At 40.0% G+C, this 125,595-nt stretch overlaps 2 protein-coding genes across 6 annotated transcripts; both read right to left on the reverse strand.

Annotated features, from left to right (window-relative positions):
* Positions 1 to 36,419: 36,419 nt before the first annotated feature.
* Positions 36,420 to 57,990, reverse strand: GGH (gamma-glutamyl hydrolase). Its single transcript, XM_035011227.1, has 9 exons — positions 57,794 to 57,990; positions 54,556 to 54,670; positions 50,156 to 50,206; positions 46,677 to 46,761; positions 44,006 to 44,147; positions 41,856 to 41,962; positions 41,684 to 41,774; positions 38,576 to 38,713; positions 36,420 to 36,841 (listed from the first exon to the last, which is right to left on the reverse strand). Exons 1-9 carry the CDS (start codon positions 57,900 to 57,902, stop codon positions 36,720 to 36,722), a joined length of 960 nt encoding a protein of 319 aa, XP_034867118.1. The 5' UTR covers positions 57,903 to 57,990; the 3' UTR covers positions 36,420 to 36,719.
* A 2,294-nt stretch (positions 57,991 to 60,284) lies between these two features.
* Positions 60,285 to 92,295, reverse strand: TTPA (alpha tocopherol transfer protein). 5 transcript variants are annotated; one of them, XR_004680397.1, is made up of 6 exons: positions 92,059 to 92,295; positions 84,955 to 85,108; positions 79,662 to 79,855; positions 77,952 to 78,062; positions 68,540 to 68,680; positions 60,285 to 60,808 (listed from the first exon to the last, which is right to left on the reverse strand). XR_004680397.1 is itself a non-coding variant. In XM_035011236.1 (5 exons), exons 1-5 carry the CDS (start codon positions 92,254 to 92,256, stop codon positions 75,149 to 75,151), a joined length of 831 nt encoding a protein of 276 aa, XP_034867127.1. In that variant the 5' UTR covers positions 92,257 to 92,290; the 3' UTR covers positions 73,168 to 75,148. The 5 variants fall into 5 exon arrangements, 2 of the variants coding, with proteins under 2 accessions (XP_034867127.1, XP_034867128.1); XR_004680398.1 differs by lacking the exon at positions 60,285 to 60,808 and adding an exon at positions 66,893 to 67,129; XR_004680396.1 differs by lacking the exon at positions 60,285 to 60,808 and adding an exon at positions 67,264 to 67,451.
* Positions 92,296 to 125,595: the final 33,300 nt, after the last annotated feature.

Raw genomic sequence — 125,595 nt, forward strand, 5'->3', positions numbered from 1 at the left:
CCCATCATTTTTTCATTCTACTGAATAAACCCAAATTCAAAATGAAGAGGAGTTCACAGGGACCTCGGAGATGATCAAATCCAAGCTGCCATTGCACAGTGGAGGGATCTGAAGTCTAGGGGATTTGGTGGCCTTGTCCAGAGTCCTGCGTGTATATAGACGGGCAAGAGCTATGGCCAAAGGAAGGGGAATTGGAAAGCAAAAGGTAGGGCTTGGGTCCCAGGCCCACCACTGTGGCCTTGGACAGTGCTGGACGTCTTGGCCTTGGAATTTTCCTCATCTGCAAGGTAGAACTATAATCCCTACCTCTTAAGGGTGAGGTGAGAATTGGATGAAATGTAAAAAGTATCCTGCAAACTGTGAAGCACTCCCCATTTGAAAGAGGCAGTTATTATTGTAATAGCAGAACAAGTTGGACTCCATCTGGAGCTCTTGCTGTACAGCCACGTGCTATGAAAAGCCCATGAAAACACCGAACTCTTTGAAGTTTTCTAAAAAGTAGTTTGAAAATATTGCCATGTCTAAACAATTAGAAATCCTGAAGACGAAAAATTGCATTTCCTAATTAAAAAATAACTTTTGTATTTCAAGATTAATACATACGATTATTATGGATAAAGCTACTAGAATATCAGAAACACAGAAAGTAAGACAGGAGAATAAAATTAACACATGAGTATTTTAAACTGTCATTTCATTGCCCCCCCCCCCAAACACAACACAGTTAACATTTCACAAAAAAGCACCATACTTTTATTGCTGTTCTAGCTTCATGTGTGTACATACTGGTAAGATGCCCTGGAGAGTCCTACACCTTGTGTCACTGCAGGTGACAGATTTGAGGAGGAAATCCTTACACTAGTGATTTTTCTATGGATGTTCAATATAGGTAACTACTTAATATGGTATCCCAGCAATCTGTAATGACAATGCTGAAGTTCCAGAGAATTTACCTCTCATCAGAGACAAGTTAGATCGATCTCCTCTCCTCCCCACTTTGCTTCTTCCTACCTCTCCTCTCCTGGCTGCTCCTTAGAGGTTCTGCTTCCCTACAACAAAGGGATGAAAAGAAGTGCTGAGCTTTGCAGTAACACTCAGCAGTCGTCCTTGATCTGGGTCTTTCCATGCAGGGCTGTCATAATCGCTGCTCCTTGGGAGTGACTGCCTCCAGTTCTTAACAATTCTTGCCTCCTGTTTTAGGAAATCTATCCAGCACTGCACATTATGCAGTGGGGCTTTCAACAAACGTGTTCACTATGTCTCCATTTGGGCCAAATCTTGGCTTCTCCATATGCAATGTGTGTCTGAGCAGAGTAAGGGAAAATGAATGTTCTCTGAGCCTGCACTCATTTGCCAGAATCTCGGCATCCTGAGAGAGGGTGCAGCCCCAGGTTCAAGAGTCCTCCTCAGAAGTGGTCCTGGTAAAACTGAAGATAGGATGCCCACTGCCCAAGAGCCCCTGGTGCTGACTGGAATGCAGAAGGGGAAAGTTAAAACCAACGTTTTTTTCCTCTTTGAACCACTTTGGCATTGTGTCTTATAAAACCTTGGTGAACCCTTCCTCATCTTCTATCTTGTGTGGACAACAACTTATCCTCTCTTAAGTGTCTTCTGCTGGCTTTGTGTGGAGTCACAGACAGCTGGGATGCTTTCCAGCCTACCTTCTTTCTGTCTTTCCTCTTCCAGTCATATTTCATGACTGCAAAGGTTGAGCAAGCGAGTTACAGAGTTACAGAGGCTGTTCCAGAATTCCCAGGAGACAATATATCTTTGGGTATAGAACAGTCTACATCAGAGAAATCTCAAACATCTTTTAGGAAGAGCTCTAAACCAATACATCCCCAGGTATCTTAAGACTTTCACCTGCCATATAACGTGAGGGTATGTATCCCTGAAGCAAAAACATGTTCATACCACTCAAAAACTGAGAGGTTTTTGACTTACTTGTTTTGAAGATAACTTGACATCTTGCCCTAGAACAATATTGACTTCTTTCTTTTTTTCCTTCAGAAAAATAAGCCCTGCTATTTCCTATAGACCTAACTAAGGAAGATAGCCAGCTTCAAGAGGCTGGGATCTAACAAAATATAACAAGGCTGTCATTTGTCTCGCTTAATGAACGGGACACTCATGATTGAGAGAAATTTGTGTTCGCTAGAACCAACTAAAATGTGTGTTGCAAAGCTGAGGAAAACCATCATGACGCTGCTAAATTGAGAAGCAAATAAAAACCAAAATTGCTTTTTTCAATCCTTGCAAATTAGAAAGGAATCTTGCCAAAAATAAGCATCTTCATTTTAGACCTAATTGAAAAATTTATACTATCTCAAAAATACTATCCCCCAAAACAAACATCTTCATTTTAGACCTAATTTAAAAATTTATACTATCCCAAAATTTATACTATCCCATAGTGGACTCACTATGGAGTGAATATTCTGGCTTATTATTTCCGAGTTACTTGAATATGTAACTAGAATTTCTGCAGTTGATTAGAATTCAAATGTTCTAACTTGACATTTTAGCTCAAGGTAATAGCTGCTTTCAGGGGATAACTGAATTAAGGAGGAAAAAATAAAAATAATTGATCTTTTTAAACTTAGAAACCTTGAATGTCCGTTTTTTTTGTTTCCTTTCCATTTAAGAGTCATCTATAACCTTTGCCGGATAGGTTTGTGAAAGTGTCTGTGAACCCTGTTCAAATATTCATGATAAAGAGGCCCACAACCTAAGGACGTTATGTCCAAAAGTAGAACTGAAAAAAGAAATCATTGCTCATATAACTGCATAGTGTGCAATGCAGAAAGGGAGCAGATATATTTTAATGATTAGAAGATGTATTTATTAATAAAGAATTCTCAAAAAAACAAAATTCTCAAGAATTTCAAAATTTGTGGGTAGCTTCTCTCTTTTCATCCTAAAGAAGCTTAATTTCTTCACTGAGGGAAAAGGGGGAAAAAGCCATTTCTAGAAGGTGGATAAACTTTCTTAAATATAATATTTCTAGAAAAATTTGGTGTCAGATGAAAAAAATGAATCATCTTCCTCAGACCTGCAAGCATATTAAAAGGCAAGAATCATGTTAAATGCTAAACATTTCAAAAATATGAAATATTCAAAGAATCTAGGCTTTGGTTTAAACTTGAGAGCTAAATTAAGAAGAAAAAGAAATGAGGTAGGAAAGAGAAAAGGGAGGGAGTAAAGGGGAAAAGAAAGAGAAAGAAAAGGGAGGGAGAAAGGAAAAGAGGAAGAATCCGAAATTAAAAGTCTACCTAATGTGGATTGGTACATGTCAGTCTTTCACTCAGAGTTGTGTTTGTTTCTTTGAGTGATTAAAAACATTGAACTATTTTCCATTGAGGGCATGCTTTTCCTTTCCTCTCCAGAGTTAGGTTTAAAAAAAAAACAGTTTGAAGAAACTAATGATCTATTTAGTTACTCTCATAGAACTTGCTTTGGCAGAAGACCTTGTCAGTCTATAATAGTTAAGATTATATTTACCTATATGTGAGAAAGAGGGAAAGAAAGAAGAAAGAAAGAAAGAAAGAAAGAAAGAAAGAAAGAAAGAAAGAAAGAAAGAAAGAAAGAAAGAAAAAGAGAGAGAGGAGAGATGGAGGGAGGGAGAGAGGAAGGAAGGAAGGGAGAAAAAAGACAGTGGCTTAAACAAGATAGAGGTCTTTACCTTTTCATATTTCAAAATCCTGGAAATAGTCAGCAAAGAGCTGGACTTGGATTCCCTAGAGACAAGGACCCAGGTTCATTCTCATTGGTTCTTTTTGTGTCCTGCCATTCTCAAGTTCTAACATGACTCAAAATGGCTGCTAAAGTGCCAGCCATTGCATCTGTATCCCAGCCAAAAAGGAGGAAAAAGGGACAGGGAAAGGTGCTTCTTTCATTTAAGGGCATGCCTCAGAAGTTGCACATACTACTTCTGCTTACATCCCATTAACCAAAATTTAGTCCCCTCTAAATTTAGCTGGAAGGAAAGCTAGGAATTGTACTCTTTATTCTTGGTAGCCTTGTGCCCATCTGAAAATTAAGGGCTTCTTTCTTAGTAAGGAAGGGAAATATATATTGAAGAATGCTTAGCAGTCTCTGCCACACAATTCAAGCTAGCTCTCATGATTTTTTGTAATAATGTTTTCATTTACTTTAATAACTGAAAAAAAAATACATGCATACTTCAATACTGTGAGAAAGTAATCACTGACTCTGTGAAATGAGAATTTCTACCTCATCTTTCTGACTTTCTTCCTAGAAAGAAAAAAATAAATCTATGACTCAAGATCCTTCTATGCTTTCCATAATTCTGTAGAGTGTATTTTAGCTTTCCTTTTCTGGAAATTAAATTTAAAATTCAAGAGCCAAGCCAATGTTTTGCTTGGTCCTCACTATTGTGCTGTGAAAATAATTTTTTTCTTCTATGGTCATAACTCTTCAACTATTTTATTTTAGCAACATCTTTTCTTCTGAATTGATTAGTAGTGTCATTATTTTCTTTTTATTCAATTCAACAACTATGTATGGACATTGATGCTTAGGAAGGTGGGGCAGGATATATAGGTGAAAAATGTATAATCCTTCCTTTTTTGTTATTTTCTCTTTGTAAAAGTTGGACCTGTGTTTCCCTTCACCTGTTTTTCAAGAACATATTGGCTAGAGTGGAATGAGTATTTGAAACTACTCGATAGTCTTTTTCTCTAAGAAAAAATACAATTGAGGGAAATTATAAAAACTATGTAATTACATTTTATCATACATCCCTCCTAAGCTGGGGTGGGGGTGGAGGCAGAAAGAGACAGAGAGAAAAACAGAGACAGAGAAATCTTGCAGATACTACTTATTCAACGATGTCCTATGAAGTGATTTCAATCACTGAAAAGTGTTATAGTCTCCTAATACCCAGTGCCTGCAAGTTTGGCAGCCGTCACTAACGACTGAGAGATTAGTTGACTTACTTGTGTTGTACACACGCATCTACACACAAATTTCAACACTTGAGTATACCCTTTTCTAAATAATCACTTTGCTAAAGTGTGTCGTATGACCCGATTCCCTTAACAATGAACAGCATAAGATTATTTTAAGGAATGCAAGTTAAAAGAAATAAGATGCCTAGAGGAAGAAACAAGATGCCTGGTACAGGATCAAGTTGTAGAGTAGAAAGGACCTCAATGGTTCAGTTTACGGACGAGGAGACAGGCTGATAGCTGCAGTAACTTGCCCCATGTCCCATTGGGTCTGCTCTGCAAGCTCTCAGTCCAACCTTCCTTACTCTGTCATTGGTGGCCACCCGCTGTCACCTGACGAACTAGGCTGATTTTTTTCACCCTGTCTTCAAGGCTTGGGACAGCTGAGGAAGACACCTGCTGTTGGCTCCTCCTACAATACCTTCCCTCTGCTTGGACCTGAGCGTCAGAAAGTCCCCTGCCCATGGGCTTTCATCTTGCCATTTTGTCTTCTCAGGACAAACAAAAAAATCCCAGACCTCAGGTCCCTGCTCATTGCTTCCCAAAAGACAGAATAGCTCAGTCCTGCCTGCCTTCTTCTTTCTTTACTTATGGTTTAAACATAATTCCATCTGATCTTATCAAGGCTTCTCATGATTTTTTGTCAACCAGCAAAACTACTGGCATCAGTGTCTTCCAAAGACTTTTGTTCATGAGGAAGTGATTTTGCAAATAATTGGTTGATGTTGCTTTTTAACTGCTTTGCATAGTTTCACTTCTGTTAAGCTTCTTTCTTAAAAGGGAATTGCTCTCTTCCCCTTCTGGCTTCTTAAATCTATTACTGTATTTGTCACTGAATGCAGTATTACAAAATAGTTGACTTGGGTCACTTATGTAATATGAAACCAACAACCTAATCATTGTGTTGATTTCTATTGCATTCCAATAATAATAATACAAATAGAGTATTATAAGTGTGGATGTTAATCAGCTTTCCTTTCTTCATCAGAACTTGCCTTGTGCTGTACAGCCTTCTCTTTGAGATGTCTGTGTTTTTATTATTATAAACTGTCACATTTAACCCATTTATTCAACCAAAACCTATAAATATTTATTTAGGTTCTTCTATGGCTCTTCACTTTTGCCATCACTCTAAGTAAGAAAAAAGAGTTTTCTCTGCAAGACATTTTTGGGCAAAATACAATGTATGGAGCACCAAGTTCAATAACTTTAGAGAATGACATTTGGGACCATTCATGCGGCACACTTTGTTTTTACAGGCCAGGCAAAGCTCATTAATTCAAGTCTATTTATTATTTTTAAACCACTTGTTTAGTGCGGTGAATTTTTAAAAAAATCAATTGATCGATCTTTGGATTTTTTTAAGATCACAGAGGAAGGCTATTGATTATAGAACTCACATATCTAAAGTTCACCCAGAAATCGAACTCTCTTGGCCCTTTGTGAAGTTTTTTTGTCCTCCTAGGCTTGCAAAGGCTTTGCTCTAAAGTCTCTGAGCTTGAGTCACATTGATCCCATTAATCTTTGTCAAGAAGGAAGTTTGGGAGGGGAGGGTCGGGTCGAAAAGGCCAAGTCCAGATCCCATTTTATTCTTTCCTCATTTGTTTCAGGGCCCATGGCCACCAACCCTCCTTGATTTTATTCTGCCTGAGCTTCACATTTCCATAGGGATAAATACGGGGCCGCATGATAATTACTACCCCTTAAAAAAATGGAGAGTCTTCATTAAAGTTTCCCTGCACATCTAAGATGCCACGTAATAAATGCTAGGAGCACAGATATTATTAACACCAGTGACAACTGTCGGAAGACTATGTCACATTTTCTTTTAAAGACATAGATACTTCAATTCATCCTGTCTGACTCAAAGGGAATTTGGGTGTTAACACTTCAAAATACTTTTATGTCCTCAGGGAGAAAATCCAACGTGAAAAGTATTAATTTCCAATTCAGTTCCTAAAGCAAAATGCCTGCCTAAGAATAACAAAGTTAGGGACGCCTGGGTGGCTCAGTCGGTTAAGCGTCTGCCTTCAGCTCAGGTCATGATCCCAGGGTCCTGGGATCGAGTCCCGCATCGAGCTCCCTGCTCCGCGGGGAGCCTGCTTCTCCCTCTGCCTCTGCCTCTCTCTCTATCTCTCATGAATAAATAAATAAAATCTTAAAAAAAAAAAGAATAACAAAGTTATTTCTTATCCTGTGGCAGAAACGTATAGGTGGGAACTCCCACTGAGACCTTCCAATCTGAACACACTAAGGAATTTCTGCCATTGTAGGTAAAAAGACAGAAGAAAAAAAAGCTGTCTTCTCACTTGTGTTTACCTTTCAAATTTTTCTGAGACTCCCATTATGTGACAAGAACTCTGCTACTTGGCAACCTCATCTAGCCACAACAGAACAGAGAACCAAGAAACAAATGAAAAAGCTCTCTGATGATCCCGGGAAATTTTATAAAATCCACAATCTGAAACTCCTACCTTTTCTCCATAGAAAAGCTCTTCAACCCTTTGTTTAAATCCTAGTTTCTCTTAATTTATACACAATTCTAATTACCATTAAGGTAATTTTACCATTTAAGGTAGTTTTCAATCACATAACCGATCACAAGCCAAAAATTAGGAAGGGAGCTATGTATAAAATAAGCAGAAATACTGATAGTCATGTAATATACTCTCTCTGAAAGACCACACACAGAACACTCATATAAAAATCTATACAGCACAGTTGTCTGGGGACGTCTAAGCTGAGAATGAATATACTTAGTAGAGCCTGTGGGCAACATGGCATTGCTTTAGGAAGCAGCTTTTTATTCACATGATGATCCACGTGATATTTTTATTCTATCAATAAAAATATTTATTGGGGATTCGGAACAAGAACCCCTTACTCAAGATACTTTCCTTTCATTTGTCCTCAAATTACATTATTCACTTTTATTCAAGTATGACATTTTATTGTCATCTCCTGAAAAATTTTTCAGATAATCATGTGGATCTTCAGTGTCTACGGTTTGAGTGGGAGCCCTTTAAATGTGGCACTACTGTGCCCTGCCTATCCTCACGTGACATGTTGGCCTTGTGGTCAAGACGGTCTTTTCTAAGAATTAGCTATGTCAATTTCACTCTGGGAAACTCACAACTCAAATGGTTAAAAGGAAGATGCTTGGGTACCTAAAAGGCTAAAGTATCTGTAATACCAGAGACAGTCCCTGAATGTCCTACGCAGGAGCCACGTGCTAGTGAGGAGACATCTCTGGAAACAAATGAATAGATTTTCAAGATTGTGGGCCTTGGTATTAGTTCTCTGGAATTTTCCCCTTTGATAAATTTTCCTCCACCTCACCGTTGCCAGATTATCTCTTCTGGTAGAATGCCTTGATTTTTTTCAGTGGCAAAGATATCAAAGGCCTGGGATATTTCACAGAAAAAGGAAGCCTTTGAGAAGGGCATGAATGTGGCACGATTTTTTCCTTTCTCCTGCCCACATTCACCAAAACAAACGTGCTTCCCGGTGCTTTCTTGGCCTATCAGCATTCCAAATAGGAAATCTCCCTCTTCATAGTGGCAGTGCATATAGAACTGCGGTGTGCATTTTCTTCCTCACTCATGGATAATTCTGATTTGCTCTTTGGTGTGTAAAACTAACTGTACTCAGGATACTATTGGTCGTGAAGTTTCTCTGCAGGTGGTTGCCATACTAGCATTTGGTATAGCAGCCACATGCGTGAGACAGGGTTGGATGATCCCCTTCAGGCTACATCATGTGCCAAGTATCCACTGATGGCAACCTAAGGCTGCTGGTTCTTTCTTTCAAGTCACCCCTGCTGAACGCCTTCTAGGCCTGAGGTGTGTGGGCACTAGCAAAATCATAACAGAGAGCTGTCCGGCAAGAAACTTACAATCCAGTTGTCGAGAGGAGTATTAACCTCACACTCCTTTTTAGATTTTTTTGTTGTGGTTTATTTGTTTTTGTGAGAGAGAGAGCGCGCACACGCACATGAGCAGGGGGAGAGGCAGGGGGAGACAGAGACTCCCCGCTGAGCAGGGAGCCCCAGGCAGGACTCGATCCCAGGACCCTGAGCCACCCAGGCACCCTACCCTCACACTCCTAAAGCAACGCTTCTTAGCGCGCTGCACAGCCGGGCCTCAGCCGGGAGATGCTGGGGCTTTCCGTCCTCAGAGTCCAGAGTCCCCAGCAATCGCAGGAGGGAGAGCCCCTTCGCAACCTTCCTCTCTCTCCCTGTGAGTCAACACTCAGCTAGCATCTACTTTGCGCAAGAAGCTGGGAGTGACCAAAACAAATCAAATACACAACTTTGCCTTGAGAAGTTTACGGAAGAAATACGAATCGCTTTCGGTGGTCAGTAAATTGCCTTCCTTGGGTTCAGATTCTGGAAAGGACACCTGTTCACTCTATGATCTTGAGGTCTCACGAGGCCACAGACGGCCCCGTTCACTTGGAGCAGGCATATGCCACATTTTTTTTTTTTTTTTTTTTTTGGTAGTGATTTCATGAAAGAGCACGTTGACAAAATGAGCCCCTGATTGCTCAGGACGTCGTGAATAGCCAATGCCAGAACCGCGGTCACTCATTTCCCACAAACTAAAGCCAGTCTGAGGGACCTCTGAGTTTGCATGAAAGGTAGCAAGTCGACAGCTCCTAGCAATCGAAAGCAATCATGGCCACTACTGGCTTGAGTGATACCAACAGACATTTTCTCGTTATATATGGGGTGATCTGAGAGTGGTGCCCTGGGGCCTTTTTCGACGGGTCAGTGCTTAAATAAAAACCAGACCAGACAGGTACGACAACTCACTAAAGGAGCAAAAGCAATGCTAAATGCAGTCCCCATGCAACTATGGCATAATTACAGCGATTACACCACCCATGATTGTTCCTTTAATAGTGTTTCCAACAAACTGGATGTTATTATTTTACTACTACTACTACCATTGAAAGCACGATAGCAGTATTTAATTGGTGAGAATGACTCTATGTCTCTTGGTTGCTGTGACCAGTGGTTAGAAAGCTTGCTCTCACATCTGTAATACCAACTCTACCATCTCGTGGAAAATATTGGAAGTCCCTAAAGCATTTCCTTATATTTCAAAGGCAAGGATCTGCTGGTTAAGGAAACAGGAAGATGTTGCACCTCCTGTCTATTTCTACATATTTTTAACCTTTAACATTTTTACCAGCAGAAGTCATTTTGAAAAAAAAAAAGTTTCAGTCTCGAACAATTCTTAGATCGCTTGCCAGCCTGGAGTGTCACAATCTTTACACTGCAACTTAATGTAAAAATCTTGAATGATATTTTGTACCAATATGAATTTCTACTGCCCCCCACACTGTGTAGTGACTTCACTGTAAATTAACTTCTTTTCTACAGATTTTTGAGCTACCAGGTGAATTAATTGAACAAGTCGAATCCTGTTAGGAACCATCCTAGATGATGCTGGTAGCCGGTGAAGAATGAATGTCTCTTTTCTTATATAAACTGGTAACAAGACTTGTTTTCACAATTCCTTTTTACATTTTTGTGCATATAATACCTGTATATTATACTCATATTCTAAAGTGACCAGAAAGTGTTATTTAATAGAAACTACATACATTTTTTTATGTCTCTATAGACCCTTTGATTCTGGGTACATTTCCAATAAGTTAGCAGTAAAATAGACTATTCTTTTCAAGTATGAATAAAAATGTACATTGAAGTAAAAGATGACTACTGTTTTTAATAACTTTTTCCCCATTACAGTGTGCATTTATTCCTGTAAAATTGGGAAATGAATGCCATCTTGAATATCCCTTCATTCTGATTTCAAGGAAAAGTTGTCGCAGGCCATGTGACTATAGGAAACCCAGTCTTTTCCCTGGGAATCTCCAAGCATTCCTGTGAGGGTTTGGATGCTCTGCAAATCCACCAAGGTGTAGGCTCACCGCAGACAGCTGCTCTGGGCTCCTCTGTCTGTGACTCGAACTTTCTCACAACTGCCTCTTGCCCCGCAGCTCACTCCTGGCAACCTCTTCCCACACAGGAACTTGGGCTCTCTTTTTATTTCCCAAGGAAAGCTGAAACAAACCTTTACATTTCATTAAACCGAATATATTTTATTAAGGTTTGATGATCAATAAAAGGGTTACATCCCAGAAAAGAAAAAGCTGAAAAGTGCATCTCAGATACCAGTGAGCCTCGCTCGAGTCATTCTGAATTCACTTTCACAGGGCAGCCTCTGTGCGCCCCTCTCTTCTTAAACTCCTGCCTTCTAGCTCCTCGTTCCCATGGACACCTGCACACTATTGATTTCTGCACTGCTCCCCCAGTCAGGTTGCCTGAAATACCCTCCACCACACGCCAACCAGGGAGCAAAATCTCCTTAACATCAGAGTCATTGCCACGGAGATTAAGAGAATACTGCTATTTCTTTCTCTCTCTTTTTTTTTTAAAGATTTTATTTATTTATTTGACAGAGAGAGACAAAGTGAGAGAGGGAACACAAGCAGGGGGAGCGGGAGAGGGAGAAGCAGGCTTCCCGCTGAGCAGGGAGCCTGATGCGGGGCTCGATCCCAGGACCCTGGGATCATGACCTGAGCCAAGACGCTTAACAACTGAGCCACCCAGGCGCCCCAAACTGCTATTTCTATTGGTTAGCAGAATACTTAACATCTGGCCTGACACGTGCACACTGGAATTCTGTCCCCAGATCACAACAGTGAAAGAATTTGTCTTGAACCAACTGACTAGCACCCCACAGTGGGTTCATCCCAGAAAAAAAGGGAGAGGGATGATGGGGTTATGTAGCAACTCTACTATTGCAATTAATTTTTTTTTTTTGTAATTCTAAAACAGAGTTTATTTTTTAAAATGGCGATGGGGGGGGAATGCTGGTTTCAATGGTATAGTCCAGATTCTACCCTTAGTGACGCAAGCATGACAACATAAAAATTTATAAATGTATCAAAAAGATTGAAATATAGTGTCAGAGCACCCATGTACTTACAAGCAAAATAAAGAAAAACAGAAATTGCAAATCTTACTCTTTTCCTTCAAATGGGCTTTCGAATGCCTATGCCCAGCTGGGCAAATAGAAATTATATTAGATATTCCTAATAGGTTCCATAATCTAATCGTGGCTATGAAATTAAACAACAGACTAGCATATATTCTTTCCCTACTCTAAGCGTATATCAAATTTTATTTTTTCTTCCATTTTTTTTACCTGTGTCAGAATAACCGTAATACCATCTCTTAGCCCCTCCTCTCCAATCCCAATGCCACTGCCTTAGTCCTGGCCCTCATCATTTCTTAATTAAATAGGCTTCTACTGGGGTTTAGACCCTCCACTTTTCCCTAAAAACTCTGCTTTCAATAGATTTCTAAAATGACAACTCTGAGTTTTGTTTTATTACCCTGCTTAAAATCTTGAAACTGGATAGGGCGCCTGGGTGGCTCAGTTGATTAAGCGACTGCCTTCGGCTCAGGTCATGATCCTGGAGTCCCGGGATCGAGTCCCGCATCGGGCTCCCTGCTCGCCAGGGAGTCTGCTTCTCCCTCTGACCCTCTCCCCTCTCCTGCTCTCTCTCTCTCATTCTCTCTCTCAAATAAATAAATAAAATCTTAAAAAAAAAAATCTTGAAACTGGATAAAGAATCAGATCCAAAATCCTTAGCCTCGTATATAAGATCTTCCATTATCTGACCCAACCTACATTGTCAGCCTCTCTTCTTTACTACTACTCTCTTTTTCACACCCTGTATGTAAGTCTCTTTCATGCTTTTGTCCACCTGCTTTTCCATGCCTTATTACTTGGGAGCCCTTTTTTCTGCATGTAGAATGCTCATATTGTCTTGAATGCTAGATATAGTATACTCAATCTTCAAGACCTAAGTCAACTATTGTCCCATTAAAAACCCAATCAACATATAATTATGGAGTCCTTACTAGGTGGAAGATTCTGAATCTATCAAGCAGCTCTGGTCTCTCTATATGCTAAGAACTTTGGTCCCACTTCCATAATTACATGTCAAACCCTAACTACACCTACCACACTGTGAGTTTTCTTTTTTTTTTAAAGATTTTATTTATTTATTTGAAACAGAATGAGAGAGAGAGAGAGCACATGAGAGGGGGGAGGGTCAGAGGGAGAAGCAGACTCCCCGCCGAGCAGGGAGCCCGATGCGGGACTCGATCCTGGGACTCCAGGATCATGACCTGAGCCGAAGGCAGTCGCTTAACCGACTGAGCCACTCAGGCGCCCCCACACTGTGAGTTTTCTAAATGCTTTGTAAATATGAATCACATTAGTTTTTTTGGCAGTCATATTGCCCTGCTCATTTCCATTAATTCTTCTAACACCTAGAGCCGTAAGGTTGGGGTTTTCCCACTTATGCTACTACGGGTAAGTGAAAACTCCCTACCCAGCATCTGTGCAATGGGTTTATTAGACTAAATTTTAGGTACTTACAGTGAATTCTTTTAAAGTTAATTTTGTTAGATTCAGCCAATCATTTCAGTTTAATGAAAAGAGTTTGAATTCTGATTTTTTTAACCAAACTATTCGTTATTCTTCTCAGATTCATGTGACCTACATATATTCAAACATCTTTTTATTTGGAAACTACAAATTGTTTAGTAAGATGAGTTAGAAAGTGACTATAGCCAAATTATCACATTATTCTCACCGGTCAGGCCTCAGGTGCCTCCTTAGAATCTGGGATGATACATTACTTTAGGTAGAGTACCATTCTGAAATCCAGAGTCATCATTTCCTTAATCTCTCTAGTGTAGTCGAATATATTAATTTTATGAAAAATAAATTGTATATCTGACCTGAGGTGTTCTTTAAGAATTAGTTCTTAAAGACCACAGTCAGTTTTTGTCAGATATTATGTCACGTCTTATTTAAATTCATCACTTTATGACTGAAATCTACCTTCTCCCACTTTTTGAGAATTTGCACATTGATTGCCCATTTTCAGCATTCTGGCACTTCTTTCATCCTCTAAGATCCTCCACGTTCCCCAAGAAGAATGATCTTACCTGCAGTTTCATTTATTCAATTTTTCAACAGGTAGTTATTAAATGTCTATCATGTGCCAGACACTGCTGGACACTGGGGTTCACCTTGAGCTAAACAGATGCAATTCCTCCGTTCAAAGCTTTCACATTTTGATTCTTTGGGTCTTGAAACTTTATAGTTTGGAGAACCGGTCAGATCATTTCTTCAATTGTATGGGACTTCAGTTAACAATTACCAGCGTTTTGTCTGGTAAGTTATACTTCTTAGCAGAGAAGGTAAAGAAATGCTAACCCTTAGTCATTTGCAATTATAAAATTTCCTAAAGGCTGAAGAAAATTCCCAGGAACGTGGCCTCTAGCAGCTGTTATGCAGCTCACCTCATCTTAGTGAGCAAAGATAAGTGCAATAATCACATGATATGTATATATGTATATGATATGACTGGAGTAAACCAATAAACAAATTAAAAATAAATTCAGATTGTGCTTACATGCCACGAAAACATAAACAGAACGATGTGAAGGGAAGTAAATGGATGTGGAATGAGGTCCTACATTCGATAGAGTGACCAGGTAACACCTCTGATTTGAATGCAAGTGCAAAGGTCATGAGATGGGAAAGAGATAGACACAATTAAGAAACCTCCATGGTTGGAGTACAGCGAGTGTGGATGGGAGGTATGAGAAATGGTTGAGGGGCCCCTGGGTGGCTCAGTTGTTAAGCGTCTGCCTTCGGCTCAGGTCATGATCTCAGGATCCTGGGATCAAGTCAAGCCCCGCATCGGGCTCCCTGATCAGCGGGGAGCCTGCTTCTCCCTCTCCCACGGCCCCTGCTTGTGTTCCCTCTCTCGCTGTGTCTCTCTCTGTCAAATAAATAAATAAAAATCTTTAAAAAAAAAAAAAAAGAAACGGTTGGGAAGTGGGAGGTAAGAAGTAATAACCAGATTGAGAGCCTTGTAAATCAATAAATGTTGAGATTTTATTCAATTGGAAACCACTAGGGGGCCTTAGGCCTCGACTGACCGTGGTTAAATCAAATTACCTCCAATGGTACCTCTTTGGGTAACAAATACCAGCAAATACTAGGAACAGCATGCATCTTTGGAAACTAAAATTGTTGGCAAAGAACATGGATACTACACTATTCCTCTTACTTAAGCAGAAACTTAATTTAATTTAAATGCCTTTGCCATTTAATCCTTTGAGAATACACCTATGCCAACTCAGGGCAAAGTATGTGCCCGTTCAGCTCACTGTGACACATAATAATCCCAACATTAGTCAATATGTTGGAAATAAAAATTTATTTATTTATTTATTTATTTTTATTCTTATGTTAATCCCCATACATTACATCATTAGTTTTAGATGAAGTGTTCCATGATTCATTGTTTGTGCATAACACCCAGTGCTCCATGCAGAATGTGCCCTCCTCAATACCCACCACCAGGCTAACCCATCCTCCCACCCCCCTCCCCTCCAGAACCCTGTTTGTTTTTCAGAGTCCATCGTCTCTCATGGTTCGTCTACCCCTCCGATTTCCCCCGCTTCATTCTTCCTCTCCTGCTACCTTCTTCTTCTTCTTTTTTTTTCTTAACATATATTGCATTATTTGTTTCAGAGGTACAGATCTGAGATTCAACAGTCTTGCACAATTCACAGCGCTTACCAGAGCACATACCCTCCCCAGTGTCTATCACCCAGTCACCCCATCCCTCCCACCCCACCCCCCACTCCAGCAACCCTCAGTTTGTTTCCTGAGATTAAGAATTCCTCATATCAGTGAGATCATATGATACATGTCTTTCTCTGTTTGACTTAGGAAATAAAAATTCAATCATAAAAGACATTTCTGCTTCCAGCTTATGTAGAAATGACTTCATTAAGTTTGCTTTCAAAAAGTATTTTTCCCCAACGCTGATGTCTTCTTAAATGGTGATGTTTAAGGGCTCTAATGAAGACCTGTGCGGACTGAAACATCAGAATTAATGGTGCCTGATTCTGTCGTTGTCATTTTGGTGATGAGAAGTAAGAGACTGGGTATCTTCAGTGGATGCAGTCTTTTCAAAGCTCTTTGACTGAACAAATTCCTTAAGGGCCAAAGTGTCTTGGAGAATAAAAATGGCTAAAGCAATTTCCTTGACTTGCAGGCATTGTTACAGAGCAAACAGGGTGGGTCGCTGGAGGGGAGGGGCTCCTTCTCTGATTTTCCTTCCTCCCACCTCTAACCTTTCTGCATTTCTGATAGTTGGGACCACCCCCCGCCCCCAACGTGTTCTTTTAGTCTCTACTTCCACTACTCATTAATTCCATGTCATCAAGTCGGTGAAGTTTCTCTGAGTCTGAGCTTCCTTGTCTATAAAAGGAGGCTGACACGTATCCCATTTGGTTGTTAAGTGAGAAAATACGTTTAAGGCAGATTAACACAGGTGGACATATTAGCAAGTGCCCTATGAATGCTGGTCTTCCCCACCCATTCTGCCCCGGGCAACCTTCCCTTTTCTTCTCTTCCCCTGTCCATGCCAAAGGCCAACAAGTTGTTCTTACAGCCAGGACTCACTTCGGCTTAATCCTTGGGGTCAAAGCGCTGAAGGCCAACTGGCATGGAGTTTAATCCACCCAGAAGTACATTCTAGCATGCAGAGTAAATTTCTATTTTTTTTTTTTAATTTTAAGAGGTTTACAAAGAATTATTTGAACTCTTCTGCTAATTAAGGGCAAGATTTTTATTTAAAATTGGGGAAAGCTCTATAATGAAGTCGGATCCTATACCTACTTCTGTGCCTTCTTACTCAGAAGCATAAGAGGACCTGGAAGTACCTGGATGGGACAGCAACCTGCCAGCAGAGACCAATCCAAAGAGGACACTAATATCTAGTTAATGAGGGTCTTCTGATTTGCTCTCATGAAGCAGAAGTCGGGGCCCCAAGCTCACACTGTGTTCTGGCTTTCCTAAAGCCAGAAGTGGCCTAAGGCTTTGGAGTCTTTCTTTCCAGCTGTACAAAAAGAAGGAAAAAGGGGGTGCTTGGATGGTGCAGTTGGTTGAATGTCCGGCTCTTAGTTTGGGCTAGGTCCTGATCTCAGGGTCATGATCTAAGGGTCATGAGATCGAGTCCCACGTTGGGCACTGTGCTGAGTGAGGAGTCTGCTTGAGATTCTCTCACCCTCTCCCTCTGCCCCTCCTCCCCGCATTCCCTTTCTCTTTCTCTCTCTCTAAAATAAATAAATAAATATTTTCTTTAAAGAGAAAAGAATGTAGAAGTGATTTCATGGGGCTAGAGGGGAAGGGTGTTAGGTGCTACACCGGAAATGGTGCATATCATTTCTGCCCCTGTTCCTCAGGCCAGAACATAGTCATAGGACCCCACTAAGTAGTAAGGAAAGCAGAAAAATAGCATCTAGTTCTGGCCCAGAAAGAAAAAGGAATAGAATATGGTGAGCATGTAGCAAACTCTGCCACAACAATCTTTTATTACCAAGAGTTTTGTTTAGTATTCTTTTCACTGTAATGGAAATTTGTGTTAGAACTTTAGCAATATTTACGGACATTAGAAGATTGAGAGCAAAACAAATTGTCCTTGAACTTTAAGCTCCCATAGAATGATATTACCTGTCCTAATCGGAATCTTTACACACATCCTACAGAAACCATAGAGTCAAGGAGAGCAAATACTGCCACCGATAACATTCTCTAGGGGCACCAGATAGCCTCCCACTCCTGGGAGAACTCTCTCTCCCTTGCCCTTTCTCCCTTTTCTCCCTTCTTGACCCTTTGGTCTCCTCAATCTTTCTGCTACCTGCCCACTCCTCATGCTCAGTCTCTGGCTCCGTTCCAGCTGAGTTTTAGCTGAGCCAGATGTTGGTACTGGGGGGATGGAGCTTGCTGGTTTGCAACCCCCTCAGGAGCTTCCCAGGTGCAATTTGAAACCAGCACCCATACCAGAGGGCAGGGAGATACTGAAGTAGGAAGCAGACCACTCCAGGATGGTAGGTGGCAAGTTTAATAAGCAAAGGGAACTTACATACGAGGCTTGTCTGAGGTGCCAACAAGACAAATGGACCCTTGCACCTGCCTGCCAAATCTTAAGTTTCTAAGGAGACCCTAAGTGGGCGGTCATGTACACCATGACGGTGTTCTCAACACCACATCACCATCTCAAGGCCATGTCCTTGGAGCAGCCTCTGGGACCCACATTCCAAGGACAGGGAAGGGGGTGAGGGAGTCTCCGAGTGCCTGGGTGCAGCTCATGAGTCAATTGGCAGTCACGTCTTTTCGATGACCTTGCTCAATAGAGATGGGAAAAATACTATGTGTTCTATTCCCTGAGTTGCAATACCTAAAGTTTCTGTGTTCCCTTCTGGCTCAGTGAGGTGGGAGGATGTGAGGCTGGTGACGGAGGAGAAGACCACCCCCCCTGCCCATCTCACTGAGAGTTTCTGCTCTGCCCAGCAGGTTGAGAGCTAGAAAGCAAAGCATTCCTCCAATGGATCACAAACTAAAGATATTCGTCTTAGCCATGTCTCATAAACCGTACTATCTAATTTCAGGCCACTAGGTTTATTTCCTTTACATTATTCCCAAGCCTTTTTTAAACTCTTGTTAACGGCATACATTACTTGTGTGTATGTGGGGGGGGGGGGGGGGGATAAATTGGAATACTATTAGTGTAAATTTGACATTATATATTAACGTTAAAGATGCACCTGCTCTTTGACCCAACAGTTCCTAAAAAGTTGTCCTACAGATTTCACATATGTGCAAAAAAGTTATTCATTGTTTTTTATGGAAGCATTTCTGGAGTAAAAAAAGATCAGAGACAACCCAAATGGCTATCAGTAGGAAAGTGGCTAAATAAATTATGGTATAACCATACAATGAGTCATTATGGAGCCATCAGAAAAGAATGTCGAATTCTGTGCTGGAGAATTTGCAAGACAGAGCAAGGGAAAGGGCCCCTCGTAAAAGTGTGTGCAGTGTGCTACCATGTCTGGAAAGGGAAAAGGGGTCAGTATTTGTCTAAGTATAGAATAACCTCTCTGAGAGGTTATGAAGAAATCAGCTACCCTGGTCATCTCAAGTTAACTGAGATGGGCTGGTGTGTCCCTGGGGACATAGACCAAGGAAAAGACTTTTTAGACTTTCCTTTTACAATATGTTCAGGAAAATTCAAGTTGAAAGTAAGTAAATGGGCGCCTGGGTAGCTCAGCCGGTTAAGCGCCTGCCTTCGGCTCAGGTCATGATCTCAGGGTCCTGGGATCGAGCCCCGCATCGGGCTCCCTGCTCAGTGGGGGGCCTACTTCTCCCTCTGCTCCTCCCTCCCCACTGCCCACTCATGCACACGTGCTCTCTCTCTCTTGCAAAAATAAATAAAATCTTTAAAAAAAAAAGAAAGTAAAGAAACAATATGCTTTGATCGTACACCGGGAGTGCCACAGCTCCTCATCTGAGCTAGAACAGCCAAGGGCAGAAGCATTTTCTTGGAGCCTGGTGACAAAGGCATCAGCTGGGAGAAGCGTAGGAGCTGTGCAGTCCACGTTTCTCCCACCCCCACGTGCAGAGTCCCTTTCAGGTGCCAGCGTAGGTGAATCCAGGTTTTCTCTCTAGTAAGGAAGGTGGCATTTTCTTTCATGGACAACGAGATTCTGTCTTCACACAGTTTCTTCGGCTTGGCTGAAGCTCAAGAAAGTAAACAGCAAAAACAGGTGAACCATAAAATTAAGCCTACATCATTGGGGTGTTAACGAAGGCCATTAAGTCTGTCATTTGGGATCATTTGGAGTAGGACTTGACGATACTGTAAAAAGGTACCTAGAGTAGACTGATCCAGAATAATAATGCAGCAAACGGCATGACTGAAAAATTGAAAAATGACTCAAGCTTTCCAATTGGTATTTACATGAGCACATTCCCATCCGTAATGACATAAAGAGAAATAGCATTACAGATGCTTAATGCATCAGGGCTCGGTGGATCTGGAGGAAAAGCAGATGGCCTATGTAGGTCCGAGTGCATTTTAATATTAAACAAATAAACCACAATCAGGTGGGCATGGCAGAGGCGTATCCTGTGGCATGCCTAATCGTGGGAAGTAGGGATTTCAGATGTTTGTCCTCTACGCTCCTCAGGAGTTCATTCAAGGGGGGCAAGCCGCAGGGCGGGGGCCCGGGGAGCGAGAGGCGGCTAAGAAGCCCAAGTCCCAGGCGTGGGAGCTCACAAGGCGGGGCGACGTCAGCGCGGGTGGGGCGGCCCATGCCTGAGCGGGTAGGGAAGACCCTCGCTGGCACTTCCCGCCGCTAGTGGTGCGGGGGGAGCCAGGAGGCCGGCGGCTGGGAAAAACAGAAACGACGGCTACCCTGATCTACGTTAGCAATGTCACGAGACACGTGGAAAAAAGGGGAGTGGGGCCAAGGCCCAGAGAAGGAGGGAGAAAGCAAGGTCGGTGAGGGCCTGGCGAGGCAGGAGGGCAAGGAGATGGGGGTGACTCCGCTCCTTTCAGAGTGAACGATGTTGACGGAGGGTGGCCGGAGATCTTAGTGAATTTGTGGCGAGGCACTCGCCCCCGCCCCTCCGCAGCCTCATAAAAAAATAAAATGAAAACTTCAGCTGAAGACCTGTATGACTCTGCAGAGCTTTGTAGAGTCAGCTTTACAGTTTTTTCTCTGTGTGGTGCCGCGCGGACAAGCCTTTTGAGTTGGAAGCAAGAAAGCTTGGCGTTTGGGGGGTGGGGGGTGGATTATTAAAATCAGGACTATGAGCCCAGCACATCTCTTCGGTATATTTGATGCTTGAGGCCAGAGACACCAGCGCTTGCTTACTAATTGTGGTCAGAGGCTTTACAGACCTTCGGGTTGCTGGGTTTTGGTTATTTATTTTATGAAGGCGGCCACATGGACACCACCTTCCATAGTGGAGTCACATCCTACTCAGGGGATGACGTTGTAAAGTGAGTGCAGAAAGCAAAAGTTTAGTCAAAATTTCCATAAAAATACTGTTAAAAAAAATACTGTGATTCGCCCCTCAGGTACAGTCCTCCTCGGCTGCCCACTCAGGATCAGCTGGGTTAGGGGTTTTTCAGTGCTGAGGGCACAGCTCCTCATCAGCCATTGAAGGGGTGCCAACCACACCTAGGCCGTGGTTGAGGACAAAATACAGTCGCCGCCTTCAGGTGAATTATGGTCTAGCTGTGGAGGCAGAAAACACTTCGATGAGCAAGGAAATAAAATTCCATCCGGTAGTTTTATATGCTGTAGAGACAAAGCAGGCAAAGGGTAGAGACGGCACCAAGACAAGAGTTATAATTTACGTAGAGTGATCAGGGAAGGCCTCCCTGAGAAAGACGTTGAAGGAAAGACTGGGTAGAAGGCAGGGCGGGAGCCGGCAGTTCTCTGGGGAAGGGTATTTCAGACAAAGGAGCTGTAGGTGCAAAGTCCAGGCGGAGCGTACTTAGCAGGTTCGAGACACAGGGAGGAGGCCAGTGGGGCTGGGGGCTGGCAGGGAGCAAGGAAGGGCAGGGCAGGTGGATATGAGGTGGGGCCCAGATCCCTGAGACCCAGTGCAAACGACTGACTCTTACTCTGAGTGAGTTAGGAAGAAGCTGGAGAGTTCGGAACAGAAGAGGAACATGAGGGGTCCCAGATTTCTAAAGAATCAGTCCAGCTCCTTCGTGGAGAAGAGACTAATGGGGAGCAAGAAGCAGGGGCAGGTGAGGAAAGTGTTACAATACCCCGGGTGAGAGATGGGGGTGGATTGGACCACAACAGTGTTGGCCACACTGGTGACAAGTGGCTGGACTCCGTGGTCACCGGTCAGATGAGTTAGTTGATAGAGGACTTCACAGTGGAAGGATCAAGTTGTCACCTCTGGACCTACTGATCAATCTTCCGCCATGCAAAGTGGGAAAACCATTACGGGACATTGTGTCCTTCCTGGAGTAACACAGAATGTAGTGCTCTTCAAGTGCTAATATACAGTATTTCTGTCAAAAAATTGATTTTGCTTCCAATCAAACATGTACAGCTAACATCTGGTTTACAGGAAATGTAGGTGGCAAAAAGACAAAATCAGAAAGGGGGACAATCTGTGGGACAATTGGCCCAATTTCTCCAACAAAGTGGTGGAATTTTTTAATTAAAAATAAAACGATGGGGGATTGGTTCAGGAAGGTTTTTCTGCTTCCAGCCCTATGTTTGCCTCAGCAGTGAGAGCATCTTCTGGAATCCACTTCCCCCGAGTTCCCCTCCCCACCCCATACCTCCCTTCTCTTAGCTTTCTTTACTTCTTGCCCCAGGTTCCTATTCTGTTCAATGCATTTTCTATTTTTAGTTATTTTCCTTCAGTGTCATGCTATGAATTTATAGAAGAGATTTATTCACTAGACATTTTTAAGAATCTCAGCTCTACAACTGTCTATTACTGGTAAGGCTTTAGACAATAGGTCTGAATTCTGAATTCTGAATATGTCTGAATATGTCTAAATGCTATTTGAACATGTCTGTCCTCTGAGGGAAGATTTATGAGGATTTTCTGTCATCTAGTTTTCTCAAAGCTGGTTTCCATGGGTATTTTTTTCCATTCACTATGCAGATTGGTCTGTGATTAGTTGGCTTGATCTGCCATAACAAAATACCAGAGACTGGGTTGTTTAAACAGCAGAACGAAAATCTATTTTCTCACGGTTCTGGAGGCAGGAAGTCTGAGATTAGCGTGTCAGCATGGTCAGATTCTAGTGAGATCTCTCTTCCTGACTCGAAGACACTGCTTCTCGCTATGTGCTCACAGGGCAGAGAGAAAGGGAGCAAGCTTTCTGATATCTCTTCTATAAAGGTATCAATTCCATCATGAAGGCCCTACCCTCATGACCTCATCTAAACCTAATTACTTCCCAATGCTCCATCTTCCAAATGCCACTACACTGGGGGCTAGGGCTTCAGTGAATGAATTTTGAGTGGACACAATTCAGGACTGGCAGTCTATTTGATTTTCAGTAAAAACACAAAGGTGCTTAAGAAACTACCACTGTATCATGATCCCAGGACCTGAAATCTGATAGAATTTTCTGCTGGGTTATGTGTGGGCATAAGAGAAAAAGAAAATCAAGGATGAATCTACAGTGTTCGGTCTGAGCAACAAGAAAGATGGAGTTTCCGTTCACTGAGGTGGAAAGAAAACCGGGACTTCGATTTTACGTACTGAGTTTGAGATGTTTATGAGGCAGCCATGTACAGATGTAGAATAAACAGGTAGACAATGAGTCTGAAGTTCAGGAAAGATCCAGGCCAGGATACAAATTTTAAAGTAGCCATTCTGGGTTTAGAGCCCTGAGACTAGAGAGTACCAAGTAGGTTAATGTGGAGAGAGGAGAGAAGATTTCCAAGGATTGGACTCTGGCCAATCCAATGCTTAACAGTCAGAGAGGTGAGGATAAATCAACTAAGATTAAGAAGCTACAGCCAGTGAGGTCCAGAGGGAATCAAAAGGGCCTGTCTTCCTAGTCCCAAGAGCAGCCAGTGTTTCCCTAAGGAGAGAAGGACAATCCAGCTTGGGCTCAAGCAGTGGTCACAGTCCTGAATATGGAAAACTTAAGTTGAATCAAAAGATGCATTTCTTATTCCTCTTAGGCTTTATACGCTCAAATGTCTTCATTCATGAATTGTTGACATTCTAGGCTTTGAGTTAGGCACAGGACTACAAAGTAAATAACTATGGTCTCTCCTCCTCAGGAGCTGGCTCACTGTCCAGTGGAGGAAAAAGGTAATACATTAATAACCTCCATGGAAGGCTAGAAGACCCTGCAGAAGTCAAGGTCTATATAGAAAACAAGTGTTGATGAAGGTCAAGGTAGATTAAGTGCCTTCTCAGAAGGAGTATGATGAAATTGAGGATTTGGGCTACAAAACGTCCTAGCTCCAATGGTGTGGCTTTGGGCAGGTTACAATCTCTGAGCATCTGCTTTCTCATTTGCAAAATGTGCATAATAGCAATAATAATAATTTATGATACAGGATGGGTGTGCTAATGAAATGAGATGTTTATCAACTGCCCAGTACAGGGACTTTGCAGGTGCTCAGCAAATGTCAATTCCCTCCCAGTGTTTTTGCCCTTGTACCTTTGAGCTCATTAGTCACAAATAGGGGGTAAATGTCTTCAGGTTAGATAGGAAAATGAAGATAACAGAGGCTCAGTTGCAAGTTAAAGTTCATACCTTTGGAAATTGTTGAAGATTTAGGATTAGGAGAAAGCCTCCACAAAATAACTCACCTACAGTCTTCACAAATTCAAGGTCATGAAAGACAGAGACTGAGGAATAGGTTAAAGGACACTAAGAAGACATAACAACTAAACACCGTATGCAATTCTGGATTGGATTCTGGGCAAGACAAACGGAAACATTTTAATACGTTCTGTTGATGTTATTAATTATACAGTACTATGTAAGAGAACATCCTTGTTACTAGGAAATATACATTGAAGAATTTAGGGGTAAAAGACAGCACATGCAATTTAATTTCATGTGGTTCAAAAAAAGAACGTGTGCACGTGTGGGTGCGCACACATTCGTGTGCACACACGTGTACAGAGCAGAAAAAGAATGATAATGCAAACGTGGAAAATGTTAGCAATTGGGTCATCTCGGTGAAGGATGTATGGGAATTCCTGTATAATAACTGCAACTTTTCTGTAAGACTGAAATAATTTCAAAATAAAAAGGGTTTTTAAAAGAAAGCTTCTATTATGAAAGGCAAAGTCACTGACTTTTATGTCATAATGATTCAGGAAATCCTAGAGGAAAAAAAAAATCAAAATTAGCAGCCAGACTTTGGAGTGGAAACATTAAAATGGCCCCAGCCAGAGACCTGGCAAGGTTCAGAGAATTCTGGAAGCCCTAATTAGAAGTGATGGGAACTGAACTGGTAGTATCTTGACACAGGTTCATTAGTGCAGCGATGGTCCTTTCTTTAACATACAGTTCAACACAAGGGCACCATTGTGTGGTTTCCAAGAGGGCCTGAAGGCACCACGGCCTTTGTCAGAATTTCTGTTTGAAAGCAAAGAAAAGGTAAAAGCTTAATTGTAGTACCAGAGCAGCAACAATCCACACACATCTGATCCTACCTGTAAATGGTTGGTTTGGGATAATACCTTTCAGAAAATTATATACTGTGATTACTCTGCCACTTCTTGGAATGCTTTATTCACATAAAAGAGAAGTCTGTACACCCTACCCATGCTATTATAATTGCAACATTTCAAAATCTAAATGATTCAGTCCTCCTTAATTTAACATGTACATTCAGTTCTTTATTGCTGGGAAAGAATCATCACAGAAAACATGGAAAATGTATATGTGTACAAAAAGAAAAAAGGGGAATTCATAATCCTAACATAGTATATTATGTATAAAATATAATTCTGTATATTTATGTATAAATGTATTACATAAAATGAATAAAATATAATAAGCCCTTGGGAATCAATTAAATAGTTATCAGAATTAGTAAGAGCAGGTGCAAATTCACCCACAAAACCAGTGGAATGTTAGTACTCCAGGCCCCACATCCCCACCAAAAAAAAAAAAAAAAAAAAAAACCTGGTAAAAAATTTAAAAGACATCCTATTCTGATGAGTTCAAGGTATGTGTGTTTAAAACTTTCCATTTAAGAAAGTAAATGAAGAAATCCCATTGAGAAATAGTAATAGACAAAAAATAACTAAGAAAAATCCTAATGAGAAATGTATATGAAACTACTTAACTGAATTAAGAGATATAAAAGATACATTGTATATTGCTATATGGAAAAAGCTAAACATGAAGATGCCAGTTTTTCTCAAATTAATTTATAAGCTTACTGTATTCCAAGTAAAATCCATGTTGGGTGTGGGAGGGTTTTGAGGACCCAACGAAATAATCCTCGATTTAATCTTAACATATAAATAGGAAAAGATATCATGCACACCTGAAACTAACATTATACTGTATGTTAACTGGAATTTAAATTAAAACTTAAAAAAAAAAAAAAGATGTCAAAACAAATTCTTTAAAAGCCAGTAAGAGAGAATTGGCCTTACGTTGAAATATATTACAAAGACCTTATAATTAAACTAGTATGACTGGCATAAGCAGGAATTAAGGAAACAAAATAATGCAAAATGGATAACAGTGTTTACAAAAATGTAGTATATTTTATAGACAGCACTGTAAACAAGGGGAAAGAGATGCTTATTTGATAATGATGCTAGAAAAACCATTTGTAAATATCAACAAAAAATTAGCTGGTAAATTCACACTGTACACCAAAAGGAACTTCAGTTGGGTTATGGAGTCAAAAGATCATACCACAGAAAATCAGAAAAAAAAATAGAAAATAGAAATAAGAAGATGGAAGAACTTTCTAGGCTTAAAGAAAAAGGTTGATGAACATCTAAAGAAAAAAAAATATCTAGGTCTGGACCAAGATGGCAATGTAAGAGTCTCCTGAATTTCTCTCCTCCCATGGACACATTGAATATTACAACTCTACACAGAGCAATTCTCTCTGAGAGAAATCCAGAGACTCTCGGAGTGACTCCTATACATTAGGAAACTGAGAAAATATCTGCATCAAAGTGAGTAGGAAAGCTCGGGCCACACTCTTGCCATGGACCCTACCCCTGACACAGTGCTGTGCAGTTGGGAGGGAATAACCCCTCTCCCAGCATCTCCCTGAGGAGCCAGAGGTTTAGATAACACATCTAGTACCCCACCTCCTAAGGCTGGCTCCCAAGGATGGGGCCCCAAATCACCTAGCTCCGAAAAGCAGTGGGGCTTACACAGGCAAGTCCGACAAGACTACAGCAAACAAAGAAGCAGTTGTTAACCAGCAGATGTGCATGCACTCCGTCACCTCAGCTAATCCACAGGGCTTTCAGTGCAGAGGGAGCCGGCAAAATTGCAAATTGTCCAGTCTTAACCTGGAAGGAATTTAACTGCATACTTTATACAAGCTGCTGCCTGAGTCTCCTACTTCCAATTAACAGCCATCTAAGTGCTGAATGCAGTCTGTCCCAGACCCAAAAGAGCCAGTAGGCATGTCCCCCACCTCCCTCTGGCTCACTCCAACAATAAAACTGGGTTGACAGTATCTCTCTAGAAGGAGTTTGTCCACACATCTAGTGCCCCAGTATTTACAGCCATCAACTGAGGGATGGGCCCCTATGTCACCTACCTCTCATAGCCAACAGGGCTTGCGTTCACCAGTCCCAAAGGGCTAAACGAAACAAAGAAGCAGTTCTTAAACAGGTACAGGAGGATGTCCCATGGCTATATATTTGGGCTCAGCACAGAGGGAGCAAGGAAAAATGCCCATCTCCCAGGTTCTCCCTGGAAAGGACTTAGCGACATAGGTCCCGCCTCTGTCTGAGGGGCCGGTTGCTAATCGACCTGCATCTAGCTGCTACCTGCCGTCCTCCCCTTTGGCACACCCTCCACTTCTGGGTGCCACTAAGAAAAAGGGACAGAGGCTGGCATGATCACAAAGGCTTGAGAGTAGACCAGGAGCTCAGACCAGGCTGACTGACTTCCAGAAGCCATCTCAGTAGCCAGTGAGGGGTATCACTTAACACTGGTAACATTGTATGTCAGATGCCTTGGGAAGATGTGGATTTAAAAAGTAAGGGCCACAATTGCCCTACTGGGTATTTACCCCAAAGATACAAATGTAGGGATCTGAAGGGGCACGTGCACCCCAATGTTTATAGCAGCAATGTCCACAATAGCCAAACTGTGGAAAGAGCCCAGATGTCCATCAACAGATGAATGGATAAAGAAGATGTGGTATATATATATAATGGAATATTATGCAGCCATCAAAAGGAATGAGATCTTGCCATTTGCAACGACGTGGATGGAACTGGAGGGTATTATGCTGAGCGAAATAAGTCAATCAGAGAAAGACATGTATCATATGACCTCACTGATATGAGGAATTCTTAATCTCAGGAAACAAACTGAGGGTTGCTGGAGTGGTGGGGGGTGGGAGGGATGGGGTGGCTGGGTGATAGACATTGGGGAGGGTATGTGCTATGGTGAGCGCTGTGAATTGTGTAAGACTGATGAATCACAGACCTGTACCTCTGAAACAAATAATGCATTATAGGTTAAAAAAAAAAAAAGAAGATAGCAGGAAGGGAAAAATGAAGGGGGGGGGAATTGGAGGGGGAGACGAACCATGAGAGACTATGGACTCAGAGAAACAAACTGAGGGATCTAGAGGGGAAGGAGGTGGGGGGATGGGTTAGCCTGGTGATGGGTATTAAGGAGAGCACGTACTGCATGGAGCACTGGGTGTTATATGCAAACAATGAATCATGGATCACTACATCAAAAACTAATGATGTAATGTATGGTGATTAACATAACATAATAAAAAAAAAAGGAAAAAAAAAAGTAAGGGCCAAAAAAAAAAAAAAAAGTAGGGCCAATGTCCTTTCCCTGATGTGTTAGAGGCATCCAGGAGGTCCCTCTGGGTGACCTTGGCTGTGCCAGGCACTGACCAACAGCCAGAATTTCTGTTTTATCAGAGGAAGTGAGGAAATTGTCAGCATAAAAACCCTAGTCCTTGTGAAAGGGGCATGCCTGGGGCGCCTGGGGCTCAGTTGGTTGAGCGTCTGCGGGCCGAGATCAGATGTTGGGTGACTTGGAGGTCCATGGATGCTTCTGCTTTGGCTGGATAAGCAAGGGGCAAGGAGTGGGGGATTGTGCACTCTGGAGGTTAACATCTACCATTTCTGTGAAGATGCCACCTGAGTCTCACAACCGTAAGGGAAGGGAAAGGAAAAGAAACCTATGTAAGAACTTCTTAGGGGCATTTGGAGATTGAATGAAGCCCAGAGTCACCTGGCCGAGGAACAGAAGGCACAGGTGGTATCTTAACCACACTTTCTGGCTTCCGTATTGATGCTTTGACATTGGAGCTTTCCTGACCAGGGGAGGACTGCCCCTATCAGGGCCAGCTAATTCCTCCTCACCTAAACTGGCTTAGCCTTCTTACCCTGCCTTGCACTTTGTTCCTTCCCACAAAAGCTGCAGTAAAGTTTCTTGCCCCTAGTTCCCTTGCTCTCTCTGCCTGTGACCAACGTGGGTCCTTCCCTGTGTGACCCTGCATGGCATGACATCCCCCTTCCTCTTAGAAACTGCAAGTAATAAAACTATCTTTTCAATGGCAACTGTCTTCTGATCTGTTGACCTCATCGTACCTGAACAAAAAATGAAATCTACATTTTAAAACAGTAGCTGATGGGCCGATTGTCAGCCTTGAAGCTAACAAATTTTAATGGTTATATTTCAATGTTTTGAAAAGTGTCTAATTGGCCCGACACTTGGGCAAAGACAAGTTCACAAATGCAGAATTGGATGAATCCCCTCCTAGTACACCCAGTGCCTCGTGGACTGGCTCTGGAAGGATCTGTGTCTTGGACAGGGCACCTAGGTACTAACCCATTACCTGGCCAGACCAGAGGACTGCCAGCCACACATGGAATCATAAGTTAAATACAATGGTTATTTTAAGTCACTACAGTGGGGAAGGAGGAGTCATTATACAATAAAAGCTAACTGAGGCACTCCCTGGCATCCCCGAGGTTAGCACTCCCTCAACCCGGAGGTGGTGAGTTCCACCCAGACCTGCACCCCTTTCTTGCCCCAGAGAACTGGGTGAGCATCGTGGAGACCACAGATGTGTGCAAACAGGGCCGCTGTCAGCTGGGGGTGCATCTGAAGGTGCGCTTGGGCAGCCTCAGGGAAGCAGGGGTGTCCAACCCTAGGAAGCTGCTGCATCATCAGGCCACTGCAATGCACCTCGGACTAGGAAGCCTAGTCCTTCGACTTTCTTTCTCTAGGCACACAAGGAAGGACTAAATTACAGTCATCGCGGCATTGCTGTTTAAAGCTTCACTGGGGGCGCCTGGGTGGCTCAGTGGGTTAGGCATCTGACTCCTGATTTCTGCCCAGATCCTGATCCCTGTCGGGCTCCGTGCTCAGCTCAGCAGAGAGTCTGTTTGAGATTCTCTCCCTCTCCCTCTGCCCCTCCCCTGGCTTGTGCATGTGCTCTCTCTCTCTCTCCCAAGTAAATAAATACATCTAAAAAGAAAAACATAAATAAATAAAGCTTCATTGGCGATCATAGCCTATACACAGGACCAAAATGAGGCCTCTTACCACTTCCCCCCGAATTTAACTTACCCAGTGGATGCTGGCCAGGGCAGTCTTCACTGTGCATGGGGACATTTTGCTTGGGTTCATTGACCACAGGCAGAGGACACGCACACAGCTGAGGCCAAGGCTTGGGCTAGAGCCTGAGCTTATACATCACTCAGTGAACCACAAAACCAGGCAGCCCACCACAACGACCCACAAACATAAGGGCACTGGGCAAGGAAAGAAAAACACCCCGAATATCAAACCCTCTCTCTGGGGGAGAGACCAGAGCAAAGGCAGAAGAGATGAAGTAGGAAATGCAGAGTAGCTGGTGTCCCAGAGTAATTCCCACACGGGAGGCCACTAGGGTAGTCTGCAACCTGGGCATTGGGAAAAAAGTGGTTCCAGTATCAGCCAGTGCTGGCTTTACAGTAAATATCTTCCACGCCCAACTTGGGCAAATACTGTCAGCTTTCACAGATGCGGTATCTCACAGTCGGTAAAATAAGTTTTGGCACCTGATCTTGCCGACGAGGCATGCCCCAACCGCAACACCGTCCAGTAAATGACAATCTCCCCCTGGAGTTGGGACACTTCTGCAGGACTCTCCTGGCTGGAGGAGCCAGCTCACACTTCAGGCTCTCTTCACTACAGTCCCTGACTCCACGTTCCATTTTCCAGTTACTGCATTGCTCTTAGCCTCTTTGCTTGGTGCTCTCTGACTCCCCCTGTGTACACTGGCTTGCATCTGCCTCCCTGCCCCACTTCGGACCACGTTAAACAGGATTCCTGCCCTGTCTGAACCCTTGACCCACCCACGCTGGCCAATCCTAGCCAGCAGGGCTAGGTCCCTGCTGGGCCATCCAGTCCTCCCAAAGGGCAACGACCCAGCCAACTAGGATGGCCACATACATAGCAATACAGAAACATGTTTTTGACCCAGTTAACAAAAGCAGGACACAAATTGTATTTGCAAATACATGACAATACACTAAGGGGAAAGAACAGAATTTGTAATTCAATTTTTTTCTATTATCATTGTTACATTATCACTGTTCTAAACTCTGTTCTTAGTTCAGACTTTGTTTTATGTGGCTTTTACCTCAACATTGGGGCCAATCATTATTGTTAATTATACCAAAAGATTTGCATATATTATTTATTAGCTCCTTTGTCTCTGGATCAAGACTAGTAAAGAGGAACCAAGTCATTTAGATCCTTCCGACTAGAGAATATTCATTTTCACTTCAATTTATTTTATAAAATTGAAAGAGAAAGGACAGTGTTAACTATTGGCAAAGTAAAATTGCCATTCTAACTGCGCAAGTTGAAAACTTTATTGTCTTATTTAACTTTATAAAAAATGGATGAAATTGAGCTTTTTTTAGATTATCAAAGAAAAAGGAAAGCATCCACTCTGGGCTGAAAAACCTGAAGGACAATTTTATGGGATATGAAGTGCTCAGAATATGAGCAGAAATTTTCATGCTAAGGGAGTGTATGATTTGCCCCAGATTACAGGAATGACAGATGGGACCGGGCCCTTGGCCTCTGATGCCGGCACTCTTGCCACTCTCATCCCGCTGTGAAACTGGCTGGAAGACATGACAGATAAGCCAGAGAAGAAGAAATTGTGACTTTTAATTTGCCAACAGTTCAATGTAGTCCAGGGATAATGTCGCTGACCTAAAACAAATACTGTTTAAGTCTCATTAATGGAAATATGGTGTCTGCCCATTGCCCACCATGATAATCAAAGTACTCTCCCATTCTGAGAATCTCTAATTCTCTCAAACTTTTGAGCTTCTCCCTGAAAAGTTTCCAGAATGAATTAACTTGAATGTTGAACTACAGCAAAAGATGTTAAAGTGGTATTGTAAGTTTCTAAAGACAATCTATGTGATGAAACAGACTGCCTCTAAGTTAGGCTTATGAGAAATTATAATAAATGTCAGAGAATTGGAAGCCTAAAAATATGCTAAATTCATGCAAAAAGGAACAAGTTCCATAGAAAAACTAATGATCAGGGACTTTTCCTTAAATCCAAAAGGGAAATTAAGACAGGATTTAGAGTACATTATGTTGAGAAACTTTCATCTATAGGGAAAAAATCCAACATCAATGTTTGTTTAAAGTGCTTCTCCTACATGGACCTTGCTTATAGTAGATGTTCAAGGAATCCTTCAGTGTAGGTCTCCCCAGAAGCATCTCTGTTATACAAAGCTCTGGTTCTTTACCCACCAGGGGGAAAAAAAACAAACCAAACCAAAAAACAAAAAACAAAAAACTCTAGCCTAGAAGTTGCTCAGCTAAGGTAGAAGGGGAATAGGGCTTGGGAATTTTGTATACAGACCACAAATTTATGTAAACTACCTGGCCCTTAAAAGATACTCAAAATTGTTTCCTTTTTATCATGTCTTTCAAGGCCTTCTTATAGATCAGAAAATAAAATATCTAGTATTAGGTATAAATCTATGTTTACCCAACCATTAGTTTTTTTAACTGAGATATAATTGACATATACAACATAATGATTCAATAAGTCATTAGTATTTAAATAAATATAAAAACTGTGCTATGAAACGTTCTTTTGGTTTCTGGCAACTTCCTAAAATCTATTCTAAACGGCTGAATGTAAACACAAGTGGTTAAACCTTAGCGTAGCTGGTTCTCTTCTGACATCTAGTGTTTCTGATTCGTTACTGCAAAATACCTCTGTTCATTTTAAACCATTAGAATGAAAATGCTACACGGAATAAAAGCTTTATTCATTTTAGAAGAAAATTTGTTAAGTGGGATAAAATTACAAACACATAATAACAAAGCTTCTGTTTCTAAGGAGCAAAGACTCTTTTCTCTTAGCTCTTCCCACAGGAGGAAATTGCTATATTTTCTTGCTAGCCTGACAGGTAGGACAGAGACTCAGCCTGGTCTGAGGGCTGTTCATTCCTGCAGAGAAGGCAGGGGAAATGAGAGAGGGGCACCATGTGCCACCTACTGGGCTCAAATACTTTAGTGGGAGTTATCACTATGCTCTGAGAAGCTACAGGACCATCCTAACCTCAGAAACTCAGCCTGACAAGGTACAAGGATTTGCGTTCTCTGCAGTGTGGAAACAAAGACAGCCAACATCCCTTCAGAGACCGTCTTGTGTCAGGCCACAAGTTACAGAAACTTCTGAGCACTCAAAAATACCTACCTGAATAGAAATGAGTGCTGGCCTGTTCCTTTGAGTCCAACATTCCCATTCCGGTTGAGATGTCTCACGTGCGTAAGAGGATGGAAAATGCTGGAGGTAATGACTTTGGTAGTTGTTCCTCCAAAACCGTTAGACGCTGACGTCTGCTGTAGGCTGGAGAAGGATCCTCATTAGCTGTCTCTTAGGCACAGAAAGCAAGCCACATGTACCCACTCCTTCCTCTTTTGTTCTTTCTTCCTCTTTCTTCTCCCCATCCGCACGTTCCCTCGCTCACACTCTTTCAGCCTCTGCCCCTCTCCTGCCGACACAGAAGTCTTGATACTCAGTGTGGCCCATGGACCAGTGGCATCAGCATCACCTGGGAGCCGGTCAGAAGTGCAGATCCTCAGCCCCAACCCCAGACCTGCTGAATCAGAATCTGCATTTTAACAAGATATCCCGGTGAGGCCCATGCACATAGGCTTGAAAAGCACTGCTCTAAACCAGAAGCAGCAACAAAGAAGGTGCGGCTGACACACCAGCTCTCACAATAGGGCTAGATGACTAGAGCCATGAACTGGCTCAATGCAAGGGTCCTGGGACTGTGAAGGGGGGTCTTCTACGGGCATGGTGTGGAGTGTAGCATCTGTACTTCAGATCCTAATGCTTCTTTGGTGTACGTTTCTTTGTGCAGCAGTTGTCACTAGGCCCCTTGGGATCTAGGCAGTGTCACCCTTAGACACAGGCAAGCCGAGCCCCCTACTCCAGACCTTGCCCGGCGGGACTCCCACTTTGAAGTACCTTCCTCAAAGCTGTCCAAGCCCCTTTCTAGTGCCTGGGACTGACTGGTCAGGGTGAGGTGCTGTCTGGGCTGGGTCCCCGCACACCTGGACCTGGTCTCGTGTGGGTCCTGGTCACAGGAAGCTATACCCCAACTTTTCGTAAGTGCCTCCACAGTGGTGATGAGCCAGGCATGGCAGAGCCATGGGGTTAGGACCCTTCCTCCCATTTTTCCCCTTCAAGGTCCTGACACTACTCCATTCGTGGGTCAACAAGATGCCCTGAGCAACTTTTGGAATCATGCCTATGCGATTGTCCCAGGTCCTGTGGCCAGACTCCAGTTCCAGGAGGGTCACCTTGCATGCACAGTATTTCTTTCACAGGATTGCATGAGATTGGGCGGCCAGAATGGCGTTGACATACTGCTTTTAAGTGACTCTCATGATGGGCACAGGACAAGTTCGGGGATGTGGGTTCCTGGAGATCCACTGCTGCACCCTTGGGCTGCATGTGTGGGCCTGTGTATTGGCCCTTATGCATCCAGCTTCCAACTACAGCGTCACCTCTGGTTTATAGAACGCAAAGGTGGTGGGGTGGCAACACCCATCTTTTAGCCTTCACACCTCCAGTCACTGGCACCCACGGTGGTCACTCCACTCTTTCCAGGGGCTGCACATGATGGCCAGGCAGCCCTCCAGGGGCAGCTGCCATCTTCTCCTACGGCTTCCCCATTGCTCAGTAACATCAATAGCCACTTCTAATCCATCCTCTCTGGCCTCCGTTGATGTAGCAACAGCAAGCTGCCCTGGGTCAGCCTGAAGTCAAGTTAGACAAGAAAGGGACATTTGTCGCCTGGATGGGACTGCTCTTCTCACTTGCCCTCGGGCCTCTTGGCCAAGGCTTCTGGCAGATGGTGCCATAGAAAAGGGAGTACTGTCAACTATGAAAGTGATTCCATTCTTGGAATAAAGTGAGCCTAGCATAAAGACTTCAAAAAAATACATGGTTGGAAAAATGGAAAACTTAAGTAAAAAAGAAATGATGGCTTACATTGTCTCCTATTTGTGGTCATCAATGAAGCACAGTGAGAAACTTGGGAGCAATTAGAAGCTGGTCTTCATGGCAGAAGAATGGATGCTATGGCTTCGTGAGTCATGATAAAGTCAGGATTAAGTGTTATTAGGGAACTTCCTAGACAAGGAGATTCATATTTCAATACAAATGGGTTAGGAAAAGCCCTGGCAGTGTATCACATCGCTACGTTTTCCTAGAGGTGAGAGACACGAACTTAGCTAGCAATGGTACATTGGACAAGACTTCACAGAATCTTTTTGCTCGTGGATAGAAACTAAATCTGCCACACTTCTCTTAAAGTCCTATGAGCTGACTAAACGTGTTAATACCTTTCAATTTCTGTGTTCCGTTTGGACATATTGCTCAAAGCTTATGGTTTACTTCAGTATCTTCAGGTTATTGTTCTCATCTCTCTCTACATAAAATCATTCCTCATCTCCTACAACACCTTGCCCAATCACTCTGTTTCCCGTGTTTCTACTTCTCCAGCAGCAGCTCTGAGGGACTCAGGAGAACAGAGGCATAAACACTGTTAACAACAGCTCAGAGGGCACCTGGGTGGCTCAGTCGTTAAGCGTCTGCCTTCGGCTCGGGTCATGATCCCAGGGTCCTGGGATCGAGCCCCACATCGGGCTCCCTGCTCCACAGGAAGCCGGCTTCTCTCTCTCTCCCACTCCCCCTGCTTGTGTTCCCTCTCTCGCTGTGTCTCTCTCTGCCAAATAAATAAATAAATCTTTAAAAAAAAACCAAAACAATAGCTCAAACCATCCTCTCTTCTGCTTCATTTCCTCAAAGAATTCCTAAATTTCAGAGTTGGTGAAGAGTACATGGGATGGTGAGGGAAGCACAGACTGAGAAATGTATTAAAATGTATGCAAATAAATGTATGGCAGCTTTCAAATTATTTTCCAAGGAAAGAAAGTTTACTCCCCAGTGGTCACAAGAACTTACTGAGGGCTTACTGTGTTAGACATTGTGAGATAGAAAGTTCAAGACCCAGGCTCTGCATACAGCAGGTGTGCAGATCAACTGTGGAGCTGAAAAGGCAGAAAAGGAAATATGTGTGTATACACACACACACTCTCTCATTCACGCATACACACCCTCACACACACACTCTCTCTCTCTCACACACACACACACACACATCCCAATACTTCCAAGACTCAAAAGACTCACAGTGAACTAGAGGTAGGATTTAAAAAGGGTCTTCAGCAAGGATGGGGTGGATGGCTAGTGGGAGGAGGTATTTATTTCCACAATCAGTCAATGAGAAAAAAATATTTGTATTTTCAATCCATTCTTCAGGTAAAAGCTTTTCCATGAAATACACTGCAATTATTTACTTGTCTCACTGATTATCAAATGTTATATAATAATCAAATACACTAAACAAAGAATCAGAGCCAGTAACACCACAGAAAAGGAATCTCTGTGGCTTTCCATTATTACCATGAGTAGTGAGTTACTGCAACAGTTTAATCATGGAATGATTCAAAATTTCTCTGTTAACACATTGCAGGCTCTCAATCAAACATATAACTTTGCTGAAATGAAGAAATATTTCCAGTATAAACTGGATGGAACTGATAAATCAGTGCTTCATTCTCTTCAACATCAGATTCAAAATGATGACTGTTTTTCTGAGCTGCAAGAAAAAGACAGTGTTCATTTTTAAAAAGATAGGATAAAATTTCCAAAGGGCTACTTTATAACATTTCTTCCTATTATCAGCAGTATTAAGCGGGGAAAATAGCACCAGAAAAGGAGAAATGCCTTATAAGATTTCCCCCAAATAAAGTAGCACTTGATTTATCGCCTACTGAAAAAGCGTCTACATCTGCCCTGCAGCAGATCCGGTGGGGGGCTCACTCTCCCGCTGATCTTAACACTCACTAAGGGCCTACTGTGTGCAAGACTTGCTGGGGCCCGGGGATGGAAATATAACCAGGGCAAGGACCTAGCACTCAAGAAGCCTCGTCTAGTCACTAGCAGAAGTGGACATTGCGTGGTGTTTCCACAGTCTGTCTTCACTCCCAGTGATGCTCCCAGAGTAGAGAGAACGAAGAGACTGGCAAAGCTGAGGCCAGTGGAAAAGTGAGAAGTAAGGCCGCAATGTGACACACAAGGAGGCACAAAGAAGTTGGCTGAAGCGGGAGTGGGAAGCGGGGAAGGTTCAGACTTTATCCTTGAGTCGAAATAAATACAGGCTTTGTGGCATTTTTTAGAAAGCAGGATATTGGGAAATAAAGATAAAAGAAATAGCTCTGCCATGTGCTAATACCGCAACAAACTCGACCTATTGCTGTTCTCATTTATTCCCATACGCATGACATGGAAAGTTTCCTTGGGATTAATATGGCACACGGGAGAATCTTGTTTTCAGTTTGGGGTTTTTGTCATGAAATGACCCATTCAACTGAACGTAACCAGAGTGAACTCAGGAGGAAGTACTTTCCTAAGGAGTGTGAGCAGGAGGGTTGAAAAAAATTTCAGGCAAGCTGGGAGAGAGGGGGCAAACACAATGTGTGAAGTTCACGCCTCGCCAGAGTGATGCCCTGCCCCTTGCAGTTGGGTCTGTAGCTCTGTCTCATACCTGTATCACTCAACTAAAACTTAAGCATCTAGGGGTGCTGGGTGGCTCAGTCGGTTGAGCAGCCGACTCTTGATTTTGGCTCGGATCATGGTCTCGGGGTCCTGGGATCGAGCCCCACATTGGGCTCCATGCTCAGTGGGGAGTCTGCTTGAGGATTCTCTCTCTCCCTCCCTCCCTCTGCCTCTGCTCCTCCTCCCACTCTCTCTCTCACACATGAATAAATAAATATTAAAAAAAAAAAAAACCTAAGCATCTACAACCAAATTCTCAGTTTTACCCACAAACATAACAGCATGAAAATGTCTTTGCGTTTATATGAAAGAGCAGGAAAAGCTTATTAACGGTCTCCAGTGTGCTAACGCCTGCAGACAGGCAGCCTTAAAATCACAGGCTGGTGAGTATATATTCAATTTATATTGCTTTCTTAGAAAGATAACATCTAATTCTCAGAGAATGTTAAAACTAAAGCATTATTCCTAAAAAAAAGTGTAATGAAGGCAAATTTTTTTAAAAAGTATTCAAGATAGAAAGAAAAAAAAGAACTCAATCTTTACACTGTTGTTCAAGAATTCACAGCACTTTAGAGTGTCCAATACTGTTAACTGAAATAATTGTCCTGGTTTTATTTGAATGCCTAGTATCTCAATTTCAGGTCTTTCACGTGATTTTTTTTGTTAAAGTTAAACTTACAGAACATCTATAGAGCAAAAGAGTAAACAAACTTCAGATGAGGGCAATTTCCTCCAAGACTACACTAGACAATAAAATTATATACCCACACATTACCTTCAGCAACAAAGAACTGGGCTAAATAAAATGCAGCCCTCACAGCACTGGGTGCATGGGAAATGCCTTCTAAATTCCCCCACTCATAAGGTGCTTTCTCTGGATGCCACTGGACACCATATACTGGATACTTGTACCCTGCATGAAGAACACAAACGAGTAAGTATTAAGAATGGTCTAAGGGGCACTTGGGTGGCTCAGTCGGTTAAGCGTCCGACTCTTGATTTTGGCTCGGGTCGTGATTTTGGGGTCATGGAATTGGGCCCTGTGTCGGGTCTGCTTGTCCCTCTCCCTCTGCTCCTCTCCCCATCGCATGCACGTTCTCTCTCTCTCTCTCAAATAAAATCTTAAAAAAAAAAAAGCGGTCTAAGATGTTACTTACAATGGAGTTATGTTTTATACCCTATGTAAAACATTATTTTATAATTCACAATGGCAGAGTCAAATTGTGCTCATTCTCCCAGAGACAAAATAAAGAATTTCAGTTCACAGTGTGAATATTCACAATCCATTTCACTGACTTTCAACCTTTTATAGTCCGTAATATGACCTGCTTTAGTAGGTAATCAGAGGAGAGTAAAATAGTTGAGCCTCTAAATATACCCCAGTTTAACAGAAGGGAGCCCGTGTGATTAGGGCACAAGTTTCTTCCACGATGGGTCTGTTCCCCCCCCACCACCTCATCCTGCGTCTTCATCCCCTCCCATAATGATGTATTCATAGGAGAATGAACTATGCCACACGTTTTTGGTGTCCTTTTATGTAAGCCAGTTTGTCTCGGCCTAAACTATGTCCCTCTGTCTGTGAAATGGCTCCTAACCTCATGACTGGTGTTTCAGAAGGGTCATCAGAGGCTACCTGGAAAGTGGCTTTGTGGACAGTTAGGAGGCTACCGAAGAGTCCAGGCGGAAGGTAGTTAATGTAGAAGTAGAACAGGGCTAAGCTGGAGGGAGGGGAGGTGACATTTGCAAGCATCTGAGGAGCAGAAAGTGGCACACATTTTTTAGATGTGGAGAAGGAGGGCAAGAAGTCAAGGACAACATCTAAGTTTCTAACTTAGGATGCTTTGGTGAATGTCAATGCTCTCCTTGGAAGCAAAACAAAGAGGAGGGAAACAGAGTTAAAAAGAAGATAATTGGCTCACTTCTGACTGGGCTGACCAACCTTTCCCAGAATTCCCCAGATATTGTTTATAAACCCTTCGATCTTTGACCTCCCCCAAGAGCAAGCCAATCTTTGAATAACATAAACAACATCCCGCTTATTCCAGTTTACTCCACCCCAGTACCCTGGCCTCTCACTGACTCAAAGACTGTCTACTGTTTCTACTCAAAGACTACTCAAAGACTGTTTCTGTAAGTTCTCATTTGTAGTACTTTGCTTCCTTGCACAGTAGTAATTTTTCGGCCAGGAATTGGTCATTTTCCTTAAAGCCTCATAATAGAAATCCCTTAAAGTCTGGGATAAATATAGTTTTCTCCAGAGAGAATTACTGATACCTGCTTCTGCCATAAACGTTGGGACACTCTCAGTCTGAGATGACTTTAAACAAAAATTTTGACCAGTTAGTTTAATGCAGGCCACAATTGACCCGCATGTCATTATAAATGCTCAGGGCTTATTTACCACCACCCCCACTCCCTAGGGTCAAGGTTCAAGATGGCAATTCTCACAGTTCTGTGGGCAGGCTTTGTTGAGGGTCCTGCTGCATGGGGTACCTTCATTGTAGGGGGTTCGTGAGCTTCCTCTCAAGTTCTCCTGATTCAATAATAATGCTGGTTTAAATACTGGTTTAAATACTCCACTTAATAATATAATACCATAGAATCCAGTATTTCCACTGCTGGGTGTTTACACAAAGAAAATGGAAACACTAATTTAAAAAGACAGATGCACCCCTAAGCTTACTGCATCATTTACAATAGCCGAGATATGGAAGCAATGTAAGTGTCCAGCTATACATGGATGGATAAAGAAGATGTGGCATAAACATATAATGGAATATTACACAGCCATAAAAAAGAATGAAATCTTGCCATTTGAGGCAGCATGGATGGAGCAAGAGGGTATTATGCTAAGTGAAATAAGCCAGAAAGAGAGAGACAAATACCATGTGATCTCACTTATATGTAGAATCTCAAAAACAATACAAACAAAAAACAGAAACAGACTCATAAATACAGAGAACAAACTGGTGGTTGCCAGTGGGAAAGGGGGTGGGGGATGGGCAAAATAAGTGAAGGGGATTAAAAGTTACAACTTCCAGTTATAAAATAAGTAAGTCACAGGGATGAAAAGTACAGCACAGGGAATACAGTCAATAAAATTGTAAGAACTTTGTATGGTGATAGGTAAGTACACTTATTGTGGTGAGCACTGCATAAGATAGAGAATTGTCAAATCCCTATGTTGTACACCTACAACAAAAAGGACACCACTTAACTCCCAGAGGTTTTGGCCTGAGTATCCTGTCACTTCATCAATGTACAGGTATCCCTCCACTTTCCAAATGTCCACCTTACGCCACTTCACTGTTATGAAAGACTTACATTAGTACAGTAGGCTTTTCTTCATAAAAGCGAAAATCCTCTTCAGCTTTCTTTCAGTGAGTGGAAACAGGGACTCATGCAGGTCTTTCATAAAACCAAAGTGGCTTAACGAGAACTTTTGGAAAGTGGAAGGATACTCTTTGCTTTGTGCCACTGTGGCTTAGGAGTTTCATAGGAAGGCTCTACTTTTGGATAGTGGGGTAAACTTTTGTTTAGGAAGATATTTTTCTGAACATGAGTCATGTTTTTTGTTGTTGTTTGGAGGACGATCTGTCATGGTACACTGCTAGAAACAGAAGTCATTTTTTCCATTTACTTCTTCCTCTACTCTCCCCTTATTCTTTACTTTCCTTCTCCATCATTCCACCCACCAGATGACCCAGGTAAATCACAACTGATTTGGAACATGGACAAAAGCATATCTCCTGTCCCCAAAAATGCCCTAGCTTCTATCTTCACACCCCAGAGTAAAGGATTTTACTCATAAGAGAAGTATAAAATCAAAATTAATATATATAAACATAAGTGAAATAAAGTGTACGTGTGCCATGATACATACCTTCCATGGTTGAAATAAACTCAATCTTGCCATCTGTATTTGTAGTTAATACTTTGAAAAACTTCTTTAACTTTTCATTCATCGTAAAATTCTAGAGTGTAAAAATAAAACAAAATAATTACTTCTGTAGTTAATCTAAATGCATTAATTTCATTGTTAATTAATGCAATACCATCATGGAGAGGCTCCACTTATGGAAATTTGCAGTTAGAGGTTCCGTTGATAATGACTTCAACAAGTCAACAGGAAAATTCTGGAACATTCTGCTCTGCGATGCATCTGAAATAATTTAGGCACAAGAGAAATAATTTAAACACAGAAAAAATAAAATTCACTGAAGTCACTGATCTGTGGCCAAAAAAGGCCATTATTAAGACACAATCAAGATGACTAAATGATAAGCAAAACATATCATTTCCACATACGTATTCTAGTCAAACACAAAATGACTTTAACACAGAAATTCAAATATGTTCCATATTTAAGTACTTTTCTTCTAGAATTTTAACATGAATCACTAAAATCTTTCTGATATGATAATTATCAGGCTAGCCACAGAGCAAGCAGAAAATCTTAACTTGAGTTCTCTTGAAAACAGGTACAATTTACCACATGAATATATTTTTGTTTTCTCAGGAAATGATCCAGAACATTCAACATATTTTCAAAGGTATCTGGAATTTAAAAGATTTAAAAATACCAACAATGTAGGAAAGAACATTAAACAGGCCAAGAAATCTCTACTCAGTAAATAGATCAAAAAGAGCAATTTACCTTGATGCCAGCTCTCCCTAAATGAAGCCTCTCATTCAGCATGCTAATGGCTTCCACGAGAATCCCTGCACCTCAGATAATAAAAATCCACTCAAGTACCTTACTTCAGTGGATTCTATACCTTTTTCATATAAGCTTGGTTTTTCACCACATACATCCAAAATAGTCGGACCTAATACATGTACTTCCCACAGAGTTCTTGCAATGATTAAGTAAGATAATGCAAGAGAGAGCTTTGAAAAGTATAGAGCATTCTATAAGTTCTATGTATAACAACTACTGCTTTCCATCCAAAATCCTTATGAGAACAGGAACAGCTGACAGCACTCAACTCAGGATTCAGAGATCAGGTAACCTAAAAGAATCATTACCTATTTACACAGAGTGCTATAACAAAGAATCTTCCTGGTCTTCCGCCCTGAGTTCCTGATAACAGAGCTTCTAAAACTCAGAAATCCCTGAGAAATGGGAGTGTCTTCGTAATGTTAACGAGGTGACTCACAGTGGGACCCTAGATAGCTTCAGGATATGGCTGATCATCAGAAACATCAACCACATGATTAGAGTAGGTTAGGACTTTGAGCCAGCCTGATTTCCAGGGATGAAAAAGGGACTGGAGATTGAGTTCAGGCACACAGCCAATGATTTAATCAACCTTGCTTTTGCAATGAAACCCCAATAAAAAATTCCAGACAACAAAGCTCATGGGAGTTTTCCAGTTGGTGAACATATTGACATGCCAGTAGGGTGATATGTTCTGATTCAACAGGGAGAGGACATGGAAGCTCTGCATTCCCTCTGGGACCTCAACCTATGTGTAGCCTTTACAATAAAATTGTTAGTGCAAACACAGCACTCTCCTGAGTTCTGTGAGTCATTCTGGTGAATTACTGAACCTCAGGAAGGGTCATGGGCATCCTCAAGATTGTGGACAGTTGGTCAGAAGTGTGGGTGGCCTGGGGATGTGACTTGTGGCTGGTATCTGAAATAAGGGCAGACTAATTGGGGAGATAACTTATAACTATGGAGTCTGCGCTAAGTCCAAGTGGTTAGTACCAGAATCGAATTGCGTACACCACAGCTAGGGTTAAAACAGAGTACACACAGCCAAGGGAAAAGTGCTGTACTATCATAATTCATAGCTACCATTTATGAGAGTTGTATTTCAAGCACTTGGCACAGTAGCTGGAAAGCAGTATCTTATTTAATCCTCACAAACAACCTTAAGAGGAAAACCCTTTAAAATCAGGAAATTAAAGTCATGGGAGGTTAAACCATTCCCCAAGGCAACAGGGATGAAGCTAGGACTCAAACCCGGGTCCGATTTTAGAGGTGTTAATCATGCATGGTCCTGTGTTACTACAGGTAATGAATTATCAAAACTCAAAGCTCCTAAGCCATCTTCACAGCTCAGTACATCATTCACATCGTCAGCTTGTATGAATAATCTGAAAATTAGTAAACATGAGTGCTTCTGACTTGGATATTTGCCACTTACTCATCCTGCCCAGGTAATATTTTTAAAAGGGTCAAAAAGAGAATTCCCACCTTTAGTGAAGTTCAGCAGCATTGCAATTCCATTAGTACGAGTGAGAGTTAATAAGGACTTTCCACCACTAATCAGATATGAAAGCTCTTCGAATCCAAGGCAAGTGCCCCACACAGGAAAATAGTCTCCATCATCAAAACTCTTTGCAGAGTGAAAGAGAAAACTAAGCTTATTCAAACTTTTCAAAACAAAAATTATACATTTGATTTGTCATTACAAGACAGGCATCTGAGTCATGCATGCATTTCTAAAGAATTTTCCAGGATCCGTAAGGAGGCTATCACTTAATCTTTCCTCAGTTCTACATAATCATTCAGTTTTAGTCAATCAAATTATTCAATCTCAGCTGTGCTGGGAAAAAGACTGACATCTGCCAGGCAACTACCAAGCGATACCAGTAACAATTAGGGACTGCAAATATCAAAGATAATGCTACATAGATGTCTATTGATACATCTTCTACGGATCTTGTTGCTTTGGATGATTGTCTGCTTTGAACACACTCGGAAGTCCGTCCTTCATTATCTTGGAATTTATAGTAATAGCTGCATTATAGCACCTTCAGCTAATTAAATTTAAATCAGGGGAAACCCATGATCTGGAAGAAAAGGAACAGTCAGTAAGGAAAAGGCTAAGCAAAAGTAAAATAAATTTGTATAGAGTAAAAGCTGTCAACTGAAAAAGTACAAATGTATTGAGCTTCTTCAAAGTCACAACAACTAGCATGAATGGGGAAAAAGTCTTCTAGTGAATGAATTTTCTGGTTAAGTAAAGATTAAATCCCTATGTACTGGTAGTTACAAAACTTGAGTTTTGCAACTTTTCTAAAAGCAGTGATTTTCCTGTATAGATTGTAAAATATAACATGTCACTCATTTTAAATGAGGAAATTGTTAGGGCTTTCTTTTTCTTTCTGTTCCTTACTGAGAAAAATACAGAATTACATTAATTCCTATACTTTCTATCCTAAGGGAGGATTTTTAACACTTTCTATGCCGGTCTGGGAAATTTTATTTTTAGAAGTTAGAACTGCATACATTAAGTTGGAGGGCCATACTGCATTTACTTATAATAAACACAAAGGAGAGTTTAACTGCTCAGTTTCCATATGTACCAAATTTCATTTCTCGCTTGCTGGGACCACATCTTTTACTTTCTGTGAATCCTCCACAAAGCCTCGCAGAGCAAAGGACACAGAGTAGGACTGAAAAGATCTAACAGACTTCACTTCTCAAGGCTTCTTCAACAAGAGCTTTGTGGTTCCCAGTGGTTGTAGCTAAATAAGTTCAAGGTTGCTGAGCTTTTTTCCTTTGTTTTGAAATCTTTAAGTAGCTAATTACGTCTCAAAAAGTAGACTTTTGGGTCTCAGGAGTTGGGTGGTTCCTTTTTTTTTTTTCAATTGAGCAAGCTGGTTACATGAGTCCCTGTATGCAAAAGGAAAAATGACTACTTTATAATGTTCATATATATTTGCCAAATGCATTTTAAATCACTCACATTATAAAATTTCCACTTTTTTCACTTTTTCAAGAAAAAAAAAATCCATTGAGCATGTACTCAGTAGATGGTACCATATTATATGAAATGAGGAACACCTCAAAGGGTGTTAAAACCATGAAATCTGCTGAGACATGAATAACTAACCTCAAGATATTCTGTCTTCTGACATAGAAGTTCCTGAAGGTCATGGACCCTGTCATCTTACCGAGTAGGAGCTAAATAAATGTCTGAACTCTTCTACAACAAAATATTCTAAAAGTTAAGAGGGAGCGGGATGCCATTCCTGTTGAAGTTGGGAAAGAAACCTCTCACAGAAGGAGAGTAGCACCTTAGCCTGAAAAGATGGACCAAGTTGTGAATTAGGGATGGAATGGAAAGAAACAGACTAAGCCGATTTAAAAGTAGGAGGACACAGAATATATGCTAGAAATACCACACTGGCTTCAATTATATGCAGAAAGAAAAGCTAGAAAATGGGGCTGTGGACACAAGTCTGTGTCTTGATCCAAAGACTATGAAAGGCTACAGATAATTTAAAAGCCTACCCATTAAAAGTTTTTAAACAAGTATCTCATATGCTAAAAGCAGTTCTTTAGGGAAATATTTAAGGGCAGGGGGAGATACAAGCGCCAGCAAGATTATAGTTCAGGAGTGAAATAGTAAGGATCTGAGGTGGGGTGCAAAGTCAGGCTCAGCGTGAGACATTACAAAGGACTCAAGAGGCTCTGCCTGGTAACTGAATGTGGAGTCTAGGGTAACTGTGAAGAAAGGTCAAAGTCCATCCTATTTGACCTTTCCACCCTATTTGACCTTGACCTTTGTCCAAAAGTCAGCACAAAGAGCAGCTTTCAAGAGGAGATGAGAATTAATAACATATGAACAATGCCTGGTACATTAAAAAAATAGCTCACTAAGCCAGCGTGAGGACCTGGTTCGTATCGATAAGCACTAAGGGAGAGGGCCAGGCTGCGGGGCTCTGGCTCCCTTGGAAGCCCACAGGAGACAGGTGAGCGCTGCCATGCGCTGCTAAAGAGCAGGAAGCTCAAAAGTTAAAGCAGGATGAGGCTAGGGTAATTGTGCGGGAAGTATTACTACATGCTTAGGAAAGAATTATCCTCATGGAAAACTACAAAAACCCACCTGGAATAATAGGCAATAACTGACACCTACCTGTTTGGCCAAATCATAAAATTTTTTGGCTGCCAGAGAATAACCTGACTTCTTGAGATCAGCGCTTCCTCCAGGGAAAAGGATTCTGAAACAACGTCAAATAGGGTGCCTTTCAACCCCACAGCCCACAGAAAATAAACACTCTTTTTATTTTAAAACAACTTTTTCCTTATCATGCAAACAACAAGATCATTAAAGAAAGTAAGAAAACTGTGGCAAAAATATATAACATATTTACACTCCTACACATTCGTAAACTACCACAGTTAACAATACTTCTAGAAGCACATATTCTTCTAAAACTTCTTCAATAAACAAGTTTATTTTTGAGCTAGAGTGTGAATAAATTTTTTTTTAAAAAGATTTTATTTATTTATTCATTAGATACAGAGAGAGAGAGAGAGGCAGAGGGAGAAGCAGGCTCCCAAGGAGCAGGGAGCCCGATGCGGGGCTCGATCCCAGGACCCTGGGATCATGACCTGAGCCGAAGGCAGACGCTCAACGACTGAGCCACCCAGGCGCCCGAGTGTGAATAAATTAAGGATAAGTAAGTGGGGGAAGGAAGGAGAGTACACAAAGTTAGAAATCAAGTCAAGATAAAATGCCAGGTACAGCTAGGTTTAAACCAAGGGATCAGTGATGTCAAAAATCAACTGGAGGCCCATAATCATGAGTCAGTTTTGGCTCACAGAGAATTATTTTTAATCATAAAGAACAAAGTGCTCATAAAAATATATGTAGGCTAGAATTAAATATCCATGAGAATTTAATTTTTTATTATCACCCTGAAATTTCTTCCAAAATATGCACACTATTAAAAAATTTTGAAAGAACAAAATTACAATTCTGGAAAAAGTCTGGGGGAAAAGAGGGGAAGTCATGTTTGATTTTATTTTACTCTACCCATAAAGGAGAGATACAGAAAAATATTTACTATGTTTTTATATCAACTTTTAAATTAGCTTTAATTTTAAAATTTATAACAAGTCTTGAAATAACCAAAGATATTCAAAAAAGATTACACAAGCTGGATTAAATGTGTTAAAATTTTGAAAATACTTAAATATGAATTCGAAATATATGAAACCTCACTTCTTTTTAAGAGAGAGAGAAAGAGAGAGAGCAAGAGAGCACACATGCGATGCGGGGGTAGGGGGGTGGGGGGGGCAGTGGGAGAGGGAGATAGAGAATCCCAAGCAGGCTCCACGCTCAGCGCAGAGCCTGATGCAGGGCTCAATCTCACGACCCTGAGATCATGAACTGAGCCAAAACCAAGAGCTGGATGCTTAACCAACTGAGCCACCCAGGCTCCCTGAAAGTTCACTTTTGAGACTATTGTTCATTCAACAAATATATTCTGCATCTTGGTATTATCTTGGAGAGACAAGGATGAGGAATTTTTCCTAGTCTAGTAGAAAACCTACAAACTATAAGGTAGAACCATACAGAAAACCCTATAATTAAAAGTGGCTTAATGAAGATTCATTAGCAGGTCTCCCTTTTCATTCACTCAGTGTCTAAAAAGCTGCCTCTGATCAAATCTGGTGTGTTTAATGCCAGAGTCCTTTCATAAAGTAAAATCTGACTGTCTCTCCCAGACTGGGAAAGTACTTTAAAACAAGACTTTGCCTTTTCATCTCTGTGTTCCCCCACAAAGCAGTATGGGGTCTACTGTGTAATTGGGGCTCAATAAAGGTGATTCTGAAGTTGCATGAGAGTTAGCTCATTTTCTGGTATATGTTTTTTTGTATATTTTTGAGGTTCTACCATATATTCTGACCTGGACTTACTTATCTTTTCTATGCCAAAGTATACCGCACATAATGGGCACTGTAAATGTTTTACTCATAGCTTTTTTTTTTTTTTAAGTAGTAATAAACAGTTTTATAAGTGGAAAAAAAAGAAACTCTTTTTATAAAAGCTTTATCATAAAATAGACTCCCTCCACCCAACTCCCAATCAAAAACAACTACCTTTAGGGGTACCTGGATGGCTCAGTCGGTTGAGCGTCAGACTCTTGATTTTGGCTCAGGTCATGATCTCAAGGTTGTGGGATTGAGCCCCATGTAGGGCTCCGTACTCAGCATGGAGTCTGTTTCTCCATCTCCCTCCCCCTCTGTTCTTTCCCTGCTGGCAAGTGTTATAATAAATAAATAAATAAATAATCTTTAAAAACCACCACCTTTAAAATCTGTGTGTTCACCTGACAGATTACCCTGTGCTAATCTCCTCATCCCTACCTTAAAAAAAAAAACAACAAAAGCAAATGGGAGTATACTATAAATACCATTATATGCCTTGCTTTGTTTTACATAACAATATCACATTGTTCACATAACAATAGTGATCCAAACCAGCATCTAATGATATCCTCATTTTTAAAATTTGTGCATAATACTCTATTACATGCATGTAGTCTATTTTTTTTACCCAATTCCCAACTGATAGACTACCGGGCAGCTTCTAAACCGGGGGTATTTCAGACAATTCTACAATGCGTTAAGTTTGGGCCTAAGTTTTCACATAACAGGGAAAATATATTTATAAAATAAAATTCCTGGGCGCCTGGGTGGCTCAGTTGGTTAAGCGACTGCCTTCGGCTCAGGTCATGATCCTGGAGTCCCAGGATCAAGTCCCACATCGGGCTACCTGCTCAGCAGGGAGTCTGCTTCTCCCTCTCCCGCTCCCCCCTCTTGTGCTCTCTCTCTCTCTCTCTCTCTCAAATAAATAAATAAAATCTTTAAAAAAAAAAAAATTCCTTCTGACAGATTACCTGGGTCAGAAGGTATATGCATTTTTAATTCCATTTCAATTTCAATAGATATTGCAAAACTACCCTGCAAAAAACTGTATAACACACACCCGTAAAGTATGAGAATGCTTGTTACCTCACACCCTCACCATAGAGTAGTAACAAATTTTCTGATCTTTATCAACTTGATAGTTAAAAAAGTTTATAATTGCTATAATTACCTAACCTTTAATTATGAGTAATGTCGAACATTTTTCATGTGATTAAAAGTCTTATTCTGTTGAGCTAGCCAATCATCTTTTGTGGTGAAGCCAGATGACAGAAAATTTTTTTCCAAGTTCTATGCAAATTATCTTCTGAAAGATAACCAGTTGTTAACCTCAGACTTAGGACTTCTAAATCCCCTGAGCAAGCAGTATGCCATGTCATTCAAAGTGGAGTCAAAACGTTTAAGACAATCATTAAAAGAACAAAGATTATGTCACACGTTAAAAAAAAAAAAAAAACCTAAATGTATCTACTGTGCAACATTTATTTCTTAAGCTGCCTTCCCTCTGCAGGACTTCTTCATCTCTCAACAAAACAATTCCTATAAAAGAACTCAGAAAACTAACATTATACCACTATAAGACAGTTACACAGAAACATGTATGTTTATAAGTATGTTTTTGCGAAAGCAGACTATATCCACCTCATTCCCCATATCAAATCAATGCTACCAACTTACCCATTAATAGATTGGAAAAGCTTTTCATACTCTTCATCTGTAAGATCAGGCCTGAAAACAATAAGAAGTTACAAAACATCTATTTCCAAAACCTAAGGAGAAAAAGTAAGGCTGTAAATGAAGTCCCCACATTAATTAAAAAAAAAACAAACAAATGAAAAGTAATTCTTAAATACCAGACAATAGCTCTCTCACTTCCTAGAGGTATTTTTTCAAACTACATGAAAATCACATACTGTATCCTTGTTTTGCTAATCAGACAAGTAAACACGTTTTCCTGTGTTCTCATATAATTTAATATTGTGAAGTACATGTTAACATGGCAAACATTAAAAGACCATGATATTTGGGCACCAGTCATTTCTCTGCTAGCTGAGAACTATCAAAAATGGGTAAGGATATTTGGTAGCTTTATATAAGATGAAATAAAGAGATTTATTAATATGCTTCCCTTAACTACAGGCAGTTTGGGCAGATAAAAACAATACATATAAATGCCAAGTCTCCGCTTCATCCCACCCCCGCCACTAACTGCAAAGATCGAGAGACCACTGTGTATTCAAAAGTCAGAAGAGTTCAGATCTAGGGATAGGCTACATGCACCTCACTGTAGACCAGGCAATTATTCTGAAGCTAAGTTGCCCAGGTAATCTGAAGCGCCTTTCATCGAACACCACTTAAGGGCTCCTAACATCACCATGCTACTGATGATTTTATCCCCTTCTCCAGAAAAAAGTAATGGGACTAATCTGTGAAAATTTAGTTAAGTCACAGTAAAATGGGTTTGTTCTTCCAAAAGTCGAAGAAGATGCAAGAACGAGAGAAGACAGCATCATGGTTATGAAATTCCTGCAAGAATTTTCCTACATTAAGCAGTCTTCTGGTTCTATAAGAGAATAACAAGGCATGATGCCCTCTCAATCAGCCATAAAAGAAGTAGATTTACGATCAAATGTCAACCACGGTCCATTTCTGCTCCAGGAAATGTTTTAGGGGGAGTTAGAACACCTCTCCCATAATTAAATACACTTATGATGCCCAGAACTTGGCTGTGCTTTGTTGTGCTAGGTTCTTCTCTAAGTCCAAATGACCTCTGCAAGTCCCGGTCTATTTAGAAGTTCATATGGGATGCCTGGGTGGCTCAGTCGGTTAAGCATCTGACTCTTGATTCCAGCTCAGGTCATGATCTCAAGGTTGTGAGATCAAGTCCTCCTGTTGGGCTTCACACTCAGCAGGGAATCTGCTGGAGATTCTCTCCCTCTTCCTCTCCCCCTCCCCGTGCTTGCTCGCTCTCTCTCTCTCTCAAATAAATAAATAAATCTTAAAAAAAAAAAAAAAAAGAGGGGCGCCTGGGTGGCTCAGTCAGTTAAGTGTCTGCCTTCAGCTCAGGTCATGATCCCAGGGTCCTGGAATCGAGCCCCGCATCGGGCTCCCTGCTCAGCGGGGAGTCTGCTTCTCCCTCTGCCTGCCATTCCCCCCAGCTTGTGCTCTCTCTCACTCACTCTCTCTCTCAGATAAATAAATACATCTTTTAAAAAATAAATAAATAAATAAAATTTTTTTTAAAGATTTTATTTATTTATTTGACAGAGAGAGACACAGCGAGAGAGGGAACACAAGCAGGGGGAGTGGGAGAGGGAGAAGCAGGCTTCCCGCCGAGCAGGGAGCCCGATGTGGGGCTCGATCCCAGGACCCTGGTATCATGACCTGAGCCGAAGCAGACGCTTAACGACTGAGCCACCCAGGCGCCCCAATAAATAAAATCTTTAAAAAAGAAGAAATTCATAATACTTCCCCTCCCAGCAGAGAGCTATAAAGCAGTGGGTGATATTGCAGTGGTGCTTACCATTATCTTAGATGGAGGATGAATGGACAAGTGGCCCTGACTTGGGAAGTGACAGGGAGATTGAAATGTAAGTCCACATTCCCAGTATTCTGCCAGTCTCATCTCCCCAGACTGGGTCAATAAAAAGGGAACCAAACAGTCAGGACCCAGAATCTTCCCCATGGATATTTAAACCAGGACAATCATCACCAGAATGGATTTAGATCACTCAGCTACATTCCAGGGACTTCTCTACCAGCTAGCCATGTAGGCCGGTTTCAGTCATTTCATTAATTCTAAATAAATGGCTCCCATGTTGTCCATGACTGAACTTTTAGACCCTGCTAATCATTCTTAAAGGGCTTAATTGTTGGGGGGTGGAGGGGATGAAGTGTCATGAACTCCAATGCCCTAGAGACCGGACAGGGAAGACAGGCCAGATCACATTCTCTGAATACAGATATTATTTGCATGTTGTCAAACTTTCTAGAAACCAAAGACCTTCTCAATAGGGTATGAAATAGTTTACTCTCTCTTTAACTAAAAGAAAACAGGTTAGGCCTGGTGATGATGGCGGATGACACAGTTTCAGCAGCATGAAAAGGAGTGACAGGCATTGTTGCCAATGGTGGGCACTTGCTTCATTTAAAGTCAGCCCCAGATGATTGTCTTGAACAACAACAACTAAAAGGCCAGAAATTCAGACTTTTATGAAGTCTTCTGATTTGTAAATGTTTAAAACTGTTTTAAAATGCTGTGTGAGCAAAACACATTTTTAAACCAAGAACAGTCCATGTCACATGCTACCTCTCAGGAGGAGGATGCCCCGTGGGTTCCACTAGCCCACAGTGGGGATTTATGATAATCTCAGGGCACCAGGCAGGAGAGGACAGGAGACCAAAAACAAACTTCCTTACCTATTCCAGAATTTTGCCTAGGTCTCCCATCCTCCTCCTTTTCCCTTCTAAACCATGGAAGTTGGCTCCCAGCATCCAAAATTCAGAAATAAATTCAACATTATCAGTGGGGTCACTTTACTCCATTCTGTTTTAGGTCATCCTTTAGAGGTTACTCTGGGAATTTAGCTGCCATGTATTACATTGTTTTTGTAGGATTATATGATTCTAATTCCAAACAATATACCTTAAAATGAACTTTGGGAACCCAAGCTAGAAATTAACCTCCATGCTGACAGTCACATTTTCAGTGACTCCGTCATAAATATCAGCATTCTGCTGCTAGTCATTAGGTTTCAAAACTTTCTCAGTTTCAAAACTTCCCCAGTTTCAAAACTTCCCAAGTTTCAAAACTTGCCCAGTTTCAAAACTTGTCATTCTTGACTTTTCCTCCCTATGTCCTTTCATTCTATTAGTCATTAAATCTTGCTGATACTTTTAGAGAACATTTACCCATCGATCCTACAAGTAAGCCAAGCTCTCATCACTTCACACCTAGCCTACCTCAAGTCTCTGAACTGGTCTACCTGCCTGTGTCTCTCCCATGTCCCATCCAGGCTATCAGCACTAATGTCCTAAAAGAACGCTTGCAGAAAAAGCTCCCATGATCAAAACTTTGAAACGCTGTTCTGAAAACTTGAAAACCTCCTCAGCTCTAAAACTCTGGTGTTATCTGAGTTCCAAATAAGGTTTCATTTGAAAAATTAGATTTGCTACAAAAAAAATGAAAGACAAATGTCAAAAGCGAATGGGGTAGAGATAGTTAAATGTAAAAGATTAAGCAAGAAGGTGATCCTTACGAAGCTAAACATAAAGCCATTTTGTGGTATAATTCTCTCAGTTGTAATGTTTGCATTTTGATTATCACTGTTTTATTTGAACAGTACCTTTCTTCGTTATACCTTTTTAATGTGGAATTAATTACATAAAGCACACAATTGTGTTTTGTGTGTGAAATCACTTATGATGGAATAGATAGGAGAGCTGGAAGATCCTAAAATATGCTAATTTGGGGTGAAAAGATATTATAAATACTTATAAGGTTTTGTTTGTTAAAAAATTCAATTCTTTCCCAATCAAAATATGACATGTCATTTTAGTCTTAATAGGCCATTACATCACAAAAAGTAATGTAGCTCCTTTAAGACTGCAATTCTTGTAATTTATATTGAAGCAACACTGCTGTGTTAGTCATTTACAAATTTTTAAAGTAGAGTGTGAAGGTATTTTAAAAGTCATCTTCTAAAAATCTCTTTCATTCCATAAGTGTTCCCTTATCCTAATATTATGGAATAAAGCTGGTTAATTTATCGATTCTTTTACTCCATTATTTTCCAAATGTCTGATGAATACCACCTTTTCTGGGGTATAGGAAACTACCATTTCATTCTTTACCTAATATGTTTGACAGACCTCTAATAGCATTGTAAATACAGACAGCTTCATACTTTAAACAATTTAATGACTCTAAGCATTAGATTTGGCAAAAAAATCAGGAGCAATGTTACCACATTTAAATGATGCAATCATAGCAAAGGAAACAATTTTTGAGATAAAAAAATTATTTGAGAAAAAACAGGAGTTTTTATTTATACAGTGTAAAAAATATTGGATCATACCTTACTGGTACAACTCTTGCACCTGCAGACTCCAGATATTTTACATAGGATGCAGCAATATAGTATTTTCCCAGGCTTCTCATGTCCTTATTACGGCACTCTTGCATTAATACTCCTGAATTACAAAGGAAGGAAGGAAGGAAGGAAGGGAAGAAAAAAGAAAGAAAGAAAAATAGTTTTAATTTCAAGCAATTTCCTTTTTTTCTTACTCAGAAACTGAAACAAATCACAGTAAAAATACCACTACTTTGGGGCGCCTGGGTGACTCAGTCGGTTAAGTGTCTGCGTTCGGCTCAGGTCATGATCCCAGGGTCCTGGGTTCGAGTCCCGCATTGGGCTCCTTGCTCAGTGGTGAGCCTGCTTCTCCCTCTGCCTGCAGTGCCCCCTGCTTGTGCTCTCTCTCTCTGACAAATAAATAAAATCTTAAAAATTAAAAAAAAAAATACCACTACTTTACTTGTTTCACTCACAGAATTAAATACAAAGCTTCTTCTGTAAGTACTTCCTCAGACTTTGGGAAAAAACAGTGGAGGTTGCTCTGAGTTTTAAGTAGCCTCCTCTCTCTCACCTCATCAAGGAGACCAAATAAGCCCCAAAGCAGGTTTACAATAGCACCAGCCTCCTTCACACAACCTAGAATCAATCTCACATCCTTAAGCTAGAAGGAGGCCTCTCCTCTCCCACACACTCAAAGACATTGTTACCTTGACAATAAAGCAAAAGAGTGGAAAATATCTTCTATCTACATCTCTCCAACATCAGCAACATAATCTAAGCAACCAACATCCTGCCTCCTCCCCTTCAGACTATTACAATAGCTTCTTAAAAGATCTATATCCTTTCTTAAACAATCCTCAACAACTCCAACCAGTTCTCCACATGGAAAGAAATCTGATCATATCACCATGCATTCATTCATTCACTTCTTCATTCAGTATATTCCTGAATCATAATATATATAAGGCACTGAACTAGGTGCTGGAGACACATGAGCGAACAAAACAAAAATCCCTCCTTTATGGGCTTTAATCCTAGTATGTGGGAGGGAGAGAAGAGAGGACGAATAATTAACAAGATAAAAAGTTAAAATATAAAGTCTGATGGCTGGTGGTAAACGCTAATGAAAAAAAGTAAAGCAGAGTAAGAAGGCCTGTTTTGGAGAGGGGGAGGAGTTGGTCCCATCCATCCAGGGGAAGAAAGTCTCTTAAATATGATGGCCAGGCAAGTCCTCCCTGAGAAGGTAGAACATGACATTTGAGAGCCAGGACTTCAGAGAGATGAGGAAGTAAACCATATGCAAATATCTGGAAGAAGAGGGATCCAGGGGTGGAGGAACAGCAAGTGCAAAGGCCCTCAGTCAAGTGTGTGCCTATCACATCTCAAGGAGTCCATATGACTAGAGCTCATGTGAGCAACGGGAGAAAACAATAGGAAATGAGATCAGAGATAACAAATCCACAGGGGGCATCTCCTTGTTTAAGTACCTCAATGGGTTCCTAAACTTTTGTAAACTCTACAAGACCCTGTGTGCTCTGCCCCACCTACCTCTCAGGCTACCTCTTATCACTGAAACCTCAGCCCCAGCACAGTCTGGCACCCAATATACATCCAAACATGTCTGTCTGGAGAATACACCTGTGCCAGTTTCATTCGCTGCTTCACCATCTGGAACACTTCATTGTCTCCGTAGGCCACCTGACAGGAAGAGCTGTCTATACTTCTCTATTTCCAGCTTGTCACAAAAATTGGCATTGTCAGGCACTCAGTTAACACATGCCAAATGCCAAAATTTGTTAAGTCAGTCGGTCTTCACCGAGGAAAATGAAATGTGGTAGGGAAAGAATGAGGGAGTGTCACAGGAAATGGGGAATGGAGTGGTACAAGGCAGGCAAGGGGAGGGGCCACAAAAAAGGGTTTGGGACATGTGAACATAAGTACCAGAAAGGAGAAAAGTATAGTAGAATAGGTACGTTCCACCAACTTCTCCCCCACCCTGCCCCTTTACCCACCTACTCACTTTTTCCATCTGTGGACGGGAAAAGCTCAACCTGCAAGTCCCTCAAAATGGGACCAAAATTCCACCCATACTTTAAGGCCACCTCACAACTTTTGAGGTTTCCTTGTCTGTGAATCCTCTGCACATCCTAATTCAATGCCTTGAACATACTAGGTGCTTAGTTAACTATTTCTGTCTTAAGTGATGTGACTGAAAGCACACTCCTTTTTCTGTAATTGACCCCAGACGACCACTGTTTCCAGGAAAGGGAAAAGAATCCCCCCACCTCTTTTCCCCCTTTTCCCTCCTCTCTATACTCACAATTCCCAACACACTACCTAGAATTTTGAGTTAATTCTCCTTGGAGAACCTAACCACCATTTTAAATAGCTATGAAATAAGGCATTCCAAGTTCCAAATACAGAACCCATTTGAAAACCAGGCACTAGCAATATATATGAAAAAAAATACTCATTTACTTACTATTTAGTTACAGAATATGATGTTCCCCTTCCCAGAAGGTAAAAGAGTTTGAATGGCATAATACTACCTCTAAAATAAAGCCAATCTTAATCGTTTGACATAAATTGCTTCTGGCAAATTTTAATTCTAGGCTGATTGATTTCTCCTGGGTAGCCTTCCCCCCTTCCCTGTCTCGAATGTCTATTCTGGCAATGCAAACTGATTTTACTCTTTAAAACACAAATTTGTTGGAAACGAAAAATTACATGCTTCGCTTTAACACCAGTAGAACTGACATTAGGGTTATACTAGCCACTGCGGCCCTCCGGTGCAGCATCCAAAGTATACCATAATTTCTTGATTATCTGGTCAATTCGATTTTTATAGGGATAATGCAAAGATAAGGCATATCTTAAAATATGCCCTCACTCCCTGACATTTTAATAAACATACGTATGTACAGAGTTCGGTGAGTTAGCAGAAATTCCTAGCTATGTACAAAAAAAAAAAAAACAATCCGCAGGATTCGTACGGCGCACCCTCCCCCTTTCAACCTCAAGAGCCGAATGAATTTGAGGAAACCACCAGGCATTAGCTCTATTTCGGCACGATCGAAACGGTGCCTTGGCTCGGCTCTTACTCGCTACAAATGAAGGCACACATCGTAACCCTGGACTCGGGTACCTCCGAGGCGGGACGCAGCAGCTGGAACCCAGCAGCGGGAAGCGCCCAGGACCGACACCTGGCCGCAGGCCCGCGGATCCCACCCAGCCTTCTTACCGATGATGGGCTTCTTGGAAGTGGAGGCGCGAGAAGCGCACAGCCCGGGGCTCGCCGCCCCGCACAGGACCAAGCCCAGCACACACAGCAGGCGCTCCAGTCTCGCCATCGTGCTCGCCGCCTCCCGCTGCCTTTCAAAGGCACAGCGGGCAGGTCACCGAGGCCGGCTGCGGCGGCGGCGGCGGCGGCGGCGGCGTGGGCGGTCTCCCGGCCGCACAGGGGCTACAGGCGAGGGCGGTGCCCCACCGCGGGGGCCTATGGGAAATGCAGTTCCGGCGCGCGCGGCGGTCGCAGGGCGGGAGCGGCCGGTTCTGGGGACGCAGTCGCGCGTCTTGCCTCATCGCTCGGCCCTCACTCTGCCCGCCCGCGAGCCCGCGACCGCTGCTTCTGCCCGGTGGCCCGTGAGGAGAAGACCGGAAACTTCTGGGTGGGCCTGGGGTGGGCGGAATCTTCCCTTTCGACTGTGCCGTGGAGGTGACCTTCAGTCACCGTAGCGGAGCACAGGCTCTCGGAGGGGAACCCCTGCGTCCCGGCCTGACCGAATCTTGTAACCAGGCAGCAAGCGGGGCCCCTGAGAGATTCGAGAAGTCGCCTGAGAACTTTGCGCCCACGGCAGCTCCCGCCTGAAAGGCCGGACCGTGTCCTTAAGAATGCTGACAGCCAAGCTGGGCATTCCAGCGTTCCGTGGAAGGACAGACAGTGACTTCAGAGGTAATTTCTACATCCTGCTAGTTTTCAGGGTCGAGGCAGCTGGAGGAGACGAAGGGAAGAGGGAAGGACGATGGATGTGCCCGCGTTCCCGGGCGCGCGGCCTCGCCTCCGAAGTGGCTCAAGGAGGGGCCCGCCCCTGGCATCCCCTGCAGAGGGGCACGTCCCCTTTCCTGTTAGCCTCGACCACAGACTTGCCTGTCCCACACACAGGGGCAGAAATGATACTTTGGTTCCCGGGCGTTAGAACTGTTTTGAGGGTTCTGTTTAACAATTTTAGAAAAGCTTTAGAATCACTGGGCGTATTTTGGTGGGAAGGTCGATAAAAGACAGAAGCCTTTTTCCTTCTGTGTGGAAACCTAGCTGTATAGATAGGGCTTGGACTAGGTGGAAGTGCCCACCTACAAGGGCCAAATTAGATTAAGAATAAAATTCTTTGACAAATATCAGAAGTCTGTTCAATCAGTGCTAATTAGTGAGGATGCAAAGGTGAATTGGACAATGTGTTTTTTAGAAGAAGTTTATAATTTAGGAAGGAGAAAAGACAGGAAGAGAACATGACTTATGGAGAGAGCAAGAATAGAGTTTTCGTATTCAAGAAGAGTGACTGCAATAAGTAGTCTGGTTTGACAAGAAAATAATGCTACAGTGGAAGGGCGTGGTGAGAGAGAAGCCCAAAGGATGTGATTAAAGATACTAGGAAAGGCCTTAAGTACTCAGCTGGTTCTGAGCATAATTGAACAGAGGAAGAGCCTTGGTAAATATGAATTTGTGGTGTTGGAGCAGGTATCTATCTGCAGACAAAAAATCATTACCTGCCATTTTACACAAAAATAAACTCCGTTTAAATAAAGATGTAAGGGCGCCTGGGTGGCTCAGTTGGTTAAGCGACTGCCTTCGGCTCAGGTCATGATCCTGGAGTCCCGGGATCGAGTCCCGCATCGGGCTCCCTGCTCAGCAGGGAGTCTGCTTCTCCCTCTGACCCTCCTCCCTCTCGTGCTCTCTGTCTCTCATTCTCTCTCTCGCAAATAAATAAAATCTTTAAAATAAATAAATAAATATATAAAATAAAGATGTAAATGTGAAAAACAAAATATACTCCAATAAGAAAATATAGTAGTACATGTTCATGACACTGGGGGTCAGAAGGATTTTATAAAACATTGTATAAAAAGATACAGATGTTAATGGAGAAAAATAATAGATTTGACAGTGCTGTAGCTTTGAAACATCTGTATAACTTTAAGAAAATTAAAGATAAAGCACAAACTTGGAAAATATGTTTACAAAATATAGAATTTAAAAGTTTATTTCTAAAATATACAAAGGACTCAATAAAGGACAACATCCGAAAAGAAAACTAGGGAAAGAATATGAAAAGACAAACCAAACCTTCAATAGCCATCAGGGCAATGTAAATTAAGATAATACATCACATCCATCAGATTGACAAAAATGTAAACCTTGAAAATAATAAAGTGTGTAGAAAATGAGAATTCTTTAACACTGCTAGTAGAATTGTAAATTATTACAACCATTATTGAAAGCAGTTAGAGAATATCTGGTAAAGGTGAAGATGCACATATTCTGGGGGCACCTGGGTGGCTCAGTCGGTTAAGCGGCAGCCTTCAGCTCGGGTCATGATCTTGGGGTCCTAGAATTGAGCCCCGAGCCCTGTGTCTGGCTCCCTACTCACCTGAGGACCTGCTTCTCCCTCTCCCTCTGCCGCTTTCTCTCCCCTACCCCCCGCCCCGCTCCTGCTCTCTCTCTCAAATAAATAAATAAAATCTTTTTAAAAATGCACATATTCTATAAACCAGCACTTTTCAGACATACTACATATATACCCTAGAGAAATGCTTGGATGTGTGAATAAAGAAATAGACATAAGTATGTTCTTTGTTAACATTTTTTTGATAATAGTGAAATATTAAATGCAATGTAAATGACGTGTAAGAGAATGGGTAATAAATTGAAGAATTAGTAGACTATTAGAAAGCATGAAAATGAATGAATTGGAGCTGCTTATGAACAAAGATAAATTTGTATTAATAAGAGATAACAGGGTCTAGAGGATAATGTCAACCACCTGAACCAAAAACTCTCCACACATTTTCAAAAAAACATTATGTACAAGCAGTGCAAATATAATTACGTGTGATTCAAGCCTTTAGCAATATCAGGAGACAGAGGATACCACAAACATTCAGTTATCAGAAAATTGATAGTACCAAATTTTAAAAAGCATCCTCCACTGCTGCAAGACATCTAGACGCTGAGAGTGGGAGAGGTAGGGCTTCAGAGAATCTTTGAAAAAGAAAAAAGGGAGTGGATGATTAAACAAAGCATAGGCAAAATCAAACCTTGAAAGAAAATGTCAAATGTTAAGTGCCAACATACCAAACATAGCCTGGGTCTTGGTAAATTATAGCAAGAAGGAACTTGAAAGTAAGAGACCAGAAGTGGAAGCTTCAGAAAGCATTACTTTTGAAGAAGAATCAGCTACACTGACAAGTGGGTAGTGTCCCTTAAAGACATGGCAATGGAGGGAAAGAAAGAAGGGGAAAAATTAAGGATTCCACAGAAACAGAAGAAATAAGTCATGCCAGCCACCCTACCTCACCCCTACATACATAAAACTGCCACCACAAAAACATTATCTCTTAAAGGAATTATACTTCACTATACTGACACAATAAAATACTTTTCAAGTAGAAAATTGTCCACAAAAGGCTTATTAAAAAAAAAAAAATCAGACCAACACAATGCAAAACTATTCTGAGGTGAAACAAAAAAGATAAGTTGTAACATTTCACCTAAAGAAAATTTTCCCTCAAAACAACAAAGCTGTAAGACCAAGCTCCAAACTAAAGTATTCTCAAACAAGCATTAGATAAATGTGTATATGTGTATGTAGCAAGTCTAGTTCACAACCTGAGAAAAGAAGTGGACAAAAACAGGAAGGAATGCCTCAAGAGTTGATCTAATCAGGAAAAATTTGAAGGAAAAGACAAAACCATCTCACAAGTGAAGAATAAATTACCACTGTCTGTCTAAGGCAGAAAAGATTCAAGTAGAATTTTAATAAACATCGGTGAAGAAAAGGAGGAAACAACCAACGGAATGAAAAAGTAAAACAGTTCTGAGAAAAAGTGCTTAAAATGGAAGGCAAAGAAGGTTCAACATATGTATTATTGGAGTCCTGGAAGAAGAAGAAAACAAAGCAATGGAACAAAAGCAGTATTTATCACTATAATCCAAGAGACTTTCTGTAAGTAAGAGAAAAATGGTAAAATCAACCTGAAATGACCAACTCTGAGACTTATCCTAGTAAAACCATTGGACATTAGGGAAAAAGGAGAAATTATGAAGGCCACTAAGCAAAATAACCAGTTTACTTATGTGGGTAAGAATATTAGGATGACCTCACACTTTTCAAGAGCAGCATAAAAGTCAAGGCAATAATGGAGCATCATTTTAAGAAAACTCAACATAAATTCTTAGATTTCTGTATGCAGCTGAAGTATGAGGACTATAGAAACACATAACTGTTCTCACACACCTTTCCTGGAAAACAATCTAGAAGATGAATTTCATCTAAAGAGAAGATGACTTGGAAAATATATCAAAATAACTGATGGTGAGCATTTAATATATTTCATTATAGTACTAATACTAAAATAAGAGTAGGGACATGGGTCAAAGAGTAGAATATAAACATCTATTCTGCCCAGTAGGAAGAGTGCAAGTTAAAAAATGAGAGGAAAGGAGAGAGAGGAAGGGAAAACTAAAATAAAATCACCTTGTATAGGTATTTGTGGGAGTCAAAACGTGCCATTTAAAACTCACCAACCGAACAGAAAAAGTTAAGAATAAGAACAAAGGGCATGATAAAAGTTGTATAATTAATTATACCTATGCACGTAGATATAAGGCAATGGATCCTAGCTGGAAAAGAGAAAGCAGTGGAGTTTTTTGTAGTTACATACGCTGGCAAAAAAAAAAAAAAAAAATTGGAAAATATAAAGTACATGGTTAGATTTTCCCTTGGGACATGTGCTGAATTCTGGGATGGTACCAGAAACTGAGGAAGGCTGAATAGGAAGGGCAAAATGAAACATTCACTTGTCTTGCAGAGCTTTGGAAACAAAGTTCCATTAGAGGGAGAAAGCCTTCAGCAAACCCACAATAGATGCTTCAGGGCATTTACCATATTTTTAACCTGCAAAAGATGGGTACTAAGTTTAAAATCTGCCAAAGGTAGAATTTTCAAGGCTGAGAAAAAAAAGAGTATGCAGAGTATCAATCAAAAGCCCAAGAGGACCAGGGCACTTGGGTGGCTCAGTCGGTTGAGGATTCACTCTTGATTTTGGCTCAGATCCTGATCTCAAGGTCCTGAGACAGAGCCCCGCATTGGGCTCCATGCTGAGTGTGGAGCCTGCTTAGGATTCTCTCTCTCCCTCTCCCTCTACCCCTCCCTCCGCTCTCATGCGCTCACTCTCTCTCTCAAAAATTAATTAATAAGCCCAAAAGGAACAATCGTGAAGAATGGGGATGAACCAGAGATAGACTGAATCTTACTAAATTAGCAACCCAGTATAAGACCTGATTGGATTGACTAGCCTTTCACTCTATCTGACAAAAGGAAGGAAGAATCATTGCTAATGGAAGATACTGTCCGGAGCCTCTACAGTTAAATGCAATGTCCAACATACAATAAAATATTTTTTAAAATGTGAAGCAGAAATAAGTAATAGTAATATAAAAAGAAAAGTAAAATCAAAGACCCATAGATGATCCTGATATTGCAATTAGAAGACAAGGCTTTTATTTTAAATAAAATGATTAATTTTAAATAAAATGGAGAAAAATATGGGCAAAATGGATGAGAAGTTTTCAGCAGAGAATTGGAATCTATAAAAAAGAATTTTAAATTCTCTTTATTTTGCCTAAAGAATGTCTCCTTGTTTTATTTTGTTTTAAGGATTTTATTTATTTATTTGACATAAAGAGAGCTCACAAGCAGGGAGAGTGGGAGAGGGAGAAGCAGGCTCCCCTCTGAGCAGGGAGCCCGACACAGGGCTCCATCCCAGGACTCCAGGATCACGACCTGAGCCGAAGGCAGACACCTAACCAACTGAGGCACCCAGGTGCCCCTCCTTGTTTTGTATAACAATTTTAACTGCAAGACATAACATCATCAGAGGGTCCTGTTTTATTAGTATGTGTGTTCCTAAGACTGTAAGCACTGTAAGTTATCTAACAAAAACAGCTAAACAAAAGCCTTAGTAACTTTAATACAGTATAATGCAAAGCAAAAATCAAAAGTGAGCACCTAGAGTAAAACACATTGAATTTTTCTTCAAAATCAGGGAGATAGCAAAACAGAAATCACCACTGGAATGTCAAAGAATAAAACAGACCACTAGAGCTAACATACAAACAAAACACAAGCAAAACTGATACCTGTCCTTCCCACTGTACTGGCATGTATGTATTTATTTTTTCCCCCCACTGTATTTGTATTTAGATGTGGTAAGTAAAATCTCCAAAATGACCCTTTTCCTTAAGGACCATTTGAAACAATAAAGTTTATTATTAGTAACATGTTTTTCTTAAATATTTATAATAGCATTATCCCATCTAACTGGGCCTAGGATATATTTTTTTCCACCTTCAAAAGGGACAAACCTTTGTTCACTTCTAAGTATAGATGTATTAGGTAACTGGATATTCTACCCTAATTTTACATCAACTATTTACAAAATATAATTCACGTCTGAATTTCTCAAGCCAGTTTTTACTTAATAGTGAAAGCAGGTTCTTGCCACTGGCCGCTTTTACATTCTTTATTGCCTCTAGAGAAAATCACCACCAACAATATTTGACTACACATATTTGTGGGCCACTTGTTAGAAGTACCACTGTCACTAAAGCAGAGTCCTAGGTGCTGCTCATCTAAATGCTATAACATATAGGTCTCCAGTCTGGCTGCTCCCTGGAATTTGCCTAGCCTTTTCTAAACTACCCTGTTTTAACACTTCCCCTCCTCTGCTCTGGTCTTCATACACCTTGACATCCAGAAGTGTAGTGGTAGTATGGAAAGAAATACTCCAGCATTCATCCTTGGATAGGACTGGGAAGTAGCAAAAAGCAGTCTCATTACAACTGCACTGGTCTCTTTAGTCCGAAGAGTGTTTGAAGAGATCTCAGATGGCTCATCTCTTCAAAGGGGAGAGCAATCCCCTTAGTGAAGCCCCACTAAGGAACTCAACAGGCCACTAGAGGAGGAAGAGGAGGAGGGGATACCTGGATAAAGTTAGGAGTATTATCAGTGTGACAGACATCCAGAAGTTGAATCAAGTCACTCCTTAGGCATATATTTACTTTTAGTGAAACCAGGAAGTTCAGTAGAACAGGATATACATCTCTGGGGGCAGGCAATGGCTCATTAATCACAAAAGGAAGGGCTTTTCTCTAGTGTCTTCCTAGGTAGGGCTCTACTTACTGAAAACAGGACCCAAAGACTTAGAACCACCAACCAGAGGAACAACTATAGCCTTCTTCAGCTAAATCTTGTTCTAGCTAGGTCTTGGTTTACAGGAGGGTAGAGGGAAGCTCATAGGAACAAACCTCAAGAGTTTTCTTTTATGATCCTACTGGGAAGGAGAAATAAACCATCCTAGAGCTTAGTAAGATGAGAGCATCAGAGTGACCAGGATTTGGCTACAGAGTCTCTACTCTCTCTCTCTTATGGATGTGTATAGGAATGTTTGAAACCAAGTGTTTGTTAACTAAGGTAAAGAAGAGGCGTTTCTTTGCAAGTCCTTTGACTCATTATGACATCCTCTAGATGGCAGGAAATTAACGTAGCTTGCCCAGAACCCAGTGGGAATACATGTATGAGAACAAACGGTTTAAAACTGGTTGAAAAAGGAAAAACTGAATTAATTTTAACTAAAAAATATATGTTTAATACAAAAATTTTTTAAAGGTTTAAAATGAGCTAACCCCACCCACACACATTTTTTTTTAAAGATTTTATTTATTTGATAGAGAGCATGAGAGGGGGGAGGGCCAGAGAGGCAACAAACAAAAGAGAAAGACTGTTCAAAGGTACATTGTGGTTTTTCTGTGTGATCTGTAATTTTGCCCTTTTTACCATTTCTATGTGGAATCTTTACTAGAAGTCTACCTTATTTATTAATGTTTTATCATCTGTATTGTGTGTCTGTGCCAGATGTGAATTTTATCTCAACACAGCAACTGGATGAGGGCTGAGTCAGCTAAAGGAGGCCCAGTTACATTTCTGTATCTATATAAAGCATTCATGTACCAAAGGGCTTAGTGAAGCTGAGGTAAAATGGTAGCTCACAACCTTCCCCAGAAATCCACCATTGATTCCAAACAGACCACTTCCTAACTATCAGAGAATATTTGGGTGGCTTCCATCAGAGACAAAAACTGGACAAGCAAAGAGGTTTATTTTATTCTGACTATTGCAATTTGGAGTGTACCTCAGATCTGAATATTAGAGTGTCTCAGTGGTGGCTTTGCCTTAGATTTTTGTGGAAAGGAGTGAACACATGGCATTTTGGAGGTTTACAGTGGGGGTTGTTTTACAAGCAGGAATCTCAGATACCTGAACAGGAAATATTTTCCTCTGTAGTTAACAAGTTTCAGGAGGACCAAGAGTTCTGATCTTAGCTAATTAATCATGACAAATAGTTTTAATCTTAGCTAATCAATAATGAGACAAAGAGTGGGAAGCTGGAGGGTCTGTGTCTGGCTTTGTCAGCAGGTTTGGGCAAAAGAGAAAGGTCTGTGTTTGTTGGCTTTGTCAAATATAGTTTGTCTCAAAACAATCTTAGAGATTAATTTGTGTGGAATTTTGGCCAAAGTTCGGTAAAATAGTCCACAAAGTCAGTATTTCTTGTTGACACTGTTCTTGGAGAAACAGCCAAACCACCTGTTGTGCTCTGACAGTGGTCTAGAACTGAGAAGGGTTCTGGAGAAAAGCACTTAATCGAGGGGATACATACAAGAATAAGCAGAAAAAATATTAGAGATTTTGTTAAGGAATAAAAACAAGACTTGAGACCAGTCTAGTGGATTCCAGAAAATTAGTGTGGTAAAGTCCTTTGACAGTGGGGTCAGGACTGTGATGGCAATGGGGTACATTTCTCCATTAGCAACTTGAATGTTCTTTTTTTTTTTTTTTAAGATTTTATTTATTTATTTGACAGAGAGAAACACAGCGAGAGAGGGAACACAAGCAGGGGGAGTGTGAGAGGGAGAAGCAGGCTTCCTGCCGAGCAGGGAGCCCTATGCAGGGCTCGATCCCAGGACCCTGGGATCATGACCTGAGCCTAAGGCAGATGCTTAATGACCGAGCTACCCAGGTGCCCCTAGCAACTTGAAATGTTCTTATTTATGATGTAGAGGTCAGAGAAATTTTGGGGAATACATATGCAGCAGTCACTTCCAAACAGCACATGTCTCCCCTCTGGGTGCCAAGATCAGACTGAGTGCCAGTCAGTTGTGGAGCACTGTGTGTTGAGTCTTTTGAAATTCTTGGCCAAGAAATTCAATGTTCTTTATCACATTGTTTGCAGTGATGGTTATCTCCTGTAGTAGGGCATGCAAGATATGAGAGTTTTTCTTTTTAAGATTTTATTTATTTGTTTGAGAAAGAGAGAGAGAGTGAATGAACAGGGGGATGGGCAGAGGGAGAGGGAGAAGCAGACTCCCCACTGAGCAGGGAGCCCAAGGCACCTGAGCCAGAGGCAGATGTTTAACCAACGGAGCCACACAGGCACCCAAGATGTGAGAGTTTTGACTCAATTCTTGAGTAGCCCATAGTGGAGATGCTCCAGGCAAAAAGATGGCTCAGATGTGGTCAGATGCAGCATCCAAGTCCTCAAGATCTCCTACCAAGCTCTTGGCTTCCCTTTCAAGGGTGTCGTCAGGTCCAGCAGAGAAAGGAAGAATATGATAACATTTTGATGTCAGCCTTCACATTTTAAGGAAACACAGTTACTGGTAGGCTGTCCAGATCAATGATAGTCATTGAAGAGGACAAAGAGGAATTTAAATACTTTAAGGAAGTAGTTGGGCTACCTATCTGGTAAGGACTCACAAGACTGGCTAGGTAATATGAGTCTGCCCAATGCTAGGAGATATCAATAGGTCTGATCCCAAAGATGAAATTGGTGTCTTTTGGAATAACCAAAGAAAATGGGCAATTTTTTGTCATAGCGTCATCTTTTCTACCATATAGAAGCTGAGAAAAGGGTATGGTTATACGGAGGCTATCCTGATTAGGACTGTTCCATACATAAAACTTTAGTGCCTCCAGATAGCAGCACCCATGCTGGAGTTGTTTGATATAAGGTTGCATTTTCTTTGGGAAAATGATGAATAGTTACAAGTACTGTCATTAGAGTTGGCAGAGTAAAAGATATATAGTTGACCCTTGAGCAACACAGGGGTATGGGGCATCAACCCTCCACATAGTATTTATAGTATTATACTATAAAAAATCTGCATGGAAGTGGACCCATGCAGTTCAAGCCCATGTTGTTCAAGGTCAACTATGTAGACAGAAACTGGAACCTAGAAAATTCTTATCTGTGAAATTGCCAGAGAAATAAACATGACTCTTCTAAAAGTGGTCCAGATTGAATTTGGTTATTTGTTTAACTGATTTAAATAAAGGAAAAGAGCATGTGTGGGGAAAACAGCTAAGCCGTGGTTTTAAGGATGGGAAGAAGAATTTGAGGAAAAATGAAGGAAAGGGTGAACAAAGGCAACAATTTTAAGAAAGATGTTAAGGTTGAGTAATCTCAGTTTAGCAAAAGCCATCCAAAGGTTTGGGGGTCCTGAATATAGGTAAAATAAGGAATCTTATTCAGTAGGAAGGGCAAAAAAGAAAGACATGGTTCAAGAAAGTTTTGATACTAGTCAGTAATAGAAAAATAGAAGGAGGATAACAAGAAGAATACAAAGGAAAAATATGGAGGGGATTGAATATAACACCTGTGGATGATCTTGTTCTGGTGTGTTGGTTGGAAGCTGACCACTTTATGGTATCATACAGTTGTTCTTGAGAACGCAATCTACTTCATGTCATTAGAGGGGAGGAAAATTTCTTTTTTTCCTTCTTCTCTTCCAGGTTCCCTGACAAAAGATAGATTAACAAGAGAAAATTCATGCAGTGTACATTGTGTGAGAGAAACCTCAATGAAGAGTAACTCAAAGGGTTGGTTAGAACTTGGGCTTATATAGCATCTTCGCAAAGGAAGAGGACTTCAGGTTTCTAGGGGTGGTAAATTGTGGGAAGGCAAATAAAATATATAGAAAATTAGTGGAAGATAAGGGCTAATAAAGTTTACTATGTAGATTCCTCAGGACTGGTAAGGATCTATAGTTGTCTCCAGTGATTAACTTTTGTCTTTCCTGGTAGAAGAAGGGGACATTTATTTTAGGTAAATAGAGGGAAGGTGGAGAACTTTTCTTGTATCTGCTTCTTCTCAGTTGCCTTCAGCTCAAAATAATCCTTATGTCCAAGTGGCATATTTTGGGTGTGGCATATTCGGTCACCTACATCATCATCTGCTGCTTCAGGCCTTTCCAAAGACCTTCAATTTAAGGTTTCCTGTTGAGGTGGATTTTTATTTGAAGTAAGGCTTTTATTTATTTATTTTTTAGTTGTGAAATGTGAATCAAAGGTTGTATTCTTTGTTTTGGAGCAGTTTTGGTGGTAAGGAAGACAGTGTGTTTTGGTTGAGGGCCCCCCTCCCCAAAGTGTATCTACCCCTTTCATGTATAAAAAAGGGAAAGGGTATGAGTAATTAGGGACTCTAACAGTGGGAGAAGAAGATGGAGAGGATTTGACGTTTTGAGTTACAGGCATGGAACCCAATTAAGGAGGTCAGGGACATCTCTTTAGACATGACGTATAAGGGAAAGGCAATGGCAGAAAAGTTAGGGAGTCAATTCTGGCGATAGCCAACTAATTGTAGAAATCCTTGGAGTTGTCTTTTGGTGTTAGGGAGAGGGAAATTGATAATGGTGTTAATTTTTTTTTAGGAATAAAGTCTTTACTTCAGGGAGGATATCATGTGCTAGCACTTGAGGGCTGTTAATTGTTTTATGTTTAGAGATGTTATGTCCCTTTTGGGTAAGAGCTTGCAGTAAATACTGGGCATTGACAACCATCATTAAGCAGAGGTCATCTGTATACTGAATTCGGGTAATGAGGCTCAGATACCCTCAGAGGATGGACTGAAGTTCCTCAAAAGAGGTTCGCCTGAGTCATGAGTGGATGAGACTGAGCAGTGGGGGAAAGAAGATGGAGTACAGTGTAGGGCTGTGCCTGACCATTCCTCATCCCAGATCTTCATATCACCCCAAGTGCATGGTACTCTAAGAAAGAGGAGTATAGTGCACAGTAAAATTCTGCTGTGGGTAACCTGTCAGAAGAGTTCTTGTGGACTGGAGAGGGAGCTCCTGATGAGAGCCAAATTGCCACAGGGGTTTATTTATTCAACTGTAGTTAATGAGTCTCTACAGCAACTCCATAGGGGTCAGCCTGTACTATGTATGTGTGTAGATGTAGAATTAAAAGAAGTGAAGTTTAAAATCAACTAAAAAATTAAAGCCAATTACTTAAAATACTTAAAACAGAGAAATGGATTGAAGTCTGAGACAGAAATAAAACCCAATAGGGTAGGACCTTATCACTGTAACACAGCTAACATTTAGGATGAGAGAGAAAAAAAGTAGAGAGAGGAGGTTAAGTCTGAGGGTTTGTAAGGAGGCTGCTGAGGGCAGCTCAACTTCCCAGTAGACAATATTCCATTTAGCACAAGGCAGACCTTCATCCCACTTGTGACTGTTCCCCTGGTGGCTGTCACCCAGCCTTGCAATGAGAACTAGGCCTCAGTAAGGTCTGCATCCTGTGAGTATTGACCCTGTGCTAGACGCTGGTTAGATACTGATTATACAAAGGTGAAAAAGACGGTCTGCATTTAAAAGCACTTTTCAGCAGGGAGGCAGGCAGGTAAACAGCTATAAATTCAGTGTCATAAGGATTGTTTGAGACCTCCACACAGAGGATCCACAAGTAGGAGCAAAGAATTCTCTGGAGGTTTAGAGTTTTCCCAGATGTGACAAGTGAGCAGCACTCTGCAGATGAGCAGACAGACAAAGCAGGAAAGGGCATGGAGCTGAGAAAACAGTAAAAGCAAAGGTTCAGAGGACACAATACATACATTTTCCCTTCCTCCCTCCCCTCACTCCCTCCCTTGCTACTGATTCTGAGATGTCTGGTGTGGAAGGGGTGATAGTTTTCAAAGTGGTGAAAAGGTTGAGTGCCTAGAATATAGGTGGGGTTCAGAGTCCTGCAATGTGAGGATAGAAGAACAGGTTGGGCCTGGTTGTAAAGGGCCTTGGATGCCAATTAGCAGTTTACCACACATGCAGTGCTGCTCTCTCAAAGTTCAAGGGATAAAATCTTGTAGAAAGGGAACTCTGGCAGCTGTGGAAGGGGTATGTAAGGGCAAGAATAATGCGACACTGGTAGTCTAATGTGGAGGTAGTCTAATAGCAGGTCTGATGAGAGATGATTAATCTTAGAAATGGGTTGGGGTCAGACATTTCCAAGTAGAATTGGTAGAATCTGGTGGCCTGTGGAACTGGGTCTGAAAGGAGCATGTGGTGTTGTGGAGGGTGTGGACTTTATAACCAGGCCTGCCAAGTTCAGTGTGATGCTGGCATTCACTAGCTGTGTGACTCTGAGCCAGGGACAGACACGTTCAAAGTTCAGTTCTCTTCTGTAAAAATGGGCACAATGCCACTTACCTTTTTTTCAGCAGAGGTTGAATGACACAACGTATGTGAATCTAAAGTTTTGTCTGGCACAAAGTAAGTAATCCATACATTTGAGTGCCCTTCAGCAGGTGTTCAAAGCCTCCCACATATGTTTCATGTGCATCTTTCTAGGGGAAGTCTTACTCTCCTGTACCCATTCCCTCCCTCCAAAAATAATAGGGCTCTTCATTATTTCTCAGACATGGCCTATTCATTCTCGTCTCTGTCTTTACTCATGCTATTTCTTTTCTTGGAATATCCTTCTTCTCCTCAGTTCTCATTTTTCTCCAGGGCAGTCAATTCACCTTAAAGGCTCTGCTTCAAATTGTACCTCGTCTAAGAACACATCCTCAATTACCCCACGTGGAAATTAACTTTCCTTCCAAAGCATTCTATTGGAACCATTCTAATGACCCTTACACTATACTGCAATTTACCTGGCTATTTTAGGTATATATATTCTCTCTTTTAGGTAGCATCTAGTTAATTTTTCTATTCACTGTAGTATTTAATTCAGTGTATGGTGTTATCAAAAGTAGACATTTGGGGTGCCTGGGTGGCTCAGTTGGTTAAGCATCTACCTTCGGCTCAGGTCATGATCCCAGGGTCCTGGGATTGAGTCCACATAGGCTTCTTGCTCAGCAGGGAGCGAGCTTCACCCTCTGCCTGCCACTCCCCTTGCTTGTGCGCTCTCTCTCTGACAAATAAACAAATAAAATCTTTAAAAAAAAAGTAGACATTTTATGGATTAATATGATTGACTTGGGTAGAAAAGAGAGCAGTCAAGCAAGTACTAGCTATGGGGGCAGGAGGAGGACAACATGTGTCCTTGCTAGCAAGAAAATCAGAGGAGATGTACTGCCGCCAATCCTAATTTTATTACCCCCATTTCTAGTTCCACCTATGTAAATCACAGTTCCTCCACAGCATCTAAGTGTGGCAAAATTCAACATATAAGGCCAGTAAAGAGTGTTTCAGACAACACCATCCTACTAGTTTACTGAGTTTTTGGTTGGTTTGTAGGTTTCACCTGTTTTGTGAGCTACAGGCTTAATTTAGATGAGTGGCAAAGACGGTATATGCTCTAGTTCTTCCGTGTTATTTCTGTAAGAAAAATATATAGTATAAATATTATATATATTTAAATATACAAGTATATGTTTTATAAAAATATATAATATTTATACTATATAAAAATATATTAAAAATATGGGCGCCTGGGTGGCTCAGTTGGTTAAGCAACTGCCTTCGGCTCAGGTCATGATCGTGGAGTCCCGGGATCGAGTCCCGCATCGGGCTCCCTGCTCAGCAAGGAGCTTGCTTCTCCCTCTGACCCTCCCCCTTCTCATGTGCTCTCTCTCTCTCATTCTCTCTGTCTCAAATAAATAAATAAAATCTTTAAAAATATATATATATATTAAAAATATATAATATAAATATAAAATCACAATCTAGCCTAACAGCAGATCGTTTCAAAATTAAATTATCTGATTAAGTAGCACACTCTTTTTTCGCTTAGAAGTTTTAACTTATTAAATCTGCATGGCTTAATTTCATGATATTAGTTTGTGGTCCCTTTAAGCACAGCAAAAGTCACTAGAGGAAGATAGTGTTGAACTCAGCAGCCTGGAAAAGCAGCCTGTAATGAAAACTTACAGAGGAAAAACTAGCATTTGTGTAATGGACAACCAGATGTGGTTAGTTTTTCTTAAACTTATCTGTAAAGAAAAGCAATTTTTGAGAACAATCGCCTAATATTTGTATTGTATTTAAAAATGAAAAAGAAACAGCTATTGTTTATGTGAAAGATCTTTATTTTCTTTTGAACAATATTAAAACAAATAAATTATTGTGCAGTTCACTAACATACTGAGCACATATTAGTGTTAACCTTATAAATAAACGGCACTTCTGGTGCAATTACAGTAAAGTAATAGAGACAATTAGATAGTTATTTATCTTACCACCTTGTAAAATTGCCTGCTCATTTCACATTGTTCTTTTAATGTTCTTCAGTCATATTTAAAAAAAATGTCAAAGTCCCATCATGAAATGTACTTCTGTTGATTGACATATTTTAATTCTATTTACTGCTAATGACATCACCAGTAAATCACATTTAAGAGACATCTTTAAATATTACCCTTTATTCGTGTGCTTCACAGTGTCATAAGAAAGTGTTTTAAGTACCCCAAAGCAAATTAAGTAGAACTCTGATATAAACCTCCTTTACAGAGGAATAAAAATTGGGTAAACCAGAGCTTTTTGTTCTTGTTATTGTTTATTCTTTTTCAATGAGTTTATTCTGCTGTTATTTCTAATTATACAATTTTTTGAATTATATGATTTTGTAAGGAAGACTTTATAATTTTTTTTAGAAAACAGGCATGATCTAATTTTTTAATAAAAATTATAATGTAAAGTTAGCTTCTCAATGCCAAGTCAAAATTAAGTATGTTCTCTAAAGAACATTCACAAGTGCTCTCAATTTTTTCATAGACATATGTACAGAGAATCACAAGTATCAGCTCACCTGATTAGAATAATTTTCTTATAAAGAAAAACACCCTTCATATATCCTTTCACAAAGATACTATTGTATGATTAATGTTGAAACCCAAGTAAGCTGAACAAATGTTTAACAAATTTTGCACCCTGTGTTTTTTTATTTTCAAGCTTAAAATAAAAAAATCATGAAACACTATCAAATTGTCATAAATTGAAAGCTATACTGACATTGTGTCAATAAATGAAATATTCTTTGACATAAACTATAATACAAACAGCACACTTTAACTACTGGTTTTTTAAAGTAAATGTGAATTAGAATTTGGCTAGAATATTCTGATAGATAGTAAAAGTAAAATTATTTCATACATAATGTGAAAAGTTCCAGGTGTAACTGACAGTGATTTTTAAAATGTAAACATTTCCTTTCTTTTGTGTAGTTGTGTTATTGTTCAATTAAAAATAAAGTCCATGTGTGACAATTAAATATTATTCCATTTCTAATTCTCTATGTAGTCATGATAAGAATAACCAAAAACTGAAGTCAAAATTACATTCTAGATTTATTTGAAAATGCAGAAATAATATTAAGAAACCATCAGCTATACCTGAAATATTCCCTAAATTATTTTTGATTATCAATTGTATCAACATGAGTAATTTCATGAAGAGGTCTAGATGCTACATACAATAGTTTATGGTGTACAGACTCCTCAATCAAAAGTTTCTATTGTGTAAATATACTGAAATAGAACTTTCCTGAGATGAACTATCTTGCTGGTCCACAGAATAACTCTGTAAAACTGTATTCAGATTTTAATCTGAATTATAATCTAATCTGACATCCACCCAAGATGGGAGTTAATAATTTTCATCATCAGTTGATTTGTGCTAATTCTTCTTTTCAGTGGACCATTTATACATTTATTACTAAACCAATGTAGTCAGATAACTTGTGGAAAATGAAACTTTTCAGAAACAGCTACTTTAGGAGATACTTTCAAGTATAAAAATCAGGAATCCTTTCTATGCTTTTAAGGTATACTAACATTTAACTACTTGAAAGATACAGAAAATGCATTTAAAAAGTCAAGAAGTTTCCCAAATATCCATGTTGCTCATGTCAGAAGAGTTTTACATTTTAAAAGATCAATCAGAAAAATGTTAATTAGCTTAAAGGATTTTTTTTCTTTCATTCATATAACCAGGTAGGATCTCACTCATGTATTTATAATTAGGAAGTCATTGACATTAAGTAACTTCTTCTCATTGACTGATCTGTGAAATGCTGCTTAGGTAATTTTCAGACTTCATTATAAAATTTGTCCACTCCTGACAAATGTCCTCCATGGAGAATTCTGTACCACCATATTCCAGAGGAAGAATGTGTGGGAAATGCTGAAGTAAGTTTTGTTTGTAATTGTTCCCGTGCATGTGAATCTGAAATAGCCAAAATGTTTCAGAAGATATGCCCTCAGTCTCTCAGTAGATTAGATATATTTCTAATGTAAAATCAACACCATAGAACAAGGCATTTTAATGACTTTCAAGAGAGGAGAGCATGTATAGATACTGTGCCCTTTATTTCTCTGCTTATGTAAGAATTACACTTAAATTTCTATTGTGCTGCTTATGAGTCTAACCACCTTATTGTTTTTTATATGTATTTGTATTTGTATAACTATATAAGATTTATAGAAAGATATTCTGTCCTCTTTCAAAAATAGATTTTTTTTTAAAGATTTTATTTATTTATTTGAGAGAGAGAATGAGATAGAGCATGAGAGGGGGGAGGGTCAGAGGGAGAAGCAGACTCCCCGCTGAGCAGGGAGCCTGATGCGGGACTCGATCCCGGGACTCCAGGATCATGACCTGAGCCGAAGGCAGTCGCTTAACCAACTGAGCCACCCAGGCGCCCCTCAAAAATAGATTTTTAAAACTCTAAATAAAATTATTTTATATGGTCTATTCCCTAATGTACAGGTGATTCTTAGCAAAATATCTAACATCCTGAGACTGTTCTAGAGATGATAAAAATATACTTCCTGGTATTAGTTCATATGAATTAGAAGCATATATCTGCACACACCGTTATGTATATGGGGAGTAACTTATGTGGTACAGTTGATGGATACTCTTGGCTAGGACAGAATTGAGACAATTATGATGGTTGAGAACCTTAAATTTTCAAATATTTTAAACTATAAAAAGTGATCATATAATGCCATGAAGTTAAAATAAAGACTTAGAGCCTTCAATTAAAAGCACATCTTGCTAAAAATAAATAAGTACCCTTTTTCCATCTGCTAGTTCATCTATACATTCAATGATCATTTAAAAACAGCTACTGGGGTGCCTGGGTGGTTCAGTCGGTTAAGCGACTGCCTTCAGCTCAAGTCATGATCCTGGAGTCCCTGGATCGAGTCCCGCATCAGGCTCCCTGCTCGGCGGGGAGTCTGCTTCTCCCTCTGACCCTCCCCCCTCTCATGTGCTCTCTCTCAAATAAATAAATAAAACCTTTAAAAAATAAAAAAATAAAAATAAAATAAAAACAGCTACTGTATGCTAGGATAGGAGAATTGAAAAATGAATGAAACAAGTTTCCTGGAGTTGGGAACCTCAGAGTCCCAATTCTTGATTTCTTCTGAAATGTTTAAAATACCATCAGCTAATTGAAAAAAATTCCACTATTTCCTCAGAAGGGGGCAAATAAAAACACTCACAAGGTATTGCCAAAATGTTGAAAGGGAGGAGAATGGCTTGATTGGGTCCCCATCTCCCTTACTTTGGCAAGTCTGTTTCATGTCAATTACCTTTCACTGAAATGCTTCACCTACCTTCTCAATTTTTTTATTTTTCTTTCTTTTTTGCTCATATTCTCCTATTCATTAGGTTCGGTTCATTGTTTTTGTTTTTATTTGTCCAGAATATAACCCAAAATAGAAATACTTATTTTTAGATCTTTCAGAGTTAAACAAAACGTGTCAGATATTATCAAGCTACACTGAAGAGAGACAAAAGTGAACCCCGCAAAATTGACTTTTTTAAAAATGCTAGAATGAAAAGTGGCCATCTTCATAGGTGTAGTTCTTCTTGAAGACAGATAGAAATTCCTACTGGATAATCTCTACAAATTATCCTTTATAGATTAATGTAGAAGAGTGGTTGCCATTCTTGGGAATTCAAATTTTATTTTTAATACTTGAAAAATCCTAAGAGATATTAGATATTCACCTGAGATAAGGCTCCACAAGATAGGTAAAAACAAAAACAAAGAAACCCATCAAATCTCTTTGCTTTAATTAACATGACATTAAGTCACATACCTTGGGTATTGTGGTTTTCAGTTATGCATGTCTAATTTAAATACATTTATTTTTTATTTGCACAGATAATACATTCATATGGCTAGAAATCAAAACAAGATAAAAGATATACAATGAGATGCCTTGGTCCCTACTCAAACCTCATCCACCCCATCCACACCTCTACTCTATTACATATAGTTAGGTTGCTTTCTTGTATCCTTTTAATGTAAATACAACTAGAGATTCTGATTTCTCCCCTTTTTATACAAAAGGTAGTATACTATAAAAACTATTCTTCATTTTTTTATTTCACTTTACATCATGAAAGTCTTACTGTATTCCATTGTGTTGATACAGCTGTTTATTTAACCAGTTCCCTAATGATGAACACTTGGTGGTTTCCAATCTTTTGCTGCAATGAATCCTTTTGTATCTGTAATTTTGTTTATGTGCTGGTATATCTGTGGGATAAAATCCCAAAAGTGCAAAGCCTGTGATTTTGATAACTGTTATCACACTGCCCTCTATAGGGAATATACCATTTTGCACTCCCACTTCAATGAATGAGAGGCTGTTCCCCCCACAGCCTAACTTGATTTTCCAAATTAAAAAGGAATTTTAATTTATAAAAATGCTTTGTTAGACAAATACTTAAAACATTGGGCTAATTGTGGGGAGGGGAGGTAATAATGCAATCCTTAAATAAAAAGGATTGGAACATTTGGTACAGAAGAATAATGACTTGAATATGTTTTACTTACCCGTTCCTTAATTTTTTCAGTCAGGAATGGTTTAATCATGGAAAAGACAGCATGGAAAATTATTGGCTCATTTATCAAATGAATACCACGAACTTTTAATGGAAAGGAATCCTTTTGAAAATAAAGAAAAAAATTATTAATAACAAAGCATAAATCAATATATATTCCTATTGACCAGTCCCTTCTCTGAACACTTGCTTTACTTAGTGCAGTACCTAAAGTGGGATTTTATTTTCAGAATTATTTATTCCATCAACACAATATCCTGCTCTGCAGTTCACAGTCACTAGATTAAGGAAAGATCTCTGAAAAAGGTTTCACCTTATAGCTTAGGCAAAGTATTTTAAGAAAGACCTGCATCTTTTGTAAGTAAGACACAGAAAATATCTTTTCCAACCACATATAAATGTTCTTTCAACGAACCAGTGAGTCATTTGGATGTTTATATTTAACCATGTTCCCCTAATTTTTATTTTGAGAAAAAAATTAAAATCTCATAGAAGCTGAAGAAATAGTAAACACACACTTTTAAACTTCTGGCACAGGTATAGGTCTTTCACATCAAAGTAATACAGGTTTATTTAGAAAGCTTAAAACATTAAGAATTAAAAAAAAAACACTTCATCAATAGTTTTCCTACACAAAATGTGCTCACATACAGATTTCTCCCGCCAAATTTCTTTCATGCAAAATTCTTTTTTTTTTCCCCCTATGCATACCTTTTACAGATGTGTTATCAATTTGGAGCTTTTCCTTCCAGGTTCTTTCTATGAATAATTTTATTTTAAACATAATTGCCAATATGCTGTCTAAATAATTTGCACCCCGTTTTGTTTCATTGACATAATACAATTTTTACACATATCATGAGTTTTAATATTGTTGCGATAATCTATCAAATGGATATACCATAATTTTCCTATTTCTGGAAAAATAAACTGTTTCTAATTCTCATCTATAAAAATTGATCCTATAGTAACTATCTTTATTTATCGGAGGCAATGGTGGTTATAAACACAACTCCTACATTCAGATGACCTGAACTGGAATTCTTGCTTCACTGTTGACAAAATGTGTGTGCTTGGGCATTGCTATGTCACCCCTCTGACACAGTTAATTAATCTGTAAAATGGGAAAAATAATAGCTATAGGCTTGTTTGGTCATTAAAGGGTAATGCACTTGAGACATTTAGCAAAGTACTTGGCACATAATAAGCTACTATTGTTATTATATATGAAGTCTTTACTGTATTTCAGATTATTCATTGGCTAGGTCCCCGAAAGTAGAATTACCGGATCAAAGATGATGGCCATCTTAAAAACCTTTTAATTTCTGAAGGGATTGTATCAATTTATACCCACCAAGAATGTAACATTTTATTGTACCATTGCTATAAATATTGTTTTGAGTCAATTTTTTAATTTAGGAAGAAAATATTAATAACAGAAAGAGAAAGTTACCACGCTATTATTTAAATGTATAAATTCTGTAGTTACTAATTTTGAACCTATTTTCAGTTTCTTGCAACAGTCTTTCTTTTATGAATTAATAGCACTTTATTTCCTCTTAGCATTATTGAATTCTATGTGTCATTTTAAAATTATTTATTTTCTAATAAATGTATTATACTCTTGCTTTGTTGAACATATAACTAAATTGAAATCTATTATTTGGAATTAGTATCCCAAAGAGTTAAAATATACACTTACTGTAAGAACAGCAGCAATCTTCTTGGCTACGGATGGGGTGATTTGAAAAGCATGAGAAAACTGCCAGCCTTCTAGATCAAAGATAGCCTTGATACCATTCCGTTGCGTTTCTACCTCCTGTACAATAAGCTCGGATGTGATTAGACTTACGCGAAAAACATCATAAGCTGTGAAAACTTTGGGGTCCCATTGTGCTAAAAAAAATTTTAAAAATAGCATATCTCAGCATAGTGTAAGGATTCAGGAAGATTTACAAAGGGAAACTAATTCTTTTGAGACTTAAAATGTCAGTAGAAATAAAAACATGTACAAAGAGCGTGAATTGAATAATGGATCAATTTGGTAGTCCAAAAACATGTTCCTGCTATTTCCTCTATCCTCAAATCCCTAGGGAAAAACAGATAAGGGCATGGGGGAGAAGAGAATGAATACAGGCTGGATTTGATTGCCAGATGAAGCTATAGCCCAAAACATTCAGGAGAGGGTTGTGGCTAAAGAGGAAAATGTCCCCAGGTATGCTCCCAGCTCGGAGGTGTTGGAAATGGGAAAAGCAAGGGCTTTTGGATGATAAAGGATTATAAAGAGTAACTAAGGTCCCTATAGTAACCGAAGAGGTTGCTAAGGGAAATGGATGAAGAGCAGACTGGCAGGCTGATGTATCAGACACCCCTCGGTGGCAACAGCACATAGCTGTCATGTCTGCACAGGCCAGAACAGTAAGTGTGGGCTTTGGAAAAGAGCCAGGGAAGCACTCTGGTAGCTGCCTACACCCAGGGGAAACAACAAAGCATTACTGACATTCCTGTCCTCTCCCCTCCCCCACCATCCCTGGGCAGGCCAGGGCAAGCAGAAAGGACAGTAATGGACAGGCAAACAGGTGATCTTAAAAGAAGATACACATTCACTAAGTATTATAACATTTTTAAAAATACACACAAAGAAGAGGGGAACCACACTCAATAGACAAAGACATTAAAACCTAAGGAAACAGTTAATAAAGCAAGAGACATTAAAAAGAAGCAAGATAGTTTCAGTGAGGGAATAAAAGGGTAATGTAGGCTATTATTATAAGAACAGGTTATTATTTAAAAGAATCAGTTGAGATCTTGGAAATAAAAAGATGATAATTCAAGTAAATCTCAGTTGATGGGACAAATAGCAGAAAAGACACAGCCAATGAGTGCATAATGGTTTGGAATACCAAACTGAAAAGAGCCAGCAATTGATATGTATGCATCAAAAGACTCATGCAGCTAGAGACATGCAGCTAGATCCAGAGTTTTGACATCCAACTAATTAGAGTTCTGGAAGGAAATAATGCAGGGAATAGGGAAGAGGGGAAAGAGGAATAACAGTAGAGAAAAATGTTCCAAAGCTGAAAAAAATGCAAGTCTTCATACTGAAGGTTCCAAGGAGCGCCTAAGGAGACAAATGAGAAAGGGGAAAGAAAAGATTCATGATTAAGTAATGGTAAAGTTTCAAAATACCAAAGTTTCTGGCTTGGGCAACTGGGTAGAATGGTGGTACCATTTATTGAGAGAGGAAACAGTGAAAGAGAAATGTTTTGGGAGGAAAAAATCGTAAGTAGTTTTGGACACGTAAAAATGGTGAATGAGAGACATCCAACTGGAGACAGTTGGAATAGGGAGCTGCTCCTACAGATCCCTGGGGACAGGAGATGGTGGGGTGAAGACAGAAATCTGAGAGTTGTTTGTACTTGCATGGCAGCCTGCAACAGGGATTATCTTAGGTCTACACAGAAAGTAGCATAAGAAGAGGAAGTGCCCTAAAGAATTTCAGAATTGAAAAGGTGGTAGAACAGGTGGTGCCAGTAAAGGAGACTCAGAAGGAGCAGCCAGTTTAAGTCAGGAAAACATCAGGAGAATGTAGCATTAGAAAAGCCAAGGGAAGAGGATATCTCAAGAAAGAGGAAGTGGTTTGCTGTGTTGAGAGATCAAGTAAAACAGAACTAAACATGTCCACTAGATTTGGTGAAAAGAAGGTCACTGATGATTTGTTAAGGCCATTTCAGCACAGAGGTGAAAGTGAAACGAGGCCAGGGTGGATTGAGAGGAATTGTGAAAAACTGTGAAAATATGGATGGTGAACATCACTAATTTGAGATGTTTGGCTGAGAATGAGGAGTAGGGAGATGGCTGGGGTGGAGGCTGGAGGATCTTGTGGGATTGAGAAGGAGTTTTTGTTTTGTTTTGGATGGCTGACCCTTAATAGATTTAAATGTTGATAGGGAGTGTCTTCTAGCAAGGAAAAAATCGAAGATAGAAAAGAGACAATCAGAAGTATTCCCAGAAAGGCATAATGGGATTGCCCTTTGCTTTTTAAGAGCCTCAGCTGCCTGGTAAGAATTTGAGTAATCAATTCATGGATAACCCAGCTCAAATATACTATACTACTTCAGACATTGGCAGAAAAGCTAAAATGGTGAAAAATACAAGCAGAATGATTGAAAGTCTGCAGTCAAGAAAATAGTTACCGGCCTAAATTTCCAAGCTCACCAACATAGTTGTCTAGACCTGTGCTGTCCAATGGGGTAGCCATTAGCCATGTGTGGCTATTTAAATTTAAACTAATTAACATTAAATGAAATTAAAAATTCAATTTCTTAGTTGCAAAAGCCACATTTCAAGTGCTCAATAGCCACATGTGACTAGTGGCTACTGTAGAACAATTTCATCATCATAGAAAATTCTATTGGATAGGGCTGGTCTAGACTCTAAGCTCCCTTAAGGCAAAAGGAAAATATGACTTAACTTCTTCATTCCTTTTCCAGCATCTATTTAATATTTATTGAGTGCTTATTATATATCAAGTAATGTTCTAATTATATTTCATGTGTATTACAGGATTTAATGCTCACAGGAACCCCGTAAGATAGGTTTTTACTATGCCTGTTTGACAGAGAAAATGGGATTACGGGTACATAGCTGCCCACGTAGCTAGAACATAGCAGAGCTGCAGTTCCAACCTGGGCAATGTGCTGTAGAACTTTAACCCTAAGAACTAAGCCATAGTCAAAACTTAATACTCACTGTTAAATTTTATTTTTGCTGCGACAGTATAATAGTTTCAAAAGGCATAAAATTATATCTGGCTGGTAGGCTAATAGTGGCAAAAACTGAGTTTCACCTTGTGTTGCCCTGATGGACTGGAGAAAAAAGGTTCTGTGCATTTTCACTGCAGAGATGGTACCTAGGGAAAGGTGGTTATGCTAATGTTCTACCCAAAACCTCTACCACAGATTTCCTTTTTTAGTTTCTCCCATTAATTCAATTACATTTAGGAAATTTATAAATCTTTATCCTATCCTTTCCTTTTACTCCTAAACCTCTTCTGAGTTTTCCCTTTGCACCCTAGAATAAGATCTTATTCTACATAACACACAGGAAATTTGCTGCATGCCCTTCTGTTCTGACCATCACTAACTTATGTGTTTTCTGTTTTTGTTTTTTTTAAGATTTTATTTATTTGACAGAGAGAGAGCGCACAAGCAGGGGGAGCAGCAGGCAGAGGGAGAGGGAGAAGCAGGCTCCCTGCAGAGCAAGGAGCTGGATATGGGGCCTGATCCCAGGACCCTGGGATCATGACCTGAGCTGAAGGCAAATGCTTAACCGACTGAGCCACCCAGGGACCGCCCCAACCAACATGTTTTCTTGATTTTAAAAACAGTATACTTAAATGTTAATGTACCATAAGAAACCCTCTCACTAAGCAATAGAAGACAATTGATGCAGTGTTAAGGTATGTATGTATGTATTTATTTATTTATTCATAAAGCTTTTATTTTTAAATAATCTCTATACCCAACGTGGGGCTCAAACTCACAACCCCGAGATCAAGAGTCGCACGTTCCACTGACTGAGCCATCCAGATGCCCCCAGTGTTAAGGTATTTATGATCAAAGTAGCACATTAGTTTTTCACTATGAAGATGTCATTTTTACTTCTTAACTTGCCCCAGGTAATTTATGCACAAATTTGAAAAAACTCCAGCCAGGCAGTACAGAGCCAGGACACTTGCAGAAAGAGCCCCCTGAAGGTTTCAGTTTTATGTTCCTGGGACCTTTGAGTAGCATTGCCAGATAAAATATAAGACTCCCTGTTAAAGCTGAATTTCAGATAAAAAACAAATAATTTTTTAGTATGTATGGAGCATACTGATACTAAAAAATTATATCCTGTTTATCTGAAATTCAAATTCAAACTGGACATCCCATATTTTCATACACTCTATGGTTACTTGCTACATAAAACATAGATAATATCGTCACTCTGGCAACTCTACCTCTAAAGAACTTGGGGAACTACATTCATCATCCTATAACACTGGTGGGGCAACAAAAGGACAGGGCAGACATTGTGACATCTGTTTTATGGACAGTGACTTCACGACTGACCCAATTGTATCTGACACATAAGCAGGAGCAAACACCCGGAATCATTCTCCTCGGTCTTCTGATACCCTAAAGAATTACATGCAGTGCCTTCTTACAAGATCATAAACAGTTGAGTTACAAGCAGGTATCTTATCTATAATCAGGTAGAAAAAGCAAATCTATAAAGAGGCCACGAGAGGATGCTGGGAGCAGTGTGAGTCCTTCTTCATTACATGCCATTTTTAATCACACACAGGTCTAAGGAAGGGGCAGTCACACTACAGGAATACTAGGAAGGCCTAACGGTGAAAAGGGGAAGCTATGACAAGAGGGGTATGTGGAATACAGTGTCTTCAACGCTACTCAGGGATGCCGCTTTCCCACTGGACCTTCCCCTGCCCCAGAGAATGAGTCCCTGGCTCCTCAGCCTCGGGTGTTATCCAACTAGCCATTCACTCACTCCAGAAATATTTAATACATACCTACCATATACTAGGTCCTGGTTTCAGTGTTAGGATACAGTGAACAGAACAGACAAAATCCATGCTCTCGTGGAGCTTGTGTTATTACTGTTCAGAATTCTTATTTGGATTTCCTACTAAGCATTTTCTAAACACTTTACCTTGATCTTTTTCACCTTTCCCCCCATATTTCTCTACTCTGCTTTCTTTCTCTCTTATTTTATACAGCTGACTGTGTGGAAGAACGGAAGCAAGCTTTTTGTTGGTTTCTAATTTTCTCACAGTTGCCAGTTTTATTATATTTGAGGGACATTACAATCTAAAGTAAACCTAAGTTAAAGCCTGAAAAGCAAAATTCTTAAATATGGACTCATAAAGCTTTCAATATGGCAGCCAAGAAAAAGAAAGAAAAAGAAAAGCAGTGCTGTATATGACTTACCGATTCTGTAAATAAGAACTTTGCTGCCAGTGGGATCTCTGGCTCTCAGGACTCCGAGGTAACCAGCCTTCAGAAGTCCCAGAATACTTCTAGGGCACAGATCTGCACTTATTTCTGGACATTCTGCTCTCCACTTATAATAGTTTTTCAGTAACTGAAAAATAAAATAAAAATTGACTACAGATGTCATACATGGTAAGCACCTTGTAAAAACGGAAGCAAAGCCTTGGCATTATGTACGGCCCTTACCATCCATTATGTTCAGGATTTTAATCTGGGGTATTTTTTTTTTCATTGTAAAAATTTAAGTTCCCGTCATCAAGCATTGCAGGTGATAAGACTTCATCACAAATTCAAAGTTGAGTAATTTTCATTTGTCTCCTATGGTTGGTAGACTCCAAAGATAGCTACCAATAATACCTCCCCTCCTGGTAGACACATGCCATTTGTCCCCTTACAGGTGGAATCCAGTTGATTCCTCCCCCCAGAATCTGGGCCAGCCTTACATTTTGCTTTGGCAGAAGTGACACTGTGCCTTACATTTTGCTTTGGCAGAAGTGACACTGTGCTAGTTTAGGAAGGCTGGGACTTTCTACATTTGCTTTTGGGGACCCAGAAACCACATCAGAATAAGATTACTAAGTCTATGTGGAAAGAGGCACTAGACAACTAGAGCCCATCTTGGTCTGGTCTCAGCCAAGTTCCCATGTGATGCAATGTGGATCACAGATGAGTCATCCCCACTCAGCCCTTGCCCAACTGAGAGAATCACAGACAAATAAATAGTTGCGGTTTAAGCCACTAAATTTGGGGGTGACTTGTTACTCAGCAATAGCTAACTGAAACATCTACTGTTAGTCCCTTCTGAAATAAGGAAAAATAGAAATCAAATGAATTAGCTGTACAAATATTTTTGGAGCATCTACATTGTTCTACACACTGGATAGGCACTTGAGTTATAGCCATGAACAAAATAAAATGCCTGCGCTCATTGGGGCTGACCTGCTGGTGACAACTGGATCATACATGCCATGCTTTGTAGTGAAAAGTTAAATTCCCAGGCTGCTTCACCAGAAAAACCTTGACTCTACCACATATCACCTGTGTGATCTTGGGTAGTTGTCAACGTCTAGTGCGTTGGGGTCCCTGGGTAAGGGTCTACGAAATCACCAGGACACAGGGGATGCAGAGCAAAGGCAGCACTTGCAACTGCATACTGCCGTTTATTACTCACACAGCTATATACTCGCAGTGATCAGATAAACATAACAATGTATACTTAAAGTATCAAGCCAACATCCGTGAAGAAAGATACACGAAATTCACTAAGAACAAAATACATCCTGTTTATGCTTGCAGAATAAAGAATTCTCTTAGCCACCCTTCCTTTGGAGACAACATGTTCTTTGTCTTTAGAAAGAACACTTCTAATTAGAAAGATACACTTTAAGCGAGGCAAGAGCCACTTCCTGCTGATCCAGGCATTTAGAACTTGCAACATGAGATAAGGGGAAGAGAACATTTTCTCCTCCTGGCCCAGGCCTGCCTGGCCGTCCTTAACCTCAGTGCAGTCCTCAAATGATCTGGGCCTGCAAGGGGCTTACAAGCCTATACCATCTCAGGTAGTTATTTAACTCCTTTGTGACTTGTTTCCTCCATATCTGCTTGCAGGATTAAACGTAAAGCATACATGGACATAATGAGTGGTAGTTACCCCTGCTATTGTTGTAATAGGAAAGTTATTTGGATTTATTGCTCATCTGAGTATCTTAGTGCAGGTTTATGTTAAAGATAACTAGAATTTTTTGGTTTCATTTTCTTTCCTACAAAAAAGAGCTAAATCAAAGATATAAAGGAACATCTCTATACCATTGCTATACTTTCTACTAATAGAAAAACAATAAAAATCAGCTTTGTTTATAGTGGTATGTATTCTGAGCAGAACAGTAAGCCCAGATAGTAGGTCTTGGTAAAGTATGGTCTGAAGGAATCCTGTTTTCTTTTCATTTTAAAAGAACCACCAATAATGGTTACTCTGCATTTACAAGAAATACGGATATTGCCAGTATATTGTGGAGAATACTAAAATCAATGCATTTAAAGTTTATTATGGTTTAATTTTCCTCTTCACGATGTTTAGCATTCTCAATTTTTGTAAAATGACAATATGTTTGGGTTTTGTTGTTTTGTTTTAAAGATTTAATTATCTTGAGAGAGAGAGAGCACAAGAGGGAGGGGCAGAGGGAGAAGGAAGGAGAATCTCAAGCAAACTCCACGCTCAGCGTGGAGCCTGAGGGAAGGCTCGATCTCACGACCGTGAGATCAAGACCTGAGCTGAAACCAAGTGTCGGAGGCTTAACCATCTGCACCACCTGGGCACCCCAACAATAAGTCTGTTTTGAGTTTAAAGAGGTGGGAAATGGAAGTTTAGATGAAAGGAAGGGACGAATTTCATATTTGAGAGTCACTGGAATAAACATGACAGGTGTGATCACAAAGTAGGGATGACCTGGAAGAGAGAGAACAAATATAAATTTAAAAGCCAAGTAGAGGGTGAAATTCCAAACCTGGAGCAACGTTAATGGCTGGCAAGGGCTGGAGAAAGAGAAAAGCTGGCTGGACTGGAGGAGCCTTGACACCATGGTGCACAGAAGGGAGGAAAAAATTATGTATGTCTCCTGCCCCTCTCTCCTCTCTCTCTCTCTCTCCGATGTTGTCTTTCTAACTTTCTCTATCTCTGTCTTTCTCCCTCTCATTTCTTCATTTAATAAACTTTTCTGAACTCTTTTAAAAAAGAGAATGTTGCCATGGGCTGGATAAAACTGCGAGGTAGGAAAGAAAAAAGTCCCTAAATTAGCCAACAAAGAAATAACTGGTGACCTAAATAGCAATTTCCAAAAGCAGAAAGAACAAAAGGTACATTGTAGATTCTGATATATTCATTCTACTCTTTTGAGTTTCTCTTCCTCCTCCTGTCTTAGAGGGCATCAGAATAAGTGTTAAAAGAATGTTACAGTGCTCATTACTTTGATAGCTCCCTCAGATACAAAAATAGTCCTTTTAATTCTGTTTCAAGCAAAACGCTAGAAGCAGCATATTAGCTCCTATATAAAAATAACGATTTTAATTTCCCATGGAATCATAGAAATTGTAGCTTCATTAAAAGGGATCTTTAGGTAACAGGCAGGGTCCTCAGCTTATTCATCTCTGCAGAATGCTGGGCACCCAGGAGATAGGTACAAGTGTTGAATGAAAGAATAAATTAATGCATGAATAAACCAGCCGAATTCACACACTTGAAAAGCTGACTTTTTCATAAAAGCGTGCAAATCACTCTCCTGCCTTTGACATTTAACTTTTGCAAATTGAGTATCTAAACCTGGATATTTGAGCATTACTTTTCCTCTGACAAATAAATTCAAAACTCGGCTGACATAAATAAGTTATGTAAATAACACAAACTGCTACTCAGCAATTCTCAAACAAATATCAGAAGTCCACAACAACAAAAAAAACTGGCAGCAGGTGAACATTCATTACTGGAAGGCACCTGTTTTTGCTCCAGTTAGGAATAAATAAATGTAAAAAGTTAGGGTTTATTTTAACTATGCTTTGTAGTAGAGTCAGTTTCTTCTTACATTTTTCATGTGCTTTCAAACAAAATAACAGCTATAGTTGTGCTGCATTTACAGGGTTTAATGGCATCATTTCAATTCCTTCTCACAGCCATCTTGAGAGGTAACTACTGTTATCCCATGTTATGGATAAGAATAGTAAAGTTCAGAGAAGTTACACATTTGTTTAAGGGCAGTAACTATCAGGAGCAGAGTCACTGACACTGACATGTGATATGACAAATTCTACAAAAGAAGCTACAGGAAGAGTCAATGGATTTTTGAAAGCTTCAAAGAACTTTGGGGAAACCGTAAAAATACTTAAAGGATAAAAAAACTTGCCACATAGAGCAAAAACATAGGGAACTGAACTAGTCACTTATAAAAGACAGGAATTCACAAGAACATGTAGGACACACAGAGGTTAACAGTTGGCCGTTTTATGTTCATTGTTTTGAACAGAAGGGGCAAGTGCAGTAAGTATACTTGTGAGCATAGGCTCTGCAGAGTTCAACCCAAGTTCAAATCCCTCCTCTACCACTTAATACCTGACTTTGGACTAGAAACTGCATCTCAGTTTCTTCTAAAATGAGAAAATAATGAGATGATCCACACAAACACTATTTACCCAAATACTTGGTACTCTATAAACTTTTAGAATCATAAAAACCTCATTAATTCACTGTATCTTCAAATACAAAAACTAGAATAATGAGAAATTTCATTGTAACTGAGGGGCTTATCAAGCTTTCTTCATATACTAAAACTATAGGGCTTTTATATTATAAATAAGGGGGTTTGAGTTAAATTAGCTGCCTTTATGGAGGAAATTGAAAAAAAAAATAGTTTCACACTCTAAGCCTTTCCCTTTCCTTTCCAGTTGGCAGAAAAGTAAGGCAAAGAGTTCACAAACAGAAACTTGATCCCTATCCAGTGGATTTAGACAGTCTTGCTAACCAATTCCTCAAGGACATGGTGAAATGAAAACAATTCAGGAAAATAAAGAATACAGAAAACAATATATATAACAGCTGCTGGAGGTAACTTTTATTCCTTCTTGTGTTTAGACATTCTTTTGAAAAGCAGCTAAAATGAAATCAGTAAATCATACACTTTTTTATTATTAGTGATCTCTACACATTTATATGTTTAATGTTTCATTTAAACTGCACTCCTCATGGGACCTAAGATTGTCTTTATATTTAGTAGTTGCTGAGTAAATATTAGTTTATTACCCATGATGTTGGGATACCTGAGTAGCCATCTGACGAAACAAAAATAAAGTCAGATTCTTATTTCATTCCTAACATCAAAATAAATCCCAGTAGGTTAGCAACTCCAACATTAAAAAGAGACATCATAAATTACTAGAGAAAATTTTGGAGAGGAGAAGAGCTTATAAAACCCAGAAACAATCAAAGAACAATCTAATCGATACATGTGATTACATAAAAATGTTTAAAGTCCGCACAGAAAAGAAAAATAGTACAAGCAATGTCAAAAGACAACAAACTAGGGCAAAGGCTTATTTTCTTTAATACATAAAGATATTTTATGAGTAAAAAATGTATATGTATATTTTATGTGAACAAAATGGAAGAAAATTAACAAACTGCAAAAACAGCTAACTGGAAAATAATCTAAAAATTTTAAATATATGAAAGATGATCAACCTCACTTTTAATTAAACAAATGCATATTATAATGAGAACCAATTGCTCACCAAGCAGGCTGACACAGATCATAATGTTTGATAGTACAGTGTAGGTGATAATATGGAGAAAAAGGCACAATTTGTAATATAAAAGTGATAAAATTAGTGCAAATGCTTTGAAGGACAGTTACATTCATCAACCCTGAAAATGCATACCTCACTTCATCCAGGAACTTTACAGGTTGAACTTGTAAGGATATATTCCTATTTTTGCACAAAGACAAATGTATAAAGAGATACTACTCCTATTTTTGCACAAAGACAAATATATAAAGAGATATCCAGTTGGTGATAGAAGAAATCCCATTTGTCTTGTTTACTGCATTTTGTGTACAGCCAGGCAAATTGTAAGAGTTCAAAAAATAATCACTGAATGAAGGAAAGAACAGCATGCGTGGGCATTGCCATTGGCTGAGGATAACTCCTCTATCTAATAACAGGGGACTGGTTAATAAATTTAGATATAATAAATCCATACAATGGAATAGTACACAGCCCCCAAAAAGAATAAGATTTATGAACACATACTGAACTAGGCTGATCTCTATGATAAATTAGGTAAAAACAAAAACCAAAAACCAAAACCAAACAAACAAGGCCAAAACATATGCTTGTGTGAGCACAGACTATACCTAGAAAGATAAACAGGTAACAGTAACTGATTCTGAGTAGAGGACCAGCAAAATGAAGGTTTGGGGTGGGGAACTTTTTTCCTTTATACAGTTACTTTTAGAAACTTACTTTGCACTCTTTACTGTTCATAAAAAAATCACCCATGCTCTTTACTTTTTCAATTAAAAATTAGTTATCAACAGCAACAACAAAACTCATACTGGGTCATGTTATGATTCTGCACTGGTATACTTTCCCTGTCTCCCACTCCCAATATGACACCGAGGAAGCCCCTTGGCCGAAGGGCTAGATCAGGTTCAATTGCTGAGTGCTTACTATATTGTCAGGCTCTGTGCTGGGTACGTGTTGTTCTGCTAAACTGGTTAATGTTCAATCCTCAGAATCAGTGAGGTAGGCTTTCTCACCCTTATTTAACAGAAGTGGATGCTGAGCCCAAAGTGACATAACTCAAGGTTACATCCCTCTTTTTTGGTCCCTGTTTTCCTATCACCCCTTCTTCAACCATCTGTAACATACCTGGAAACACAAAAGAACCACCTCATCCCGCACCTTTCCACTCAAAATATATTGGACCGCTTTACTGTCCTGACATTTAAGTATTATTATTAATAATGGCACTATTTTGCTAGAATTTGGCTTCAGACCCTCCGTTTTACTGGCAACTTCATTTTTCCCACCACAGGTGGAGTGATCTGCTAAAATGTGATAAATCTAGGTTTCCTACTTCGAAGCTGTTACTCTGTTTTACATCGCTGGCGTCGGGCCAGGGACAGGAAAGACATCCCTATTCTCCCCCCCCCACCCAAAAAAAACAAACAAAACAAAAACAAAAACAAAAAAACTTGATAGGTTTCGGAGACTCATCTAGAGCGCAGTTCCAGCGTTTGGGGTCAAACGGGCCATCACCGCAGGGCGCTCCAGCTTTTTCTAGGTTTCCTCTTTCCGCGACTCCGAGGAACTGCAAGGAGCGGCGCGGGAGTTCTCAGAACACCTGCAGCCACCGCGCCCGCCGCCGGTGCGTTAGGAGGGCGCGTAGCCAGCCGCCAAGGCTCGCAGGCAACTCGCGACTTCCCAGGGGTCTGGCCACGGCGCTGGCCCCCGGCCCTGCCCGCGCGGGGGAACGCAGCGGGCAAGCGTGCTCACCCGCCAGGCCAGGTCGAGGTCGAAGTCCCGGGCGCGCAGGAACCGCAGCAGGAAGGAGTCGGTGAGTGGCAGCGGCGGAGCGCCCGCCGCCCGGGCTCGGCGCCGCAGCTCGGCCAGGCCGGGCTGCAGCAGCGGGGAGTGGTCGGGCAGCGCGCTGAGCTGCAGCCCCGCCGCAGGCCCCGGCCGCAGCTCTGCCATGCCCGCCCCGCGCTGTCCCCCGCCAACTTCATCGGGGCGGCGGGGAAAAGCGCGGGCTCCGCGCCACCCTCCGGCCCCTCCTCCGGTGGCGGCTGCCCAGCGCACACCCACCCTCCCGCCCCGCCGGGCCGCGACGGGCCTCTCGCCCCCGCGAGTGGGTGGGCCCGCGCTTGGACCCACGTGGTGTCCCCACGGTGCAACTCCTTCTGGAAACCCGGGGTGGTAACCCGAGCCTCTCCTTCTTCAGTGAGGGAAGTCGCGGTGTTCACCGTCAAAGGGAAGACGTCAGAAAGTTTGCCTACACTGAGAGCGATGAGTTGGGACGTTTTTCACACACACACACACACACACACACACACACACACACACATCTGCTAGAACAAATGTTTCCGTCTTTTTCTCCCTTTCCTGCCGCCTTTCCTCTCTCTTTTCCTTCCTCCCTCCTTCTCTCCTTGCTTTTCCTTCCTTCTCACCTCCCTCCCTTCCTTCCTTCCTTCCTTCCTTCCTTCCTTCTTTCCTTCCTTCCTTCTCCTTTCTTTTTCATCTTGGACCTGGAAGGAGCCTTAGGACAACCAGTTAATGGCACTGTGGCCGACTCATTACTAAAGCTTCCTCCTTACTCTTATTAAAGCTCCAAGCTGACTTCCCACCCCAAACTGTATTATCACAGTGGTTTCTAAAATAAACATGCCATAATGCCACATTAAAAACTCAATACTCTGAGCCCCTTGCACCAAATCCAGGCAGTCTTCTCGGTTCTCGGCATTTTATCCTGTTAGTGACACATACAAATGAATGTCTAGCAAGTGCCAAACAAAAGTTGTAAACACCATATACTTCCTCCATTACCCTGCACCACCGTGTCTAGTCTTTCAATGGACAGTCTAAAGATGGATGACCTCGTCTAAGTCATCCCAGGTAATGATGAATCAGGGAAATGATGTGGAAACCAGAACGGGTGCTAAATTAGGCTTTTCTTGATCTGTACCAATTGCAGCTATCCTAGAATTGACCTGAGTCTCCCAGGGGAATCCATGAGACTAATTCTTACTGAATATATACCATGTGCCAGGTAAATGCTAGAATTGCACAAACAAATAAAGCCAAATCTTTGCCTTTAAGAGAGAGTGGTGAGGGGCGCCTGGGTGGCTCAGTCAGTTAAGCCTCTGCCTTCGGCTCAGGTCATGATCCCAGGGTCCTGGGATTGAGCCCCATGTCGGGCTCTCCGCTCGGCAGGGAGCCTGCTTCTCCCTCTCCCACTCCCCCTGCTTGTGTTCCCTCTCTCGCTGTCTCTCTCTCTCTGTCGAATAAATAAATTTTAAAAATCTTAAAAAAAAAAAAAAGAGTGGTGAGAAGGACTGGCATTTCCTTCATTAAAAGAATAGTTACTGAATTGCTACTGTTTCCAGACTTTGTTCAAGGTGCAGAGGGTAACCTGTGAACAAAGCAGAAACACCTGTCTTCAGGGACTTTTCATTCTTGTGGAGGGAGACAGGCAATAAACAAGATTTTTAAAAAGTGATAAAATATGGCATGAGAGATGGTGATCATTGCTATGGGGAAACAAAGCGATGAAGGGGGATAGCACCTCAATGGAATGTTTGAATGAACACCCGGAAGAGGTGAGGAAGGGGTAGATCATGCAAAGCTTTACTCAGAGCTCTGGATAATACAAATGCAAGGGAAGCCAGTCTTCTCTAGTAGTCTAAAGTGTTTAAAAGTGAATTAAGAGCGTATATACAGCATGTTCTTCTCCAAAATTGTTTCAACACATTTTTCTACTTATTCTTAGAAATCAGCATCTGCTTTTTTGAGAGTGGGCAGAAAGTTCAGCAAGAGATCATGGACATAGCTGTAGTATCCTTTTTTGGAGGTGTGCCATGTGTGGGCATGACGTCCAAATGTGTTATTTCTGCATCTGTGAAACTCTTATAAGACAAACACAAAAGAACAGTGACCGATTGATTGCCATTAAACTCGGTGAAAATGGAACCAACATAGAGCCTAGATGACCAGGAGAAATGGCTCCTAAATATTCAAGAGGTGACAATTGGTAGCAGTGGATATCTGTAACAAAATGTGGAGAAATTCCAGTGTCTGCAGTTAGTTCCGTTGACGAAAAGATGGCAAAGTTAAAGGAAAGAGAAAGAAAAGAAATTGGAGCAGTGGTGTAGACATAGAAGGTGAGACTCCTGCCCTAAAACTTGATTATTTGTTGTTAAATAATGCAGACCGTGCTTGTGTCTTTCAACAATGTATCTTGGGTCTGTATTAAAATTTTGGATTTCTTAAACAGATTTTCGGGAGATGTGACTCAGTTTTTGTTTTGAAGTGTTTTCAAACTTGCTATGCTCATATTTCACTTTAGTGAGCTCTCATGTTTACTGAAAATCCATCTAGACCTCTGGTACAAAGATTCCAAGAGGGTTTTTGGAATTAATGGTATGAGAAACAAAATTATGGAGGAAAAGTTTGTTAACATTTGTACAACTAGCTTACAATTTACTCTGAAAATATTTTACAATTAATTATTCATTAACACACAATCATTCATAAGTATACCAATTCATTTATTTTACTTTCAACTTCACAAGAAAGACATAAATACTACACTGCTAAGAGATAACTTTCAAGAAGGGGTAAAATTATGATTCCAGCAGACATAAAAGTGAACATGTGTTAGAACTTTTATTTAACTTGTGAGCAGGGAACCAGGGAGATGTTATAACAGGTTCAAAGGAGACATCAAAACATCATACATTCATACAGAATAAAAAATGTTGAAATGAATGCCCCTGCAAACAGGGGCAAGACTAACTGCTTTCACAGTGCGGGAGGGAGGCCATTTGAAACTCTAACAGGTAGGACAGAATTTACATGTTCTTAGACAAGAGTTACTTGTCCTGCTATCAGTTACATACAATTTATAAAGTTGTGACATAGCTCAGATAAAATCAGAATCCAATAATCCAGAGGGTGTCATCTAGAGTCCACACAGTGCATAGTTTTCCACTGAAGCACAGATTTTTCCTACATTGCTTGGGAAACCTTATTTTAAAATTTTCAATGTAATATTTATCATGGAAAATTTCGCAGACTGAGACAATAACAGTCAGTATTAATGTACAGCCTGTTTCAGCATTCAGTGCCATTTTGACAATCTTGTCTATCTCTCTCACTTTTTTAATAAGCTGAATTTTTTTTTAAGATTTTATTTATTTGAGAGAGAGCATGAATGGGGGGAGGGGCAGAGGGAGAGGAAGAAACAGACTCCCTGCTGAACATGGGGCTCGATCCCAGGATTCTGGGATCATGACCACAGCCAAAGGCCAACATTTAACTGACTGAGCCACCCACACGCCCCTAAACTGAAATATTTTAAAGAATACTTTTATAGATCATATTTTGCTGGTAAATAATGTGCATGTTTTCTTTCTTTCTTCCTACATTACTACAATACCATTTTTCACATCAAAAAATTTAGCCAGAGTTCCACAATTAGCATCTTATACCCGGTGCAGAATATTTTCCATTTCCACCTTAGATGTGCAGCCTCCACTCTTCTCTCCCATTTGTGTGGCATGAGGCTGACTGATTGATTTCCCCAATATGCTCCTTGCCCTCTGGCTCCCAGTTCAGCTTGGCTGGGGGCACTGACCAGAGATGGGGAGAGTTTGAGGTCAAAGTCTTATTCTCCCTTCCCATGATGTTGCAGCAAATTGGCTGCACCCATTTGTCGAAGGGCGCCCTTTCCTCCCCCTATAGCTACTCCCTCCGAGTTTCCATAACTACCCACTCCTTGTCCATTCAGGTCCGTACTGGTTTGCTCGGGCTGCTGTAACAAAGTACCACAACCCGCTGGATGAAATATGAGAAATTTGTTCTCACAGTTCTGGAGGTAGAAATCCAGAATCCCAGCATAGGCAAGATTGGTTGCTTTTTGAGAGTCTCTGAGGGAGAATCTGTTTCATGCTTCTTTCTAGTGTGAGGTCCTTGCGACAGTCTCTGGTATTCCTGCTTTGTAGCTGCATCGCTCCCATGTCTGCCTCCAGAATTACGTGGCCATCTCCCTGACCTCTCTGTTTGCCCCTCAGTGCTTTCTTCTCAGAAGGACACCAGTCATACTGGGTTAGATTCTACCCTAAGCAAGTATGATCTCATCTTAACTTGATTGTATCTACAAAGACTCGATTTCCAAATAAGTTCATATTCTGAGATTCCAGAAGGACAGGGATTTGGGGCAGACACCATTCAACCCGGTACAGAATCTAAGAGTGGTAATGACTTTGTGTTTCCCATCCCCTCACTGTTGTAAACAGTCCCTTTATTAAACTTTCCTAAATTGTCGAATATGAGTATGCCATCTGTTTCTGGCCAGAACCCTGTCTGCCTAACCAGTCTTGCACATTAAGATGATCAAGATCTCTGGGCTACGTTATTTAAGAAAGGAGGGGAGTTTGCACGACAGTGGAAGATCGCAATCTCTTGCTGAGTAAAGGGCAAACTGGGTCTGATTATCTTCACTGATAAAAATTGGAGAGCCTGTTTTTAATGTCAATAGCACAATGTTTATTTGTTCCAGTTAAGATACCACATCCAGAAAATTGAGTTTGCAATAACCCGCAGTCATCTTCTAATACTCATTTGGCTTTTGCTAACTGAAGGAGTAAGTTAAATAGCCCCAACCTCTGCAGGTACCTAGAGATGTGGGACTGCTTTTGTTTGACCCTCTTGAGGATAGTAGAACAAAGACAGTGGGGGGGGGGGTGTAGCAAGGTGGTCAGTTTCAAGGGCCTCTATTTGCTTTTCTAGTATAATAGCACTTACTCCATGGGTTGTAAATGATACGGGGATTCCGCTAGATACTAAATATCTTTAACTGCATTATATATTCTGTGAAGTAAGGAAATGACCATAGGATCAGTCTTCTATCTCATCAGATGCACTCTTAAATGGACTTGGGTGAAGACTTCATCTATCACCTGATTTCCATAAGCCCCATTCTGACTGGAGACCATGGTGGTGGTATTTGGGGGCTCTGGGGATTATCTTCATAATGTCTGGTGACCCTCAAATGCACTAGGTATTTCCCTTATCCCTTGCTCTGTGACTCTGATAAATGGTTGCAGGTACCTCTGGGCTGGACGTGGGGGAAAGATTCATGGTATACACCTTCTGCAGAATAGGAAATGTCATAAAGGACCTAGCTTCTCCCTCAATCAAGCATCCCCAGATCCGTGAACTAGGCGCTTATTTAGATGTGTAAACTGGTACTTATTTCTTCATTTCTGAACCATGCATGCCATTCTTTAGCTGTGCATTAAGAATCATGTGGATTAGTAAAGTAAAAATTGTTCCCCTTGTTAGGAATATTATCTCACTTATTGCTGTCAATCATTTATTTGAAAATGACATGTGTTAAAGCCTATAGAAAAGTTTGTTTATTTAAACAAAGACTTACATACCCCTACTATGTGCCAGCAATATTCTAAGCTCTTTACAAAAGTTAACTCATTTGGGAAAGAGTATACCATGGGAAAAAGACTGTCTCTTCAACAAATGGTGTTCGGAAAACTAGACAGCTCCATGTAAAAGTAATGTTTAGAATTAACGAATCACTATATTATACACCTGAAACTAATATAACATTGTATGTTAATTATACTGGAATTAAAATGAAAAAACAAAACAAAACAAAACAAATGTTAACTCACTTATTTTCACCTCAATCCTACAAGATAGATTCTGTTATTCCCATGTTATTTTGAGGAAACTGAGTAACAAAGAAGTTAAGTAACTTGCCTAACATCACACAGCTGGTAATTAGTCCAGTTAAGATTATTTATAATTAAGACTTAGCCACCATGCTATGTTGCACCAAATGTGCAGTTATTTTTCATATGAATTTAAATTGTGGGAAGCAGATTATTTTAATATAGAATTGACTGGGTCAATGTAGTCTCATTATGAGTAAAGATAAAACCATTGAGTAAATATTGTTACTAATACCTACCGTTTCCCCAGATACTGTGCTAGATATTTTACACACATTATTTCCAATTTCACAACAGTGCCACAATGTGGGTAATATTATCCCTCTTTAGAAAGGAGAAAACTGGTCCTCAAGAGGTTATTGCTATGAAACCTGATGCCACTCAGCTCTTCAGTGCTGAGCAAGATGACTAAATCCATTTCTTGACATTACATATCTGCCTACCTGAGCGGTTGGCATATTAGGAACACTGTGATCATTTAGACCACTCCTAATGGGACATTGGTAATTGACTTAATTAAGTTGAAAATCCAACAGCCAAGGATGAATTCTAGAGTATCTCTACTTACTCAAGCGCATATCTTTTGTTCATCTGGGCTCAGAGAACTAAATCACACAATGGTTCTCATATTCAACGATAGCAGATGATACAGTATTTCCTGTGGTAAAGCTGAGAAGCCCTGGGCATTGGAGGTGCATAAGAGTTGGAATCTGATTCTGCTTCTCACCAGATATGTGCTGCTAAGGAAGTGCTGAGCTGCAAGCCGTAGCTTTCCTCCTCGCTGAACGGGGATCATTTTTACCACAGAGACTCAAATCAAATGAGATAATGTATGTGAAAGTATAGTATAAGGAAATAAAAATTTAGGATAAGAAATAAGCATCCTTCTGTTTATTGTCTGTTTATTATTTGTTTAATTTATTAATTTATATTATATTTATTAATTTATATAATAATAAATTTATTATTTTATTATATATTTAATATCTGTTTATTTCATATATATTCATAGTATATATTTTACTAACTCTACCCTTAACCCTAAGAGAACCCTGATCCTAGTCCAAACCCTAACCCTAACCCTCACCCTAACGTGCCAAAACGCTTACACACATTCTTTGTTTTGTGGCTCTGGCATTGAGCTCTAATTTAGCTGACTACTAATCTAAATCAGCTAATTTTGTGTCTGCTGTTTTGCTTTCTACGTCCCAGATGAATGATCTCAGGATCACATGAGTGATCTATTCAGTATCTATTCTTACTACTGTCCTTTCTGACTTTAAACAGTGACACCTAACTCTATCCCAAATCCCTGAACCTTGGTTCGTTGCTGAAGTATGCATTTTCCCACATTTTACATCTCTGAAACTGGGATGTATCTAAATGGCCTCCTACAATTGCTGTTGGTCTGGCCACAGGTGGGGTACAGTAGATGTTGCTTGCCTACATCAAAAGGGCCAGGATGAAGACTGGCAGATGGAGTGTGAGTGACCTGGAAGCAAATCCAGAGACGAAAAGAGTGGTGCAAACTTTTTTTGTGGTAAAATATTTATAAGGAAATATTTATCAGTTTAATCATTTATTAAGTTTACAATAAAGGGGTACTAAATACATTCACAAGTTATTCACCACTCTCTATACCTAAGCCTTTTTTCATTATCCTCAACCAAAACTCTGTACCCATTAACCTCCCTCCCACCCCTGGCAACCTCTCTTCTACTTTCTGTGTCTATCAACTTACCTATTCTAGTACTTCATATAAGTGGAGTCACATAATATTTGTCCCTCTGTGTCTGATTAATTTTACTTAACATAATTTTTCTTTTTAAAATATTTTATTTATTTATTTGAAGTAGAGAGAGAGCACGTGTGCACAAGAAAGAGATCGTGAGTAGGGGCGCAGAGGGAGAGGGAGAAGCGGGATCCCCACTGAGCAAAGAGCCTGACATGGGGCTCAATCCCAGGACTCTAGGATCATGATCTGAGCCGAAGGCACACGCTTAACCAACTGAGCCACCCAGGCTTTCCAACAGAATGTTTTCAAGATCCATTCATATTGTAGCATATATTAAAATTGCATTACTTTTGGGTGCCTAGGTGGCTCAGATGGTTGAGTGTCTGCCTTCGGCTCAGGTCATGATCCCAGGGTCCTGGGATCGAGTCCCGCATCGGGCTCTCTGCTCCTCGGGAGCCTGCTTCTCCCTCTGCCTCTCTCTCTCTCTCTGTCTCTCATGAATAAATAAATAAATATCTTTAAAAAAATAAAATAAAATTGCATTCCTTTTTATGGATGAACAGTATTCCACTGTTTGTATATATTACACTTTCTTTATCCATTCTCCTGTCCATGAGATCTTGGGTTGCTTCTCTTTTTTGGCTACTGTTGCCTATGAGTACAGGTGTACAAGTGTCTGAGTCCCTGCTTTTAGGTCCTCTGGATATATAGCTAGGTGTGGACTTTCTGAGTCATATATAGGTCTCTGTTTAGCCTTTTGAGAAACTGCCAAATCTCACTGATATGTGGAATTTAAGAAACAAGGCAAAAGATGACAGGTGAAGAGAGGAAAAAATGAAACAAGACGAAACCAGAGAGGGAGACAAACAATAAAAGACTCTTAATCTCAAGAAACAAATTGAGGATTGCTAGAGCGGAGGGGAGTGGGTGGAATGGGCTGGCTGGATGATGGACATTGGGGAAGGTATGTGTTGTGGTGAACGCTGTGTGTTGTGTAAGACTGATGAATCACAGACCTGTACCTCTGAAACAAATAATACATTATATGTTAATAAAAAAAAGGAAAAAAAAGAATCTTTCTTTTTTTTTTAAGATTTTATTTATTTATCTGACAGAGAGAGACACAGCGAGAGAGGGAACACAAGCAGGGGGGGTGTGAGGGGGAGAAACAGGCCTCCCGCGGAGCAGGGAGCCCGATGCGGGGCTCGATCCCAGGACCCTGGGATCATGACCTGAGCCGAAGGCAGACGCTTAACGACTGAGCCACCCAGGCGCCCCCCAAAAAAAGAATCTTAAGAAAAATATTAGAACACAAAATTGTACATTCACATCTCTTAACATCAGTTTAATCACTGGTGTACGTACATGGATCAGAGGTAAATTTGAAAGGCTTCATATTGAGGAAATTGTTAATTTTTGCTATAAAGTTCCTATGGTTCAGGGGCACCTGGCTGGCTCAGTCAGAGGAGCATGCGACTTTTGATCTCTGGGTTGTGAGTTTGAGCCCCATGTTGGGTATGGAGATTACTTAAATAAATAAAACTTAAAAAAAAAAAGAAAAGAAAATGCTTGCAAACTACAATGTGTTGAAGGAATCATGAAATCTCTTAGGGACACTGACTCATAACCTTAACCCTCATGGCTCTTTCTTAGTAAAATCACCAATTTCAGATGCAGATTATAACTATGATAAATAATGCAGATCATAAAAGGGTGACTAACACTGAGATCCTAACTTCAACTCATTGCCTCCTTGAGAAATCATGTTTGCCTCAATTCAGCATCCTTGGAATGCAGAACAGATGACTGCCATGTAGTTTCGTGCTCACTGAATGTTGAGCTTAGGAATGGGATTTTCTATTACATACATACGTGCTAACCATGTGCCAGAGATCATTCTAAGCACTTCATATATTATGTCAATACACATTGACAGTCGGTTTGAGAGACATCATTCTGACATCTTCCAGCAGCAGTAATTTCTCTTACAAATACTTGGAAAGTGACGTCTGTGTGCTAGGCACTGTGCGAGATCATGTGAGACCTTATTTTAGATGCACTAAACCCAAACAGCTTATTTCAAAACTTAAGTGACAGAGACTCATTCAGTCTCCCTTCCTATCTAAAAAAAGGAAAGAACTGGGGTGCCTGGGTGGCTCAGTTGGTTAAGCAACTGCCTTCAGCTCAGGTCATGATCCTGGAGTCTGCTTCTCCCTCTGACCCTCTCCCCTCTCATGCTCTCTCTCACTCTCTCTCAAATAAATAAATAAAATATTTTTTTTTAAAAAAAGGAAAGAACTGGACTAGATTCTTTGTTAAGTATAAACTTTAAAGCTCTAAAAAATTCTGAGTCTATCAACCTAGATTTTGCTCTCTCCTCTAATACCTTAAATGGCAGCATTGGTATGGCTAACATTAGATCCACTAGAAAATGTAAAAGTCTTTGCATGGAAGAGCTTCTGTATGGTGGAAAAGTAAAATGAACATAAGTGGCTACATCTATATAGCTCATGGTATGAATAACTAACACTCCTTCCCTAAGGGGTCTCTCATCCCCAACAAACAGAATGACAGCAGCAGAGCGATGATTGAGAAAGGACTTTAATATGAAGGAAGCCATTTCCTGTTCTGTAGTTACTACCTAACATCAGATTAAGAATATGAATAATGCCAGTTTGTCTTGTTTCATAGATAAATGTTAATACATAATTTTTTTGTCATATGAAAATCATTTATACAGATTGTCTTATTTGGGAATAAGATTGTCTTATCAGGAATAAATGACTATGTAAGGATTTTGGAAGGAATGAGGTAATCAGGCATCTGCAGTCTGTTTATTCAGTGGTGGCCTTTAGGACACTATCCAGTGTTGTAAATATCCAAAGACCAAATCTGGCATGTGTTTACCTAGCCTTGCCCTTTGAGTTAGTTCTGGAGCTCAACTATGCAATCAACCAAGTTCAAATAGTACTTCAAAATAGAATTTGCTTAAGTTTGTGCTACATAAAAATTTTATGTGTATAAATTTTATATATACAAAATGGAATATTATTCAACCATAAAAAAGAAAGAAATCCTGCCATTTCCAACAACATGGATAGACCTAGAAGGCATTATGTCAAATGAGATAAATCACACAGAGAAAGACAAATTCTGCATAGTATCACTTCTCTGTGGAATCTAAAACAAGAGAAAAGAAAGAAAAAACTGCTAAGTTTGGGCTTAGTTTGTTCTCTTTTCTAGTTCCTTGAGGTGTAAAGTTACATAGTTTGAGATTTTTCTTGTTTCTTTAGGCAGGCATTTATAGCTATGAACTCTCTTAGAACTGCTTTTGCTGAATCTTGTTAGTTTGGGTATGTTGTATGTCCCTTTTCATTTGTCTCAAGTTATTTTTTTATTTCTCTTTTGATGTCTTCTTTGACCCATGGGTTGTTCAGTAGCATGTTGTTTAATCTCCACATACTTGTGAATTTTCCAATTTTCTCCTTGTACTTGATTTCTAGTTTCATACCATTGTGGCCAGAAAAGATGTTTGACATGATTTCAATCTTCTTAAATTTATTAAGACTTATTTTGTGGCCTGACATATGATCTATCCTGGAATATGTGCCATGCTCACTTGAGAAGAATGTGTGTTCTGTTGGTTTTGGATGGGATTCTGAGCTTTTCTTTGTGAGACAGTTAAAAAAAATGTGTTTTTGGGTTTTTTTTTTGAGTAATCTCTCAAGTGGGGCTTGAACTCATGACCTCAAGATCAAGAGTGACTTGCTCTACTGACTGAGCCAGGCAAGCACCCCATGAGACATTTTTTGACTACTAATCCAGTCTTTTTATTTACTCTAGGTCTATTCATATTTTTCTGTTTCTTTTTGCTTCAGTTTTGATAGTTTGTGTCTTTCTAGGAAAGACATAATCCACACACATACATTTGAATAATATGTATTCTGTTGTTGTTGGGTGGATTGTTTTGTAGATATCTATTTGGTCTAGTTGAGTTATAATATGTTCATGTTTTGATTTTCTTGTTGATCTTCTGCCACACTGTTCTATTCATTATTGAAAGTGGGGAGTTTATTTTGTTTGTTTTCTCTTTTATTTTTCTATTTTATTAATATCTCCTCTAATCTTTATTATGTCCTCATAATGCTCATTCTGTACCTAGGTCTTTCTATGTATTTATGGCTATTTCTTTAGATATCTAGCCTTACTGGCTTAAAGAGGAAAACATTTTTTAAATTAATTATTAATTAATTAATTTATTTATTTATTTGAGAGAGAGAGAGCACAGGCTGGGGGAGGGACGGAGGGAGAGAGAAAGAATCTCAAGCAGACTCCACACTGAGTGCGGAGCCCCACTTGGGGCTCCATCTCACAACCCTGAGGTCATGACCCTGAGATCGTGACCTGAGCCAAATCAAGAGCCGGGCGCTCAACCAACTTAGCCACCCAGGTGCCCCAAAGCGTATGAACATTTTAAAATATCTTGATACATGTTGCTAAACCTTCTTCCAGAAATATTGAACTAGTTAATAAATGCACCAGAAGTAGCACATATTTTTCCAATGTATTACAATTTGTGTGTTACAGTAAAATAGGCAGTTAGGATTTTGATACAGCAATGCTATATTAATAGGGGTAGGTAACCAAGGAAGAGTCAGATATGTAAATATATCAGTTTCCTATTGCCATTGTGACCAGTTGCCACTAACTTAAAACAACACAAATTTATTCTCATACATTTCTGGAGGCCAGAAGTCTAAAATCGATTTTACTGGGCTAAAGTGGAGGTGTTTGCAGGGCTGCTTTATTCTGGAAGCTCTTAAGAGAGCCTTTAGTCTCTTGTGTTTTTTAGCTTCTCACCTGTGTTCTTTGGCTGTGGCCCCTTCCTTCCTCTTCAGAGCATCACTCCAGTCTCTGCTTCCATTCATATAGCCTTCTCTGACCTTGACTCCTCCTGTGTGTCTCCTATGAGGGCTGCTGTAATTAAATCAAGCCCACCCTGATAATCCAGAAGAGTCTCCCCATTTTAAGAGCCTTAATTTAATCACATCTGCAAAGTCCCTTTTGTCATGTAAGATAACATTCTCAGTTTCCAGGGATTAGGGTGTGGGTGGTTGGAAGTCATTATTCAGGCTACCAGCCCATCAGCCTTTTATAGACACTACATGCATTTATTCACAAGTAATAAGACCTGACATACTTTTTAGTTGCAAATCTATCTGATGGCACAATACTACCAGTAATGGCGTTAAAGTTCACTTGCATTCTTGATAGTATTACCAGGAACAAAGATGAAGAGTGTATATTAGCACGAGATCATTGTGTGATGTCTGACACCATGAGCCAGAGAGATCACTGGGAGACAAATGTACAGCAAAGGGGGAAATTTCCTGAGCCTCATTGATAAAGCATCTCTGGGCCAGAACAACTAGGATTTTTGCACAGACTACTCTAAATGTCACACATAATTATATGCTTGTAATCATCAGTGTGCCATAATTTTGGATTACTGTAGCTGAATATCTGAAAGTGGGAAACTTCTGGTAATTGGAAAATTACTGATCCAAATTTCTTAAAGCATTGTATTGTAAATTATGCTTCACAAAACATGGTCCAGATAACTCCAGTTATCTCCAAGGTCCTCACAATTATGAGAATTGGATGTATGTCTGTTTAATGTGTGTAAGAGGCCATTGTTTATATTATCATTTGGCATAAATCAATGAAAATATAATTAAAAATTCATTGATTTATGCCAAATGATAATATAAAAAATGGTCTGTTTATAATGTATATTAATATATATTTAATAGATGAAGAGATTGATGGGGGGAAGGGAATCATACCTTGAACTACAAAACAGGATCAAAAGTTTGAGAACCAGTGGATTAAAAAGAAAAAAATTCATTCCACTGTAGCAGCACCTAGTGGAACTTTAGAAGAAATCAATCTGCTTTTTCTATCAGTCTTAGAAAGGCAAAATGTAAAGTGAATGAGGGTTCATTTAAAAGTGGGAGCCCCTGGGTATCTCAGTCTGTTAATCTTTTGGCTCAGGTCACAATCTCAGGGTTGTGAGATCGAGCCCTATGGGGAGCTCCACGTGAAACCCCATGCTGGGCATGGAGCCTGCTTAAGATTCTCTCTCTTCCTCTGCCCTTCCCCCCACTCCCCCACTCTCTCTCCCTCTTTAAATAAATAAATAAATAAATAAATAAATAAATAAAAGCTCAATATAAAATGCACTCCCCTAAAGTGATCAAGGAGACTGATACGCTCTATTTAGAAATAAGAAGCAACTTCATATTTGTAAAAAAAAAGTCCCATTTTTTGTAGTTACAAATTGAGAAATACTCATTTTATGTATTTTACAAAATAAGAAAGAGTACATTAGAATAAAAGTCATTCACAATTTCACCATTCAAGAATGTATATCATTTCAAACATTTTTCGTATGTCCATGTGTATATATTTATATTTTAAAGTGGAGTTTGAGTTGTACTACTGTTTTCATTTAACACTTCTTTGGTTTACATTAAGCTATCAACTATCTATAACAATGTTTTATGGACGAATCAATGAAAAATAGATATGAATTGAACATATACTTTGGCTAATTAGCAAGAGCAAAAAATTGAGAAAGACTGCCTCCAGTTTGAATCTGAATGAATTTCCATGAAGTAGTTACTCAGCTGCTCAATTTATTGAAAATCTGTTTCTTCTCAATAAAATAAATGGGAATAAAGTTGACTTCTATAGTGCTGATAGGAATAAGTGACACGTAGTACAAATAAAATAACTAGTACATAGAGAGATTATCAATAAATATAACCATACCTATGTTGACTCAAACTAAATAGACACAAAAATCATTTAGTAATGAGGGAAATTCATTTTATGATTATTAGAATTAACCTATCACAACTAAGTCTTAAAACTCCTTTTTTACCAGGGTGCCTGGGTGGCTCAGTTGGTTTAGCATCTGACTCTTGATTTCGGCTCAGGTCATGATCTCAGAGTCATGGGATTGAGTCCCCTGTCCTGCTCCACCCTCACCGGGGAATCTGCTTGAGATTCTCTCTCCCTCTCCTCCTGCCCCTTCCCCTGTGCTCCTCCCCCTGCTTGCACTCTTTCTCTCTCTCAAAAAAAAATAAATAAATCTTTAAAAGCTCCTTTATTACAATTAGAATTTTTACAAATTAGTAGAATTTGTTTAAAAATTAAATTGTATTATATCAACTCAATAAAATGTTTAGTGTTTATATACATTTTATTAGACTCCAAAATTAAACAAAAATGCGTTAAATATATATAATTTTATTGAATTGCAAGAATAATGTCACTTCAAATTTCACCTCTATGTAGGCAATTGCCATATCTATATCTAATATCCTACTTGTCACATCAAATTTTGGGTATCTTCATCTATGAACATATTTAGGGCGTTTAAAAAAATGAGGTTAAACTGTTCATATTGTTACGTGTGTTTTTAAATTTTAACTAATGTATATATGGTGACTATTTATATAGTTTCCACTAATCCCTTGTTATAAACTGCTCTAATCATTATCTTTATGCATCTTTTGCATCTTTGCATGCAAGTCAGATTATTTCCTTGGGATAAACTCCCTGGACATGAAACTTGCGTCATGGCCATGTGCTTGGTCATCCCCGGCATAGCCACGGTGCATATCCACAGGTTACATAACGGGGGCAAGGAAAAAAGGGTTGCCTATTATCCATATTAGTGGCGTCGAATGCAAAGAGATAGGCGGGTCTCTGGAGTTAATTGTTACTATATATCAAAGGGTTTGGAGAATATCGATTAAGGAAGCATTTTCCTGATTGATGAAAAGTAACTCAGTCATACTCATCTACCCCTTCTAGAAGGTTATGCAGTGTATTAACGTAGTGCATAATAAAAACAACAAAAAAGTAAAAAAAAAAAAAGAAATAACAAGAATTTTCAAGTAGAAATAATGACAAGCCTCACAGGGCTGTTCTCTACAGCCTAACTCCACAAAGGCAGGTTCAGATTCTCCTTAGAATTTTTTTAAAAATTTCTTTCCAAAGCATATATAAATGAGAGCTTTAGACCCTGAGATTCCACTGAACATAGTATGCATGGTAACATGGCTTCAGAAATTTCAGCCTATAGGGGCACCTGGGTGGCTTAGTCGGTTAAGCCTCCGACTCTTGATAACATCTCAGGTCATAATCTCAGGGTGGTGAGATTAAGCCCCGCATCAGACTCTGCCCTAGGCATGGAGCCTGCTTAAGATTCTCTCTCCCTCTCCCTCTGTCCCTCCTCCCTTCCCCCGCTTGTGCTCGCTCTTTCTCTCTCTCTCTAAAAAAAAAAGAAAAAAAGAAATTTCAGCCTGTAAAATGAGGAGGCACTTCAAGGATTCTAAGTTTTATTCAGTTAGAATAGCAGGTGGTCACTAAAGACATACAAATAGTCATACAAATAGTCATCAGTATAGTGCATACAGGGGCGCCTGGGTGGTTCAGTAAGTTAAGCGCCTGCCTTCGGCTCAGGTCCTGATCCCAGGGTCCTGGGATAGAGCCCCGCATCGGGCTCCCTGCTCAGTGGGGAGCCCCCTTCTCCCTCTCCCTCTGCTGCTCCCTCTGCTTGTGCTCTCTCTCTCTCTCTGTGTCAAATAAATAAATACAATCTTTCTTTAAAAAAAGTATAGTGCATACAGAAAGAGACTAAAAATCAACTGTACTACTGTTAGAAAGATCAAAATGTCATAAAATACACCACACACAGTTGTGAAGCTGGTAAAATGAAGTTTCCTTCATCATTGATTTGTCCCTTAATTTTTCTATAGATTCCAGATGGAGTTGGAGAAATTCTGCTGGTTTTTCTTTTAAAGATTTTATTTATTTATTTATTTGACAGAGAGAGAGAGAGAGAGAGCGCGCGCGCAACAGAGGGAGAGGGAGAAGCAGACTCCCCGCGGAGCAGGGAGCCCAGTTTGGGACTAGGTCCCGGGACTCTGGGATCATGACCTGAGTCGAAGGCAGATGCTTAATGGACTGAGCCACCCAGGCGCCCTCTGCTGGTTTTCTTGATGTTTTTTCTTTAACATCGTTCTCTCTCTTTTTTGTTTAAATAAGCTCTACCCCTGTCCTGACCCCGGAGATCAAGAGTAGCATGCTCTACTGAGTGAGCCAGCCAGGCGCCCCTTAATTACCATTCTCTTCCGAATCCCTAGAGCAGCCTCTGTATTTTCAAACATAATTCTATTTCTTAGATTGGAGGGTACATGACAAATTTTATACTCCATACTGATACACCTGAAAGATTCTGTACCTTTGGTGCTTTAATTTTGGAAAGATTTTATTTATTTGACAGAGAGAGAGAGAGCACCAGAGAGCACAAGCAGGGGGAGCAGCAGAGGGAGAAGGAGAAGCCGGCTCTCTGCTGAGCAGGGAGCCGGATGTGGGGCTCCATCCCAGGACCCTGGGATCATGACCTGAGCCGAAGGCAGAGGCTTAACTGACTGAGCCACCCAGGCGCCCCCTGCCTTTGGTACTTTTCAATGTGCTTTCTCAACTTCTCTAGCTATGTTGGGATGACTATGTTAATGAACGTGGTTAGCTGGTTTAAGAAGATATATATCACTTTTTCTTCATCTTCAGAAATGAGGCATATCATTTCAATTTGCCAAAGATTATCATTTTCACTTGATGTAGTCATCAGGAATTGCTCCGATTGTCAGCTCTTCTCAGCACATTCATGGACCTCCTGTTCTGTCACATCAACCTGCTGGGCTCCAGCCAGGCTTGCTGCCTTCCCTCTCCCTCTCAGGTTCTCATTTCCATAAGCCAGGGCTCAGAAGGCATAGCTTCAAAATATATTCTAACCACATTCAAGTCCATTTCTATAAGAGAAAAGAACAGTTTCTCCGAAGAAGCCACATAATTATGGCAAAAGCCTACCCTGATCACCTATATTACAGGCTATTATTATTTTAATTTCACATTTCTTAAACTGTAGGATTGAACTTTTTTCACATTTATTGGTCATTTGAGTGTCTTCTTTGATGAGTTCCTAGCAATTGTCTTTGCCCATTTTTTATTGGAAATGTATTTTTTTCCTATTGATTTGTAGATGATCTTTATCCGTTAGGGATATTAACCCATTTTTCCTTAATCTGTGACTTATTTTCTAATAAAAGAAGTAAAGATAATTGCATTGCCAAGATCACCTCAAATTTAACTTTTGCAACAGAGCCCAGTGTTCTCTTGGCACATACTGGCATCATTTTAATATGTTCGTAAACCTGTCCATAATATCACATTTCTTCTAATCTCCCAGGCTAGAATCTTCCAAATTATCTTTAACTCTTCCTCCTGCAAAGTCCCTTATATCTGCAACCTATCTCCAGGTCTGTCATTTCTTTCCTCAAAGCAAATTCCTTTGTCATTCCTCACATCTGTTTTTGTTTTTGTTTTTGTTTTACACCTCCTTAAGTAAATCCCTTTCTCATGCTTCAATCATAGCAATGCTATAGAACTGATCTCCCTGCCTCCATTATTCCCCAAAGAAAAACAATTTTTCTTCTTTAAATCTCAAAGGATACTTGTATAACTTGGGGATTGACCTCAGGCAGGGAGAAATGAGCTGCCTGAATTCCAAAGAAAATGTAGGTCTTACATGTTTTTAAGCATGTGAAAGAAGGCTGATGATGGTATCATTTAAAAAATGTGGACATACAGGTCAAAAAGAGGATCTCGAAGCATAGAATTACAAAATCAAAGAATTTTAAAGCAAGTTGAACAGATTATGTAATCAAAACCATTCATTTTACAGGTGAGAATATAGGAACCCAGAGAGACTGAGTAATTTATTCAAAGATACAACTAATTATTTTATATTTATATATGTATAAATTATGTATATTGTAAAACACACAAGCATTTTATGGTGTGACGTAAAAGGAAGTAAATACTTTAAAAACAATTTTGTTTTGTTAATGGTACAAAAATCCTTTTTGCTATTACTATTAATAATGTTTTTGGTGAATGCATATCAGTTTTTTAAATCTTGGATTATCACTTTTTTTAAAGATTTTATTTATTCATTTGAGGGAAAGAGAGAGAGAGCATGAGAAGGGGGAGGGGCAGAGAGAGAGGAAGAAGCAGACTCCTCACTGAGCAGGGAGCCCAATGCGGGGCTCAATCCCAGAGCCCTGGGATCATGACCTGAGCTGAAGGCAGGTGCTTAACTGACTGAGCCACCCAGGTGCCCCTTGGATTATGGATTTTTGATATAGCAACCCAAAAGTCAAGTTGTAAGTTCAGCTTATTTTGATACTTGGTTATTTTTAAAAGAATATATCACAAAGATATGTATATCCAATACTCATTTTTCAATTTGATCCACTTATTCAGAAGTTTTTATTGAAAATTATTAGTAAAAAAATCTACCTTTCCTAATGTCAATTAACTGTTCTTGACAAGTAATTGGAAGGTGCTATACTTTCAAATTTTCAAAAAAGTGTTTGAATCTCATGGGCGTGCCTCATTTTAAAGTGGGAGTATTTAAAAGAAGTTAGAAAAATCTGTTCTCAAGTTTTCCAAGTATGCAGAGATAAGAGACTTTTTACAGGTGATATATTTATATCTATTTCAAAATAAAATTAAATGATTATTTCCAAACATTTGTTTTCAAAATACTTTTGTTTCTTTTTTGAAAACAAAAAACAGCAACCTGCTTTTGTATTTATATTTAAAATGTTATATGGGGGCTCCTGGCTGGCTCAGTCAGAAAAGCATGCACTCTTGATTTCACGATCCTGAGTTCGAGCCCCATACTGGGTGTAGAGATTACTTAAATAAAAATAAAAAATAAATAAACTTTAAAATATCGTATGAATGGACAGATTAAATGTGTGAGTGTTTTTAAATAACCACTAGGTGGAGTAATACTAAAAGTCACATCAAAATAAAGGTCAGCATAGCTGGAACTTTTTTTTTTTTTAACTTTTTATTGAAGATTAGTGGATACACACCATGTACAAATAATTAACTCCAAAAGAATAATAGACCCAGATATTAGAGATAAAACTATACATTTTTTTTTAAGATTTTATTTATTTATTTGACAGAGAGAGACACAGCGAGAGAGGGAACACAAGTAGGGAGAGTGGGAGAGGGAGAAGCAGGCTTCCTGCGGAGCAGGGAGCCCGATGCGGGGCTCGATCCCAGGACCCTGGGATCATGACCTGAGCCGAAGGCAGATGCTTAACGACTATGCCACCCAGGCGCTCCCTAAAACTATAAAATTTTATAAGAAAAACATAGAAGAATAGCTTTATAACCTTGGTTTAGATAAAGATTTCTTAGGACACAAGAAGCATGAACCATAAAAAACCAAATGATAAATTAGACTTAGTAAAAAATAAAAACTTCTGGTCTCTGAAAGATACTAGATGAATAGAAAAAGAAAAGTCACAGACTGGGAGAAAGTGTTTCCCAAACACATGTCTGATAAAAGACTTACATCCCAAATATATAAAGAACCCTTACGAGTCACTAATAAGGAAACAAACAATCTAATAAAAAGAGGCAAAAGATTTGGACACATCACTGAGGAAGAAATGTGGATGAAAAATAAGCACATGAAAAGATGCTCAACATCATTCATTGCTAAGGAAAAGCCAATTAAACCACAATGAGAGACCTCTCCACAGCTATTAGAATGTCTAAGATTAAATGGGCTGACAGGGACAGGTGCTGACACAGAGCAATCGGAACTCTCATACGTTGTTGGTGGCAATGCCCAATGATACTGTCATTTTAGAAAAACTGTTCAGTGGTTTCTTATAAACATATACTTACCATACCACCCAGCAATTCCATTCCTACCTATTTATTCAAGAGAAACGAAAATGCCGCAAAGCTTAGTGGGCAAATGTCTATTTGTAATGAGCAAAATTTGGGGAAAAAAGTAAGTGTTCCTCGACTGGTAAATGGATAGACATATCTATATAATGAAATACAACTCAGCAAGGAATGAAAAGTCAATCTGCGCAATAACATGGATGAATCGCAAGAGTATTACACGTGGCACCACAATGAATAACTTATACTATAAATACTGTAAATGTTCTACGTGTGTGTGTGTGTGTGTGTGTGTATTTTCTCTCAGTCTGTGACTTTTCTTTTTCTATTCATCTAGTATCTTTCAGAGACCAGAAGTTTCTATTTTTTACTAAGTCTAATTTATCATTTGGTTTTTTATGGTTCATGCTTCTTGTGTCCTAAGAAATCTTTATCTAAACCGAGGTTATAAAGCTATTCTTCTATGTTTTTCTTATAAAACTTTACAGTTTTAGCTCTAATATCTGGGTCTATTATATATATATATAATTTCTATAGATATTTCAAAACTGCCTTCCTTAGGGGCTATACGAATTTACATTCCTACTAGCAGTGGAAAATGCACCCGTTTCTTCACAACCTCATCAAAAGAGTGAGTAGAATTTGCGGGTGATTGCTAATCTGCCAGGGAAATGGTGTCTCAGCAGAGATTTAGTTAATATTTCTCTTTACACAGAAGCTCTAATATATTACCTGATCTTCCACCTGTTCCCCTTGTACACCCCCTGAGGCTCTCACATGTTATGTACCATGGTGCTCTGAACCTGCCATGCACCTTTACACCCCTAGACAACTGTACAGACTGTTCCCTGGGCCTGGAATGCCCTCATCCCCACCACCTACCTGGTGAACCTCTGCTTCCCCTCCAAGACTCGCACACATTTGTGAAGCTTTTCTTGATGTTGCTTTCCTCTGAGGTACTGTTGTACTTTGAATGCATGACCTTCCATGTCATGGTGAATTGCAATCCTTTCTCCAATTCACTGTGAGCTCCTGAGCATATTAGAAAGTGTATCTAAAGTTCTATAAGACAAGGGCTTCAATTCATTCAACTCTTTATTCTCCAGAGCTGGTAGGATATCTGGCACAAAATAAGACCATGGCAAATGTGTGCTGATCTAAAGAAATGGTCTCTGCAGAAGCAAACATGTTTCTGTAAGTACCTATGCATGAATGAATGCACGTCTAGGAAGGAAATTTTCTGATGAGTAAATCTAACAATATAATTCTGTGTCAAACGTTGATTTGTCTCAACCTCTCCTTCCTGAGAACTCAGGTTTTTAAAATGAAAATTTATGTTGTTTGACTGCTAGTCCAATATGGTCTAGAAACAAGCCGGTAGAAGGAGAGAACCAAGCATTTTCATTTTATGTTGGATTCCACCTGTCCATAAAGGTCACAGGGGACAAGATGATCTGGAATGCTGGCATGGAAGAAATTCCCTGCCTTCTGTGACAGCTAAGGGCAAGCGAAACGCTTTTCATGGCACTGCAAAGCAAGGTATGAGAGAACACGCCTCAGATGCTCCGAAGCAGGTGCGGGTATCTGGAAAGTGCCACTCCGAGAACCAGTGTCTGGGCCTCTAGTTTGGGCAGCACTGCCTGTTCTCTAAGGGCCTTATAGAAGGCCTTAGATCATGAATTCCTCACCTGTGCCAAACACAAATCTGTACACTGGTTTAAGTCTAAAGACCCAAGAAAATTCCTCATTATCTTCCCATCAAAAGTGTAATGCCTGGAAATAAACAACTTTATATACTTACACCTCACAAACTCAGCAGGGAAGATGCATTTCTTAGCCTTCATGATCAGCACAGACTTGTAAAATTTGTGGATAAGGGGTTAATAAAGACAAGAAGCATTTCCTCATGATGCACGGCCAATCCTAAAGAATGAGCGCAAGGGAAAGACAAAAAATAACTGTTATGTGCTACTTAACAAATATTTATTAAATAACCACGTGCTAAGCATCACACTAGGCAATGGGGACAAAAAGTTGAATAAAATATAGTCTCTGCCCTAAAGGAGCTTATAATGTAGTTCTGAGGATGAAACCAACTGTAACATCGTACATTTGTACAATGCTTTTAAGTTTACAAAGTACTGTCAGGTCTTGCAAATTCACTGCTCTGTCCCCTTCCCACACTATCGGAACATAGAGGCTATCAACAAAATGCAGAGTGCTATGGAGAGTCACAGAGAAGAGATTCCTTGTAGGACGGGGGTAGGGGTTGGGTGGGAAGTGAAGACTTCATGATGAAGAAAACATTCTAGATGAGCTTTGAAAGGCAAACATATTTCATCAGACAATGATTGGTGGCATTCGTTATAATAAATAACTTGTGCATAGACGTAAGGTCAAGAGAATGCTAGAGACAAATTTTGGGGAAGCCCGAGGAGCATAATTTGACACCAAATAGAGTATCAGAAGAAAATAAAACTGGAAATAAAGGCTTGGGAATGTATGCTTAATATATTGAGATTTGGGGCTAGCAAATCAAATGAATGAATTATGCTTTAATCTGAGGGAGGAGAAGATCAGTTTAGCTACTTCAAAAAAATTCTTCATTTATTTTAAGCTATCCTTCCTAGATTCCCATCAAAGTCACTTGATCTTCTATGTGTCCCTCCCAAAATCTCATCAAGGCTGCCCTTTTCCTAATCAGTCACTAATCAATTCATATACATTTCTCCTCTCCTCCCATTCTCTCCCACAAAGCAGTTGTTTCTAGGATGATGAAATTTTACTGCTCTTTTGTTTATTTCCTTGTTTGTGGTTTCTGATTTTCTGAAATGATCAGGAAGCGTTTGAATAATACAAGCCTATTTTTGAAATAAAATGTTTATTAATACCTTAGATTATATCCTCCATGTTTCTTCTATATAAAACATAAATGTTAGGGGCACCTGGGTGGCTCAGTCATTAAGCGTCTGCCTTTGGCTCAGGTCATGATCCCGGGGTCCTGGGATTGAGCCCCGCATCGGGCTCCCTGCTCAGTGGGAAGCTTGCTTCTCCCTCTCCCACTCTCCCTGCTTGTGTTCCTTCTCTTGCTGTGTCTCTCTCTGTCAAATAAATAAATAAAATCTTAAAAAAAACCCATAAATGTTATTTTTCTGTAATCTAATATCATGTGTACCTTTTTGCAATTCACGAATTACTGGATATCTAGGTTATATGAAATTTTTGAAATGATGAATAGTGCAGAGCAGTTAAAATTAGATGAAAAAAATTAGTATTAAAAAGTACAATCCCGAGGTGCCTGGGTGGCTCAGTCCATTAAGCATCTGCCTTCCGCTCAGGTCATGATCCCAGGGTCTTGGGATGGAGCCCCAGGTCAGGCTTCCCTGCTCAGCAGGGAGTCTGCTTTTCCCTATGACACTCCCCCTGCTCATGCTCTCTCTCTCTCTCTCTCAAATAAATAAAATCTTAAACAAACAAACAAAAGTACAATCCTGCCCCCTGGGGGTGAAAGAAAAGGCAAAATAGGCAACATTTCTTAAAGATGCAGAGAATGTTACAAGACCACCCCCATGACCAAAATGACACGTTGTCCAGCTTGCTTTCCACCAAACCACCTTCGGCCAAATTATTTCCAGCTGAAGAGTAATGTTACACTATGTGCTGAGCAGTGTGCTAGGGAATGATGACATCAAGGTGAAATCCCTGATCCTTATCCTCAAGAAGCTTAAAGAACTGGGAAGGAACATGGGCAGCATAAGGGATGACCAGGTTACTAAGGTACACAGAGAAAGGTATCTGACTGCACCTAATAGGATCAAGGAAGGTATCCAGGAAGATAGTAATGTAAGAGAGCCCTGAAGATGAGTAGGAGTTTCTCAGAGAAAGGGCTGGGGAGAAAGGGAGTGTTCAAGGATTTCTGGGCAGAAGCTACAACCTATGCAAAGATACAGAGTCAAGAGTGAATGTGGCACGTTGAGAGAATTTTACATGTATATTGAGGTTAGCAGGTAGGAGCACGTGTGTGTGTGAATTGGTGGGAGTGACAGGGAAGACCATAAGATAGAAATCTACAAAATGAGTATGCTCAGTATAGCACTCTACAGTGTGGAGAACTTCCCATTTTTATTTATGTGTAGTTTAGTTTATGTCTTAAAAAATTTTTCTTGTAATGTAATTTATATTAGACCTAATGTTAGTGCAATAATATAAATATACAAATTATTAAAAATAAATTTGGCTGGGGGGTGCCTGGCTGGCTCAGTGGGTAGAACATGGGACTCTTGATCTCAGGGTCATGAATTCAAGCCTCACATTGGGCGTAGAGCTTACAATGAATGAATGAATGAATAAACAAACAAATAAATAAATATATAAATAAATTCGGTTGTATTGCTGATAAATGCTTGAAATTGTTTTTCTGGGTTTGGTAAAACTTAGAGACAACTGCTCTAGGTGAAGGGAAACCATGAAGGGCTTGAAGGAGGGAGGAATGACAACAAGATCTGAAACTTTGGCAGCGGGGTAGAGAATGGTTGATGGGAGAGAGCATGCAGGCAGTTCAGAGGCATTAGTCAAAGTGAGAAATGATGAGAGCCTGAACTCATCATTGGGGATTGGTGGGATTGATGAGATTCAGATAGAGCTTGGTAAACTGACGCTTTGTGCAAAGCAGAGGGAAAATGAGTAGAAATAACAGAAACAGAAAGAAGAGGATGGATGCTGTGTGAAGCAATGACAACAGATAAGCCAAATCAAAAGTCAAACGTAGAAAACATTAATTCAGCGATATTACAGGATGCATATCCTGCTGTAAGTCACTGTTGGTAATATTTGTTTAATGCAAGAATGCATTTTAAGTTCTAAATTTCCAGCCCCCACAGATATGACACAATAAACGTGTTGTTGGCGACTGCTCGACCCAGAAGTAAACACACATTATCATATTCTGATCAAAAGACACATTTGAAATGTAATGAACTCCAGTGGAAGTGGTTTAGAGTTCTGAATTCATTTATACTTGTAAAAACCATAAAATGTTGTGAAAGATAGTGACATAATTACAAGAGCAGAGTCTCTAAAACCTTCAGAAAGCTCCCATCTAGACACAATATAAAGCTACAGATAATGTCTAGAAATAGGCACAGGGTGTAGGAGTGAAACATTTTTACTCCAAAACTATCAGTCATTGCAAGTTCACTTGGCACATTGTGATAGAATGCTATTTTAAATAATGGCTAAACGTTCCCTCTTGCTTTAGACCTAAATAGGCTACATTACTTTATCTTCCAGCCAACTTACCTAGCAAAGAAATCATGTACTAAAAACAAACAAAACTTCCTTCAAGCCCAAGGCTATTCTTCCCTATGCCCACTACTCTCTAGCTGTACTGGATTTCATTGCTGGGCATGATTTGCACTCAATAAATATTAATTGAATGAAATTGAGCTATATAGACCAAATCTACAAATCAGATATATTAGGCCAGAATCTTCATCTACAAAGTCTTATGTGCGAGAAACGAAACTTAATTTTTACAATTCAACTTGATTTCTATTTCTTTTTTTTAAAAGATTTTATTTATTTATTGGGGGGGTGACGCACATGAATGGGGAGGAGGGGCAGAGGGAGAAGCAGACTCCCCGCTGAGCAGGGAGCCTGAATCGGGGCTCCATCCCAGGACCCCGGGATCATGACATGAGCTGAAGGCAGATGTTTAACCGACTGAGCCACCCAGGCGTCCCTTGATTTCTATTTCTTTTTTTTTTTTTTTAAAGATTTTATTTATTTATTTGAGAGAGAGACACACAGCGAGAGAGGGAACACAAGCAGGGGGAGTGGGAGAGGGAGAAGCAGGCTTCCCGCCGAGCAGGGAGCCCGATGCGGGGCTCGATCCCAGGACCCCGGGATCATGACCTGAGCTGAAGGCAGACGCTTAACGACTGAGCCACCCAGGCGCCCCTTGATTTCTATTTCAAAGCATCATTTTACCGGGCCGGCGCAAAGTTAGTCTTGGTCTATTCAGTATCTTTCCCTCTGTTTCTCTAATATTTGCATAAAGCCAGGATATTGAGATGAAAGCTCATTTATCTGTAGTATCATCTGTCCCCTCAGTCACTTAAGATATCAATTCCCATCTGGCCTCTTTGAATTAGTCCAAGAAGGTTAATCTGGAGACTTCTCTTTCCTACTTTATGACTCTTTTGAGTAAGGGTTTTTCTCCTCTACCTGTCACCATCCTTGGGCCCATGGGACTTATTCTGCTACCTCAGTACTGCAATGGGCACTTAGGGCTTCCTCTGAGCCCTGTTGCCTCCCTGGAGCCTGGCCCAGAGGTAAGGAACAGAGCTCCAGGGAGCTGGGACCTCTCACACCCACTGGCCTGGTGCTACATCTGTCACTCAACAGGGACAGCACTTTTCTCTAGGGCCCCAGCAACATGCCTCCTCTCCAACTCCTGAAATTCCTTTCAACCTTGGGGATTCTCGTTTGCCAGGGTATACAGAGAGATTGTGGAAGAGAGAGGAAGCCGTATTCTTGCTGATGCAATCTCTCCACTCTTTTGTCTATTCATTAGGATCTTCTTGTTATCTCTAGGCCTCTGCTTTCATTTGTTGTTGTTTTTTAAGATTCTATTTATTTATTTGACAGAGAAAGAGCACCAGTAGGGGGAGTGGCAGAGAGAAAGGGAGAAGCAGACTCCCCGCTGAGCAGGGAGCCAGACTCAGGTCTGGATCCCAGGACCCTGAGATCATGACCTGAGCCAAAGGCAGAGGCTTAACCAACTGAGCCACCCAGGTGCCCCTCTGCTTTAAAAAAAACTCAAAGACGGGAAGAGAGCCCCCCAGCTCCCCACAGTCACATTCCTTCCCTGAGAACAAACAGAAAAGCCTAGCTGCTGCTTAAATACAGAGAAAGGATCAAGATGACAGGAAGTATTGACGAAAGGGAGAGGGTTTGGGTGAACACTGATAAATATTGCAAGATTAGCATTCTGCTTCAGAGTCATAAGTAAAATCTTGACTCCAATGAAATATTTCTCATGGGTTACTAAAGGGGAATTTAGGATTATTTGCATTTCTTAATCTGAGAATGAGTTAAAGTGCAATCACCATGGTGCTGTATAGAAAACCCCCTGGCATCTTCTCAGAAAGAACATTGGCTAAGTGCCTACTTGGCCCAGATGCTGGACAAATGCTTCTCAACAACCTTGTGCCATAGGCATGATGATCCCATTCTTAAAATGAGGAAATTGAGCAAGTGTTAAATAACTTAAGTTCACACAGCAATTCAGTAGCTTGGCAAGAATTTGCAGCCAAATACATATGACTGGAAAAATCCATGCTTTCTCTTTATTTTTCATTGCCTCTCACAGAATTCTGGATTCATGAATCGCATTGGTCCAAGATAGTATTTTATTATTTTTTTCAGTTTTTAAATGATTTTTTAAATTCCCCAAGATAATTCTGATTTTTTTTGAAATTAAGTTCATCTGATAGAATGCTTAAAAGGGATTCATAAAGTATTGTCCTGGTTAGGTAGGGCTACTGTAATAAAGTACCACAATCTGGGGGTGGGGGGTATTTAAAACAACAGAAATTTATTGTCTTTTAGTTCTGGAGGCTAGAGGTCAAAAGCAAGATGTCAGCAGGTTCATGGTCTTGCTTTGCCTCTTCCTAACTTGTGGTGGCTTGCTGGAGATCCTTGCCATTCCTTGGTTTGCAGCTTCAATCTGTTTCTGTCATCACACTCTATTCTTCCCTTGTGTGTATCTGTGTTTGTCTTGTAAGGATGCCAATCATATTGGATTAAAGGTCTCCCCTACTCCTACCTTATTTTAACTAATTACACCTGCAATGGCTCTATTTGGCTAAGGTACGGGGGTTAAGACTTCAACATATCCTTCTGGGGAACACAATTCAATCCGTAATAAGTATGTTCTAAGTACTTTAAGATTGAATTGTTACAGAGGCACCTGGTTGGCTCAGCCAGCGGAATGTTTGACTCTTGATCTCAGGGTTGTGAGTTCAAGCCCTATGTTGGGCCTAGAGTTTACTTAAAAAAAAAAAAAAGACTGAATTGTCACAGTTTAAGCAACATAGTTACCATTTTACTACAGAGAATTAACCACCTGGTCATTAGCATCTCATAAAGTGAGAAGAAAAACAGATAATAGTGAATATGTGAATATCTCAAATTTTTTGTCATTAGCCATACACTTTTGGATTTCACAATTTTTTTAAACTTAAGTGCTCGAGCAGTGTATAAAATACTCAAAATATTTAGTGATCAGTTCATAATAAAAACCATTGTTGCAAAAACGCTTAACAGTTTCACAAAATATTTTTGGACATGATTTCTTAGTGCTCAAAACAACCCTAACGTATTTTTCTCCATTTTAGAAATTAAGAAATTGGCATTGAGATTGTTACATACTTGTTTAAGACATGCCTTCTGAAGAGGCATTCTTGGGGTATGAACCAAGATTTTGTTAGTAAAATCCTGGAGCTCTTATCACACATCTTGCTTGGTACATTTTAATATTTAATGACAGTGATAAAGAAGATGGTAATAATGATAATTGCTAATCTTACTGAATGTTTACTATCTTTGGAGGACCGTGGCAAACACTGCACTTAATCATCTCTCATTTAATCTTTTCAAGAACCCTAAGAGGAAGGTGCAACACCAGAGCACAGAGATGGAGGGAAATTAGCCCAAGGCTACAAAGCTCATAAATGCTAATGCCAGGATACACACTCAGAGGTCCTACTCCAGAGTCTGCCCTCTTAATCACTTCTGTGTGACCTCCTTGACCTTGTGAAGCCTTCCTAGACAGTCTCCATTTCAGAGACCTCGTCACTTGGGCTCTTGTTACACTATTACAAACCAACTTAAGAGGGTTTATTGGCACATTACAAACCAATGTATGACCATCCAAATGACTTTAAGCAAGTTACTTAATATCTTCAAATGCCAGTTGTCTCTCATGTGAAAAGGAAATATACTAGAGTGAAGCTAAATTAAATAATATATGTAAATGACCTGGTACACATCTGCCACATAATAGACATTCAGTTTATTGCATTTATGAGTCAACTGATAGGATAGTTGATTGTTTAAAAGGTACTCAGGGGTTTTGGAGGAGAGGGCAATTGATTTTGACTGGTAATATCAAAGGTGTTACAGGATAAGTAACAGTTAGATCTTAATGGGAAAATGTTAACAGGCGAGGAAGGGCATGCTACGGTCTGAATGTTCATGTCCCCCCAAATTCATGTCTAAATCCTAATGCCTAATGTGATGGTATTAGGAAGTGTGAGGCCTTTGGAAGTAATTAACTCATGAGGTCAGAGCTTTCATGAAAGAGATTAGTGTTGTTATAAAAGATAACCCCCCACTCCCAGAGATCCCTCACCCTTTCTGCTAGTGGGGGCCCAGCAAGACTGTGCTGGCTTGGGGCACCTGGGTGGCTCAGTCGGTTAGGCGTCTGCTTTCGGCTCAGGTCATAATCCCAGGATCTTGGGATCGAGTCCCACATCGGGCTCCCTGCTCAGTGGGGAGCCTGCTTCTCCCTCTCCCTCTGCCATTCCCCCTGTTTGTGCTCTCTCTCTGTCAAATAAATAAAAATAAAATCTAAAAAAAAAAAAAGTGCCAGTTATGTACCAGGAAGAGGGCCCTCACTAGAACGTGATCAAACTGGAGACTTGGTCTTGACTTCCCAGGCTCCAGAACTGTGAGGAATAAATTTCTGTTCCTTCTAACCTACTCAGTCTGTGGTATTTTGTTACAGCAGCCTGAAGGATCTCAGGCAGGACATTCTAGGCACAGAAGCCTTTTAGAAATAAATAGATGATTCTGCAAGCTGCCCCTGCCTCGAAGAACAATGGGGATCACAGTATTGAGCGCTTTCATATGAAATCATGGGAACTGTGACCCCCACATCTATTAGTTCCACCAGTGTTGATGAGTAATTCAAAAAACATCCCTTCCGCAGCTATCAACTGTTTGTAATTCTGTATTCACATGTGTGGACCGCTGCCAGTTACCCATGTCACTTTTGTAGTGATAGAAATAGATGCAGCCACTGCACGGGCCCTCTGTATCTTAAGCCTGAGGTACCGGATGCTTTTCTTCTCTACAACTGTCGCACCTGCAGCCCGAGACCAGTGAGCCACCGTACCCCTAAGGGAGAGGTGAGCGCTTTGGTTTGGAGCTGGTGGGCAAGTAGCTACTTTATTTCCACATGTACCCTGCTGGGCTGAAATCAGTGGCAACTCATTTCTCATTGGCCTGGGAGAGAATTCTCTTGTCTAGTCCCATTGTGCTATTGGGAGCGGGGGAGGGGAGGGGATAAAACTGCTATGACTATCAAGGTCTCTCTGAGAGAATCAGTATTTCTTTACAAGTCACCAGTTCCAGGATTCTTGCCCCCCTCCCCTCCATCATACCACTGCTGAGTTATCCATGCTCCTGTTCACCGTGCTCCCACCATCTAGATTTTTCCTCTTTTACTGCCCATGTAATTGTTATCCACTCTTCAAGGCCCACTTCCTAATGTCTACTGATCTCCTAAAACTTCCATGGCACTGAGCACATTAATTTAATTGTTTTAGAAAAGGCAGAGGACTTTCCAAAAAAATTGCCTAAAACTTGTTCAGAAAACTGGCCTAATCATCTGAAAACCTATATTCTAATTCCAGCTCTAGCATTTTATCACCTACTACTATGATCTAAGTCTAAGTTTCTTCTTTGGCAAATGAACTGTATGCTACCTATCCTATCTCAGAGGGCTGAGGTGATGCTCATATAAGAATGTGAATCACAAACTGTAAATCACTGTCCCACTGAGGCATTAATGTGGCATATTTTATCTTCATAACTGGACAAGTTCTTTTGAGTATAAGGATCATGTCTTTTTTGCATTTCCCAAAATGATTCATGATGTGCTATAATCACAGAAAGCATTCAGTATTTGTCAATTAATAAGAAATAGTATTATTTTTACTAATGAAGAGGTCTTTTGGTCAATTTCAGGAGCTTTGTGCACTCTATTATTAAATAAAATTTAATTAACATATTCATTCAGTGTTTTAAAAATCCCATGATTTTTCTGATTTTTGAATGACACAAACAAGTATTGTCTTTTTGTACTCTTTTACAATCCAAATCTAATTTTACTGCTTATGCTAGATTTGTCAGAAATATCAAAATTTTCTATTTGAAGTTTCTGATTTCCAAAAAAACCCACTTGTAAAACGAAATAAAACTGGAATTTGTCAACATTTTCACATTAAAAATGAATATTTTTCCTTTTAAAATCTTTTATTTGATATATATGTGAAATTCAGGTAAGTACAAATCCCATTTAATAACATGTACTCAGTCCTTGACCTTATGGTGGATTTAGTATTGACAAAAATGTTGTATTTTTATTTTTTAAAAATTTTTAATTTGAGTATAGTTAACATGCAATGTTACATTAGTTTGGGGTATACAACATAGTGATTTAGCAAGTTTATACATTATGCTATACTCACAAGCATAGCTACCATGTTATCATACTACACTATTACAATATCATTGACTATATTCTTTATGCAGTGCCTTTTATTTCTGTGGCTTATTCATTTCATAACTCGAAGCCTGTATCTCCCACTCCCCTTCACCCATTTTTCTCATTCCTCCACCCCTTCCCCTGTTTCTAGTCTGATTCTGCTTTTCGTTTATTGTTTTTTTCAGATTCCACGAGTGAAATCATATTTGTCTTTCTCACTCTGACTTATTATTAGCATAATGCCCTCTAGATCCTTCCATGTTGTTGCAAACAGCATGATCTCATCCTTTTTTACAGTTATGTAATATTCCTGTGCGTGCACCTGTGTACACGTATTACATCTTCTTTATCCATTCATCTATCAATGGACACTTAGGTCAGTTCCATATCTTGGCTATTGTAAATGATGTTAAAATAAATATAGGGGTGTGTATATCTTTTTGAGTTAGTGTTTTCATTTTTGGGTGGGGTAAATGCCCAGTAGTGGATCAGACAGTATTTCTATTTTTAAATTTTATGGAACCTCCATACTGTTTTCCACAGTGGCTGCACCAATTTATACACACCAACAGTGTATGAGGGCTCCTTTTTCTCCACATCCTTGCCAACTGTTATTTCTTCTCTTTTCGATTTTAGTCATTCTGACAAGAGTAAGGTGATAGCTCATCATGGTTTTGATTTGCATTTGAGCATCTTTTCATGTGTCTGTTGGACATCTGTTTATCTCCTTTGGAAAAATGTCTATTCAGGTCCTCGGGCCTTCTTTTAATCGGATTGTTTGTTTTTTGAGAAAAATATTGTAACTTTCAAACATTTAAGCTAAATCTGATTTTCCCATGGGCTAGAAGGTTATATCTGACATTCTATGACTTACCCACTACTTTTAATCAACTGAAAATGACATAAAATTAGTTTAATCTACACATTGCTTTCTAATATATTTTACTCAGAGAATCGCAGTATTCATATAGAATTTTAATAATTCAGTATCATAGTATGTACCTACACAAGAAAAGAACTCTTACTTACATTGTGTCAATCACTATTCTTGTCACTTTAAATACAGTTGATCCTATTATTCCTGGATTCTGTATTTGCAAATGCCTACTCAGTTAAAATTTATTTGTAACCTCATAATCAATACTCTGATAAGTAAGGAAGTGAATCTGTGTAATTACGCATACACAGTTTAGTACTAATTAGCTCTCTCTCATGATCTACCATCCCCTTCTTCCTTAGTAGTAAACTTTCTGGCACATAGCCACCCAGAATGGTTTCCAAGTTTCCTTCAACCAGGTATTTCCATAAGAAAAACCAGGGGGTAGGTAGAAGTAGGAAATACAATTTCTCAGAATGTCCACGAAGGAAAGAGACATGCCTTTCTTCACCTTGCTTTCTCTGGTAGGAATGTGATTACGACGTTG

Source organism: Mirounga leonina, unplaced genomic scaffold (genome assembly GCF_011800145.1).
Source record: "Mirounga leonina isolate KUSES-001 unplaced genomic scaffold, KU_Mleo_1.0 Mir_165, whole genome shotgun sequence".
NCBI classification, from domain to species: Eukaryota; Metazoa; Chordata; class Mammalia; order Carnivora; family Phocidae; genus Mirounga; species Mirounga leonina.

Bases quoted from the DNA above. Each gene is read 5' to 3' on its own strand.
- GGH (XM_035011227.1), bottom strand. From the start codon at position 57,902: ATGGCGAGACTGGAGCGCCTGCTGTGTGTGCTGGGCTTGGTCCTGTGC. The intron at 54,671-57,793 runs GTAAGAAGGCTG...TTTGTAATTCAG, and splicing joins TTCCAAGAAGCCCATCATCG to GAGTATTAATGCAAGAGTGC. The intron at 41,963-44,005 runs GTGGGAATTCTC...AAATTATTTCAG, and splicing joins GCTGCTGAACTTCACTAAAG to ATGCATCGCAGAGCAGAATG.
- TTPA (XM_035011236.1), bottom strand. From the start codon at position 92,256: ATGGCAGAGCTGCGGCCGGGGCCTGCGGCGGGGCTGCAGCTCAGCGCG. The intron at 85,109-92,058 runs GTGAGCACGCTT...TTTATTTTTCAG, and splicing joins ACCTCGACCTGGCCTGGCGG to TTACTGAAAAACTATTATAA. The intron at 79,856-84,954 runs GTAAGTCATATA...AATTTTTTTTAG, and splicing joins AGTTCTTATTTACAGAATCG to CACAATGGGACCCCAAAGTT.